General features: G+C 39.5%; 5 protein-coding genes across 5 annotated transcripts in view; 4 read left to right on the top strand and 1 right to left on the bottom strand.

Annotated features, from left to right (window-relative positions):
* The window catches only part of meltf (melanotransferrin), an 11,733-nt gene extending 1,305 nt beyond the window's left edge, over nt 1–10,428 (top strand). Inside the window, exons 3-16 of the mRNA XM_029429739.1 lie at nt 401–500; nt 1,328–1,513; nt 1,605–1,761; nt 2,525–2,592; nt 2,719–2,903; nt 3,256–3,421; nt 3,583–3,725; nt 4,847–4,943; nt 5,034–5,228; nt 5,516–5,669; nt 6,369–6,436; nt 6,527–6,714; nt 7,553–7,745; nt 8,246–10,428. Coding sequence (XP_029285599.1) covers nt 401–500; nt 1,328–1,513; nt 1,605–1,761; nt 2,525–2,592; nt 2,719–2,903; nt 3,256–3,421; nt 3,583–3,725; nt 4,847–4,943; nt 5,034–5,228; nt 5,516–5,669; nt 6,369–6,436; nt 6,527–6,714; nt 7,553–7,745; nt 8,246–8,313 — 1,968 coding nt within the window. The 3' untranslated portion in view covers nt 8,314–10,428. The remainder of the gene's footprint in view (nt 1–400; nt 501–1,327; nt 1,514–1,604; nt 1,762–2,524; nt 2,593–2,718; nt 2,904–3,255; nt 3,422–3,582; nt 3,726–4,846; nt 4,944–5,033; nt 5,229–5,515; nt 5,670–6,368; nt 6,437–6,526; nt 6,715–7,552; nt 7,746–8,245) is intronic.
* A 1,367-nt stretch (nt 10,429–11,795) lies between these two features.
* Nucleotides 11,796–13,515, bottom strand: ncbp2as2 (uncharacterized protein NCBP2-AS2). The gene is made up of 2 exons (XM_029430293.1): nt 13,360–13,515; nt 11,796–13,230 (listed from the first exon to the last, which is right to left on the bottom strand). Exon 2 carries the CDS (start codon nt 13,144–13,146, stop codon nt 12,838–12,840), a length of 309 nt encoding a protein of 102 aa, XP_029286153.1. The 5' UTR covers nt 13,147–13,230; nt 13,360–13,515; the 3' UTR covers nt 11,796–12,837.
* A 65-nt stretch (nt 13,516–13,580) lies between these two features.
* Nucleotides 13,581–15,503, top strand: fkbp2 (FKBP prolyl isomerase 2). Its single transcript, XM_029430291.1, has 2 exons — nt 13,581–14,172; nt 15,068–15,503. Exon 1 carries the CDS (start codon nt 13,720–13,722, stop codon nt 14,134–14,136), a length of 417 nt encoding a protein of 138 aa, XP_029286151.1. The 5' UTR covers nt 13,581–13,719; the 3' UTR covers nt 14,137–14,172; nt 15,068–15,503.
* Nucleotides 15,504–17,621: 2,118 nt separating this feature from the next.
* ncbp2 (nuclear cap binding protein subunit 2) lies at nt 17,622–20,977 on the top strand. The gene is given in 6 exon segments (XM_029428887.1): nt 17,622–17,841; nt 18,285–18,371; nt 18,532–18,626; nt 18,733–18,871; nt 20,238–20,279; nt 20,281–20,977. Coding segments are annotated over 6 exon segments (495 nt in total). The 5' UTR covers nt 17,622–17,766; the 3' UTR covers nt 20,338–20,977.
* A 21,243-nt stretch (nt 20,978–42,220) lies between these two features.
* On the top strand, nt 42,221–135,791 carry LOC115007430 (contactin-associated protein-like 4). The gene is made up of 24 exons (XM_029430295.1): nt 42,221–42,428; nt 55,539–55,649; nt 72,785–72,978; nt 77,150–77,297; nt 79,259–79,462; nt 88,930–89,105; nt 89,656–89,802; nt 91,707–91,974; nt 92,397–92,546; nt 93,488–93,659; nt 101,342–101,448; nt 105,116–105,235; nt 105,392–105,592; nt 106,362–106,524; nt 108,295–108,422; nt 109,023–109,193; nt 113,527–113,745; nt 119,128–119,367; nt 123,380–123,604; nt 126,264–126,397; nt 127,700–127,787; nt 132,167–132,382; nt 132,783–132,854; nt 134,934–135,791. The coding sequence occupies exons 1-24, from the start codon at nt 42,344–42,346 to the stop codon at nt 135,128–135,130; spliced, it is 3,936 nt and encodes a 1,311-aa protein (XP_029286155.1). The 5' UTR covers nt 42,221–42,343; the 3' UTR covers nt 135,131–135,791.
* The last annotated feature ends 8,388 nt before the right edge of the window (nt 135,792–144,179 follow it).

Below are 144,179 nucleotides of genomic sequence, written 5' to 3'. Positions count from 1 at the left end.
TTAGATAACAAGTCGGGAACTGCATGGAAAGTTGCAATAGACTTGTTGATAGCTGACATAGGTATAAGGCGGCACACTCTAAACACACAGGCAGTCGTTTAGGACAACAACACTGGAAGATTTTTGATTTGAGTTGAATGTTCAAACCTCTCTTAGTTTAGATTTAACGAGATTTTCATATTCCATATTCTTATTTTAAGAGAAGATATCGTTGGTTTGTTCCACTTAATTTTCTAAAAATTCAAAATCATCACAGAAACTGCTAATGTTTCTTCATACAATGTTCTACAAGTTAATTAGCCGTCCATCATTTTCTTTAATATTTTGGCTCTTAAATATATAGTGCAAACCCAACATTTATAACGTCATTAACGTCCATTTGTTTGCACTGTCCTTGCAGAAAAAAGAAGCAGATGCCTTGTCCATGTTCGGCTCTGACATCCACAATCTGAGGAAGACTGCTTCCTTCAAGATAGCTGCCAGTGAATCCAAAATTGATGGTAAGATGTGTTTTTTCTTTCTGAAAAAGCAACTCGAACAGAGAAACATGGTAGACAGATGTAGGGATTCAGTATGTTGTTTTAGTGTTTAATGTTTAAAGGAATAGTTTGGCATTTTGTGAAATATGCTTATTTTATTTCTTAGTACGAGTAGTAGAGTAGGGACGAGTAGATGGATGCTACTTTCACGTCTTTGCACTAATTCTGAAGGTCGACCATTAGCTTAGTTTAGCTTATAAGACTAGAAAATGGGGGAAACTAGACTGGCTCCATCCAAAGGTTACAAAGATAAACCTTGAAGCCCCTCTAAAGATCACTTATCAACACTTTATGTCTAATTTGTTTAATATGTGCAAAAAATATAACTATATATAATATAAATATAAAAATAGCAAGTTGTGTTTTTATGGGAAGTTACATGTTGATCTATCTGTTGGACAAAGCCAGGCTCTGTTTACCCTTTTTCCAGTCTTTGTGCTAAGCTAAGCTAACCAGCTGTAGCTTCATGTTTATCGTACAGCCATAACAGTGTCCTTACGGATATTTTCTGCAAGAAAGCAAACAAGCTTATTGCCCACGATGTTGATCACTTGTTTATCACAGACAACCTGAAGTAACTTAATGCAGGGTGAGTTATCACACCTATTACCTGATTATAATCAATGTCCCGCCTGTGGAATATTTCAAAACAGGAGTGGTAGTCAGCACTTTGTTCTCCTAGACCTTAGATTTCATAGCCGAAATCTCATAAAGTACATTGCTGTCAAAGTGCTCACAGGACTTATTTTGTCATATGCGTTTTAACACCTGCAGTGTTGTTGCCTCAGGTACCGGTGCCTCCTACTACGCAGTGGCTGTGGTGAAGAAAGCAAATTATGAGATCAACATCAACAACCTGGCAGGGAAAAAGAGCTGCCACACCGGGAAAGGCCGAACGGCCGGCTGGAATATGCCTTTAGGATACCTCATAGACCAGGGCTACATGTCTGTGATGGGCTGCAACATCCCTCAGGGTAGGAAATATACACTGAAGAATACATATACATATACACATAAGAATACATATACAGAAAGCTGGAGAGACATGTGTGTTTTTGTGGTCAGGTGTGGCAAATTTCTTCAATGCTAGCTGTATCCCCGGAGCGAACCAGGAGGGTGACCCTGCATCTCTGTGTCAGCTGTGCATAGGAGATAATAAAGGACAGCACAAATGTGAGATGAGCGTCAAAGAGTTATACTTCAGCTACGAAGGAGCTTTCAGGTAACATACAGAAACTATAGTTCTGCAGAACTGTGTATGTACATGTCATTTTCCTTCACTCTAGAGACCTTCCCTCTACAATTACCAGTATAAGTACAGATTTGAACTAAGACTCCTCTTTAATTATTTAGATCTCTTATAGGCCTATAGCAAAGGTCCTCTTCAGGGTATCAAACTAAGCAATAAGAGCAGTTTACAAATAATGCAATTTTATCAAAATAAATGTGCAGAAAACACTGGTACTGTGTTCTACTGGCTTACTTTGTCTAAATGTTGTACATTTTTACAAACAATAGTACATTATGCATATTTATATAAAAATAAAAAAGCTGTAATGACAGTGTTGTCAGATAATGCTAAAAATTAAGTTTCAGAGCGTTTTAGGAAACAACGCTGGTGCTTGAAAATTTGAACGTTTTGTTCCACAAACAAAGCTATTGTAGCATTAAGATGTACAGGTATCATAATGTCTATAAAACAAGTGACTTTACTGGGCAATTTTAACTAAATTCTAGCGTCTGCTAATGTTTAGCAGGTATAAAATTAACTGAGTTTACCATCTTAAGTTAGCATGTTAGCATGATAACATTGGTGCCACATGGGAAAAGTCAGAAAACCAAAGTTTTTAGGATTCCAAAGTACCAAAGCGTGTTAGCAACCATTTTTTATACAGGGAGCAAAGCAAGGAACACAAACTAAAGCAACTTTTGCGAGTAACTTGCACCTTTAATTCACAACTTCTCCTTTTGTTTCGTCTCTGCAGGTGTCTGGCTGAAGGTGCAGGAGAGGTGGCCTTCATCAAACACACAACTGTCGGGGACAACACTGATGGTAACATCTTAGTCATTTCGATAGTCAGCGATTTAGTTTGTTATCACAATAACTAGTGACACATTCAGCCACTTTGTTGTTAGCCTGTGAGCATGTTTGTTAACTAACCAGTTATTTTATCACCAGGTCTTGGTCCAGCGTGGGCAAAACCATACTTGTCATCGAACTATGAGTTGTTGTGTCGTGACGGCACCAGAGCTCCGGTCTCTAAGTGGAGAACATGCCATCTGGTCCGCGTACCATTCCGTGGGATTGTTGTCAACAATGACATTACTCCCTCTGTGGTGTTAAACATGCTGACGGAGGGCCTGGTACGTTCAAACAGCACACTGTGTTAACAATCTCGAAGATCTCCATTTCGTTCTCTTTGGCAGTATTTGCAGGTGATCTCACCTCCCAGACAGTGTGGCTTGTGGGTTTTTTCCAAGAATGCCACAACAGACACCCAGTTTGTAATAAATGCAAATGCAAGAGCTTTCATCATTGGGCCTTCAGCTCAATCACAATTGTGTTACCTCCCTCGACAATAGACAGTGACTTGGCAGAAATGTATCTATAAGAAAATATTTGAGATTATTACTTTAAGACACAGTGAAGCAATCAGAATTCATTACTTTGAGATTCAATTTGTGAGATTAAACGAGTGTAACTTGCCGTCTGCAGGAAAAAACAGACTTCGCCATGTTTTCGTCTTCGGATTATGGAGGAGGAACTGTACTTTTCTCTGAGTCATCCACCATGTTTCAGAGGGTCGAGTCAGACGACCCCGAGAAGTGGATGGGTCGCTTCTATAATAGTGCTCTGAACGCCATGGACTGTAAACCTGAAGGTGACACAAAAATGGCACTTGTGGCTTTCTTTGTAACTTCTGTGTTTCATGTATTGATTCATTTATTTCTATTTTAACCCTCTCTAGTTAACTGGGCTAAGTACCAACCTATCCAATTATATATCTTTCCTACTTTACCACCCACCCATTTATCTACAAAGGTGTCCTGCGTTGGTGTGTGTTGTCCAGCGGTGAGCAGCAGAAGTGTGCTGACATGAGCGTGGCCTTCCAAAGTAAAGGTCTGACTCCACAAATCGTTTGTGTCTACGGGGACTCTGTGACCGACTGCATGAAGAGAATCAAGGTAACAGAAGTTTCTTACTGTCGGTTTCTGAAGAAAAACTACAGTGTTGTTCATTCACTTCAAATTAAAACATTAAACGCTAGAGTCTGATGGAAACTGGATTTTCTTCTCACCAATATTTATATTTCTTTTATATATTGATCACTTTTGGTTATTAAAGATGTGTGACCATTAAGATAGATTAAGATATGTACTCAAATGTATTAAAATAAACTTATTTGTGCTCTCTGGTGAACAAACTGTAAAACAGTGACTGATTCTAAACTACCACTAACCAGAAGAGTAATAAAAAATAATCTACTCGATTATGCTGTGCACAGGAGGGAAAGATGTATTTGCCAGCACACAGACAACACATGATAACCACAAATGTTAACCTGGTGGTGGAGGAAAAGTCATTTGGATTCATCCTCTTGGGACCAAAATTAAGGGCCAACCGACAGACATTAGTATCCATACAGCCATGCCGCAAGCATCTTTCTTTATATAAATGTATTATACTAACTCTGTTAGTACTTACTCTTTAAATAATTTAAAGCAGCATTAAGTTTGATACAGGACACAGAGTAACTTGTTCAGAACTGAAAACAAGTTAAGAACTTAAACTTGACTTGGGACTTCCTGGTCTTTACTTAACTACGGTTAGGCTAAGACGTATCTTTAGCATTTCTGTCGTACAATTTCTTGGTACCCACCAGCTAACACCGATACCAATATATCTGTGATAAGCTGATATCGGTCATTCTGATATACAGTAGATGATTTGTTAATTTTTAACACGGGGTAGGGGCCTGGTCCGTTTGGCTCACCCGCGACTGCCAAACCAGCCCATCAACGAGTCTTTTTCTTCGGTGTTTATATTATAATATATCCAAAACAACACAAACACCCTGACACTGACAGAAGGACGGGTCGCAATTACAAATCCGTCTGCTACTTCAGCACCACGAACAGTGCCATGGATGTATCAATACACAGCACAGTTAGGCAGACTAGACCCTCTGCCCTGCACTAGGGGGAGGGAGGGGGGGATGGCAGGTTAACAAGGGGCATGCATTTTGGTTATATTGCTAACAACTAACAATCTCAATCTGTGCTCTTCCTTTTCAATATTTGTGTAGAATAATGAAGCCGATGCCATCACTCTGGATGGAGGTTACATCTACACAGCAGGCAAAGAGTACGGCTTGGTCCCTGCGACCGCCGAGAGCTACACAGGTGAAAACACACAGACGATCAAAGTCACACATTCTTGTTTCAAAGACGATACATACGATCAATACAGGTTGTTGTTTTTGTTTTCTCCAGAGGACCGCGATGGTTCCATGTACTATGCAGTCGCGGTGGTGAAAAAGAGTAGCATTGACATCCATAACCTTGACAACCTGCGAGGCCGTAGGTCCTGTCACACCGGATACGGTCGCACGGCTGGCTGGAACGTTCCCGTAGCAACGCTGATGGACAGAGGCCTGATCGCACCTCAGCAATGTCAGATACCCCAAGGTCAGTGGGATGTGTGTGTGTGTGTGTGTGTGTGTGTGTGTGTGTGTGTGTGTGTGTGTGTGTGTGTGTGTGTGTGTGTGTGTGTGTGTGTGTGTGTGTGTGCATGCGTCCCAGAGGTGTGAACTTCGAAGGTCAGAACTTGTAGAAATGCTGTGGTCAAATACTAAAAATCGACAAGATGTAAGAACGTAGTGAAAAATGGCCATCACAGTTGGATTTACTGTTCAAAGATGGAACCAGAGTGTTTAGCATTTTGACTAATGACTAATGTTTCCCATGATGCCTAGCGGTGGGAGGGTTCTTCAAGCAGAGCTGCGTACCAGGTGCCAACCAGCCCGGTTTACCCAGCAACCTGTGTGATCTGTGTGTGGGCGACAGCTCAGGACAGAACAAATGTGAGAAGGGAAAAGACCTGTATGATGGATACAACGGTGCCTTCAGGTAACACCCTGCACCTTATCAGAATTATATGTTATAATACAATACAATATCCTCTATGTACATAGGAACACATAGTCTGAATCACAGGATGTAGACTGTGCATATAAACCTGCTATTGGCTCCCTATTTCAGATTTAATTCTCCTCCCCTTCCACTATCTCCACTATCTATTTTGCAAGGGCATCGTCGCTGCAATCTGGGTTTAGCACTGGTTTAAAGAAATACAAATAACCCAGAGCATTTTTTCCCTTAGTGCAGAATTATGATGGGTTCAGCCAGACCTTTCTCCAGCGCTGGCAGTATGGTTTGGCCATGCAAGACTAAGAAAATACATACAAAGATAATGTAACGGTCCTTCAGGTTTATGTTATGACCACCAGTTTTAATTATTCAACTTTGTTAAATTGCTGAGAAATCTGGTTTTGCCTGTCAATCTATCATGGTGGCCCGCTCTAAATACTACAATACCCATGACCTTTGGCCGCTATCAGAGAACCAGTTATTTTTTTGCGCAGCATCCTTTGTGCTGATGATTAAATTCAGAGAAGTGCTCCAACTATCAGTCATGTAATTTTGTCTATGGAAAAATGAACAAGACTTTTACTTACAAATAGCTTCTTCTTAGCAACTTTATTGCCTCCGACAGAAAAAATACTTGAACTTATGCCAAACAATACATGTGTCTATCTGTCTTTTCAGGTGTCTGGCAAAGGGAGATGGAGATGTGGCTTTTGTCAAACATTCTACTGTCTTCCAAAACACCGATGGTAAGACAACTAACTCCAAGATATACTTTGTAATACGTTCTCTTAACGGCCTCATTATTTAAGACATCATCTTTGTGTGTGTTTGTTCAGGTAACTCTGGAGAATCGTGGGCAACGCATCTCCTGTCTACAGACTTCCAGCTGCTCTGTTCTCAGGGCACTAAAGCCGAGGTCTCTCAGTACAGACACTGCAACCTGGCCAGAGTCCCCTCCCATGCTGTAATGGTACGGGCCGACACTAACATCCACGCTGTCTATGGACTCCTAGACCGTGCACAGGTAAGTGTGTTCATACATCTGTACTGTTTGTGTGGGATTCAGACGGTCTAAGCTCCCAAAGTGCAGAGACCTGAAACTAAATGTATATAAGTAATCCTCCCGTAAGCACTCAAGACACTTTATGTAATCATCATATGAGATTCAAGATTCTTGGTGGTGCATTCAAGGATGATCTGACATCTGAGAATGAATAATTAGCTGCCAGAAGGGCTCACACCATGAGCGACTGTATGTTGTCAGACAATCTAATCCAAAAGACAAACAAGCAAACATAGTTGTGGTTAAATAGGTTTCGGTTAGTGAATCAATTTTGATATATTAATCATGAGTAGTAGGTTTAGCTTTGCATTGTGTTTTGTTGGTGTACTGGACATCAGCGTCAACATCATTTCCTTTCTCATGGATAAGTCCAGAACAAAGATAAAACTAGTTCTAGTTCGTAAAGTGAAACAAGTGATATAATTAAGCAATAGCTCACAACAGTTCGCGTCGGGTCGACAACCCCCTTAACTGTGATATAATGAGCATATACCACGGCCTGTCGTGAGCTATTGCTTAATTAGAACACAGAACATTTCCTTCTTTCCTTCCTTGTATGTATTCTACATTAAATCATACTGTATGTACTCCCACAAAAATATATTCAACTCTTTAGAAAGCGTATGAAAGATAGATAATAGGAAATACAACATTGAAAGTGTTAACATGTACTACTCTACTTGATCCACATAGGATTTTGCAGGAATGGCTAACTGGAATTTAGGAAATAAATTGTGTCAGTTTTGTTGTTTAATCAGTTTCTTGAACTCTGTTTCCCTATCTGTGTGTTTCCCTGTAGACATATTTCGGCAGTGATACAGGTCCTGGTTTCAAGATGTTTGACTCGCAGAAATACAAGGGCACAGATCTTGTCTTCAAAGACTCCACTATTCGCCTCGTGGGCGTTGGTGACAGAAAGACGTACCAGGAGTGGCTGGGCCAGGGCTACATGGAGTCACTGGTCAACATGGAGTGTAACTCATCCAGTGCAGGTAAAAACACACAACATAATATAATTTAAATATATATTTTACCTCTGTGGGGGTACGAGACAAAGCAACTACACTTGAATTGAAAAAAAGGTTATTTAGTTTCGTGTCGAGTTAGATGGGAAGATTGATACCCCTGCTTTTATGCTAAATATGAAGCTACAGTCAGCAGCTGGTTAGCTTAGCTTAGCATAAAGACTGCAAACAGGGAGAACCAGTCCGGTGTACAAATTAAACAAACAAGATATGTGTTAATTAGTGAGATTTAGAGGTGCTGGAAGGCTGATTCTTACACTTTAGACTAAGCCAGGCTAGCTATTCCCCCTCTTTCCAGTCTTTATGCTAAAATAAGCTAATCAGCTGGATACAATTATGGACAACTTGATAAATAAAGACAGAAAGATTGATCCATAAATAATGACACAGATTATGGGACCTGCTACAGATTTCAATAGTATTTTCATGTACAACCTGATTTTTTTTTTTTTCTCTTTCTCTTACAGTGACGTCTTCTGTATGTCTGCTGCTGATAGCCCTGTTCAGCGTCATGCTGACTAACCTCTGGATGTAATGTGACACAGGCATCCAGCATATTCTCCTTTCCTCTCCCATTTTCTCTATTCCTCAACCCTCACCACTTTATATTTCCTTTTTCCCTTCCTGTGTCTTAACCCTCTCCATGTCTGTAATGTCTGCCTCTTTCGTCCATTTTGCATCCTCTTTTCTCACAGAAACTTTCAGATTCGCCCATCATAGCCTTAGTCTGGTCGAGTTTATCCTACTTTTCCGGAGACCTTTCTATCCCTGAATCTGTCTTTTATCTTAAAATTGCATAATTTCTACATAATTGTGTGTTATTTTAATATACGAGAGTATGGCCTGTTGGAACTGCCTTTTGACTTAAATGGTGCTGGTGTTGAAATTAAGCACTTTTCCTCCTGTTTTTGTGGCAGATAAGAGAGTTTAGTTGTCAAATGACTTTCAGCCCGTGTGAATTAGACATGATGAGAGCAGGTGCTGCTGCCACTTTGTTTACTGAAGGTGAGCTGCCATATCAGTGCGTATGCAGCCACCTGTTACATGCTTTAGTGAGCTGGGCATGCCTGTCTCTCCAAAGCTAGTTTTACAAAGAACAGACAATCTGATTGTTAACTTCACATGAGCCACTAATGTTTTAACTCCTGTTTCTCCAGAGTCCCTAATAAGATTGAGATCGTTTTACATTTACTCTCTATCTTGTGTAAGTGTATGTTTCAGATTAGTGACCTCTTGTATTTTAAAGGAGAGTTGGACACTTTGGGATGAATTACTATTTTGCAGAGATGAAATGGTCGATACATCTCTCATGTCTGCCTGCGCTAGGTATGGAGCTAGAGCCACAGGTTGATTAGCTTAGCTTAGCCTTAATGCTTTTCCCCCCGGTATCCTCTAAAACTATATTGATTCTAACTTTCTGTAACTGACGCCAGATCAGCTCCCTCATATTCAAAGGCTTCATGTGAATATTGAAGTCAGATTGCTGTTCTGTTCTGCTGCCACTTGCTCTGTGGGTTCGACTAACTAACACGGCCTTCCCTTAGTTTAGGCGTTGTTTATACTATTAAGCTAATGCCATATCAGTGAATATGCACTAATGCTGCCTCCACACAGAGCTGTGCCGGGGATGGTGTGATGATGAGTGACTGAGTGTTCGTCCATAGGCTGTCTGCTTCATGCATTCTCCTCAAATACCTAAACATCAAGAAGATAAATTATTTAGTTAATCTGGTTTAACTCTTTTTAGTATTCTCTCATTATTTTTTGATAATTGATGGAAACTGCTTTAGTAGCAGATAGTCAGCATACATCCCACCTGCTGCCATTTTCGTCTCACATCATTTTAGCATTTCAAGTCATACATTTGGACACACATGGAGTGGGTAACACTGGTCAGGTTCCATCAGATTTGGGGAGAACATAAAAAAAACATCCTGTGGTTTGTGCTGAAGAGTGAATGAGTTGTTCTTTGCCTGTATTGTTTAAGTCAATGAGGAGTTTGTGTCAGTTGAGGAAAGTCAACAGGCTTTAAAATGTTAATGTCATTTCATCTTTTAAGGTTAAAAAGAGTGTTGTACTTGCATTTTGACATTAACTCCAATTTAGTTTGAGAAGGGATTGGATTAGTATATTTATTCATGCAATTAAGAGTGTCAAATGAATATAATAGTTAAAAGAAAATACATGTATATACTAAAGTTAAATATTCTGCTCTTGTCCTATAACCAAATTAACTCGCTCCAGAAATGTCTCAACTCAAACTAACCCATACTTCCTGCTGTTTGAAGCCGTTTCCTGTTTTAAAATGTTGATTGCATTGTCCTATGTTAAGACATTTATTTTTATATGAAGTTCAGATGCCATATCAGTGTATATGTACTGACTCATGCCGTCAGAAACGAATGCCTTCTCTTCCTCCTGATAGAGATTTATTTCTATGTGAAATGATGTAACATGTAACTAATATTTAGTTGCCAGACCAGTGAGTCTGCATAAGTATTGCTACATAAAACTGCCGACTTGAGCTGTTTTCTGTGCTTGTACCAATTAAATAAAGCTATACTGAATGCATTTTGTTGAGCTATTCTTTCTGAGAATGTATTATGATTAATCTAAATTTTCTGCAGAGGTTTCCAACGTTGCGTTGCCATTTAAAGACTCTTCTCATGAAGCAGTTCTGTAATAGGCCTTTAAGCCGAGCTACATTTTATTCCCATTTGCAAAAGAATAAATTAATTTGGTTTCATCATTTATACAACCAAGGTATAAGATGAACAGTAACATTTGCTTTTTTGTTTTAAAGAAGTGAAAGTAGAGCTACAACTAACAGTTATTTTCAAAATCAAATTATCTGACAGGTATTTCCTTTACAAACCCATATAACATCAGCTAACATGTGACATGTCTGACAGATATTAAATGTTCTATGTTGTACAAGAAATACTCACATTTGAAAAGCCGAAACTATCAAATGTTTGCTTGAAAAATTACGTCAATTAATGAATCAATAAAATAGTTGCAGAATAACTTTCAACCTATTTGATTAATTATTGCAGGATGTGACAGTACAACATATAGTGATTGGGTTAAGGTTTTGCCTTGGCCAAGAGGAAATGGAGCCAGGAATCAAAGTCATTGTACAAACCTGAGCAGGCCACTGGTGAACATGTACACAGGTGATTGACATGCAAAGGTGGGACATCACCACTGCAGTGACTAAATGTCACAGGGAGAAATACATTTACAGGGAGCTTCCAGTTTGTGTTTGGGAGGCAGACACCCTCTCCACATTTAAGGGCAGGCTAAAGACTTTCCTTTTTGATAAAGCTTATAGTTAGGGCTTGCTCAGGTTTGCCTTGGATCAGCACCTAGTTATGCTGCTATAGACTTAGACTGCCGGGGAACACCTCCCTGCTCTCCTCCTTCTCTTCCTCTCTCCTCCCCTCCCTCTCTTCTTCTCCCTCTCTATCTGTATGCATTTATGTAAAAGTATGTTACTAACTCAGCATCCGGGGCATCATCCCCGGAGTTTCTGTCTCTCATGTGGCAGGTTGCCACTGATAAAGTTTACGTCAGGATCAGAAATCGTGGCTGCGCCCGCTGCCCTGATCCTGCTGGACACCGGGAAACCTTTTTGACATGTTCCTGGATTCATCCATACTTTCTCTTTTTCAACACAACATAATTTCTGTCAAATGTTGTATTTGTACTATGTTGTTTATCCTGTACACACGACATCTATTGCACGTCTGTCCGTCCTGGGAGAGGGATCCCTCCTCAGTTGCTCTCCCTGAGGTTTCTTCCATTTTCCCCCCTTTAATTATGGGGTTTCTTTTAGGAAGTTTTTCCTTGTGCGGTGCGAGGGTCTAAGGACAGAGGGTGCCGTAACCTGTAGAGTCTGTAAAGCACACTGAGACAAATGTATAATTTGTGATATTCCATCCATCCATCGTCTACCGCTTATCCGGGCAATTTGTGATATTGGGCTATATAAATAAATTTGATTTGAATACAATGTCTTCTTATCTCTCATATTCTTTCCAGCATATCTCTGTCGCTGTTAAAGCAAATTAACTATGAGGTTACAACTTTGAAAGACTCTGCAAACCAGACACTTGACCTTTTTTACATTACAGGCTCTCATCCAGAGTGACATAGTTAACTAAATACAGGGTTAAGTACCTTGCTCATGGAATGGTAGCAGCCCTAATATTGAACTCACGACCTTCTGGTTTGGAAGGCCTACCACCAGGGCACTAGGCTACCACACCCCAATCTTGACCTCAGTTGTTGCATTCACATTCATATAGATTTTTTAAGATCTAATTTAACCCTCCAAAATATTATTTGAATTTCTTTCATTCTTTAACTTGCGTTATGTCCATGTCAATAGCAAATAATATCAATTAACACTAGCATTAACAGAGCTTTCATAAATTAGACTCTTTATTTATAGTCAGAATAAACACGTGTATTCCTTGTCTATGCATAACAACTTTCTCTATATGTACATTTTGACCAATCAAATTATTTACCAAGACAATTTAATTTCCAGATCAATAAAATCTTTTCGGAAGGATTGGTTTTACAGTGCACATCCATGGAGGCAAATGGAAACAACAGGTAATTATGGTTTTGTATCACAGATTAATGTGAAGAGGCCGTCAATAAAAGGCCATTCCACTTGTGTTTTTATTGAAATGACTTAGTGTAATTAATTCACTATTGAATTGTCAACTTGCTTAAGAAAAGAGCAATTAACATTTCTACACTAATCCAAACTTCCAATGTTCCTACTTTTCCACAGGTTTTCTGAAAGATAAAACACTTTAACTGTCCCTTCATTCTCAGAAATGTGATACAATGAATGTATTTAGTTTAACCACCGTTTATCATAAGTTATCTCGCCATATATGTTAAAAACCACCATTACTCATAGTGAACTTGATCAATGTCCAAAGGGTACCATTCATATGTAGCTTATCAATCACCAGACACAAAAGTAAAGTTATCAGTGTATTCCCAGTCTCTTTGACATCCTACATCCAGCATGTCCTCTTCACTTCTTGATCTGTCTGGAGCCGTCCTTCCATCCCTCCTTCACTTCATTCACAAATGTCTCTCTGACTCTCTTGAGGCGGCTGGCCATCTCTCCCAGGTCACCGCCGGGTGCTTTGCCTGCCTCGTCCCGGACCTGCCGTAGCGTCTGTGACCGCAAGACCCGCTGAGAGGCGTCCCGGCCGGCTATCTGAGCCTTGGTGATGAAGTAGGCTGTGATCTGGGCGGCCCTGCGAATCGGACGAGAATCTGCCAACTTCTCAACGACATGGTGTTTGTTGAGGAGGTTAAATAGCAACCGAGCGAGCATGTTGTCGAGTTGTTATCCAAAGATCCTTGACAGTTAGCTCAGACAGCTAATTTAGAGCCCCCGTCACTCTCGTGTATTTCTGCCCTGCAATGACATCAACGTGCACCGTTAGCTACCTGGAGATATGTAATCGTCTACGGTATCTTATACTGTCATGTATGTTGCGGATCTGGTGTAACTTTAAGTATAACGTAAATAAAACAGTTGACTTACTTCAGTTTATTCAGTTGACCACTCGGTCGAAGTAGATTACACAACAGACTGTGGAGCGAGGCTGAAGTTGGTTTCAGATTCGTCTCCTTTAACTTCCCCGCACGAATCCTTATCCACAAATCGGGCTCTACGAATCTGAAGCTAACTTCAGCTTTGTGGCAAATAGTTTTTCCGGACGTTTTTGCTGGTAACACCATTCGGAGAAATACGTCCGGTGGTAACGTACGTACATCCTCTTTCGATAGCAGATTTACCAGCTCGTTTCCCTTATTCATCCCCTCCGAATTAGCGGACGGATTCTTGAGTTTAGTCTTCTCCAACACTAAAACCTTAGACACGTGGAGCCTGAGCATTGCTGCCATGCGGGTGATTCTGTTGTTCGCCGTGACAGTGCTCTCTCTGTGCCCGGATGCAGTGAGCGGAGTCGAGAAGAAAAAGCTGCAGATCGGCATCAAGAAGCGAGTGGACAACTGCCCCATCAAGTCCCGCAAAGGAGATGTGCTGAACATGCACTACACGGGCAAGCTGGAGGACGGCACGGAGTTTGACAGTAGTATTCCCCGCGACAGGCCCTTCACCTTCACCCTGGCCACCGGGCAGGTGATCAAAGGTTGGGACCAAGGCCTGCTGGGCATGTGCGAGGGCGAGAAGAGGAAGCTGGTCATCCCCTCTGAGCTGGGTTACGGAGACAGGGGAGCTCCCCCAAAGATCCCCGGAGGAGCAACGCTCATCTTCGAAGTGGAGCTGCTCAGCATCGAGAGGAGATCCGAGCTTTGATGACGAGGAGATGGCAAAGAAGTCAACTTTCGAAACGTAAGTTGTTACAAATGTGTGGTTTACAAGCTTTGGATGCCCCCCATTCTCCCCCATCTCCCCCTTCTCTGAGTATTGTGTAGCGTCAGGCCTACATTATTCCTGGAAAACAACATGGCCTCGGTTTCCTGTGAGGTAATTTGATTAAATGCAAATTAAATTAGAAACATGCACAATGTAAACTCAAGATTAAAGGAAAAATGGGCACATCCGTCAAGATTAATAAATCAGAACCCACTTTAAGATTTTATTGAAAACAAGCCATATTTATGATCATATTTATGATGATGTATTTAGCCGTTCAATAGCCATTCAATGTGTTTACATGAAGTAAATACCTCTCAATGTAGCAGTTGCTATTGTTGGTTAGAAACTATGCATATATTTAATCCAGATTCATCATATTTTATGTCATTGATATTGGCCTCAGTGTTTTAAAATCATTCAATTTGCAAAAGTATGTAAACAAAACAAGACATACTCTTAGATTTTTCGACAGTGTATCAGTTTTTAATATTATAGGAAATTGTGTATCGAGAAGGTGCATCCACGCTGAGCTGAAAAGCTGGAGGTGACGGGAAGTGAAAAAATCTATTGACCCTGAGTTCTGATCTTCAAAAGAGGGTTACTTATTCAGAGAAAATCAGCACACAATTTTCTTTGCACCTTTTGGTATTACATTTAAAGTATTTAAATGTTCAGGTCATTCAACCTCCAAGGCCTCCTGATAGAAAGCATCTGCTCTGCTGTAGGGTCCTTTTAGCATCCCGCTGAATCTCTACCATCTCCACCTGCTGCTCAAACCTGACCTCTGTCCTCTCTGTGAGGGGCGTAACAAATACAGATTTTCATATTCCTTTTTTTTTATTACATAAAGGTTATAATTTTCTTGCAGGTTCCAGGAGCTGCTGCAGCATTACGTGGAGATGATCTGACCTCTGACTGATTGATGAAGAACTACATGGAAAATCTGGGTGTAGAGTTGGCAACCCCCGGAAGAGCCACTGTCTTCCTTTCACTAGCTTTGCCTATTGTGATCTGATTTATTGGTCTGAAGTTATTATGATACAAGAAGTGATGTATGTCCTAAACAACTGGCAATGAGCAGCTAAATCCAGAATTTCAACGAGGATTGATAATAAAGCTATGGCCTGCCATTTTTTTGTCTCTGATTTGTAAGCCGGTTCATACATATTTGTACGTTCTTTTCATAAAATAATTTAGGTCGTTATTCATTCATTCCATTCATTTAGGGATGGATTAGGATAAATGTTTTTGTTTACTTTTTAAGTATTTGAATTATGATAATAAAATGTTGAATTTACGGGGAACTTTGCAGTTTGATGTGGTTTTTACAGTTTTCCTTGGCTTCTTATATTTGTATTTTAGGGAACTTAGCCTTAAGCAGAAATGGCTCCTGGTTGTGGAACAAAATTTAAGAGCTAAGTTTGATACCTACAGAGGTATCAAACTTGTAGCTCTTGTATCTCATGTATGTTGTATAATAAACCTATTGTTAGACAGTGCAGTCTATAAAGCACTCTTTCAACACATTTAAACTCATACATGAAGTCTGATTTATGCCCTGAAATACTCTGTTAATTACACCCTAAAGATGTAATATAACACTCCATCATTGTAATCTCAAATTACAATTTTTCATGCTGTTGGGGGCAAAGAAGACATGAATAAGACCAGCATGTGGTCTGGATCAAAGTCTGACATGTATTATAACTGGTCTATCAGTAGCCAATGACACAAAATGGCAGCAATCAATAGTGTGGCACCACATCTCAGCTGCCAGCTTCAATAGTCATGTGACTTTGGACAGTTTAATGTCTAAAGAAATTAGACATTTGGTGTATCAGCAATACAGTCTCCACATTTAAAATGATGAATATTACACACTTGATTAGATTAAAGATGTGCAAATGTGTGTGTTTTGGATGTGACTGACAAAGTCACATCTAATGATTAGATTATCAGATGATTATAATAATCATTATTATAATACATTATAATATATATGTATTATAATAATATATATATATATAACATTTTATTTAATTTTATATTCAATGTACACAAAAAAATAAAAATCTTTCTCAGAGAAACAACCTGTGGTTGTGGTTGTAAAATGTAATGTTAGGGCACTGTCACAATTTAATTTAAGTTTAAAAATGATCATTGTTCCAGTAAATCGTATTTTCAGATTGTTGGGTGAATTGTATTATAGCATGCTACACTGAGATCTACAAACAACACATTTTATTACATTTTATATTCAATGTACAAGCATTTAAAAATATAAATCTTTCTCAGAGAAACAGGATTATTAGGGAGGATAAAATATCTGATCCACACTCCGAAGCAGAAGGTGGAGGTAATGCACCTTAATGCTAAGAAGAAGTTCTTCAAACGACGGACAGTATTTACGGACACATGAACCGGAATTTAAGCAGAAAATCAGCACCCATGCTTCTTTGCACCTTTGGGATTACATTTAAAATGTTCAGGTCATTCAACCTCCAAGGCCTCCTGATAGAAGACATGTGTCTAACAAAACCTGTTGGACACATTGTAACAGTTTCCTTGGCTTCCCATAATTGTATTTTATGGAACTTGGCCGCAGAAATGGCTCCTGGTTGTGGAACAAAATACAAGAGCTAAGTTTGATACCTCTGTAGTTCTCATGTATGTTGTATAATAGACCTATGGTAAAGTAGTGCAGTCTATAAAGTACTCTGTCAACACATTTAAACTCATACATGAAGTCTGATTTATGCCCTCAAATATTCTGTTAATTACACCCTATAGATGTACTATAACACTTCATCATTGAGGTTTCTCAACTTACAAATGTGCATGCTGTTGGGGGCAAATAAGACCTGAATAAGACCAGCATGTGGTCTGGATCAAAGTCACACAAAGTGACACACCTGTATTAAAAAGAGTTAAATCAAAATCAAACAAGGATCCGGTCTATCAGTAGCCAATGACACAAAATGGCAGCAGCCAATAGTGTGGCACCACATCTCAGCTGCCAGCTTCAATAGTCATGTGACTTTGGACAGTTTAATGTCTAAAGAAATTAGACATTTGGTGTATCAGCAATACAGTCTCCACATTTAAAATGACGAATATTACACACTTGATTAGATTAAAGGTGTGCAAATGCATGTTTTGGATGTGACTGACAAAGGGTGGTTGTAAGATTAAATTTAAGGGCACTGACACAATTTAATTTACATTTAAAAATTATCATTGTTCCAGGAAATCGTATTTTCGGATTGTTATGTGAATGTTATTATAGTTAGAGTGAGATCTACAAACACCACATTGTATTACATTGTATATTCAATGTACACATAAAAAAATAAAATAAAATACAAATATTTCTCAGAGAAACAAGATTATTAGGGAGGATAAAATATCTGATCCACACTCCGAAGCAGAAGGTGGAGGTAATGCACCTTAATGCTAAGAAGAAGTTCTTCAAACGACGGACAGCATTTTGTACGGACACTTGAACCGGAACTGATCTCAGCGTAACAGTTGAATTGCTGCGGACTGGCTCTCTGCAAGTTTTTCACAATGTCTGCTAAATTAAATGCTTTGCATAGCGACTCTTACGTTGATATTAGTCAATACAGAGACCAACATTTTAAGGTGGGTGCGGAAATATGTTTAAGGAACACCAATACCCAAGTGTTTAAACGTCAACGTAACGGTTTATCTTGTTAGCTAACCGTTAGCAACAGCGGGCAGCTCACGCTTTGTAGAGAGTCGTTTATTTCCTTGTAACCTTAGATTTAATACATCCAATATATCGTATTGTAGTCACATGGCTAATTAACTCTAAAGTTTATCGTAAAGCTGTGTACTGCACTTCAGTTTAAGTGTCTAGATGTGTCATGTGGGTTGCGGTAGCTCAATGTTTCATTCTTCGCATTTAAACAAGGCAGATTACTGGAGTTCTCAGACGTTGATCAGTGCTCATTTAAAAATAACTAAATGTCCAACGTCAATCCACTTGCATGCTTTACATTTAGGTTTATTAGGTAACAATGGAGCTTAGATACTCATGTTGTCAATGGTGCTTGTGTTTTTAGGGTAACCGCTATGATCAGGAAAAGCTGCTGAAGCAGAGCAACACTTTGTATGTTGGGAATCTGTCCTTCTACTCCACCGAGGACCAGGTAGGGTCAACTGCCATTATTACTGTGTGTGTGTGTGTGTGTGTGTGTGTGTGTGTGTGTGTGTGAGAGAGAAAAGTATTTCAAGGTTAGTTTTCTAACATTCAACAGATATTTTTTATAATCTCTTACACAATTGTCCCTCTTGTCTTTGTAACTGCAGGTACACGATATATTTTCTAAAAGTGGAGACGTCAAGCGCATCGTCATTGGACTGGATAAAGTGAAGAAGACAGCCTGCGGATTCTGCTTTGTAGAGTATCCTTGTAAATTTGAGACCTTGCATTCACCCAGTACCATGCATTAAGTTGTATCACTATATCATGAAGGAGCCTGTAATAGACCTTAACCCCTGCTGTACCAGATACTACACACGTACAGGTGCAGAAAATGCCATGCGCTTCATTAATGGCACACGGCTGGATGACCGTATCATCAGGACCGATTGGGACGCCGGCTTCAAGGAGGGACGGCAGTACGGCCGGGGCAAATCTGGAGGACAGGTGAGGAGGATTCTGAAACTTGTTTGTTATGAGTACTTGTGTGGACATGTAATTATCTGACTGTGGATGGTGACAGGTTTTTGTATGTAATCTTTTTAATGTTAAAACCATGGCCTCTCTTCTGACTGCTTTTCTCTAAAGGCACCCTCTTATGCTCACCTCCACCCACATAACATGCAAACGTGCACAATTTACATAAAAAAAACAAAAACGTTTGATATCGTAAGAATTTATTGTAACAAGTTACATAGATGTGATCTTGCAAACATAAATAAATTAACATCAAAACTAAGTGATTTAATATGGGATATACAATTACTCAGAAGTCAGCAATGTTGGGCTGTGTTTCTCCCCATATTTGCAGATATTGAATTTAAACAATGTATAATTGATCTTAGCTGTTGCATCACTACATATTTGACAGGGTTTTTAATGTGTAAATAATTAATATGTTTGTTTTTTTCTGGATATCAGCTCAATGTTTTTTATCTCCTGTGGGCGTAAATGCATTTTCCCTCTGTAAAATAAAAAGGTCAGTGAGAAACACAGAATTTTTATTTTGCCATGAAATGAACAGTTTGCATATCGGCAATCCAAAAAAGCGCGTTTGCACTTTTTTAAATGCATATTGGTTCAACTCAGACTATTCACATTGTACAGAATAAAACAGAATATACAGTTTGGACGTGTTTCCAAAAATAGACGCCAGGAACCAGTCTGTGATGAGATTCCCCACAAAGATGGTGAACAGATAACTAGTGGGTAATAGTTTGAAATGTTCCTGAATTACAGTGTAGAAGCCTATTACATCATCTCATTTAAAATCACTGCTGACCTCTAGCGTCCTCCAGGGTGGCTGTATCATCATGGTGTTCAGGATCTCCTACTTATCCATTTCTGTCTGTGGTTCATATTGAAAAGGTTTTGAAAACCAATAAACACAGCATAGTATGGTATTTGAAATATGGCATATACTGAAATGCCATTAAAATCAATACACTATATCATGACATTTTAATATACCAGTGTGATATTTAGAAAGTCCAAAATAAATTATGCATGATTAACCCTGGCCTTTGAAGAGACGGCATTACTATAACGTGGCATTTGAAAAATGAAAGTCTATATTATGCTCTTAACAAATACATAATCATGTCCAATTTTGTTGTAGTGGTACACAATGAGCTCTCTGGCTGAGTTTGAAATAGGAAATATAAATATTGGACTAACAACTGGCTTATTGTGGGTGAAAAATACAGACCAATACCCTCAGTAATGCAACTTTAGGATAAGACCCTCTCCATTAAGATAATGAATGATGTGTATTTGCCTAAGCCCTCTGGTTGTGTTTTTGTTTCTTGTGTAGGTGAGAGATGAGTACAGGCAGGACTACGACCCAGCCAGAGGCTGGCTACGGTAAGCTGGCTCAGCAGCATCGATCCACAGAGGCACAGAACAGCTTTTAGACTGAACCCCACCACAGCAGTCTGCCTGGACATCACAGAGCTTCAGCCTCAGTCGTTGACCAGATGACAACAATGCTACTTAATGCTACCACAGACAGTTTGTCCCAGTGTTACCATTCAAACTCTACAGCCGGTCTGCACGGACCACTGGACCCCGGAAATGTGCTGTTGTTCATTTTTTTTTTTTTTTTTAATTCAGACTTTCGTACCTGCTTTCAGTCTACATTGTAGCACAAGCCAAACACAAATGTTACTGTGTGATATTTAGTGATGTTTTCCTTGCGCATAGACATACCACACATTTCCCTACAGGCTGGGAAAGGCTCTAAATGCATGTAGTGACTGAGTTGATGATGTGTCAAATATCAAGACAAAATGATAGGTTGTGTTTCCATGTTGGGTCAAAAATAATACTCTGCTGAAGTAATAGAAAGGATGCATTCTGTTATCTTACTGGTTTCCACAAATGAAACTTTGTGTCCCAAATTGGGTATACTTTTTTTAAATAAAGACAAGTGGTATTTTCTTTTCCTAATCACAATGTCTGAGGTCTGATGATCCAACGGTCTACGTTTAATTTGGTAAATGTCGTTCAATTTATGCATTTTAGGGGAGAATAAATACATCTTACATTAATACACCTATGTGTTGTCTGTATATAGCAAATGCCACTTAATGTCACTTTGCAGGTCAAATTATTTGCCCCAATAACACCTTTTGGGAGCCTGCAAAGTTCAGTGCGAGGACAACCTCTCCTTTATCTTTGCAGCCAAGCAATTAACAATTGTGATTATACTGGTGATCAGTCTTGCTGCGCAGTTGGTCAGGGCTCCGTCCTCGTTCCACCTGTAATAAACAGCATGGCATCGTGGCAGTTGTGGAGCAGTCAGCTGGTCTCTTTATCTCAGAGTGAGCTGTAGCAGTCAAGTGAGGAGCAGAACAGAATACTAAACACATACTCTGAAATTGGTTTTAGACACATCTTTGCGTTATATCCCCGTCAATTCCTGCCTTCAGCTACCGCGTTTCACTCTTGATCACATCTTCTCCATAGAGCAGGTTTTGAAAATGAACACAAGATGGCAGAAGAGGAGGTGGAGTTCTTTGGAATAATTAGGGACAGAGAGATGTGACAGTGAACCAACAGTCATATTCTTTATATGTGGGCTCAAGGTTCTCCCAGTGATGAGAGAAACTTCCCTGTTGACCCTGTTGGGACCTTTATTGGCATTATAATCAAGAAAAGATTATAGAGTAGCACTACATTTAAAAAAAAAAAAATTATAATTAGATTTTCTTAAATGTGAGAAAAATCAGGAGAAAAATAAACAATTCAAATAGGATTATACATTGGTGTGTGGAGATCTTTAGTAAATGTATTGTCACAATAACCAGTAAGCTACCAGCTTGAGTCAGTTGTAAACCTTAAGCCACATGTTGCAATGTGAGTGCATGAAAACTAATGAGCAACTTCCCCTGCATTCTCCATCCATCCACCAGATGCCTTCAGACTTCCTCACCTGTCCCAGTCACCTGACTATCTCATTCCCCTGTTTCCATTTTCCCTCATCAGCACTGACGTATATAACCACCTCTTTCCCACTCATTGCTTACCAGATTGTCAATGTTGGAGATACCTTTGCTTTCCAGCCTTCTGGACCTGTTCCCTGTTCCCTGTTCCCTGTTCCCTGTTCCCTGTTCCCTGTTCCCTGTTCCTGACCTGCTCACCTGTCGTGCCCCTCTTGGACTTTCTTGACTGTTCGGTCTGCCATCCTGTAAAACTGACCATCACCTTTGCGTATATTTCCCTTTATCCCACCTGCTGGCCTGGTATGTATTTGTCTCCGTTTGAGTATTCCTCCCTGTGTTGCCTGGATTGCTAAATGGTTCACAAAGCTAGGTAAAAGGGATGAATGTATAAAGTGTTGAAATGGTTAGCTAAAAATAACGGATAGTTATAATAATGTAATAATGATCTAAAATTAATGGATAATCAGTTGAAAAAGACGGAGCTCTGCCACTGCATGTGGTGGTAGTAGTAATAGAGCAAACTGATCTAAACAATTATAAATAAAAACATCCACTTTTATGTAGTACTGCTTCACATCCACAAAAAATCATTTGAAATGAACACATGCGGAGCATGTCAAATGGGCTCAACGAAAGGTGCTTGAGCTCATCTTACACGGCTGTGGAGGTACAAAAAAAAAGCAAGCAACTACTAGAGCACTCAGGTTGCAGAGATCAAAAGTTGAAAGCAGGCAAAATTATAGGACACTGTTTGTGTCCTTTGCACAGACGAGGTGGACACCACCACCACCACTGTTTCAGGCTCTTTTCTTTTTTACTCTTCAGGTAGGTCAGAAGGAGCTGAGGCCTCAATCGCTGAAAGGAATGCAAAAGGATTTAACTTTACCCTCAATGACATAAAGAACCTGTCCATGATCCATAAACGCTCTATGCATGGAAAGGATGTTTATGTGACATTTTGTGTGAGCCTCGGGATTTATCCACTTCATTTCTTCTGCAGCAGAGGAGGTGAAGCTCCTCGAGGCCACACATGATACGGTTCTTGCACATTTACGACATTAGCTGTTATCGTAGTGTGGTTCAAAAAGTCAAGTTCAAAAGGGGTCAAGTGAGAATTAGACAGTGCCGAGGCCAGACCCAGAGTTAATTAGACGTTTATGCAAATGAGAGTGCTGTTTGGAAATATGAGGAACAAATTGCCTTCAAATCCCCTGCTCTGTCTCACTGATAAGCTCATTACTAAGGCAGCTTGTCATTGGTTGCTTACCGATGATGCAGTTAGATAATGATCTCCCAGTACAATGAAGATCAACAGCTATCACTGTCAGCCTTTAACGCGAGGATACTCCCCGACTTTGTGTATTTATTCATAATAAAGAGCGCTTCATGGACAAACAGACTACACCAGCATAAACTAGCTCGTTCAATCTCCTCTCATCCCTACACACACACGCTTTCATGTACTTTGTATTCAGGTTATTAAGGTAATATTTTATCAGTGTGCTTCCAACTTAAGTGGCACTTTTAGGAACTTCCTTTACTGTTTACTTTACTTCCAAATAGCAAAAAGCTAGGTCTATAAAGAAATGTTTTTCTCAGTTTGGTTTGGAAGCACTTGACTGGCCTGCATGGAGCCCCGACCTCAACCCCATTTAGAATGAACTGGAACGCTGATTGTGAGCCAGACCTTGCGTCTGTGGCTGAATTGGTGCAATTCTCTGCAGACAGGTTCCAAATGCTCATGGAAAGCTTTCACAGAAGGGTGGAGTCTGTTGTAGCATCATATGCTCTGGCTTTTGGAATATGATTTTCTACAATTATGTATGTGTGTAATGTTCGGGTGTCCACAGGCCTTATGCTGATTGGACATTAAGTGATTGTTGTACTCTTGGCCATGTTCTGTACATTTAATTTAGATTTGATTTGCATAAGTTTTGTCTGCAATAACTGTACTCATCAAAACCACAGCAATACTTTTGGGGCTGTGCAGTGGTTGGTCAGGAGAGTGAGGGTTACAGACTGTAGCAGTTTATTTAACTCCCTGGATAAAACAGAACTCAAAGTACAACAACTAGAAAGGAGTCTTCATAACTGAATGTTATGCAGCTAGTCATAATTCACATTTTTAACTGTCACCAGCTTGTATTTTAGGTGTTAATGTTTTACCTAGAGATGATTGTGGGAGATGCTTTCTCACTAAATTGGCTAATGAATTAATTCCACATTAAGAAGATAATATTGAATACATAGGACCTGTAAATAGACCTTTTGAAGGTGTGAAAATCTCAATAATGATAAAAATAAAGATTCTTACTTGTATGTTTTTAAAACAATGCATTGTAAACCTCTTGATCACGTCTGTCCAAGTCAAATTGATCACTATAAGCAAATGATATTATAACCGATAATTATTTATTCTCTTTTTCATATTACCGTTGACATTTGTAAATGTATTACATGCCTATAAAGTAATCAAGGGATATAATTGCTATTTACTGAATTTGACTGTTTCAAATGACTGTACTGTGTATAATTCAAATACACTAATAGAGTAATGTATATAAAATATATCTTCCAGTAGTTCGAATTATAATCCGGCTATAACCTAAAACAGTATTGTGCTGTTTACTAATACAGTCACATCAGTAGTGCAAATATAATACTAAAACAAAGCTTGGTGCTGGTTTCAGCACATTTTTACATTCTTAACAAGTCTTAAAATAATCTGGGCTTTCAATGTGAACTAGTAGCAGTTTTAAAACAAACGCATTCATAAAATACAATATCACAGGAGTAAATAATGACCGTAGTTAATAATTACCGTAATCTTTTCCACTGTGTTGTCACCAAAAGACCCAAAAAGAACACTAAGCTATAAGCAGACTGCTTGAACACTAGAAGCAAATTATTTAAACAGCATCTGTATAGTAATGATCCCGTCCCAAGCTTTTTGTTGCCTATCAGCAGCTGGTTTCCCTTACCATGAGTATTTCTATTGTTGGTCATTCCTGACATTTGTATCTATTTGAACAGATAAGTCTTGTGATTGTGAGATAGAATAGTCATTTTAAACAAAAAAGAGAAAATATATATTTATATATACTGCATCCAAAATAACATTAGACCTTTATACATTACAACCCACAAACACTTCCATCACCATTCAACAGTGTCAGGAGAAACATTAACCTCCTCCATATTTTATTTGCCCCGGGAGAATCAATTCAGCTGCCGGCTTTTCAAATAGCCCAGTGACTAAACATGCAGATTTCCTGTTATTCAGGGGGATCTCATTACAGCAAAGTAATTCACTCCTCTGTGATGACTAGTTTGGAAACACATCTACACTAAAGAGCAGAAGCGTGCCCATAAAGAAGCTAAAGTAGCTTGACATTTAGCCATAGGGGAAGTATTTGTTGGAAATGAGGTGCTTAATCTGGTGGCATGCTTTTACATTCAGCCTAAATGTGAGCATTAGTGTCGGTCTAGATTGAGACTGAACAGTGTGCTGTGAAAAGGCTGAGGATGAATCGCTGAAAAGGATTTGACAAGAAGAAGCTTGGTGTCGAGGCTTAAAAGGCAAAATGTCCACAAACAGATGCTGTTGTGCAGCGTTTCATCATCTGTGGTTTCATTTCATCTGTTTCATCCGTCATCCCATACACCATAAAGCGCCGACGCAGGGAACATGAAAACACAAGTTTCATGTCAGCGAAAATAATGGCAGGACTTCAAGTCAACACTATAAAATCAATGCCAGGGAACAGAAAAAAAAGAGTTATGTTCCATGAAATATCTTTTGGACAAATGTCCTATTGCATTTCCACTTCAGGTATGTTTATTCTCCCTCTGTCTCAGTGGCTTTGTGAGGCAGATCAACCCCTCCATCTGTCAGCAGGTGATTGACTAAGATGAAAGACTTATCCGCCATAACAGACAGGTGTTGAGTGGCGAAAATGCCACGGATGGGAGGGTGAGTAACAGAGAAGAGGACAGAATGAAAATAAATTACATTTCCTCTCATTTGATAAGAAGAATATAGCCTGAGGCAGTGTTCAATACATTAGAGCAACAGAACCGCATAATATTAATAAGAGTTACAGGAAAATAACATTATTAGAAATGACTGTCAAAAATGTCCTTTTAATCTGTCAAGACACTCAAACAACGGCACTTCACAATCATCTTTTATCTTGGATAACATCCCATGAAGAGCAGGCAGAACTACTAACGTTAAGGACAAACAATCTGTTTACTAGTAATGAGTATATTGTCTGTTGTGCCTCCAAAGAGGCTTTCTAAAGTCTGAGAAAATGTTGGATTAGACAAATAATTCTTACTAGTTTTTTTCCAGAGTTTTCATCTGCATCTCAGCCTACATATCTGGTTAAGGTTTGGGAAACTTCACTCATAGTCATCTGTGCCTGCAGGACAACAAACACGGTCTCTGCACCACAAGAGGCAGAACAACCCTGTTTTGAAGCATTAATTAGACTGCTGCTCTGCTCACCAGAGTATGATGGGAGCAACAACCACAATTAAGTGTTTAATTGGAACCAACACAAGCGCAGCCGTTCCCCTTGCATCCACTTTAAAATGTCTACAGGCACTGCTATACTCTCCTCCAGTGTGGAAGACTTTTCTTTATTTTTCCTTCACTTAAGAGTGTAAATCCCAAATTCAGAATAGTTTCATGTGAACATAATTCAGAATAAAAAGGGATGTCTGTTCGGACAGCAGCTTTAACTCTCCACTATACTTTTCCATATCAGGTTCCGTCTGCGAGACCCTGTCTGTCATAGCTGCTCGACTGGTGATGCTGGCAGGTCGTCACGGCTTGTAGACCTGGGAGGCAGCGTTCTGGAGAGCTTCACCTCATCCTCGGTGCTCAAACAACGCCTCAATACATGTGTTCCTGTCCCTCACTTGCTACAGATCCATGTCAGCTAAGCGAAACATTTACCAGTTGGTGTCAAGCTTGAGGATAAAAGTTCCTTCGTCAGTGTTTTCTCAAAACATGCTGTTACACTTGAGCTCCTCTTCCTTGAACCACAAAGCACCTGGTCCCTCCAGAAATCATGTTAAGGCTACTTGAACACAATTATAATTACAGGAGAATTTTTCAGTCTTTCAATTGAGTGCAGTCCTTTCCTGCCTCTGATCGATTCGCTTTCTTCCATCCCATCGGTACTGATGACTGTCTGTGAAAAGTAAAAGCGTCACAGATTCAGACTTTATGACCCCTCTCTAGTTTTCTCTCCCTCCCCTCGGAGTAAACACACCAGCGAGCCATCCATCACTTAAGAATAGAGAGATCACTGAAAGGGAAGGATATTTTTCTTTTGGCAGATATGGGATTTTACAGTATATCTCAATTTAAATCCTTTTGAGGAATGGGAGGATGGTGCAGATAATATTTCACGGTAGCCTCCATTTCACTTACACTTCCTACTCCTTACAACTGAGGAGAACACTTTGGAGACGGGTATAGACTGCACTTCAGGACTGGTTCAGATCAGTTCACCAAAATTATTAAGTTTTCTCACGTACTATCTAGCTTTGCAAACGTTTAGAGAAATACATCCCTGAGATTTTGGCCTTTACCCCAAAAAACTGAATTGAATTTCGACTCTTTCCAAGATCTGAACATCTCTTTACATTGTCCCTTGTTACTTTGGATAATACAAATTAAAAGCAACCACTCCATCCAGAGAAAACTGAGCTCAACACCAAAAACAGAATATCTTCATCATCTCCGCTCTGAAACACTTATGTATTCCTTCCCCTGATCCTCTGATAACCCATGGAGGAGAATAGATAAGACTGGAGGTGTTGGAGGGATGTTGCCCAGCAGGAGTCGCCTCTCAGCAGGGTGGGTTCCTCCTTATCGTCCCTTTAGGTTAGACTGTGATGTCCAGGTCGGGCTGTACCTGACAAATGAGCAGAATCCTGCAGAGTCGATGTTATCTGTGGGTTCATGTCAAACCCTGTCAGCCTCCATCTGTTCGCGATGCCAGACCTATATTTATCCTTCCTTGATGTGTCTTTCTGTCAGCTTGTGGGGGTTGCTTTGTGTGTGTCCACCTTTCTCTGCTGGCTTACAATATACCGTGCCCTCTGAGGCGAATTGCGGCCAGAGAGAACCCGCAGCGAATCCGGAAATGGAGTCCTGTGACTCGTCTGACATGTTGACCTATGTTACAAAGACTTTCTTCTCGCCTAAAACACAAGACGCCTCCCGACTACAAACAAATGTAATTATTGGAGCAAGCCGCACTTCGCCTTTGCCTGCCATATTATTAAAGTCTCTTTTAAGAAAGCTAAATATTTCCAAAAGTGTCGTACTTGTACTTTAAATAAATAAATACCAAATGACAGTATATATATTGGTACAGTTTACTATATGTCAATGTCAATATGGAAGTCCATGTAAAGCCACAGATGTACTTTATGAATTAAACGGACAGCTGAGGACTTGTACCGGTCACGTGGACGTGCAGTCACTTTAATTCATACTTTTTGGAAGGTCTGCGTCTGTATGGCGTTCAACACATGCGCATTACGATCCACGCTCCATTCCTGTTGGTATCGTTACATTGTTTGACAGGAGTACAACACCATTTTGCTGTCTTTTGTAGTAATGACCAATCTCCTCACACAACCTCTCTTCAAAACAATCGTTCATTATTTTTTCTTCTTCTTGGCAAACCAGCTCAAGGTGCATAACTGCAACACAAAGCCACAAACGTACCAGTTACGGTAAATCGATGAACCATGTGTGAGGATATTATCTTGCTGTGTTTAAATGGCTGAAGCACATCAACACTCACTTCACATAGAAGGGCTGCAGTTACTGGTTGTTATCTAGAATATTTAAAAAGCTGCACCAGCACCGCTGTTTTAGTGGGTATTTATATAAGACAAGAAGTGTTTATAATGATATTATAAATCAAATTAAGAAAGGTGTTGTTTTTCTTCTTCTTGTAAACCTGTAACATTAGAATGTTTCAAGGATGAGCCAGAGGAAACATGAATACTGAAATCCCTTTTCGAGACTGTTGTTTTGTCTTCTCAAGTCTGACCTTGCTTTATAAATCGAGTCTTATAAGTAACACCTGGCTGTGTTTCATTACAAGGGTGACTGGGCAGAGACGTGGAGCAGCTCTGACAAAACCTTCATAGACCAGACTATTTTACGATAGTGTGTCATTTTACACTTGGATTATTGGACATCAATAACATAATAATAACAATAAATAAGAGATTGAACAAAGGTCCCAATCTCCGTCCTCAACCATAAACCCTGAACCGTCGGGGACTTAATTGACATCACCTGGCAAGTGCTTGAGTGCGAGAAGGCTGCAAGGACTATAAATACTCTAACTAGGAATGAGACGGCCCTTTGTGACATATGATGTTACAGTGATGACGGCAAAACATAAATTGTGGGTTTGGAACTTTTTTTATGTTATGTTTTTTAAGAGGTGGGACCCCGATTTAAACTCCACTGGTTACAAAAATAAGTCAGTTTTGTATAGAAGTCTATAAGAGAATGACCCGACTTCTCTATTGATTTATTACCTCAGTAAACATTTTCCGACTAGTTAGAAGTCTTCTTCAATACAGCATGATATTCATTTAGTAAATTATGATCCCATTTAGAGTAAAATAGACAATAGAGTAGGGTATGCTTCGTGATTGACAGGTCGCTACAGTGTTGTCTGTTTTGGGTGTTGTCAGTGTTTTCCTTATATAACTTGAACCCCTTCACACTGTCTTTTCAGTTCTTGTAAGTAAGAAAGTTGAAATTGTAACATTTTGTTGCCTAAAGAAGATAGCGGTGGCCAAAAACCAAGATGGCGACGGATAAATTGTAAAACTCAAGGCTTCAAAACCCTGGTCCACAATCTAATAGTTGACATCACGGTGTCTATGTCCTCTTCTTATACACAGACCCTGATTTTAATGTCTTCCAGACTCTAGCCTTAAAGAGAGGTAATTGTCAAATAATCTATTAAATCATTTTGATTTAAGCAAAACTTAAAATATCATGTGCTTGCATTGCTCTGATTTCATGTGTATCATCTTAACTCCTTGTTAATGTTTCTTAAATGTAGTAAAGTTAGGCATATCAGCGCACCCAATATACTATACGCCAGGCTAAAGAACAATGTGCCAGTCCTCCTTGTTTACAGTTTTTTTTTGCTTCCCCTGATAACCCTGTCACAACTCTGAATGGTGGGTAATTCCCTCTTGCAAAGTCTGCAGAAATGTGGTTTTATGGAAAGTGTGAATAAAGGGCTCAAAATGTCTGCAAGAGAGCCCTCATGCACTTGACGATTTTGCAGTGGGACAGCCCTAACCCCTTCACGCATTTAGCAGGAACACTCCTCCAAAGTCAGAGTGTGGACATTGGGATTGGGCCAATGAATGAATAATAACTAAAAGCATGTTGAGCTTCTTCCAGGAGCTTGACCTGCCAAAAGCAGCCAGAATCTAGCAGCAGATGATGTGAATAAGAAAGAGGGCATTGGTTGGCTCTATTTGGTTTGCAAAATAAATAAGAAAAAAAAATAGGAATACATGGGGACAGGAGATTGTAGAGTGGCTCAGGGACAGCTACAAAGCAAAATCATTCATTTCATTAAGAAGCAAATGAAAGCATCGTATCAGGAGAAGTAGCTGGATAGACTACAGTGCCCTGCAAACCACAAATTACACTGACACTGCCAAATGATTTGCAATTGTTTTATACAGGGAAGCTTTGCTAAGCACACATGCTCTTTTTCAGCATAAGTTACATACAATTACACCTGGCAGAAACACTCTCAGTATTTGCCCCCTGAGCAAGGCCAATTATGATGACAGGCACGACCACCATTATAAGCTCTGATATGAAATTTCATCATCTCATATCAGCTGAACTCGACCATAAAGGACACTGCGGTGAAATAACATCCATTTTCTATCAATATTCAGAAAGTGAATCAACTGACACGTAACTGCTGAAAATTCCCAAGTTAAATGTGCTGTGCTCAAATGATCAGCCATGTATAATCCACTCTCCCTAATTCCATATCAAAATATGCTCTAAAATTCAGTGAGCGTAAAACTGCGTGAAATGGAAATGAGCAAGCTAAAACTTCACACACACACTCACACTGTAGATGGGAGCGACGGTTGAAGTTGATACAAACTGTATGCATCAGCAAAAGGTCCCCGGTGTATCTGGACTCGCAGACCCCAATCTGCATGAATCAATCCCCAACCCCAAGCCCCACTCATAATTTCCTCTTTTTAAGCTTCATAGTGTATAGCAGGGGTTCCCAACCTTTTTCTGTCTGATGTACCTCGACAGCTGTCAGATGAACTCTTCATGTATCCATTCATGGATTTCAATTGATTTTAAACTGGAAGTTATTCAACACAATTGACTCAATAAAATTGTATATTGTTAGAATATGCTTGTAATACAATATAATTGTCAATATTTAGGTTGGTTTGGGGATGTTTGCAATCAGATATTGGTGCCACATTCTGCAACCATCCCCCAGCCACATTCCCACTTCCCCAAAGCCACTTATTGCCATTCTGTACCGGTGCACCAGATGACATTGCCACCTGCCCGAGTCACCTGAATCCCTCATTCACATGCTCGCCTGTTTCCACTTTCCCTGGTCAGCCCTGCAGTATATGTATATAATCAGAATCAGAATCAGGTTTATTGCCAAGTAGAATTTCCCATACAAGGAACTTGCCTTGGTGTGTTGCAAGAGTAAATAAAAATCCAAAGCAAGTACTGCAAAGTCAACAAACATAAATATAGAATAGAAACATTTACAATAACAATATGAAATAGATACTATGAGAATATGTACAATATTTCTGCTTTTTAAAATGAATAGCTGTATAGTTTTGAGCAGGAATGTGCAGAAGCCAGTTTCCACTCGTTCCCTGCCAAATGGTCAAAGTTGCCGTGTTGCTTTTGCATCCGAGCCACCAACGCCTGAACCTGAGTCCTACTCTGAACCTGTAGCTGTAACTGTTTAGACTTCTCTGCTCACTTGCAAACTACTTTTCACAAAGTTTTAATGGCAACATATTACATGTCAGGTTTAGCTGACTCAATACAGTATCAGGATATATTGTTGTAACCAAATTCCTTTCTTTTCATTTTGTTTTTTAATTAGTTGAGCTACTCCACAGTCTGTTCACGCCCCCCCTGGGGTGGTTGTGAATCACTCATGTAAAGAAATGGCATGCTGGAAATGCACTCCAGAGCCATTAAAAAGCTACCTCTATCTCTCTACTCGTATCATCTATTAAAAAGATGTTACCAGGCGAGTCGAAGAAATATATAAAGCAATGCTGAAAGCCAGGAAAAATCAACAATAGTAATGTGAACAAATGCAAAGTAAGATGACCAGTGGGGAACTAGCATTACTGGATTCACTGGTCTGAAATGTAATGCAAGCCCTGACTGGATTAATGCTTGAAAAAAGAAAGACGTATCGTGCTGATGGAGGAATTATGTGTTTGTGTGTGAGCCTAAGTATGTGAGCATGCATCTGTTTACATATTAATAAGCACAAAGATTTCAATATCAAAGTGAAGCGGATGTCAGGATAAATGAGCCAATTACTTTCACCGACTCCTCTGAGACTCAATTGCACTACATGCTAACTAGGGCTAACAGCAGGTAGAGATGAATGAATAACAAACAGCTGATGCTATCTGACACAGCAACTTAATTATGTCTCTTAGATAGATTTGGAGAGAGAGATTATATTTAAACTTTGTCAAGAAACCTAAGATATTAAGTGTATAAAGTTGGTAAATAAATGGTCCAAATAGTTGCAACTTAAAGCTGCACTGGTCAGTCAACAATGATTCAAATGGCTATGTATGTGAAAAGGGTGAAAAGGGTGAAAGGGTGAAACTCCGAATGTTGATCCCACAAAGCTTTATTGCCAGTGACTTTATTGTTTTGGTTCACTCCCACCACTCTCAATAGAGTTGTTTTTTCAGCTTTTGTAAAACTCAAAAAACCTAGAAATCTCTCTTCTTTTAAACATTGATAAGATTGTATCAGAGGTTTTGTCTCTTCTGGATTTGTATTACTGGTTACATTATTTTAATCCGACCTGTGTTGGATTCATTGTTTGTTTGTGTCTGTTTTGTTGCTCTTATGTTTGTTTCACTTTGTGAGGAAATGTTGTATTTATTATAAATCTCTGAAAATAATAGTTCCTAAATGTTTGCAGTTCCAGGACTCCTGCTCTGTGGCCTCCCTGACCTCTAACCTATCCGCAGAGGAAGAAAGCGTTTCTATAATGAAGTCTTGATTCAGCTTGTTTCATTAAGTGAGATAAATATTTCTACACAAATAGGCCACAGACGACATCTCCTTGTTAAAACACAGAACTCCATTTATCATTTAAAAATTACTGTAATAGTAAAAGAGAGTATATTTTCTAAATTAGCAGCAGGACATGGTTTTTAAATATCAGCTGTGACATCTCTTCCATCTTATATTTTTCACTGGGGCTTAGTACTAAGACAGGAAACCTTCACTTATTTGTTAAAGTCTGACTCTCCCTAAGGATCAGCTCTTCCTCTGAGAGTGTTAGCATGATTAAAAATAAAACCTGAAGTACAGAAATCTTTTAATTTGACAGATCTGATATGAACCAAGCACTACTTACTGTCTCTGCACCTCCAGATCAAGCTATAGCCCGCTTCCTCCTGTCACCAGGACTAAGCTCTGCACTCGGCCCTCAGGGGAGGGAACCAGTGGAGCAAAAAGACAGTGGATGGTTTTAAAACTTAACTTTTTTTAAATCACTTGTGACTGTACTGGTTTTTATTCCTTTCAATTATGATCTTTTTGCAGTTTCCTTTTTGAGTTCCTCCTTTATTTAAAAGGTGCATTTAAAATCATATTCATGCCAAACATATTCATTATAATAAAGCTCAGAAGTAACAATGAGTATGAAAATGATAAAACATGTTTGTATTTATATTTTCAAAGACATCTCTGAGAGCGTCTGAGAAGTCAGACGGCTGGGATGAAACAACACATTTTCACAATGCGCGAGAAAATGCTTGTCTCACACCTTCGCAGCAGAATGGTTTCACATTCCGTGTGGTTTTAAGGTAATATTATCAGGTCTTTTATGATATGGCAACAAATAATCAAGAGGACAAATAGCATCAATCACAATTTTCAATTTTGCTTTTTACAGGAGGAGAATGCTGTGATGGTGGAATTATGTTTCCATCCATGAAATAATGTCCCATTGAGAGAGGAAGTTTCTCTTTGTCTTCTTAGAGGCGCTTTCTCTTCCTAAAAGTGTTTTGTAGGGAGAGGAAGAGCCAAGTCTTTATCGGGAACAAAGCTGGTAAGAAAATGGGGATAAAGATGGACCGACACAATAGAGAGAGGGAGACAACTTAGCTTTAAATATCTGTATTTCTTTTACTTTCAAGGTTTTATTTTTTGAAACTCATACCATTTAGATTCATCAGAGACTGTTCACAAATATTTTTGGTAACAAGCGTCTTGAGATGATGTATAAGATTAATAAACTCTAATCAGAGGCTACTGAAAATCTTCCCACCTTAAGGCCACTTAATGAGAAGGCAGGACTGTTCTTTGTTGTATGGTTCTGATTGGCTGTTTCATTGATTGTTTTTTGTTCCACCAATCAATGAATGCTAAGGTGATGCCAGACAGTGCATCTCTAGTGACTGGTAGTTTAAAGAGCGTGAGTGAATGCTAAACAACCACATGCAGAGAAAAGTAACGTTAGATTGTTTGGCTTTGGGACTTCAGTTGCCAAGTTTTGTTTGTGTGCGCACAGAATAGTTTATGTTCTACTCAGTTAAGTATAGAGTTTGAGAGAGAAAGGTCATTAATTACCAATTTAAGTGGAAAAGGGATGTTGTAAGCTTTTAATTGCCTTTAAATCAAAGCGTTTTTTTCAGTAACTGTTACTGTCTTCCCATCGCTCTATGTTTTCATGTACCACTATTTTTCATCTCTTCAGTGAAGCAGAGTCTTTAGTGGACATTGAAGTCACATGAGTCATGTATATCATAATTTATTTGTTAAGTCTTCCATTGCACTTTGTCACATTTTTCTTTTAACATTACATCAACTTTCCACATCAGCCAGGCGTACGTTTTTGCTAAAATGTTGAGCTTTTCCATCCACCTGTTAACACACCTAATGCTGTTCACTGTCCCTCCTCTCGTTTCTGCTGCCAGATATCTTTTCTTACTGTGCATGCTTTGTTGAATATGATCATGGAGCAGCTTCATCAGTGTTGGCAGTACACTGTATCAGTGGGGAAATGAATCAGGCACTGTGCTGCAAACTCTGGCTCACCACTACGTTCTTTTAGCCCTCATTTGTGGGGTATAGGGTATAGAGCCGGAAAATGGAGCCATGCAGAGTGGATTTATGCCAAAATAAGCTTCTATGCACCTGTATGTCCATGTATATGCAAACTATATGTAAATATCGTTACTTTCCCCACATTGGGATAATTGTTTTAGGTGAGGTGAGACTGAGATGGATTCCTTAATGCTTCAATATGTAAACTCACATAAAACTATTTAAAATGTGGTGTAATGTGTTTGGGCATTCAGAATGGTACCTATCACTCAGTGTACGTCCTGTTGTGTTTACTACACCGTACCCAAGGGGCAACCTCCAGGTCTGAAAAGCGAAGCCAATGCAGATATGCCTTAAACCTGCTTTCTTTAAAAAATGACAGCAGGGGCGACTCCACTGGTTGTAAAAATAAGTCTGATTGTATAGAAGTCTAAGTGAAAATTGTCACTTGATTTATTACCTCAGAAAACATTTTCCTCTCTCGTGTCACTTCTGGTTGCAAAAAAACAAGATGGCAACGGCCAAAATGCCAATCTCGAGGTTTCAAAACGGTGGTCCCAAACCAATGGGTCACATAACATTTGATACTTAAAGATGGCAACACCTGCTGGCCAAACTCTTGGTATTGCATGTGTATGAATGGATGACATTTGATGCAACAGTCAAAATACAATGCTATACTACCTTCTTTTGTTTTGTTCAATGAAGCTTGTACAATAATATCCCCTCTGTGACGTAATGAGGCCTCGTTTGGAATGGTCTCTTGATTTTTGACGTGGCATTAAAGCATGTCACTGCCATACTTATACTTTAAAACATTGATTAATGTGTTGAGTAGTTTGCTTCTAGCGTATAACCTCCTCAGGAGTTCATTGTTATTGGAGTTCAGGTCAGCTGGACTTTGTTGGAGGCAGCATGTGCTAGCTGAGCTGTCACATAAGGTGGAGCAAGTGTGTAATCGCTGCAGGGGACACCGGAGTCCCCCCACCCCTCCCCCAGTATATCAAAATAAAAAAATCCACAATCCACTTATCCTCTCCAACCCGGTTGTTTCCCCCCATATCTGACTGACAATTTTGTCCTTGAGGTTGTGAATCAATTTATTTTGTATTGTACCGTCCTGTAATAAGACCTTCATCAAAGACTGTGCTGGTAGCCTGCAACACATGACCTTAATAGGAAACAGCATGCAGTTGAGAGCAGCAATCAAAGGTTGTGTGGGTGAACACTAGCAAGGCTAAGCTACTGCCGCTCCCACTGCTGACCTTCACAGGCAACAACAAAAGCCCCACTGCCGTTTCTTCCTGGTAAGAAGGTCAGTCCGGAGGTACTTGCGGATGACTGACCTTTGGGTGTTCATCTAAAGTTTGCAATGTCTTTGTGCTGGCCAATGTGAACCTGGGGGATAAATGTAGATTTGATTGATTGATGGGCATTCTATTTTGAATATGTCAAAAAAGTACAAAATTATAATGCGACATTTTCTTTCATTATCAAAAGATGTCTTATTTTGCTGGAGGTGCATTGCAGCTATGAGGTCCAGCTTTCACTCTGTCCTTCAATCACCCTTCTTGTCTCTATTTCCTCTGAATTTACTATAAGGGCAGACAAAATGGAGGAATATTATTTAAACGAGTACTTCCTTTAGAAAAGCAACCTAGTCCCTAAAGATTGTATTTAGGGGGAACATGGCCTTCCAAGGGAGGGAAAGCAGTGCACTTGCACCACTGGCCTCTTATCGGGATGAATATGTATTGTCTATTTTTCAATACACATTTTGTCCTTTATGAACCTCAGGAGCACCAAACCTCTACACTTATATTCAACAAAAACTAATGTGTCAGAGGTCTCTTTGTTCAGTTTGAGGCTTTTATTTGCTGCAGAATATAGTGGAGACCATGTGACCTGCTTTAACCTCCCCAGATGGATGTAAAAACAGGTTTTAAATGTCACAAAATGGTCTCAAAAATATTTTTGTGAGACCATGCAATTGCATGCACAGAACGATGAGGATTTTGCAATATGCGGAATTTGTTACCTTTTTTTTTAAATTATACAATTAAATCAAATGTAATATAGTAAATGTATACATCTACATATTTACTTGAAAAGAAAGTGTAGTTTAAAAGAAAAGGGATTAAACAAAAATGATGACACGATCAGCTCGTGTGTAACGTTTTGACATAAATGATCCTGCTAAGGTACTCAGGAACTGTATTAGCACCACTTTGTAGTGCCCTCAACCTGTGATGCGGTGATAAATTTAAAGTTTCCCTCCACTCAAAAATGTGTATTGCCTATTGTTGCTTCACTTGGATGTTTGACCTTCACTGTGCAGAATGATGCATGGGCAGTGTTTTGACACCAGAAGGCTGTTTACACATTCATCTGCTGGAGGGGAAAGTTTCTCTGGGCTCACCTTATATCCCATTTTAACACCTTAAAGTACTTGATCTGCTGCTATTGAGCCACACACAAACCCCTTTTTGCATATATGATTCAGTATTTAATGTATCAATTTATCTCATTCCATTCTCCCATATATCATCTGATTTTGCAGCTTATAAGTAATTTTATCTTTTAAAAGACGAGTGCTCTTAGTGTCACGGCCACGCCTCCTGTCATTCCTTGTGTTTTCCCTGTGTCGCCTGCTTGTTTCTCTCTCTGTGTATGTGTTTGTGTTGTGGGCGTGTCGCCCCCCTCACTCTCCCTTGAATGCAGTTCAGTCAACTCACCTGCTCCAAGCCTCACTCCTGCCATCCATTAACTCATCAACCCAGCAGTATATCAACTCCAGTCTTCAGCCACTTGTCGCTAGATTGTCTACTCAGCTACAGTGGTAGTTTGCGTCTCTGGCTGCTTGAATTGTGGATTCAAGTACATTTTCTTGTGTGTTTTTTTGTATTAACTCTTACTGGTTTTTGTGCAACAGGATCCCTGGCTTCCTGTCCACCTGCCTGCCTGCTACCTGCTACCCACTTCACCCTTTGCCTCCACGAGGCAGATGTTCTCCGTCCCCCTTCAATAAACCTCCCACCTATTGCTCCAAGTTTGTGTCCTGCGTTTGGGTCCTTCCCTTGTTGCACACGTGACAGAACGATCTAGCCACCATGGACCCAGCGGACTATGATGTTTTGAAGACTGTAATCTCCAACCAGGGACAGCGTTTGGGTCATCAGGAGCACACGCTGCAAACCGTTGTGGATCAGTTGAAGGACATCACCTCCTCATGCCTCTCCAGTTTCTGAGCCTCACATCCCACCCCCATCCAAGTATTCTGGTGACCCCAACACCTGCCGTGAGTTCCTAACAGTGTCAGCTAGCTTTTGATGCCCAGCCATCCCGCTACATCAGTGAGGTAGCTAAAGTAGCTTACATTGTTAATCTGTTGGAGGGAGCCCCGCTTGTACAACGCCCTCTATGTGCAAGGCTCCACCACAGCCCAGTCATTTGTAGCTTTTTCAGCTGAATTAAGCCTCGTTTTTGACCACCCTGTACGGGGGCAACTCGCAGGTCAACACTTAACGAAACTGCGACAGGGCAAGCTCAGTGTCCGTGAGTACATAAGAGAATTTCGAACGCCTGCAGTTTCACGCTACCCTGTGTTGGAATCAAGAGTCGTTACCCCTGTTGGCTTTAGTGGATTCTGGTGCGGATGAGAATTTCTTGGACAGTAACCTTGCTGCACAAGCTGGCATTCCTGTCAAATCCTTTGCTTCCCCATTCAATGCTAATGCCCTGGATGGGAGACTTCTGGCCAAAGTCACACTCCGGACCATTCCTGTGCACCTCATTCTATCTGGTAACCATCATGAGCTGATCGAATTCCACCTCATCTCCTCTCCTCATGCTCCTATTATTCTGGGACAACACTTGTTAAAGCGTCACAACCCCCATTTTGGCAAAGTTGTAAGTTGGAGTCCCTTTTGTCATTCATCATGCTTGCAGTCTGCCATTCCCCCTACAGGGGGCACTGTTACAGTCACGCCACCAGTCTCTGAGCCTCCAAAGCTTTCAAGCATTCCCCCGGAATATCATGATCTCGGTGAAGTTTTTAGTAAGCAACGTGCTCTCGCTTTGCCTCCCCATCGCCCCTATGATTGTGCCATTGACTAACTCCCTGGGTCTCCCCTACCTTCCAGTCGGCTATACAACCTGTCACGTCCTGAGAGGGAGACCATGGAGAAGTACATCAAAGAATCCCTCGATGCTGGCATTATTCGAACATCCTCTTCTCCTGTTGGTGCTGGTTTCTTTTTTGTGTCAAAGGATAAATCCCTATGGCCATGCATTGACTTCCGAGGGTTGAACGACATCACCATTAAAAACAAGTACCCGCTACCTCTGATCAACTCAGCTTTTGAGCCTCTCCATGGTGCCACTATCTTCACCAAGCTGGATTTGAGGAACGCGTACCACCTGGTTAGGATTCGAGAAGGAGATGAGTGGAAGACAGCGTTTAACACCCCCCTTGGCCACTTTGAGTGCCTGGTAATGCCCTTTGGATTAACCAATGCTTCTGCGGTTTTCCAGGCTGTGGTCAACGACGTGCTCCGGGACTTCCTCAACTGCTCTGTTTTCGTGTACTTGGACGACATTCAGATTTTTTTCTTGCAACATTACAGATCACATTCAGCATGTCCGCCAAGTCCAACAAAGGCTCCTCGAGAACAAGCTGTTTGTTAAGGTCGAGAAATGTGAGTTCCACGTCAGTTCAGTGGGTTTTTTGGGTTTCATCTTCGAAGGTGGGCAGGTGAAGATGGATCCTGAAAAGATTCTGGCAGTGGCGGAGTGGCCAAGACCCTTATCAATGAAACAGCTCCAGCGGTTCCTTGGTTTTGCCAATTTCTACTGACAGTTCATTAGAGACTATAGTCATGTGGCAGCCCCCTTGACCCAACTCTCCTCTCCAGCAGTGCCCTTCTCCTGGACCCCTGAGGCATACCGAGCATTCACTGAACTGAAGAGACGCTTCACCTCTGCCCCTATCCTGGTTCAGCCCGACCCCTCTTGACAGTTTGGTGTGGAGGTGGATGCTTCCGACACGGCCATCGGTGCCGTTCTGTCTCAACGCTCTCTCTCAGACAAGAAACTTCACCCCTGTGCCTTTCTCTCTTATATTAAACTTGATGCTCTCTCTCGCCACCATGTCTCTGAAGAAGTCCCCGCCAGTCCTGACACCATCCTTCCTACCTTGTGTGTTGTGGTGGCAGTTACCTGGGAGATTGAATCCTTAGTTAAGGAGGCGCAACAAACTCAGCCAGATCCAGGTATCCCAGGTGCTCCAGTGGGGACACTCGTCCCGGTTTGCCTGTCATCCGGGGATAGGCCGCACTCTGTCCCTCCTGAAGAGACATTTCTGGTGGTGTTAACAAGGTCTTGAATTTGCAACACCTTCAAACCATTCTTTGCCTCTGAATGGAAGTATATATCAACCATATTCTGGTTCCAATGGTACATCAAGAGGACAAGTACATCTGTGTCATCTGCTACTACACTTCCTTGTTTTGCAGATTGAAGGATACATTCCACTATCATTGTGTCAGCATCTCCAGTACTGTTGTGCACGATCTGACCATCAGCTTCCAAGCATCGACTCAGCAACGCGATGAACTGACTTTTGTTCTTTTCATTTGAGAGAAAGGTTTGCTGGTCATCGTGAGCCTTTGTAGATTCACTAAGCTGAATATCTGCACATGTTTTTCCAACTCTTCGCTGGTGCTTGTGATCTTTGATTGACGGACCCTGTCAAACACGATGAACAGTCGTCATACCTTGCACGCACATAGTTGGCATATTGTATCGTTATGTCTTTGTATGTCACCTTCTTCTGCCATTTCACTCTATGACTAAGGGCCCCGCCATCAAGAACATGCATAGCTTGCACCTTTTCCGCATATGGTTGCACACCATTTCCTAGGGATTTTGCTAGTTGTGCCTTTATCGTTTTAAGCATTAAATTGTCCTTGAATAGTGAAGTTGGCATTGTTGTAAGCTCATAGCCAAAGTATGGCGCGATGTTTTTCTCTCTCTGTACAATAGCTAGCAGGCGATAAAACGGGTGATTTGGGTGGATATGAACTCTGTTTTTCAACCTGGATTCCTGGATACAGATGATCTAAAGATCGAACTTGAACTGGACGCCCTTTTTTTATATGCACAAGTAACCAGGCCTTTGTACCTAAAACACAGGCAGCCCATTGTAGTTTTGTTGACGAAAACTAGCAATACCTACATTACGTTTAATGAGTATTCAATGATTATTTTAAATGAGCAGAAAAGTCATTTAGATCCGCTCAGAGACAGAACATATTTCATTAAAAGTATGCTTATATTGACGAAAAATGTTTATGCCCCACAGTAATGTATTAATGCTGGAAAATATTCAAATGCATATAAAATCATTTTTATATTATTATATATATATTATATAGATTTTTGCGGATTTTGCATATGTTGTTATACTCAGAAGTCTGCTTCGTTTGACACCAAAACCAGCTTTATACCATTTCTTTCGTAGCACCTAATTTTACTCTTCAAGGACCAGACTACTACACACACTAATAAAACAGAAACTTGAACAGAGACCATTGTCTAATAATCGTGATGTCTCATGTCAAGAAATGTGAGAATTGTAAGCTATTGCTAGATGATTAAGACGACCTATTTCTCACTACAGTATAAATAGTTAAGCAGCAACAAGGCACACGCTCTCCCTGCGCTGAAGTGAAACCAGTCCTGGGACTCAGGAACTCTCAGCTTCTTCAGGATCTCAGTGTGGGAGGCGGTGCGCTGGACTCGGACCTGCAACAATCTCGCAAAAAGCCCTCCCTCTTTTCCTCGCTCCTTCTTTTCCCTCCATCACTTGACGGAGACCAAGCAGTGTGAGAGCATTCTCCTTCTCCCCACTGGGTACCGGACGGCCCCTCCACACTGTGGCAGCGGAGCTACTGCAGCGCAGCGCGCCGGAGCGGAGCTGGAGGAGAGGAGAGAAGCGAAGAGGAGAGGAGGAGGACGGACAGAGTGTCCCCCCTCCGACTGTTGGGATTTTATTCTGCAGCATCCCGTCGCTTCAACATGCTTTTGGGGAGTAAAAGAGTCTCTGGGATTACTGCGTTGATCGCCTCGCTGCTTCTCGGCTCCTGTGGGACAGGTGGAGAAGGTGAGCGGCTCCACGCGCTGCCTGTGAAAGAGAGCGGGCTGTTGAGTGCGTTGTTGGTGTTGTTGAAAGGGACCACTGTGTGGTATTATTGCACAAGTCAGACATCACTTGACTGTATGGGTACTGGCTAACAATGAGGGGGTGGCTGTTGTTGAGACTTCAAACTGTCCACATAATGACAAATCAGCTCATTGAGAAAGAAAATGTAAAAGTTTATTTCTCCCTTTTTCTAGATATAATGTCTTAAGACAAAATGGAAATTGGTCAAACATGATAAGGGCTACTTTTCATAAAGCTATGAATTTAAATAACTGAATTTTTTTTGGATTATCTTGATTAATCAAGATATATAAACTCGAATAATTAACTAATTTAGATTTATTTTCATTATTGATTAATCTGCACATTTTATCAATTAATCATGTAATCTACAAAATATAAATTTCCAAAGTAGATGATGCCTTGTCCTGTTTTGTGTGGTGCAAAAAAAAACCAAACAAAGATCTTCAGTTTAGTACAATAATGTACATTTGAGAAAACAGTTAATCTAGTGATGAATTGTCTAATTGTTTTTAGATCTAGCCTATTCCTCAAAAAACAGCCATGAAATCTGCCTTCATTAAAAAAAAATGTAAGTTAAAACATAACTGCAAATTGATTCTGATCTGCGCTGCAACCTGTTTCTCCAGTTTGGTAAGAAGCATTGTCCCTCATTCAGTTTATTCGGTGAATTGTGTGAATTAAACAGTTTGCTGGGTCTGATCCGACCACAGAGGGGGTTGGCTGTTGAAAGGGAGCTCACGTGTTCTTAACGGTTTGAAGTTTGAAGAGACAGCGAATCCCACAAGTTGTTCTCTTATTTGAGCTTTTTCCAGCATTTGATGTTTCCTCATGGGAGAAAGAAAGGAGAGACTGTGGTCTCTCCGTGGAGATGTGGGTGAGCAGGAGGATGCTGCTGCCGCTTAGGCTCTAGCTTTATACTCTGAACAGATTTTCTTTTGGTAAAGGGATGATTTCAGAAGTGAAGTCACTGAAAAAGTTGCCGATTTTAATAAAATAATGTGAGAAAAGAAACGTTAAGGATTGAGAGAATTCACCGTACAACAAGTGTGAGAGCTGGATAGATCTCCTATTCCCCGTTATTAAATCCCTGAGTGCATATGAGTTGTTTTCCTCTCTGGGGGTTTTAATGAATGGTTTCAGTCGCTGCACTCTTGAAGTAGTGGCTCTATAAAATCTTATGAACCTTCCCCCCCACTCTAATTATACTTTACTCTTTTTGAATTATGTTGTAAATAAGGGGAGCTTTTAACGTGACATCCCTGTAGGCAGATCGACAAAAACCTCACTAATGAGCCGTTTCACACACAGATTGGTGGTGCTGGGTGTGCAGGGTTCAGATAAAAGGGATGTATGCATTAATGGGCATTGTGGTTTCTCAACTGTATTGATCGTTTGGAAAGACAACAGCTGTAAAAAGTGGTATCGATCGTATTGAATGAAATCGACCCAAATCCAGATGAAATGGGGACCTTTTCTGTGTTGGTTCAGAGCCTCAGACACAACAATTTCCGAGAGACAAATGAGAAAAGCTGAGATTTTACTCCATCACTCCTCTGTGCTTCATATATTTTGCTCTGCAGCTCACTGTCTATCAGTCAGATCTTTCATCATCCACTTAATGAACTGTCTTCTGTCCAGATTATGCCTCCTAAGCAATGAAAAGGTTTCCGCTCAGTAAAGAACTCTCATATCATTCATCCTGTTTTGTACATGACGGACAGGAGGTTTGTCATTGTCACATTTATCTTCTTCAGTGATACACACACACACACACACACACACGTTTATACTAAAGCTGCCAGTATGGTTCATCACAGTTTAATAGTTAAACAGCTTCAGAACTTTACGTCGTCGACAATTTCTGTAACTTTATGAAACGGACAATCCAACAAAATAATACTGAGAATGGTTTTAACCCTCCTGTTGTGTTCGGGTCAAATCTGACTGATTTACTACTTTCATCAATCATAAGTATTATGTTTTACAGTTGATTGCTTCAAGGCCTTATGGTATCCTCCACAGTAAGCATTTGAACATATACAATTGCTGATCACCACTTTCATTGAATTTGGAGTGGTTTAGTCAACTTTGTTACAGCTATGGTATTCCCGGTCAAAATTGACCGCCATAAGAAATGAATGGGTAACCCTAGATTACCCATCCATCAGATAGCACATACACACACACACACCAGACTGAACAATTAGTTGTCTTTTCCCGCGCTCATGTGCCTATCCACACCTTCCAGACGAAACAATATATCATATCTTCTACACAAAAAAAATATGTCATATCTTCTTACAGACCCCCTACATATAGCTTTTATTTGTGCCCTTTTCTCATTTTACTCTGTGAGCACAATGAATAGGTGACCGATTAGGCGATTATCTGTCAGAGAGGTTCTTGACCAAATTTTTGAACCAGATGAAGTTGAAGTTGACCCAGAAATAAAGGAGGATGTCTCAGAAATGGAAGACAACATCGATCCTGAATTTGATTAAGACTGACTGACCAGTCAATAGATGGTGAGGAAGAGGCCCCTGAGGAAGAGGTCCCAGAGGAAGAGGTCCCTGGGGAAGAGGCACCTGAAGAACCGTTACCTGAGGTGACATTCCAGTCCAAGGGTGGCACATTGCTCTGGTATTCATCCTCCCAGGACAGAGGAAGCAGAGAGAGACTGAAAAACATTGACTGACTGAATTGACTGACTGAACGACTTCAGGAGGTCACTTGTTAGGAAAACGCATGTCGTTATAAGCATTTGAGCAAATTACTTATGCAGACATTTATTGGTGGGAGTTGTCAACTAATCATCATCATCATCATACCTTTATTTTATTATCATCATCATTACCATGACTAATGGTGTCTTTGGAAAACAATCCGTACCTTCTTCCTCCTTTCAACTTCAACTTCATTCATCAACTTTTGGGGTAATGTGTTTTCCATACTCGCACACTCTCCACCTTATTTTTTTTTCGATTTGCAGTTACCATTGGTACCACGTTCGACAGGCAGTCTACGGATAGACACATTTTGTTTCTCATTTCTCTAAAACATAATTTGAGCTTTGTCTTCGTTTCGATGTTTGCACCAGTAGAAGCAGTGGGGGTGTCTTCAGGATGTCAGATGGCTTAGACTGTAGATATGTGTGTTTGATTATTTAGCTGAGGCTGAGGAGGGAAACATTAAAGTGCTATTACTTTCTCAAAATGCTGGAAATTCGTCTCTTTCAGACCAACGTCAGACAGAATAAATTGGTAAAAAAAAAATGTGCTGCAAGAGGAGTTAATTTAAATTTGAGCCTAGCTCCCTGTTTCATATTCAAACAGTCCTGTCTCATCCAAATGTATTACTTTTCAATGAGCTGATGGTGTGCACTGAAAGAACATAAACCTCTGAATAAAATCAATTTGGTGTGAATGTGTGAGACATTTCTTCTGCAAAACCCTGCTGTCCTTTATGCTTCATGACACGGTGGAGAAACATCATGAGGAAAGAGCAAAGTAGTGGAGGATAAATCGGCCCTTACTTTTCTTCTATGGCGTCATTTATGAAAATGTGTTTAGAAGAAGTGGAGTCATGAAGAGGTTCTGATTAAGTCAAGGTTATATAAAGGTGGCAGGGGCTTGTGGTGTGAGCCTGGAGCTGCCAGTCATGAATCTAGATTTATTAATCCAGGGACAAGTAGTTAAGCGATAAAAGTGACAGAGAACTGCAGTTCATCCATCTGCCTTTGTGACCTGAGGGATTTTGTGTTTGCCCAAGGCCGACTCCTCAGTGGATGTCTGCCTCCCTAAAAACAGAGTCATTCATCAGATAGCCCTGTCATTATCTCAGATGACTTGTTATTGGTCCAAGAATCAGCCACATTCTGCTGAGGTAACTATTCACTGTCTCTCTCTGAAGCAGGAGGAGAATAGAAACTGCTATTAGCAAAAACACAGTGTGTGTGTGTGTGTGTGTGTGTGTGTGTGTGTGTGTGTGTGTGTTAATGAGTGACTTGTTGATTTGCTGTGAATTCATGTTTTTCTGACAGACTGTCAGGGATTTATCTGACAATTGTTCATACAATGTTTTATTATTATTTTTGTTTTCCAAAAGGCAAGGATGACGAGTAATTGATCTCAGGAAATAATGTTTCTTGTTCTTTTAGTAAACTAGAAAACCAGTGTTGCCAGTGTTATATCATTTCATATTATATTGTTGGATTTATTTTCATCTCTGAAGCATAAAGCCTTTTTATAGTTTATAGTTTTTTAAGTTTTGTGTGTAAAGTCATTAGCTGCAATGAAACTACAATAGTAGATTAAGTAGCGCTGGAGTAAAAAGTACAATATTCCTTTAGAGTAGAAGTATAAAGTTACACAGAATTAAAGTAAAGTATAAGATCCTCAACATTGTACTTAAGTACTGTAAGAAAGGCACTTAGTTACTTTCCACCACTGCAAAAAACAAGTGTGTAATTCAGAGGCACTATGCTAAAATATATATTTATGTAAATGTATGTGCGCTTTTAAGATTTAGATACTGCACATTACATAACTTCAAAACTTTTAAAATTCAAGAATTCAAGAATAAACAATGGGGAAGTCGATGTACAAACTGTTACACAGCGGTATAAACACATTGACCCTCGTGATGCTCCTGAAAGCATCCGTACCAGTGGGCCCATTTTCTGTTTGACATTCAAAACCTCGCAAAACTCGTACTTTGTGCCTCATAAAACAATATTTTTCAAATATACGCTTCAGTTTTACATTTAAATAATTCTTAGCACAAGATGCACTTTGTTGATGCTTTGTTGATGCTTTCCTTAGCTGAAGTTTTCCCAGTTATGTAATTGTAGATTTTTACTTTAAGGACGTCTTGGCTCAATTAATGTAAAAAAGTTTAAATGTTTGGCATATTTGATCTGCTGATCGTGCATATAATGAAAAGCAACAGCTACTAAATGGACCTTGAGTGATTGTTATCTCCACTGCTCAAGGTCCAAGGACACAAAATAACTTTGAACTCTTTAATCAAATTTTTTTACATTTCCTGCTAAATATCACAATTCCCTGCTTTTATTGTGAAGGCTAGACCAAAATTGGAAGTCTTAACTTGAACTAATCTTGATTAACAACTTGTTGATTCTAAATGAGTAGTTTTCCCTTACATCTGTGTAAATGGATTTCCATATCAGTGTGTATAAACATTTGAAGAAAACACTACACACTAGAGCAGGAGTTTGTAGAAGAAGGTTTGAGAACATAAAAAAAGAGAAGAAGTGGAGGAGTTTGGTTCAGTGCCCTGTGTAGACATTCATTGTAGTTTAAGCCATGCAGTGTCACTCTCAACTCCTTCTCTCATTTCACCGATCAGTGGGTTTTCTTTTTCTTTTTCTTTTGGGTGTGTGTGATTTCAGATTAATTTGCCTGACTCCACTCTCACCTTCACACAGCTGCAGCTCTGATGCACAGCAGCTGCAAGTTTCAGCAACAAAGTCCTGTTCTCCTGTTGCATGAACCTTCTGCCATCTGGGTCATTTCTGTTGTATGGCTTTTCAATGCAGTTATGTTTGATGAAAACCCTGTTGCTATGAAAAGGTTAAGTGCTGTATTTCAAGACACTTTCACCATGACAACAGAACGTTTTTTTGGATGTCATGTGCCTATAACAGACATATTTATTTTTTCCTATCACATTTTTGCTACTTTCCGATTAACGGGTTCTGAGACCACAATCATGGCACCTTTTTGTAAAAATTTAATTTATCGATCAGCCTTTTTCAGGCCTTTATGACTTCTGAAAACTAGAATCTTGCATAGAATATGGTGTTTGAACATCCAGCCCTCTGATGTATAAATTACAGTGACAAGGAATTAAGAATTTTCTCAAAGTAAAGTACGTAAGTAAAGTTTCTTATTATTATACATGTATGTATAGTATTACTGTAAGCCTTGTGCTACTCAAATAGATTTTCCTATCACATGTCTCAGCATCCTGTCACATTAATACTCCCGTCTCAATCAATTAAACTGCAAATTAACATCAGATTAACTATAAATACAGTTAATAATTACTTAACCTGCTGCTTTGACCTGCCTCCTTTCCAATTTAATGACAGCCTCTATATTAGTTGGCTCGATGAGTGGAGTGGCACAGTTGGAGCGAGCCATGTGAGTGCCTCTTGAAATTAGAACCATCAGGACACTTATTTATGTACTGAATCTATTCTGATCTCTCTGTCTTTGTGAAAAGAGCTTTACTGTATGTAATAATAGTCAACTTCTGTTCACCCCAATCCAGACACGATCAACATAATGCTAGAGTTGGTGTAGAGTTTTGGTGCGTCAGTATTGAGGCAAAACCTCCACCATGAAGACAAAAGAACACTTCAAGCAACTCAGCGAGAAGGTGATTGAAAAGCACAACTTTTTATTGTTCATTTATGTGACCGACATTACTGTGAGGTACATTCTGTCCTACCCACTAACAAACTGGTTACCGGGAATATTAAATGGATGAATGTTCTTTTGTGTGCAGAATATAATAGTTTGCTGTGTTTAGTTTCTCGTTGTATATTTTTGTTCAGCTGCTAAAATACATCCTCTGTTGAAACCACAATTAACATGCTTAAAAAAGAATCAGGGAAACGTCAACTACAGTCTTTAAGACATATTTGAGACCGTACCTTCCAAGAAAAACAACAGCATCAGTGGTTTCAGCAAGGTCCCCAAAACAAATGACAAACCCTTCTAACGGCAGTATGGATTAAGACTTGTCCGTGGATGGTGGAAGTAGAATTTGTTATAGAGCCACACAATATGCAGAGGGAGGAGATCGGGGATGCATGGATGGGTCCACAAAACATTAAATCAACGAAAACACTGTTAACGGTCAACGACTAAAGTCTCCCAAACTTAACAAAGTAGTTATTTTAACCCAATCCATGCATTATAAGTGTCCTTCTGCAGGTCATTTACATGCATGTGTTGTAGTTTAATTTGGAGGACTTTACCAACGCAACATTTATGTAGCTCAAGTCATGCACAAACTTATTTTTCTTTTAGAAAAGAAGGCACTGCTTTGCTTGATTTACATACACAATAAATGGTTTTAGAAACTTATGGTCTTCTCCACCCATCGGGAAAGCCAACCCTAAGAGCTCGAGGCAAAAGAGAAAAAAAGAAGAGCATGATAATTTGATTTTTTTTTTTAACAGTGACTTAATGTCTTTAAAAAGAAAATGCTTTAAATTTCTTGTTCCTATTTTGAAATGCAAAAATGATCCATTAATGAAATGCTCATCACATCTCCCCCTGCGTCCATTAGCAGAAGTGATGTAACCTGCAGCAATTCTCTCACATCTACATAAGACTGACATATTTCATTGTGAATGATTTTTGAATCTTCCTTCTCATTACTGATGTGTTTGGCATTAATATTTGTTGTTGCCTGTCTCAGCACTCAGCATGTGTGCTAATGTGATGAGGGTTAAACCTCACAGACTCCAGATACATGTTTTAATTGCTACTTTGTTGCAGTGCAGGTTTCTTTTGATCATTAAATTCTGCTGATTAGGTCTGCCTCCCATGGAGCTTCATATTAATGCAGTTAGCACGGAAGAAATGGCAGTATTGTTTTCATACCATTTCACAGAGAAAAAGTAGTTCATTATGTTACAAAGAGCACTTCATCTACTAAAATGGTGAGAGTCAGCAGAATCACGGGTCTGCCTGATGTGTCGCCAATAGACAGGAAATGAGGAACAACTATTTCTCTCATAGCTAGCAGTCAGCCCGGCAGCAGAGCTTCTCATGTTGGCTGTCAGGCTCCAGTCTGCAGTATTAACATCAGCCAAACAGCTTTACCAGGCTCAACACATGGCTCAAACAAATACTTTTAGGTGACACCTCACAACTTGGATAGAAAGTCACAAACTGAGTTCATCATTAGTGAAGTTAATTTACTTATGAAGGCTTTTGGAAATTCGCTATCAATCACAGCTGACTTGTAGTACATTAGTAGGCATAATTTGGTCCGTTTTTATAGAGGAAAGTAGTGTCTGGCACCACAAAGCTTAAGACATTCCTACAGAACGAGTGCAACGAAATATGCCTAAATGTGGTCAGTGCTTTAATATAGCCACCAGAGGGCCACGAACAGCCAGAGCCTTCACGGAGTCAACGTCAGCCAAATGTTGTTTTTATATAGGGTTTGGGCAGGTTTTTGGGTTCAGGTATTAGGCAGATAAACCTTTTGTCGACTAGCACCTCTTTGGGAAAAGGGTGAGAAGTTTGTAAAGACACAAACAAACAAACAAACAAGCACAGCTGTTTTTTACTTGACTATGGCTATTAGATCCCGCTTACTATGAGAGAGAGAGAGAGATCACACTGATCAACAAGTCAACAGCGACTCTCTGGCACACTTTTATTCAGCTCTGAACTCTTTTAGCTTGTTGAAGTGATGGATGGTGCTCATCAGTATTCAGCATCTCCAGATCTGCTGTTGTCTCTCTGGGCACTCAGTTATTTCACTAAAATGGTAAACTGGATGATATACTGCAGATGGATGGACTTTCTGTCTCTGCTTCTGTCTCTTCCTCTTCTGTAACCCTGTGCCTCAAGCGCAAAACACACCAGCCACATCACAGTTCACACCTGCCAACCTTGCTGATTTTCCCAGGAGACCCGTTTTTCATTGCCCTCTCCCGGTTTCCTCCCCCCGGGGGTCACAATTCTCCTGTATTCTTCCCTATTTATGACACATTTTCACACTTATTTTTCGATATCACAACCTGTTTCTGGCACTATACAGCCTGTGTTTCCGCTGGGACTCGAGCCTTGTCTTCTTCAGTTAGGGAGAGTCGGAGAGAGAAATAGAATCAAAGAGAAAGCAAATTTCAGACTTCCTTGAAAGAAGAATTCCTTTTCCTTGTGGAACATTTTAAAGGAAAAGGGCATGAATTTGTCTGTCCCGTCTGCAGACCTTTTTGTTCCCTCAGTCACCTTTTTTAAATGTCAATAGTCTTCCGAGGAAAATCAGCCTCGCCTGTTGAAAAACCTTTGCTTCTTCTAACCAGCTTTTCTTGCCAAGGCCGTGCTCTCACGACACATTACCCCTCTGAGGTTTTACAATGCTTATTTCACCTTTGTGCACTGTTTTTACTGTATTTTGCAGTCGGTGCTCTGCTATACTCCTCATCTTGCTCTTTGCCTCAGGCCTGGCTGGATGGAGATGAAGAAACAACATTATGAAAGGTGTTAGGTTATGCCATCATATATACAGGTTGTTTTCTTTAATTAGATGACAGATGATGTCATCCTCTGATGAATTGTTGATGGTCAGTTGACATTCTTTCAGCTCACATGAATCCGTATTCTTCTGTAGTTTACAAAACTATTTTTCCTTTGTTCATTTTGTTTAGAAGAACTTTCTGAACATTGCCATCTGTCATCATGTCATCAGTGTCAGAACATGGTCCTTAACATTACAAACCAAACCAGAGTTCTAGCTGGTATGTTTTCAGTAGTTTCCCTAATATTGTTTTCTTACTATGAGCAAACTGCACAGCAAGGGTTTCTTTAGTAGTAGAGCTGCAACCATTAGTCGACTAATCAACTGGAAACTATTTTGATAATCAATATTTTTTTCCTGCTTTCCCCTCTGTTTATATATGATTTTAAACTTAATATCTTTGGGGTTTGGACTGACGGAACAAGACATTTAAAAACATCACCTTGAGCTTTCAGAAACTGAGATGGACCCTTCTTCACTATTTTCTAACATTTGTGAGACCAAACGAATAGTCAGGTAAATAATCAGTAGAAAAATGTTCAGTAGTTGCAGTCCTAATATTAAGGAAGTTAAAAACATACAGAAAACATTAACCAACATTTTGAAAGAACTCAATTTCATGCGTTTTGACAAATGTAAATGGCGATTCAATACATCAGGCCTGAGCAGTGAGAAATGATGGTTCAAAGGATATTTTCAAATATTGTGCACTACCACACAAAACCACGAGTTTCCTGCAGATTCCTTTCTGTCTGAAGATCCAGCAATTGACCTGAGCTTGAATGGAAACGCACAGACAAACTGAAGTGTCTGGAGAGAGGAGAGTAGTTATATGCCGATGTCTTAGGTGGATATGACAGGCTATTCAAAACTGTCAACAGCCTGTGGTCTCGGGTAATGAATATCCCTCTGTGCTTGAAATGAAGTACAATAATGTTGACAAAGTAATCTCAGCTGAAGCCTTGTTGTCAGAGGACGGAGATGGGGCTTGGCACTTCTGAATAGGTTGTGAATAATTTGAACTGGCTCTCTTCTCAGTGGTCGAAAACAACATCCATTAAAAGAAGAGAGTTTAGATTACACTTACACGGTAATCAAGGAAACAAGTGAACATTTGATAATTAGTCAGTTAGGTTTTCTGGGCAAACTGCTCCTCCATGAATAATTGACAAATATAGTCCTCCTGTTTCATAACTGCTTTTGTCAGCTGCACAACAACAACCCTCAAAATAGTTTCTTGCTAAAGGACTCATCAGCAGTGTAGATACTGGCTGACAGAGATAATCAATCTGCGTCTTCCACTGGACATGTGGCACTATAGAAATCATATACAGTATATATTTAAGCAATAGCTCACGACAGGCCGTGGTATATGGTCATTATATCATAGTTAAGGGGCGAACCACGGCCCTTAACTGTGATATAATGACCATATACCACGGTCTGAAGTGAGCTATTGCTTTTATAAAACGGTTACCAAGTGTGGAAAAATACACACTCCAATTTAAATAGTTTTTATTATTAAATAATGATGTTCAAAATAAAATAGTCCCTCCGTTGCCTTCTGCACAAAACATAGTGCGAGGTGGTTGCTATGCAACAACACTAACAGCTGCTCTTCACGTAGCTCTTCATGTCGTCTTTTAGGGGCTGTTTTCTCCGGAGATAGGCACTGATCAATCCACTCTTCCAGAGTAAAGCTTTGTAAGTTTGTTTCTTAACGGATGTAATTTAACAGCTGTAACGGTTGTAGCTTTTTCTCAGACGCGGAGGGATATTGACTTGTTGTGAAAAGTAACTACAATTCTACCCGTGATATACGCTCATTATACCATGGCTAAGAACCAATCAGATTGCTTGATTTGACATGTCCGTTTTATAATAGCCTATAGGTGTCTTCTCTGTATTCTTTTAATGTAAACTTTTAAAAAAGCGACCCTCACAGCATTAAAGTATAGCAACACATTAGCAAAGGCATATCACTTTGATAATCAGAAGTGTGTGTCTGTGTGTTTCATTGAAATAAAATGCATTTAAAAGTTAGAGAGAAACAAAGATGGCAGAAAATAATTGATGTCATAACTTCGAACACAGACACTCAAAAGTTGATTTAAAGGTTCAATGTGTAAAATATGGCAAATTTTAAACTTAAAACGTTAAAAAATTAACATTATCAACAGAATGTGACGAGGTAACAGTGGTGACGTTATGTCAAAGACGTCTATCTATTGTGCTGCAGAGATATCTACTGAAGTTAGCATTCTGACTAGTTCCGCTCCGTCCAGTCTTGTAATACCACTTGTTCCTCTAGAGGCGATAGTGAGTCACTGTAGCTCAGACCGGAGCTACAGTTCAGCTGCCTGACTTTATAGTTTGTTTATTGGATTACATTCAAAGTGGCAGAAACGAGAAAACCTCCCGCACCACCTCACTTTGTCCTCACAGCTGCCAGGAGGCTGTTTCGCCGAGTGAAAAGCTGTCGGCAGCCCCAGGAAACGGTGTAGCTTCAGTCAGCAGTTAGCTCGAATTCAGCCACAGCACCGGGGAACTGCAAACTCACTGTTGCTGCCGTTACACAGGTCCACCAGCCCACTGTGACTGCTGCCGCTGGAGGCGGCTCGGCTGACCTCTCGCCGTCTAACTGAGGCGACCGCCGACCTCCGGCTCTGCCGACCTTTCTCCTTCCCCGGCGGGCTGCTCTCCTTCCACCGGGAAGAAGACGCGAATATGCGGGTTTTGGATTTAGTCTAATAAATAAACTAACATAACTTTACACAGACTACAGCCCCCGGTTAACATTAGTGCCCCAGTAAACGAAGATTGATCATCTCCACGTGAAGATTATAAGACAGCAGTGTTTTTTGACGGCTCTCAGAGTTTCAGCAGTTTTGTCGAATATTGGTATTCTTGCCCCCTGACTGACTGACAGGCATTACACAGGAGGGAATGCAATACACAATGAATATATTTGGATTTATTAAATATGCCAAACTACTACAACTAAAATATAAACATTAGATTGTACTGACCAGTTTAGAGGTGACATTGTCCCCCATTTCTTTGGAGCAAGTGGTTCGGAGTTACGCATTGAACCTTTTTAATGCAAATGGCAATCAAGTCTTTGACAAATCAACTCTGGAAATTGTCATGTTTACCATCTGATTATGATGGAAATTATAAAAAAAATGAATACAATACAAGTAAAGTGTACATATTGTGTACAGCACTACAAATAGTACTAATAGTATATTACATTTTACTGTACTGTTAGTAGCTATATCGGCTATGTTCATCTTATTGAACCTGAAAAGTTTGTAAAAATGTAACATTGAAACACCTGTATTCTTAATTTTGATACGTCTGGGCTTGCAATTTACCGTAACTTTGTTTCCATGTGTCCCGGTAGGACTGTTAGCCATTGCGTTGTTTGTTTGCATCAGCGTAATATCTACATACCTCATAATCGTATACTTACGGACATTTATAAACCTCAAAGTGTATGAGGCATGAAAAGGTCTCCACTTTCTTTCCTTTCCCTCTGAAACCAAGTTGTCATTTTCATGTTTCTGCTCTGTGTGACACATTATCTGCCTCAACCTACAGTTATCTGTTGTACGTACTCAAGAGAGCTTCAAGTTCAACCTTTCAATAATAAGAAAACTTAGTTCAGTCGGCGTTATAGTAACAGATGACACACTATAACAAATTGATCTATATATTTAATGATTCTAAATTGTCTTTCTACTTTGTGGTTAACAGAGGTATGTGACAGCCCGCTGGTGGCCAATCTGGCGCCGTCATCATTCAGAAGCTCCTCCCAGCTAACCAGCAGCCATGGGCCGGTCTTTGCTAAGGTCAACAGGAGAGAAGGTGAGGAATCGTTCATTACTATGTCCAGCTTAAATATTTTACCATGTGCAGTGGCAGCATATTTCAAAGTGGATTTATTGTCATAAATAATTACTCAGCTGAACCAGACATTGACCATGGTACATATTGTACTTGGACTTGGTTTTAGTGTCTCGTATCTAAAGCCACACTAGAAAGCTTTTCACTTTGGCAACAGTGTTTTAAGTTTTTAACTTTGAGGGACTTTGTTACCCATAATTCATTACTTTGACCAGTCTAACATGGCAGCAAAATCCTTTGACATAAATGTCTTCTTTGTGTGTAAAAGAAGTGGGGGAGACGGAGATGATCAGTTATTGGTGGTGAATACAGATATCCCTGGAGAAAGAGCACTCTGAAGTTTAGTACACTATTTTCTGTTTCACTCGGTACTTGGTGTGAAGAATTAATTTGACTGACCCCGCGCCCAACTCATGACACATTGAAGCATCTTGATTATTAAGGACGAGTCACAACTCGCATGTTGGAGCCATAATTTTAGACTTTAATTTGTGCAATTTAACTTAAATTATATTCCTCAAGTTGTTTCCAGAAAAAAACAAAACTGAAAAACATAGTTTCACGTGGCTGCATACGTGTCCTCTCTATTGTGTGCCTACATGTTGTGCTCCATTGCAGTTGGCCTTACAACCACACGTTTTTGATATATTTGCTTAGTTGTTTTCTCCCATTTGATATTTTCCTGATGTAACTTGCTTTGTTAATTTGGTGTTAATTTTCTGTATTTGGTAATTTTCCTTGATTTGCTGGATTTATCGATTATGTTTCCACTGTAGGAAATGTCCCAGAAAACCAAGAACTTTTTGAGGAACTCAGGAATTTTACCAATTTTTTTTATTTTACTGGAGGAAACATTACATTTAGTTTCTGTTTTGATAGTTTCAGGTATAAATTTAAAAAAAGGTCCCTGCTCCATAGATACGACTTTCTGATAGTTCAGGTCACTGATTGGTCAAACAAAGGCGCTATGGCAACTATAACTTGTGTACAGTTTCATTCACAAAAAAAGGATGTATGTGGCAATATTTGGAAAAGGGCGGGCATTTCTTTATTAATTTATAAAATGCTTTGGCGTGACTTTGTTGTTGGCTTCCCGACTAGAAAAGAGAGGGCAATATAAAGGGAGAGAGAGATAGCTTCATGGCAGTTACATACTAAATCAGAGATAAATTACCATCAAACACTCAATACATTGTCACGTTTAGAGACATCCTGGGCTTTTCACTCTCCTTTATATTGTCAAAATTATATTTATATAATTATAATGTTTTATATTTGATCAAAAAGGGCTAAATGTAAGAGGCACCTGTTAGCTCCCTGGTCACACTCGTCTCTACTTTTTTCTGTTACAGCTGTCACCTTCTCCATTCTCTCACAATTGTGTTTCAAAGCTTTAACAGTGAGGGGTTTGAGGTACCGGCAACCGATAAAAACTTTAGCCTTGTGCAGCTTTAAACTTTATGAACTCAGTTAGTTGTTGACATCAGCTGCCAAGAAGCACCTTCAGGCCAGTGAAATGAGCAGAATAGACGGAGAAAAAGCAAAGTCCCTTGACTGAATCTCCCTCTTTTTACTGAAATGTGTTCAGTTCTGTTCTGTGGGCTGCAGTGGTGCATTACCCCCTCAGTGCAGGAGGGAGTCTTTGCCTCTCTAAAGGACGCAGAGCACCAAACATCAAAGCCAACCCTCCACTGGATTCACACAGTCTGAGAGATTCCTCTGTGGAGTCAAGGGAGAGGGAGAGAGAGAGGGAAGCAGAGATAAATACAAAGATAGATAGTTGAAAGGACAGCAGTTACTGCCAACAATCTGTATTGTATATAGTAATGCATAGGAATTATATTACTAGTACATAAAAAAAACTCCCCACAGGGCCACCCCATCACAATAGGCGTATAAATCAGTTCACCCACCACAATGAAAGTTCAGGAGTGAGTGCTCTACTGGATGCTGACGTGGGGCTTTTTCAGGGGCTATCATGGCTGGTTTTGGAGCTTTTGGGAGGGAACGGTTCACTGATTTCTTCATTTATAGAGCGGACTGTGGAGCCAGAGTAGAGAATCGTCTTTGTATTTTACTCCTACTGTAAGAGTAATTTGACCAACTTGGAGACAAATTGAAGATAATCCAGCAGAATGTTGTTGTCTGAGTGTCATTGTGATGGCTGAACAGTTTTTTTTCCCCATGTAAATGCATTTCAACACAATGCAGGAAATTGATATGAGGGAAATTGTTGTGCTCAATTCTGAGGACTGTAGGCACCGCTGAAAGAAAAGCCAATCATAAAGCTGGACCCGTTCCAACAGCCTGCAGCATGGGTTCACAAATTGGGGTGCCTTTACATCTCAGCCCCTCGATACAGTCTGAAACAACTGAAATCTGAGCCCAACAACAAAACTAAAATCAGACTGAACACTGCTTGACTAACTGCTTCACGGACACGTTGTGGCTGCTTGTGGAAGGTGGATATCCATCTTTCTCCAATGGCACATTCTTTGGTATTTTACGTTCGCAACATTATATACTGTATGCATCTGTAATGTGGCTCCCTCATATGAAAACAAAGACAAGAAACTCACTGTCGGTGTAGTCAGAGCTGCAGGTTGTCATGTTGTCCATTATTTATTTTCAGTTAAATATTGATTTGTAAATCTGCAAAGCACCTGTTGCCTTTTTAAATTCTTAGTGATGTGAGAATGGGTCTTAATTATTTAAAGGTTCAATGTGTAAGATATGCCCGAATTTAAACTTAAAACAATGAACTGACATTATCAACATAGTGTGAAGTAGAAACAGTGTTGATGTTTATGTCAAAGATGTCTATGTATTGTATTGCAGAGACATGTACTGAAATTAGCATGCTAGCTGACAGTTTGGCCCGTCATGTCTAGGATGAATAGTGAGGTAGTCTGCACTCAGTTCAGAGGAAGAAGTATAGCTGCCTGACTCGGGCAAACTCGGGGCTTGTCAACGTTACATCCATGATCCGTGCACGTTTTGTTAGTTTGTTTTGATTAAATCTAAAGTGGCAGAAACAAGAAAAAGACTTGCAGCATCGCCTTGTCCCCACCGCTGCCCGGAGGCTGCTCCTCCAGGAGTAGAGTGTGCGAGAGAGACAGGAGACGGACAGATCCTCCGTTAGCACTGAGCAGATAGCACTGATTCAACTTTCTGTTGATGCCGTCACACAGGTTAGAATCAGCCCTCTTTGACTCCCAGTGCTGGTATATACACCGGACGTATCCAAGCTGGATTTGTTCGCTCGTCTCTGCTGCCCGTACCTAAGCCAACATACAAACTATAAAAATGTAACGTTACATAGACCTTACAGCCCCCATTGCCACAGCAAACACTCTCATATCTAAGCCCCACGTGAAGAGTATAAGGCAGTAGTGTTATTTAGACCGGCTCTCAGAGTTTTAGCAGTCTGGTCTCTGGAATTGACTGACTGACGGACAGGCTTACACAGGAGTGAGCAGCTGGCTCAAAATTACACTTTGCACCTTTTAACCTATAACATAATGAAATCTGTTTACATATATATGCATCGCTTGCCTACAGTATAGTATTAGCATATGGCGTATCTTTGTGCAATGCGTGAGTTACTTGCTGCTGCCAGTTAGTCCCATCTTGGCTGGTCAGTCCATATGTGTGCTGGCACTGACAGGAATGTTCACACAAGGCGGCCATTTAATCCCATTACAGTGCTGCCGCGACTTCCAGTGTTGTGCTCTATGGCTGGACACTGAATGGAGCCAACAGCAACAGGAGGAAGCTATGGTCCTGCACCAACATTTAATCTTATTACTCCCAGGTGCATAACAATGTGCAAAGTGGACTATTAGCATGTCATGAAATTGGGGAGAGGCCAGAGATGGAAGCTGTGACACAGAGCTCAGCAGGGTTGCTCTAACAGACGGCTCTGGTTTAGAGGCCACGGAGGCATACATTCAAAGCTGTTCGTCTCAGCAACAGAGTTAATTATTTTCAGGACGTTTTTCATCACCAACAAGGTGGAGATATTTTGCTTTAAACTGCACTGCTGGAGAGGAGTACGACTAGCCCAAACTGTAAAACCTCAATTTCAATCAAAAGCCTTGCATAAGAATAACATGTTTTCTGATGTTGACCCATTTGAGTTCAATCTGCACTCTGAGCCTCCAAGCCAATATAAGGAAATCAATGATCACTCAAATTCCATCAGTGTTCAAGATGCGGGACATCTGAGCATAGTGTTGAGAATATTGTTTAAATCAGGGAAATGGCAAAGTCTCATTAACTGATGATCACGTCACAAAAAGCAGAAACAAAACATTTGTTGTATGGGACGTGGTACCATGCACTAGTTGTTAGTTTGTACAGTCACCTGGAGTGCAGAACATTTGTGTGTGTCCCACCCCTCTGGCAGTGAGAGTGATTACCATATGGGAGCGACCATAGAAACACAGCATCAGCCAGGAGTATGGCAGAAACTACGTTTCTGGAGTGGATGCTCCAGATAAAAAAAGAGGTTGTGAGAGGACTCAAAGAGAGCGGGGGGGATGCAGCTCACCTGCAGGCATACGTGCCTGACAGACTCAAGACACGACAACTCCGGTATACTGTGTATTACAGAGAGCTTTCCCTGGTGACAATGGGCTTAATCAGCATTATTTGAATTTGCTTGGCAGGTCCTTGAATATAATGGACGTTTATGTAAAAGTCCTGCACTCCAGCTTTAACTGTGCCATTCCTTTTTAAAATACAATATAATGAGGCCAGTCTTGCTAAAAATCTCTTCACAGTAGCAACCTGGTTTTTCATACAAAAAAAAGTTAATGTATAAAGAGCACGTCTTGTTTATAAAACAGTGCTTAGGCAAGCCTTCACTATTTGGTCTTCAGTAACCGCATGGAGTCGTCTTATTTTTCTCCAACTAGGCGGGCTGCAGTTTTAGGTCTAAGATGGGGGAAGGGGGGCCTGTTCAATGAGCAAATGAAGCAAATGGGGGTAGCACTGGAAATATTCGCGCTGCAGTTTTTACTCTGCCAAGACACTTCAAGTATTGTTGATACGCCTGAGGATCAATGATTCAACTGAGTCAGTCAACAAATGAATCTTTAACTGTTATGGAGCTGAAGAAAAGTAAGTGTTGGGGAGCATTCCCAACAGGGTTGATTACGTACATCCTAATTGGTTGCATGCTTATGTACAAATGTCAGCATGCAGAGATGAGTATGAACTTTGCAATGAATCTGACATCAACTAGGGGCCTTAATAGTCTATTGACTGGATGAGAATTTGTTTTTTAAAAGGCAAAAGCTGTTGGATGATTATCTCTCCATATTTTTGTCCCTCATTTTGCTGTGTTTCCATCTCTCAACACCTTTTTACTTTTCAATTTGCTTTCCTCCTCTCACCTTTCCCCTCTTTCCACCATCACTTCTTTCTTCTCATCATCTATTCCTGTATTTTCACCCTTTTCTGCCACATCCTGATTTGTCATCCTTGTAGAGAGTACTTTTTGTAATTGTCAAGAAAACATTGAGATAACTTCATTCTATCTTATAGCCAAATGTTAATGACTGCATTTAACATTTACAGCCAAATGTTAATGGAAGTATTTAACATCTAAACTGTCTCACTTCTTCCAGCAGGACATACCGATAATTGCACATTAGAACCACTGTAATTACACTGAAATAGGTTTTCTGGAAGTGCTAATTTAGATTTGAAAAGGGCATTTAAACATTAGCAGGGGGCTTTAGGTTAAAATGAACTGTCGAGGGGAAGCATAGAATGAGCTATTGATCTTTGTGTGACGTGTATGTGCCACCTCTGCCTCTCCAGGTGCCCATTTAATGCTTCTCTTAAACACCTTATCTGTTTAAATACCACAGCTCCTACACTCAAATCCTCCTAACCTGAGGTCTTATGGATCCATTTTGCCTGATTCCTTGACAAAATGGCACTAAAAGCCACTCACCTTTTTTATATTGCCTCTACATCCCTCTCTCAATTTACATCTTATACTCTTTGAGTCCTACTGTAACAGGCCTTTGCCTATATTTTCCAGATAAACAAGTTTATCCATGTTACTGCCAGAATGATAGATGTAATAAGTACTTATGCTTTACATTTTGGCTTTATTTTCCAAGTAAAATAAAATGGTCATGAGGTTCACTATTTTCCATTTAGCTATAATGAGTTACTTCTGTATGACACAACCATTAGCTTTGTCATGTATACTCCTTATAGAAAAACACCCTTGATGCCCCTGCAACCTGTAAGCTTCATTGATTTGTTCTCCTTTTATAAACTCCCCGTTAGTCCGAGTCCCATTACTTAGCAATTCTTTTACCTCGTTTTCCACCTGCCTACCACATTTTCTTTAAAATCCCCAAAGGCTGCGTGTCCAGGGCATGGGTCTAATTTTACTTTGCTGCACGACAACTAAAACTGGTTTTATTGCAGTACCTGTTTTCAAGGTCTTTATAATGGACATTACCTCACAAACATGTACTAGTGTCCTGCTATGTTAAAATATGCTCCTTTTTGTTATTTTTTAGGACCCATCTATGAGAATGTTAATATGGCAGTTTGTTTGCTCTGGTGCTGAGTCATCTTTTTATAAATAGCAACATATTATTTCCCAGGTTGTCAGGAAAAAACACCTTAAGCTCCACCTTAAATCCACTGCAACTATATGACTCTCCAATCATCTTAAACCCCTCTCAAATCCCCCCAAGCCCACACAGACGCATTCAGAAATGTTGACCTGTCTCTCTGTTAATACTTTCTCTCTGCTTGGCTCTGTCTTATCACTTCTCTTTGAAATTCACTCACTTTGGGTGATTTCTTTTTCCCCTCCTGTAATGGCTTGTATCCTTTTTATCTCCTATTTGCCCTGTTTTTGTCTTCCTGTCCCCCTTAGTGTTTTCCCTTTCCTTCACCCATTACTGAGTAGAACAACAGTTCATCAATTCTAACCAAGAATTACTTTTATTTGGTGTCGCTATATCCGTTCCTTCAAATGAAGCCATTGCCCTGACAAGTGTAGTGTCAGCCTCTATTTCCCAGTCGACAATAACACGGTGGAGATTGCAATTAGAACCGAACGGATATAAATAATGTGGTGTTGTGTTCTTTTACTGTCTTATTAAGAGAGACGAGAGCTGAAGGTAATTCTCTTTTGTGGAGATGGCTCTGTGGACAAGCTGAGGGTGTGGTGTTACAGAAGTTGGCTGATAGCTTGAAGTGTCTCTATGTGGTCTAGCCTCCATTACTTACCGAGCAGACTGTGGTTCTAGAGAACAGGATTGGATTGCTCCAGCTATTCATAAATCTATCAGGAGGTTTGTGAAGTCCTGCCAAAGTTCTTAGTAACTACTATCTTGTGTCAAACTAAATAGATTTGCACCATTAAAATGTAATAAATGTCTTCGCTACTCAATACTTTTAAGTAAAGTGTAAATCGGAAAATTTGAAGGGCTCGTGTTTCGACAGTGCTAACCACTGCGCCACCCTTGGCCCACATCATCATGTAGAAAATGGAGGCTTTCACAGCTTTACAGTGTTGCCGAGGTACTTGAATGTATTCATCTGAGAAATGGTAGATATGTAACCCTCACTGTACAATGAACCCTGAAAGGTAATGCAGAAAATGTCTGGTCATTCTTGTATGTTTATAGCTTATGAAGCTCTGCAGACGGGTTAATATCTTGAAATGTTTTTCTTTTTTTCTAGGATTATTAAATGCTAAATTTTAGTAAATCAGGCATACCATATCAGGACAGATTAGCCCTCCACAAAGGCCATGACATTTAAGTAGTCGTACCATAAATGTTTACATGTGCTATTAAAAGGGTTCGAGGTTGTCTTTAACATAGATTATAAAGTAATATTTAGATCCACACAAAGTTCTCGACACAGATCTGCTCCACATTTAACATAATCCCAGTGGCATAAAGAGATTTCCCAGTTGGTTCCACAAATGCAGATTCTTATTTTGATTTAAAATGATGTTAGTCACTGAGATGGTGCTTTTATCCGAAGTAAATCAGGGCCACTTGTAAAATATTGGCCTCTGATGGGCACCGACTGGCTGCTGTGGGATCTGAACTTGTTATCTGATTTTCTGTTCCATCTTCCACTCCCACCCCGCCAAAAAAAGTCATAATCCACCCCTGACACCACACATCTATGGCCTGTATTCTAACGCTGTGCCAGGAGACACATCCCCTTTGATGCTTTCATGCTAGCCCAAATAACTCCATGTATGATTTCCAGCAATGACATATTTACTTATTTGGAGAAATGCACTACTTTTTTTGAAGACTTGTTGGAAAACTTGGTAAATGAGAATATGGACATCGAAGATAATCCATGTATCCTCTGAAGATTAGCAAAGGACTGTCCCTTTTCATTGGCTTTTGGATTAATACATTTTTTAAAATAAATATTCTGTACTCAATACTGCAATTTAGAAAGGTTTATTTTAAAATCTGTTTCTGTTCAGCAACTATATACTAATAGAACTTGTATTGATTTGAGCTGCACCGTCTCCCATCGACCAGCACATAGGTACACATCCTCGGAAAACAAGAAGGTCACACTTGTCGTTAGAAAGACCTTTTGCTATGAAATCAGGCCAATAATTAAAAGCAGGAAATGATTCATCTTTTTTTATTTATTGGTCTTAGTATCAAACATCAATACATTTATGATGCAGATTGAAACTACTACTATTCTTTCAATAGATTGTTCCAGGTTTCATTTTACCCCAATGTAGGACTATTTTATTTAGGAAAAGAAAAGGTTTATGTTACGATGAGTGAAAACATTTGTTTCGTTTGTTAAATGAGAAGAATGGTTCGTAGAAAAACGTGTCCAGACGGAGTTTCAAGGGGACGAAAGTCTTTTTTGACAAAAACTTGTGTAACTTTATTGCTGCGGTTTAATAGGCTAAAACACAAAAGCATTGCATTCTCACTGTAAACTGGTTTCCCAAGAAAATCCCATCAAAGATATTTAGAATCTCTTGGAAAATAATCATAATGCAACAGGTGTGGCAGCCTCTCACACAAGTTACATAAAATAATTAATCAATGTTTCCCTTATTCCAACAATATTGTTGAAATAAGATTTATTTTGGTAATGATGAGAAAAATAAAGGGCCCCACCATGGGAAATCAGTTGCCCATCGTAGACATTTTGCGAAACGATAGTAGTATATTCCCAGTTTCTGGGGGACAGGGATGCCTGTTATCACCGGACATACTGTACTAAGGTGTTTTCATGGAGCAGTCCATTCTTCTCTCAAATTAAAAAATCTAATATTGGAAAAAAATATTAGATTATTAATAAACTTCTAATTTACTCAAAGGTTTAGCGAAGGTTTTTGACAGGAAAAGGGATTACTCTTCAGTACACGGACACTTTCCGTACATTTGTTATTTGTTGTATAATTCATTTTTATCTTCTTCATACTATGAATTATATTTACTACAACTTTTATAATAAACAATTGGAAGATGTAACGTTATACAGTTTCTGGAAGCTGAAATCATCAACCGGCCAGACAGGTTTCTTACAGCCAAGAATAATACATTTTCTTTTTACTACTGTAATTTTCTATTATTACTATTTAGCATGTCATCTTGGTCTCAATCAACATCATAGTGAGTGCAGTAATAACAGTAACCAACTATGTAAAGATATTATTTCAACCGTTTCAACACTAAAGTGTAACACATTTGAATTGATGCCTTAAATGCAAGTTTTTTGTTTTTTTATTAAGATGTACAAGAAGACAAGTAACTTGCACAATACAATTCAAGAAACATGGTATCAGGAGTCAATAGAGGGTAGAGCACCTCTCCTCCGCTGTGACATGGTGATGTTGTGGTGATGTTGTGGCAGTTGGGTGTGGTAACGGAGCAGTCTGTTTGGGAGTCGGGATTAGCTCAGCTGGATATTAGCGACAGAACATTAGCATGCTGGTCTCCTGGTTCGGGACCGTTTGTAGTAGGTTGGTCCGGGTGACACAGAACAACATTGTGCTAATCCAATGCGAGTTGAGTGAAGAGTGAAAAGGCGTTAAACTGTTTGTGGCACGAGAACTCTCCCGTCTGTCGGTCCTTGTTCAGTCGCCGATTATGGAAGTCCCACAGTCCGGCTGCGGACAGGAGAGTGGCTCCTGAACATGGACTGATTGAAGAGAGAATCACTCGGTGTCTTCAGGCAAACTGAACCAGTTAACTTGCTGAACTTCACCTGACGCTCTGTCACTCGACTGCTCTGGATCATCCCAACGTCGCTCCTCGCAACCCAGACCGAGCATACAGTTCAGGGGTCTTATCCACAGCTAAGCCGCTCCAATAGTCTCCAGCAGACTACCACAGACATCATATTTGTTTGTCAAGCGGGGTGAGGGTCTACACACACTACACTTTAGTCGACACTGCTGCAGCTGCAACAGCAGAATGTCCTTTTGGTCCATGAGAGGAAGCGCTTGAAGACATTTTTCTTTTTGTTGCTCTTCTCCCTCTCTGGCACACCTTCTACCTCACTGGTGGTATCCTCTGGCCTGAAAACACACAAACAGTTATTATACGATTCCCTTATCTGCTCTAATGATGGACTCACTTCTCCATTATCTCCTCAATCTGACATTGTTAAAGGAAATCATCTCACCAAGCTTCACGTGGCTGCTCCTTCTCCTCAGTGTACGGCGTACAGCACTCAGGTGGTTCTGGCTGCACCATGATTTCACCGGGAGGGAGAGTTGGTGAGGCTGTTTCACTAGTTGTACTTGTGCCATCCATGCTGTGGAATTAAGATGCATGTAGTTAATCAAAGGTTGTTTCATCCCAGCTGAGTAGGAACTCATCCAGCTGTTACTTTTCTTTGAAAAGAGATAAATGTAGCCAAGTAAATGAAATAACATGCTAATGATCATTAGGGTTAGGGTCGAAACTCGGCTCCAAGTAAGAACCAAATCCAAAATTTGAGGTGGAGGGGGCTCACTTTAACCTCAATGGGCTGAAAACATACAGTTTTAAAACAATTCCCTTATCTGCTCTAATCATGGCCTCACTTCTCCATTATCTCCTCTATCTGACATTGTTAAAGGAAATCATCTCACCAAGCTTCACGTGGCTGCTCCTTCTCCTCAGTGTACGGCGTACAGCACTCAGGTGGTGCTGGCTGCACCATGATTTCACCAGGAGGGAGAGTTGGTTCACAAGTTGTACTTGTGTCATCCATGCTGTGGAATTAAGATGCATGCAATTAATCAAAGGTTGTTTCATCCCAGCTGAGTAGGAACTCATCCATCTCTTACTTTTCTTTGAAAAGAGATAAATGTAGCCAAGTAAATGAAATAACATGCTAATGATCATTAGGGTTAGGGTCGAAACTCGGCTCCAAGTAAGAACCAAATCCAAAATTTGAGGTGGAGGGGGCTCACTTTAACCTCAATGGGGTGATCCACTGGACTATTTTTTAGAAAGGACAGCCAATGGGCTGAAAACATACATAGTTTTTAAATTATTCCCTTATCTGCTCTAATCATGGCCTCACTTCTCCATTCTCTCCTCAATCTGACATTGTTAAAGGAAATCATCTCACCAAGCTTCACGTGGCTGCTCCTTCTCCTCAGTGTACGGTGTACAGCACTCAGGTGGTGCTGGCTGTCCCATGATTACACCGGGAGGTAAGGTTGGTGAGGTTGTTTCAACAATTCCACTTGTTTCACTCATGCTGTGGAATTAAGATACATGCAGTCAATCAAAGGTTGTTTCATCCCAGCTGAGTAGGAACTCATCTGTCTCTTATTTTTCTTTGAAAAGAGATAAATGTAGCCAAGTAAACTAATGTATTTCCATTTAATTATGCTAACATTAGATACTTACAAAGCCAACAGACATATTTAGCATTATGAAAACAAGTTAGCTAGGGCCTTCGCAAACATTAGTTGATGTTAGCTGTTCATGTAAACACATCTCCATGTTGTAAATTGTAAATCTGACTCATCAAGTTCTCACACACTTTCTACATGAAGGAGAAATAAACAGGGACTTACCTGAATCACAGATTTGTTGAATTCGTTGAGGTGATTTCTTTTTTGACGAGTTTCTTTGAGTTGAGAGATAATGTTGTTCTCTGTCCACTTGTCCAAGGTAAAGTGACTAACTGGCACATACAGCCTGTACTTGGGATATGAGTTCTAGAATTGTGCTCATATGATGTAGTGTTCCAAAGTTCTGATGCTTTGTTATGGAATACAAATAGTTCCAAATTATGCTAATGAGGTATTCTTCACCAAAGTAACCAAATTCAAAACATAACACTTAAGTTTATTTTCTCAACTTTTAGAACAGGGGTGTTCAACTCATTTTAGTTCAAGGGCCACATGCAGCCCAGTTTGATCTCAAGTGGGCCGAACCAGTAAAATCACAGCACAATAACCTATAAATAAAGAAAAATAAGTGCAATTTCAACAATATTATGCCTCAGTTTATCATTTGTGTGCATTACAACTTTCAGATCACAGTGTATCTACAAAGGCACAACACATTTAGTCACAGATGTCTGGAACTGAACAATATAGTATTTTACTTTATGATCAAAACAACTCATCAAGATCTAGAAATTATTTTAAACTTACATTAATTTCCACATCTGTGTAGTAATCTTGACACACCACACCATACAAACTAAAGTGGGAACGATTAACGAAGAAGGTTAAGTTATCCTTGTAAATGTAAACATAACAAATACATAAAGGTTGTGGCTCTTTTGTACTGAAGCTGCTGACTGACATTATATTGCATTATGTTAAATGTCTTTAAATATTTCCACTGTAAATATTCATTTTCACAGAACTATATTCTTCAGGGTGTCTGAAGCAGCATTTTACATTAAGTCGGCTTTTAACTAAAATAATTTTAATTAATGTGGCCGATCTCCAGCTGTGGGCACCAAGAATCGTGTGTGTGTGTGTGTGTGTGTGTGTGTGTGTGTGGACACATGTGACATAGGAGAGTTGCAAATTGTAGAAGTGAAATGTGACTCATTACATTTTAATCTACTTTAGAGCTGTGCAATTATGGAGTAGACGCTCCTTGCTACGATTTCTAAGCTGGCTAATAATAAATCTCAGATTGGATATGAATACAAACAGCTTGTTTATATGTTCGCATAATGTCAATAGCTTAGTGTTGAGGAGTTTGCAGATGGAAGAAATGTCAAACAGAAGGTTTAATGTACTGGGAAGGTCAGCTAATGTTCTGTTTCTAAAGTTATTAGTAGTCGGCACTTTTAGAGGAATCCCTGCTTTTAGGTTGAAATGTTGCAAAGTATAAACATAGTTCATTAACCCTAACCTAGTACATTTCTGGTTTTGATTTAAGTGCACTTACACGCTCACAGATTTAAAACCCTGCAATATATTAAACATGTCTTCTGGTTTCATCATGGTAAATATTAAATCCTCGTAATCAAAGACATTAAGTGGGATATATTTGAGTCACAAACACTTGGAGAAAATGGATTACACTGTGCAGCACCAGGATGGTACTTAAAGCCATTTGATGACTCTCCACAACTGAAGTGTTAAGATGTGTTCTGCCATTTAGTGTACCTCCTCTGGTTTTTATGGGACTACCAAGGTGACGCTACGAGGGTGAGTGGAATATGGTGAGAAATCATTAATTCACACATCCACACTGGTATGAGCTAAATCAATGAGCTGAAGCGTTTGTCTTCTCAACAATGATTTGCAGCACTGATGTCCCTCCTATGTTTATCAGGGTAACATGCACCCATTCTGTCCTGGCGACAGCTGTTGCAGCAGCTGGAGAGGACATTCAGGGATGTTTGAGATTAACTCGCACTGTCCCAGTCCCATCCGAACTGTACAACCGTGTAGGATGTATGTCACTGCAATGACAAAGTGTTGTGCAAAAATATGCCAATTATATGAAAATAATTAGATTTTGAAATAGGATTTTTCTCTTACGGTGTGACTGGTCATTTCTAACATTTTACATTTCAAATGCATGAATAGTATTAATATACATCCAATTATCAATTTGGTTTAACACTAATAGGAGACAAACATGGAATGACGATATATATCAACAGAAAAATACCCTTTAATGTCTTAAGTGATCACAGATCTATACAAAGTGATATCAATTAATTACAAATACTTGTTTGCAGAAGTATTTACGCACTTCTTTAGCAGCAGAGTCTGTCTGGATCTTTATGAGCTTTGCACATCTGGACACTGCAATCTTTCCCAGATTAGATTGCAAAAGATTATATTATATATTGCATCATCTCACTTTATACATAGTTACACTATATATCTGACAAGAGAAACATTGTCTTAGTGATAGAAAATCTGTTTTAAAGTTTTATAGCATTTATTTTAATAGGAGTGGATTTGTTAAACTGATTTTACACCAATATTATGATGCCAGGCATAAAAGGAAAGCACATATGACATGCTAATTATACACCATTGGTCCAATAACAATGTGTAGAGGTGTGTGCTTTGTGTCATGACAGGAGGAGAAAAGGTACATTTGTGTTTATGATGCTAAAAGTTCAATCTGATTTCCACCCCGATTTTTAACTCTCATTTAAACATTAAAAACTAAAACCTAATATATTCTGGAACAACATTAAAAAGACCCAGTTTCACATTATCTTTCTTTTGTCCAGTTAATATCCTAAACAGTCCTTGGTACAGTTTTTAAGAAGTCAAATAAATGAGCATGGCCTTTAAAACGGATGGATCAGCAAAAGTAAAATTCAATTAATAAAATGGCTTGATTTCAAAAATAAGAAAAGGTCTTAGATCTGAATTCTGAACCTCACTGATGAATCCACTTCCAAATAGGAAACAAACAAAAAGGAACCCTCATGATCCTGTGGATGTGTTTTTATTCAAAAATGTTGAACCTGTTGCAGAAATTCAGAGGGTGAAAGAAAAGACAGCTGTGCGGTTTGTGTCATTGCAAGAGAAAGAGATACAGCAGAGGAAGAAAGGGAGCCTTAAAACAGTAGCTAACCTTTCACCTGCTTCAAATTGTATCAGTCCATTAAATGACAATAGTCATCGGGAGCATAGGTTTGAGTGGTAGGTGGCAAACTCTACCTCCTAATTGGCTTAATAGACCGTTCTCTATTGGTAAGCTGGATCACAACAGGGAGGTTCAAAATTGTTAAGCGTCAAACTCTACTGGCCAACGTAATTATCACTAGCGCAAAGGAGGAAGTCGGGTGACGTAAGTAAAGAGCAACACGGTCTGTGTAAGGAGGGGATTGGGATAAATGGTCGGGTCAAACAAACGCATACAAATTTACATACCTAACATAAGTTATATTAAAAAAGTACACTTAGATTAACTCAAACCATGATCTTTTGCTAAACCAAGGAGTTGGTACAATTCACAATGTTAAGCACATGTTTAAAACTGACCATTTCACAACATGGGTGAAGCTTGCCCATTCTGCCCCATCTGAAGTATTATAATGGTAGTGATAGCAACTGATAATGGCCTTTTACTGATAATATACCTTTGCAAAAAACATTGCCAAAATTCATCCAGCTGCAATTTCATTTGTACTTTGGATGCTGCTGGCATCCCTTACTCAGAGTGTACCGGAATATGAAGAAACATTGGATGTGATGCAAAAGGTTGCTACAAGATAATAACACTTTGAATACTGAGAAGGGTGTGTGTATGTGTGGGTATGCGTGTTTCAGAAGAAAACAAGTGCTGAGTCCGGACAAACCAAATCCATGGCACCAGAACAGCAGATGGAGGGATTTCTCCCCTACAGAGCACACACTGAAACAGCCACACTAAAGAGCGCTTGAGATTGTGTTGCCAACATGATGTCATGCTGACAAGAGGCCAATACAAATCAAAACCACAACACTTCAGGCACACAGCCAGCAATGGACACGTTCCCTATTTTATCACATCTTTTATACAGCTACTTTATTCTGAAATAGCAAATGGACATAACAACACACCGTGAACCCCATTAAGGTTGTTCCACATGATGTGCCATGGAAGCACAGTAGGGGGGACAGTTGGAAACGTCAGTCAGTTTGAAATGAAGTGAAATTTGGTAAACATGTTTACTTGTTGCAGCTTGTTGCTTTTAACAATTGCTCAGTCCCATTTTTGTCCCTGTAAAATAATTCCAGTGAGAAAGTATCCACACTACCAACACTCTGAAAGACTTGAATTAGCCGAGTCTAAGGTTTCCTCTTGCTTCTGTGTTAGTTCCTCCACCAGCTGTTTAAGTGCTGTGCTACTTGCTCATTAGGGCAGCAGCTAAAGGCCAGAGCTAATAAGTACCGCAGTAACAGACATGAACACTGACAGCAACAGCAGGAAAGCGCAGACACACTGACCTTTACTCATTACGGCTGGATTGAAGAGGAAAGAAGTGAAGAACACATACGAGAGAAAGAGTTATAGAGAGAAGGAGACAGAAACCGACATCTACACGATTGCAGAGTGAGAAAAAGGAAGAGGGGGGGATAATGAAAGAGAGAAGTAGATACCTCTTCAGGAACTGGAGAAGAAAGTAGGAAGAGCCAAAAATGAAAGGGAGAAGACTGTGAGGAGAAAATGATTTGCTATATTCACCATATTAGTCACACCTCAATGGTTGTTTGATTACCAAATCCATAGTGTCTCTCATGCCTGTCAGTTCCCCTTGTTTTTTCTACCAAATGACAGCAACGGTTTCTTTTCTCCATTCTGTTAAAAACAGGTCAGGAACATTGCATTGCTGCTCTGCTGGACAGTCAGATTAGTACATTGCCACCATGATTTAACCAGTCAGGAGAGGGTGACTTTTGGGGTCAACCACATCAAAAAGACGAACCGACCAAACAGCTTCAATAGTGGTGGTCGAGAGGTTGGACAAGTGGGCTGGAAGAGCATCAATCCAGAGAAGAAGTGTGTGTGTGTGAATAATGTTTCTTTCCACACTAGTATAAACCATTTAGGTCATCAGTAGAAATTCATGTTTATCATTTTGTAGGCCCTTTAACACACTCTTTGTCTCTGTCCCCTGTGCAGGAGCTGGAGGTTGGTCCCCTCTTGTCTCAGACAGATACCAGTGGTTGGAGCTGGATCTGGGGAGGCGGACCCGGATCACTGCTGTTGCTACGCAGGGACGCTACGGCAGCTCTGATTGGCTTATGGCTTACCTGTTGATGTTCAGCGACACAGGACACAACTGGAGACAACACCGGCAGGAAGACAGCTTAGGGGTAACTCTCCTGAAATAACAGCAAATGCATTTTGAAAGAAACTAATGTCGCCCGAATTACGTTTCTTATTAACATGAGATCTTTTTAATTACTGTATTTGGCAAGATTGCTGTATTTCCCTACAATATAAAAAACATTGGCAGCGAACATATTCCAGGCAGAATTTACATTTCCACGTAAAACGTAAATCGGAAGCATATGAAGTATATCAACATAGTTTCAAGGAGACAGGGTTGCCTATATACTGTTTGTATAGGCTATTGCCAAACCACAAATTTATTTAATCAGAGAAAATGCCACTCGGATTCAATTTTATTTTTTAAACTAATTTTGACCCTCCTCCTTTTGTATTGGAGGCTGTCCTGGCCTCAGTAGTCTATTGGCTGACATGTGAGGGTTGTCAGCAGCCCTTGAATCCCTTCTGTAGAATCTGGACCACGTGTTTATTCTGTCTCCTCTTTCCTACAGCTGACATCCACTAGTGTCACCTTCTTTTTGCTTTTTGCAACTTCAACACCTCCACAGCACACATGCCACACATCCATGCACTGATTTCATTGCTGACCAACCTACTACATCGTTTGTTTTTGTTTTAACGTTAGTTGAATACATTGTTGGTTTTTAAGTAACTATTTTGCCTTGACTCCCTCGTCACAATCCGTGGGCAAGTTTGTGACACTAATGAGAAAGTTTGGATCCAGTGTTTTTCAAAATGTGTTAGGTGACCAGTTTAGCAATAAATTGTCTGCAGGAAACATTAGCAATGCAAATAGAAGCACAACATGTTGATCAGCACGAAAGAATGTGGTTAGTCAAAGCTTATACCGTATGGCTAAACCAGTAGGGAAATGCTTGTTAAAATAGTGACATTGCATCAGACAGCAGATAATTAAGTTGTCATGTGCTCCAACCAAACTGCTTATCAGACAGCATCTGAAACCCTCATCCCACTGCACTAATCTGACATCAGGGATAGTGGTGGGGGTGAGAAAGTGGGCAGGGTTTCAACTTCTCTCTCTCTCCACAAAGCAATTTGGTTTTAATCCATTTCATTACAAAACCAATGTCTACTTGAGAAAAGTTATCTAAAACCTTCTGATCTACATTTAGAGATGGCCATTTGTAGTTATTTGGCTCAAGAACATGACTTTTTTATATCATTATGTATTTGAACAGCTACGAAGAAGTTTTCGGAGGTAGTGCAGCTCAAAACTCAGGTTCATTGAAGTTAAAATATATTTGGCCTCCGATCATAGACATAATTTACATGATCTGAGGGGACTGGTACTGTCTGCAGTGGCAAGCCTGCTCACCAGGAGTCTTTCACTCTGTATTAATGTTTGGAACAAGCTCTGTCGACTGCATGGAGCTGCTGTCTAACAGTTGAACCTCTGCTGACGGGAGGCTGGTGCTGTTGTTAGAAAGACTGCCTGCCCTACAACACAGCTTTGATTCCTGCAGAGGCGAAGGTGTCCATCAGTCTCCAAGCAAGACGCTGATGGAACACTTGCCAGCTCTGTCATTGGGAGACAATCCTGATAAGAGTGTCAGCTCAGTGTCTAAAATGTAAATATGGACGAGGATGCTGACATGCATGTGGTGGCTTAAATATTCCATTGTGCAGCGGCTGCTCAAGCTATGTATGAGTCCTTCCTGCAGCCTGGGGAGGAATGTTTGCGTATATTGCCCAGTGTTTCCTTTTCGCTCTCAAAATCCTTATTTCCCATCATTTTATAGCATTTTTTTAAGATGGAGCCAATTCCATGTGTCAGTAAAGAGAGAGGTTACTAGACTGCAGAATGACTGATCACCACCAAGCAAACTACTGCATGTCAAAAATGACAGGAAGCCATGCATTCCTCCGTTGATTGAACAGCATTAGATATGATTCAGAGGCAATCAAGCATCTCCTCTCTCAAGACAGTACACCCTACTTGTTACAGTAGCAGCCCGGAGAACAGCTTTTGATTCCGATTTGACAGCATGCGATTTTCTCACAGTGAAGGATACAAACTCTCTGAAGCCTGGGACTCATCATTAAAAAACCTAAGAAAAGGGTATGACTTCCTGCAGCTTAAAAACCTGTTGGTTTGACACTCAGCATGAAAGGTGATAAACCCAGATCAGCTCTCGGAGTGTTTTTAAAGCGCTATATTTAAGTCAGGCCAGCTTAGTGTGTTGGTTAAGGAGGAGATTTGACTGCAAAAACGGTTGTATCAGTCACAGCTTCTCACTGACTTATCAGCTTTGATGCTCCGTCTTTTTCCCTTTGCTCTCCAGTTGTAAAAAATAAATGGGACATTAACTTAAGCCCAATTTGGAGGTACTTATACTGAGTAATTGCTGCTACTATAATCACTATTGGGGGAAATATTATACATTTACCTCCAGCAAAGAGTTATGTTTGGCTCTCTGTTTGTCAGCAGGAAAAACTACTCTCCCGATTTTTATGAAACTTGGAAGGTTGTAGCATAGACCAAGGGAGAACCCATAACATTTTGGAGCGGAACCGGCCCGAACACACGTAGGCTACTCACTTTCGATAAGTGAGCTATATACGACATTCAGAGTGCCTGCACACGGATCTCTTCCTTGACGTCACAACCAAAGTGACGTCAGCGGCTAGCCAACAGTGCTAACAACCGGTCCAGTGTAGATGGTAACCTTCGATTTACAAAACTTTCGTCAGATGGTTAAGGTTAGAATAGGTCGCAGAGTAGCGAGTCTCGCAAGAGTTTTCTCCAAGTTTCGCAACAGTGCTGACGGCGCTAACAGAGTTTACCTGGGAGGGAACCGGAGGATAGGAGTTACGGTGTTATCAGCGGTAACCTCCATATGAGTGCTGCGCAGAGCGCCTGAAATTAGCTCGCCAGTAAAACATGAAGGGAGGGACTAACATACACAAACCTGCACGTGCACCCTTGTCACACGTTTCCAATGGTGGAAAGTAACTAAGTACATTTACTCTGGTACTGTACTTAAGTACCATTTTGAAGTAGTATTCTATTTGATGGAATATTTCATGATACTTTTAGACGTCGACAATTCATGGGGTCCCGCATTTGGTATTTTAACTTTTCAGTAAATGTTGCTAATTATACTGTAATTTTACTTTTACTTGAATATGTTTTGATCCTTTAACTCGTATTGATGTGTTTTTACAGTGTGGCATTGCTGCATTTATCTAAGTAAAGAACCAGTGTACTTCTTCTACAGCTGTTCTGATTCTTTCTCCTCCTTCTCCTTTTCGTCTCAGTCTGTAGGCCTACCCTTGTCTCTCTCCTTGACGGAGGTCTTGTCAAAGGCTACTCATATTTCAAAACTTGCTCGGGCAAGTAAATGAGATGCTGCTCTCCTCAGCAGGAAATAGAGCCATTTGTTGAGATTACTGTAACGCTTCGCTGCCCAGCCAGCTCAGCCCTTCAAAGCACTGAAGACGGCACAGAGATCACAATTATGCAGCGCCGGGAAAGCCAATTTCAGTCACATAGCCACATAAGTACATACTCTAGTCAGTGGACACACACTCAAGTAGGGAGGACAGTAGCATGCACACATAACCACAAACGCAGCTTTTTTTTTCCTTACACATGCCATGTGTCGCTTGTGTGTGCTGGTTGCCAAGTCAAGTAGAGAATCCCACTGGATTCCCACAGGAGGCTGGTTTGGGAAAATAGAGGCCTTTAGTTTTTTTAAGAGAAGCTTTTTAGAGATAGAACAGATCCCAGAGTTATTAATCACTGGACAGAGAGGAGAGACATCAGCGGATCAATCTCTGTAAACTCAAAGTTTGAAAATGCAAAAAGATGATCTCGGGATCAGGATGGAGAGTTTTTCTGTACCAGAACTAGTGAATACTTTTCTTTTAAAGATTGTTTCATCACAAACATGTTTCTATCTACATATCATTATTTTTGTTCATAGAAAGTAAAAAGATTGTAGCCTCTAAGATAGCCATAAAACTTCAAAATAGAAAATATACCCAATTCAATTCAAATCAATATACTTGATTTAGAGCATCAAAATGCAAGAAAGAAATCCTCTATCCCTGTCTTACGAACTAATTACTACAAATGACTCGCCGTCAATCTTCTCTGCTGCAGCAACGAGTAAATCATGGATGGTTGGATTTAAAAATTAGGCAAGCTGACATGTTGTTCTGTTGTTTCAGGCTTTTCCAGGTAACAGTAATGCAGACACTGTGGTCCAGTACAAACTTAAACAGCCAGTGATAGCTCGCTTCCTCCGCCTGATTCCTCTGGACTGGAACCCCTCTGGGAGGATTGGACTCAGACTGGAGATATACGGATGTCGTTATAGTAAGTCGGCTCTCTGTATTGACTTTTTTTGTCTGTTTTGGCTCATCCTTAAAAAAAGAAGATATAAACATGAAGTTATGTGTCTGGATTTTCCTGTTCAGGATTATTTATATTAGCACTTATTATTGCAATATTTTTTCTTTACCAAAAACAAACACAGAGGCGTACTGTCATCTATTCTGCATTTACTTCTGGTTTGATTTTGGCAGGAAATTTTGTTTAGTGGCAATGACCCCTTCCCCACTTCCTAGCCCCTTTTTCCGGCCACCTTGCTTGGACAACAACCATATTCAAAACACGGCATTCATTTTGATCTCGACTACAGTCTTGTGACTGCATCATGCACATTTTTGACGCTATCGCAATGACAAAATCAGCTGGTAAAAATGCACTTTAAACCTCCATTAGCACAATTTCAATTATATGTGAAGTTATTTTTTTATTTTTGGTTACTTTTTGAAACTATTAGAAAAGTTGTATTTGTAGGAGCTTAAGACCAACAACTTTTGACTATGAAGAATCCAAAGAATAAACTGTCTATAATAATAAGTGGTCGACAGTGTGTAGGAATCTTTAGTCACATTTGTTGACACAGTGCTGCAGGGGTCACTTTTTTATACTGTTAGCACAGCTTCTGTTTTTAATTGGAGCTGTGAGCTTTGATGAAAACACTGATACCGGTAATACATTCAGTTTTATCCTACAGATTCACACAAAATGTAATTATGCTTGCAGGTCTCTTTTACTATACTGTAGGCAGTAGCAGACGCCAGAACATATGTTGTTCCTGTGGTGTTCGAAGGCTTTGTACATTAAGGGGCCAACGGTTTTCTCGCTCATTAGAAACTGTTTGTTCAGAGGGGAAATCAATATCTTTTTGAACAATCAAAAATACAGTCATGCACTAGAAAATATAGGCTGTGTGTGAGTTTTACAAGGACCCCGTTGTTTCGAAACGTGTTCCGTGAGAATTGAAAAAAACATTTTCCGTACGTTCCTCTGCTGACTTACATCCAAAGATTGTTCCTGTTGTTTATCACACACCTTCTGTAGGAGTGCTTATCTCCTCAACCTCTTAACCCCCACAATACAAACTCATACAGTTTCAGCCAAACTCAAAGCCATTTATTTTAAACTCTTGTGGGGATTTCAAGGATACATTGTTCCAATCTTAAAGCCTCTTAATGGAACAAATGGAAACACTGGATGTTAAGAGGTTAAAGCAACATGGTACTATTAGCAAACTACAGACAACACTCTGGATTTTGAAACTTAAAATAAATGGTACCTAATTATTAGGGCCACAACTAGCCACTATTTTCATTATCGATTCATCTGCAGATTGTTTTCCAGATTAATCATGTGGTCTATAAAATGTCAGAAAATAGTGAAAAAAATGTTCTTCCACTTTTCCTTGAAAAATGATCGCCTAGATGATCAAAATAGTTAGTTTGTTCTGTCGATTGACGAATCAATTAGTCGTCTCATCGTTTCAGCTTTATTAAAGAGGCAAAAGACCTGACGATGTTGAGTCCGTCATTCTCTTGACGAAGTCTTTGCTCACGGCTGTTTGGCACTTTGTTTTGATTCTAGTCTCAACCTTTAGCTTACTTTTCCATAGTATGGAATTACATTTTTTAATGTTGTCCAATCTCAATTATTACCAGACGCGAAGCTGGTATCGTTTTCAGCTTGTGAGTCTGTGTGTATCATCATCCTAGTAAAATGTGTTCCAGGAGACACCAACTGTAGCGGGAACAACCACAGAAGCCCCTTTGAGAACTTTGTCAGGTGTTTATATTTCTGTCTATTTCTGTCTGTCTGTCTGGAGGTGTTGGACTTAGGGTGTTGGAAGAGGGTAGAAGGCCATTGACCCTTTCCTGGTTTGGCCTTGTGGCAAGATGGAAGAATAAAGTTTATCTCCCTATCATTTGTATAATCTCCTCTTTGTCATTCTGTAGCTTCTGATGTTGCAAACTTTGACGGCAGCAGCAGCCTGCTCTACAGGCGGAGTGTGAGGCCGAGCTGGACAGCGATGGAGGTCGTCTCTCTGAAGTTTAAAACCCTGACAAATTCTGGGACACTGCTTCATGCAGAGGGACAGAGACAACACAGCCTCACTCTGGTGTTGGAGAAGGGACGGCTGCTTCTCTACCATCAACAAGGTATCAACATTGTTCCTCCAATATTAGGATGAGATGAGGCCGATGACTCCCGGGGGAAATTCACATGTTAGCATAGAGAAGAGGCAAGAAAACGGATGAAGAACGATTTTAATGAAATGAATAAAAATAAATTAAGAAACTTTACACATACGGTAAGGTAATGTAATGCTTTTTAATGCCATCTCTTTGAAAGCCTTAAGGAAATCCAAGAGATGGCATTAAAATAATTATGTATGTATGTATGTATGTATGTATGTATGTATGTATGTATGTATGTATGTATGTATGTATGTATGTATGTATGTATGTATGTATGTATGTATGTATGTATGTATGTATGTATGTTGTTATCTTTCACTCTAATATATCTGAACCCAAAAAGTTATGAACTGATGCATTTAATAACTTGCAATTTGCACTATACAGTATATTGCTGTGCCTTTGTGTGCTCTTGCTGCACACGTGGAAGACGAGTGTTATTATCTCTTATCTCTTCTTCTTTACTCAATATACTCAAAAAAAGATCTACATTGCAATCTAAACACTATTTCTGGTTTTGGTGAGGTTAGACGAGTATCTGGATGGATCTTTAGTCATTACCTTATACTTGAGGTCCTGCTGGTTTTCATTCTTGACACACTGTATGCTCATGTACTGCTTTACACCTGAAACAAAGAGTGAATGCAATTAAAATCTGAACAAAAAACAGCCATTGTCGACCTAAGAACTTGGATTGAAAGCCTGTGGTGTAAGTTGGCTAAGTGTTTTGCTACTTGGCTTTTCCACCAAACTCTGCTGCTTTATTTATCCATTCATCCACTGTTCATTGCTCTGAGTAAATGTCAGCTAAACGCCTAAACCGTACAGTGTAATTATGCACTGTATTCTCTCAGGCTCCGCCACCCCGTCTCCATATAAGGAATTTAATATCTTGCACAGTTTTGTCCCCACAATGAAACCGAGGAAACATCAAGGCTGTCTCTGTCTGGCTGCTGGACTGCTTGCGTGTTTGTCAGATGTGATTTTTAAGATGCCACTGATCCAATTCTGAGAAAACTCAGGGGAATTATGCTTCTTTCTGTTTATGCTGATTAGCTCAGAACAGTGTTTACTTGTTTATCCATATGTCGCAAGCAATATCTCAGACAAAACTAATCAGATTTTGAATAAACTTGGGGAATTGCTGGAGGCGTGCTGTTACAGGTCAATGAGTGTGGAGGAGAACGACATCATTTGTTGGGGAAAACTCTCGCTCTTTGTTTTTCCCAGACTTTTTCCTCACTCTTTCTCCATCGACTTTATCTCTCCCTCTTTCTCGCTCTGTTTCTCTCTCAGCTTGACATCCGCTCTCATGTTCTCACATTTTTAATTTGATGATGGATGTTAGCAACATGTGTTAATGATGGACTCTGTGGAGCACAGTGGGATAGCACAACATAACATGATCCATGGCCTCTGACTGCTCAGAACTCATTGCTGTGGGGGCTTTGGGAGGGAATGTATGTATGTATGTATGTATGTGTACTGCGTTGGTGTAATCGAGGTTAAACCTAAGGTGTTGTCTGACTGCCAGACCATCGTATTGTCACCATATGGCAGACCTATCGTCAACCATGCCATCTGGCTGCTGGTGTACTCTACTGCTCTGCTCACCAACCAGTCCTATTTATTTTTTGTATTCAGGGTTGAAGTTCTTATAGAAATGATTACATCGTGGGAATATGTAACAAGATTTCCAAAACAAGATTTCTTGCATTACATTAAGTTTGATTTCAAACTCAGATATTATATGAGAATATGTTCATATTTTTTCAAGTCTGACTTAAAAGAATATTCACATGCCCATATGGACGATATGTTGAAAGAGAACAGGATTCAAAGGCAGCTTCAGGGTACGTTAGGTCAGGTTTAGAGAACAGTGTCACCAGTCAGAAGTCCCAGTAGATGCATGATGGCACAGTTCACCATGTGGAAAAGATGAGAGTACGGACCAGGAGAGTATGACCATAATTATAGTGCTGCATGTTGTTACAGTGAGGGTTATGTATGCTCTTCACCTGCTGAATCACACGCTGCACAATTTTGGAATTAATCCTCCATCTTGCATGTCTGATTAAGTTAAATTAAAAGTAAGCTATGTGTCATCTTAATTTCAAGCTTGATTTTAATTAGTTTTTTTTAATACTTTGCCTGGCATTTTATGAATTTCTATGATAGATAACTGACATTTCAATCAGGAGAGATAAGTGAATGTTTATGTTTATAACATGTGATAATAAAGTCTTGACAGAAAGTCTATGGCGCTAAGACTCTACGGGGACATTTGTAATCGAGGGGGTGTCTGCCCTGAGCAGCAGCAAGGTAAATCCCCCCGTGGAGTCCAGACACTGATGTTGGGTGGTGGTGGCTGACGATTCTGCTGAGCCCGGGCGCTGATAACGCTGATGAAGTTGATGAATCTGGGGAGACGAGGGGCGCACATAACGGCAGCATAAATATACTAAAAGCAAAGAGGGAATCTTATTTAAAAACAGACATTGCAGAAAGATGATAGGCTTACAATGTAGGTGTGTTGCTAATGAGAACATCTGATATCACGATTGACAGCCCACCACAATGAAAACAAGGAAATTACGAGTGAGCATGCCTGAGGGGAGTTAATTGCAGGATATATGAGAAATAACCACAGTGCTGAGCTTGCAAAATAATATTCTTCCTGTCATTAGTGATGAAGGGAAATGAGAGAATCGATGAATCAAAGGTCCTCTGCGTGGCATGGATCAGGGATGTTATGGTGGTCGGTGCTTTAGTTCTATAAAGTTTCTCTTCAGCATGAAATGTAGATGGAAGAAATTGCCGCGATGGAAAAGTTGCATTACATTACAGTATTAATGGCATTTCAAGATCTGAGATGAGTTTGTACAGGGAGCTGCACTAGTTGCATGGTAGCATTCTGATGGTGTTTGAAGAAGACGTCCTTCATTCAGTACATACAACAGTCAGAAATGGTAGAATTTGGTAAGAATGTGTATTTTCTGTATTCAGTGTATACCTCGCTCTACTTCCTTCCATCGCCCACACTTTTCTTCACTTACCTCTGTCACTCCTTCTCTACAGCCCTACAATGAAAACTGAATATTGTCCAATTCCCTCTAGTTTGAGGGGTGGTTGAGGATTAATTCCCTGGTGGTTTTGTCTATCTGTCAGACAGAGGCGTTATCTGCAAAAGCCATCAGTCTGACTGAGTGACGCCTGTCACATCTCCCTGCTCGACCCGAGCTGATAGTCAACAAACTGCTCAAAGAACGGGATCGAAAACAAACATTGCTCGTTGCAATAGAGCAGAGATTAGATTGAGCTATGATAATCCAGTGATCCAGCCAATACTGAAAAAGAAAACTCTCAATCACAGCACTGTCACTGCATGCTTCTCTCTCTGGCTCTTGTTATTAATTCCTTGCCTGGCTACCCTCTTTCCCTTTCTTTTTCTGTCTTTTCTACCTTCCTCTCTCTCCATTGTTATTTATCACAGCCTCTCTCATATGTTGCCCCAATTCGGCCCCTGCTAGATTTTTTCCGCAGCCGATTATTTGCCTTTTTCAATTGCATGCTCTTAGTCTTTTCTCTCTCTCTCTCTCTCTCTCGCTCTCGTTCTCGCTCTCTCTCGCTCTCTCTTTCACACATCCCCCTCCCTCCCTCACTCTCTCAAGAGTTTGTAGTCGGCAGACAGTGTAATTTAGATCAATAGCTTGGAGCATCGACCCTGAGCCACAGCATGCTCCTCTACAGTCAGCTGTTGGCTCAAGAGAAGCTCTACCTAGGCGAACAGAGATAAAACCTGAAGATGTAGATGCATTATATCCATCGCTCCAGAGTGTGAGCTATTCCCTGTGGCTCTTCATACTTTAACTCTCCCATTTGGCAACCTGATCCTGTCGGTCCCGGGCCTCTCTTTAACAGTGATGCATGTCGCATCATGAGATAAACAAGCTGGCTGAGATACAGAAGAGCTAAAGATGGCTAATGATGGCTAACATTGAGCAACAGGGGACACGTATGAAAAGTGCTCTACCAGTGCAGATGTTTAGCCAAGCGTAACCTCCATTAGCATACATTAATGATGTATGAAAGACATGGACGTATGTAGTATAGCAAACAGATAAATACAACAGTGCAGCAGTTAGACCCTCTCTATCTGCCTCTGGCTGTCAGAGCAGTTGGAATACATTGGCTGGCTCATTAAGATTTATGTCCGCTCTACAAAACCATCTAATTTTCTCTCTGCTTTACATTAATCAAAATCTCAGTTTGTACTAATGTAGCCCACTGCTTCATAATTCAGTTGAGTTCTGAACTGTCACAGGGAAGCTGTAACACACAACAGTAAATACACTGAGGGCTGCTGTGTCCCGCTTCAGTGCGTTCAGGAGGAGGCGGTGTTAAGTATAGTTGACTAAATTAGGATGGCATCAGAAAGGCGTGCAGGGCATGTTGAGCGGGAACCTGTCTTTTCTCTACATGTATGTAAGGACATGCTGCAAGGCTTTACATTAAGGTCTTTGAAATAAGTGTTAGTTAATAGGTTATAAGGCCCTTATAAGTATTTTATAAGATGCTCATTAACTAACTGTACTGCAGTATTGAGTGCTAAAACACAGAACTTAGTTAGCATTTTCACTGGTATCCTCGTCTCAGTTTTAAAGGTTTTTGGTTAGATGGCTAAAATATGGTCTGTTAAGCTTAAGAGATTTTAATGTTTTGTTCTACAACCAAGCTTTTATGTGTCTTAAAGTGGCAGCTAACTAGTGGCTTAATGACGCCACTAAACGTCATCACGCCGAACACAAAAGTGAGCTATGCGACCGTGGTGTGGTTTGTTTATAGCTTAAATACATTTTACTTGTATAGCGCTTTTCTAGATACTCAAAGACGCTTTACATAGTAAGTAAAACAAAAATGGATAAATAAACAAACAAAAAGGAAGGATATATAAGGACTTGTAATGATGTTAGTTATTTGGTAATAAGGCCCTTACAAGGACTTTAATATAAAGCGTTTCCCATGCTGTGGTTGTTTTGTTGGCGATGCAAAGAAAACACAAATTACAGATTTTACAGCAACTAAACATCGTCATGATCACAAATGCTTTCACTAATCAAGAGTAACGCAAGCTACAGTCAGAGACATCTGCAGAGTCCTGTTGAAAAGAGATGAATCTCACTTGACAAAGTGTGGCAGTTGGCAGAGGAAATTGAAGACAATGAATCGCAGTGATTACTGTTGCATTTGCTTACACTATTCCACCCTTTCGAGTGATTTACAGTGAGCCTCCAGGAGTCTCTGTTGTAACCAGCCTCATAACAGTTTTAGTCAGCAGCCTCTGTGTTTTCAGAGCAGCCTGAAATTGCAAAGATAGCCATGGGACTCTTAATGTAACACACTCCTCTGCTCTATAATATGTTGGTTACTGCTGATTTCATTCTGTGCGGCAGCAATGCGGTCTGTATCTCAGAATAAAAATATAATAAGCCACACACATAGACAAGAGGGAAATGCAAAATGATTGGCTGCCATGTTTTAATCTTAAGACTTTTTAAAAGAGGGGAAAGAGGATGGATAACGTACAACAAAGGTCTATGGTTGGACTCAAACCAACGACGTTGTAATGACATGTCTAGGTCACCAACGTGTACATTGACACATTTACTCAGACTTGCTGATGATCACTAGTTGGCTTATGGAAACTGGACAGAAGTACATTTTCTTTTAAATGAAAATTACTCAACGCATCTACAATCCCCGCCTAGATAAGAGCTAACAAAACTGGTGGTAATTAAGTTTTCAATATTGTTTTCGTTATCAATTAATCTGATTATTTCTCGATTCACTTAATTAATTGTTTGAAATGTCAGAAAATAGTGAAAAATCACAATTTCTCACAACCACACTTTCCTTGTGATGTGTTCAGATCACTTGTTTTCTCCAAAACTAAAGTTATCAGTTTACTTTCACATACTGTATATCACATTTGAGGAGCTGGATCTAGAGCATTTTGGGATTTTGCTTGAAAAATGAGTTAAACACTCAATAGAAATAGTTGGTGATTCATGTCTATCTATTAATCGACTGATCACTTCAGCCCTACATACAACTTCTTAACATTTGTTTTTTTCTTCCTGATCTTTAAACGTTAAAATGAAATAACTAAGTTGTTTCAGTCCAGATGTTTTTTATGTATTATTTACTTTACTCTGTTTCTAAAAAATATTTTGCTATATGGTTTTTGATAATAAAAACAAAAAGATTGTGCCAATAAAGCCCCAATGAATTTAATTGAAGAGACGCAGAGCGACCTGGCACAGCTGTGACATGCCTCCCATTAAATCAAAAAAAAAATTTCCAGCTTGTATTATGATAATAAACTCAATTCCTAACTGTAACTAAAGCTGAACATTTGTAGAAAGTACATTATTTTTACAGTCAAGCTGCATTTCAAATATTATCACTGCGTGACGCTGCTGCTGAAACAATTATGACAGTCTGTCTCGGGATAAGACCTGTCGTTGTCATCCTTCATAAACAGATTTAGAGCTCGTGCAAAGAGCCATAATGAAGTAGCAGACAGAATATGATGAAGTGATATTGCCTCAGGGAGCTGTCTGGAAACTGGAAAGTGAAAGGTAGAGTTCAACGCAGACTCCTCAGCTTAAAGACGAGAACATTCAATATTAGCCTACTGGATCAATCAAGCAGTTGTTTCAGTGTAACACAGGTGCTCCTTCCAGTTGCACAATAAATACAGGTTTTGGTGCTCTCAGAGTGAACCTCCTTCCTCACGACGTCCTCACAGGTGTGCAGGCGAGGAGAGGAGGATTTCACAAAGGAATAATAATTGTGTGCCCTCGAACCTCTCGTATTGATCGCCACCTTTCTATTTCCACTTATTAAGCTGTGACCAAATTTGTGTCCTCATCAAAGTGCTTTGAAGGAATAATTGGACATTTTGGGAAATGCTATTGTCAGCTCTCATGTCTGTGCGATTAGCTTAGCTTAGCATAAAGACTGGAAGCAGGGGGAAACGAGAAGCATGGCTCCATCTAAAGTGTGTTGTTTAGTTAATGATCTTCCATTTGAAGCTCATGGGTGTGCCTCTAGTCTTCATGGGGTCCTGAACATACAAACGCAATAAGAAAGAACAGATAACTTAAGATGAACAATAAAACCATCAAGTAAGCGAAGCAGATACACAAATGAGAGAAATTAAGAATAATTTATAGTAACAGACTTAAATATAAAAGCTTAGACACTTAACAGATATACATTGATACTTAAGCAAGCAGACCACACAGATAAACAAATGAAATAATTTGAAAGGATATTAAAATAACAAACAAACACTGATGTAGAGCTTTGTGCTAGTTAACAAATATGTACACTGCTGGTTCAACTTTTAAAAAGGTTTCCTTGCTGCCTTAAACATGTGAGTTAATTAAACTTGAGTCATTTGTTCAAAATGGTCTTGTGGAATCTGAAAATGTATAACCATCTTAATTTATGTCGAGTAACGTTTGATTGTAAGCAGCAGTTCCATCAAAAACCACAGAAAGTTGTTTTAACATTTATGTTTGTGTACAGAATGATCAAATATAATAATATATTTTAGAGGGGTTGGTAGCTGTGCTTTTAAATTTTGGAAAGAGTCTATAGATATACATATTTATAGAGACTAGCTGTTTCTCACTAATTCCAATCTCTAAAATAAGCAAATCTCCTCCTGACAGCTCCATACTTACAGCAACCTCTGTTTCAAGTATTTATTTACACAATATATGATATTCATGACCAGAGTTGAGAGGGAAAATAAAGACATCCTTAAGTATTATAAATGAAAAGTTTAACACTTCACATCAAAGCTGCAGTGCAGGGAACATAAACAATCAACCAAGTAATCACAGTGTCATTCAAAACTAAGATGTAGAGATGGAAACGCCACCTGAAACTGCAGTGAAAACAAAGCACACAAATACAAAAGAGTGTGGAAAAATGGAAGAATATTAATTAAAGTTGCCTTGAGTTTCAAAGTTACTACCAACCTTCAAACAAGGTAGCTAGCCATGTATTTAATTTAGTTAATTTACACAGAAACATTAAACAATTAGAAATAAATGTTGCTAAACTATCAGTAATACATTATATTACCTTTTTCCTTCTGAGCCCTGCTTCTAACAAGTGAAACGAGCAAGTAAAACGTTGGTTGAGAACAAAGGGTTTCAGGGACTCTTACGCAGACATAAGTATTTCCCTTTTTAAATGCCACGCTGGACAAGGTCTTTACTCTGTATCTATGTGTCTATCCATCTATCTGTCTATTAATATATATTTCCATATATCTATATAGCTACCTACCTATCTGGCTATCTGTATAATCCCTTTGAAGAAAAATGTCCTCTATAATTAATGACTCGGTGTATCTCGCTCCTTCTGTTGTAGCTCCCTCTGTCAGCAGAAACTCTTTTTTCTCCCAACACACCCACAGTTGACTTGCCGGGTCTGTCATTAATTATGTCCTGCTGTTATTTTGCAGTCTCATCATCTAACGTGTGTGTGGTCCTCCTCCCTGCCAGAATATAGATATGTGCGTTCTCTAATGAGAGAGGGTGACCTCAGTGACCCGCTGCTTGTTTGAAACAAAAATACAATTATTCCACTGAAGCAGCAGCGTCTCCGCCACTTTTTTGTTTTGATAAATCAAACATGACTCTTCCTTTTCTGGGCAGGGGTTGGGAACCTATGGCTCTTTCGATGACGCAATATGGCTCGCAGACAATTTTGAGCTGAAATTTTTTAACATGATTAATAACAAGTAATAAATAACTATATTGTGTCATTTTAAAGTAAAACATTTATCAGCGGATTGTGTTTTAGTTCTCCCCTCTCCTTTCCTCCACTCTGTCTCTAACTGTAACTGTGTGTGTGTGTGTGTGTGTGTGTGTGTGTGTGTGTGTGTGTGTGTGTGTGTGTGTGTGTGTGTGTGAGGGGGGCAGCAGACAATGGTAGGGGAAACACTGATACCGCTTTTAGTACTCGGAGACTTGATATACTTAAAACTCAATTTTATTGAATATATGGCTCTCAAGGAAATACATTTTAAAATACTTTTATGGCTCTCCCAGCCAAAAAGGTTCCTGACCCCTGCTTTAGGGTTTCCTACTGCAGGAAAAAGGAAGCATTTTTAAAAAATAAATTATTACTTCAAGAATGTTTGTCCTTGTTAAAAATGCATTATGGAGGAGGACACAGAATGCTGATCTTAAAGTGTTTTTTGAGGTAGTTGCCTACACCTCAGGAAAAATACATCTAAGTACCTCAGCAGGAAATGCACCTCAGACGATTTCTGCATTAACTTGAGTCAACCACGGCCAAGAAAACACAATTGATTGTTTTTCGCACCATCACCCTCCATGCAGGTGTGAGTTCCTCTTCCGGCGGTCAGCTGCTTGTCTCTGTGGGTAGTCTTTTGGATGACCAGCACTGGCACCATGTGAAGCTGGAGCGGCTCAGCACTCACCTCAACCTCAGCGTGGATAAAAACACTCATCAGGTTCACATACCAGCTGAGCTCAATCACTGGGACATTCACCAGGTGAGACGAACCTTTCAGCACACGAAAGTCATCCCTGTCGCTTGCAAAGTTACGTTCCTATACAACTACTTTACAAGTAGGTTTGTTACATTATTTAAATAACGGGCATGAATTAAAATAAGTCAACATTGACTTTTTGTTTCACATGGGCCATGAACAGCGGTCTCCTTGGTGAAATTCATGTGGGTTTGTTTTCCCCCATCCACCCACCTTTTGATTAAAAACTTATTTGTGATGCATAAAAAACAAATGTAATCTGGAAAAAGTGTTTTCCTCAAAACTGAATTGACAATGCTGCTTCATTGTGTGGGGACGTATTTTTTGGAAACCAGGCTGCGAAAACACATGTTTGGAAGTGGCACTCTATATTTCAAATGTATCAAACGAAACAAAAAAAACTTTTTGTAGTTTTGTCCAATATGGCAGCAGCTTGGGAACATGAATCTATGAATATTAAGAATATTTAAATTCCACTCTCGAAACTTAATCGACCTTTGTGGGTGACAGTAACATTTCTTTTTATGTACACATGTGTTGTTTTGTTGTGCAGCTAAGTCTGGGAGCTGTCCAGAGCCATGGACTGCAGAAACCCGTCTTGTCCAACAGGAACTTCCATGGCTGCCTGGAGAATCTGCTGTACAACGACCTCAACCTGATACACCTGGCTAAAAAGAAGAACCACCAGGTCTCTGTGGTGGTAAGTTTTAAGCCATTCAGCGTTTATCAGAAGGACATATAGGTGACTCTGGGGATATGTTGGAGTGGGGGAGGTTCAGAGTCCAGATGTGGGGGAAAGGTTAAATCAGGTGGCTCCAGATGCAAAAGGCTTTTTACTTGTATGTTCTCATTGACCAGTGATTCCCAACATTTTAGGCTTCTGTAATATTATTATTTCAAAAGCAAATATTTGAGAAATGTCAGGGCGAGTAAACTTTTGAGTGCTTGTCACCCCTTGATATTCATTGATTGGCAATGAACCAGATTTTTTTCTGTGTGCGTAAAAAGAGAGAAATCCAATATAAATGTCAAGACACTTTATTAAACTTCTCTTCAATCTTAAAATTCATGGATGGAACTCTGTGAAAGTCTGTTTGTATATCGAGCAGCTTAAGGTAATTAAAATTTGGATTATGGATCAATTTTGAATCTATTTAAATAACTGTGTGTGTGTGTGTGTGTGTGTTTTTTTTACTGATTACAAAACCGAGGCAGTCTCAACATTCTAGAACTCTAGATTTGTCTCTGGGGCCTCTGGGTAATGTAGTGTTAACTATTTGACCAAGTTGACTAGAAAATAAGTGATTTCTCAGAATAAACGTAAATTATTTTATTCAATTTCCATGATTATTATATAATCAAGTTATATATTCAGAATTAATTATTACATTACTGTTTTGTCAAGTATCATTGCACACTATGATGATCCCAACACATCCAGTCTATTTGTTGTTTACAAGAATGCTGTATATCTACCTTTATATCTTCCATCTATCATATACTGATCAATTGTAAATATTTATAACATGTTCTGAAGCTGAATCCTTTTTGATTTTATATCTGTATCAACTTTACATTAAACCTTTGTGTGTGGGGGGTAGTTTCGTACATTCTCATGATCCTCTAGCCTTGTTTTTGTCTTGTACTTTCTCAGTAGCTCACCTCCTTTATTGGCATTATGATCAAATGATGCCATTAACTCAAGTGAACACGTTTTGTTCCCTTCAGACTTTATTGAACTCTTCCTCCCACTGTTCTCTCCTCTTCCCTTTTCTGCATCAATGTCATTATTATGCTAACGGTCACTGTCAGGATTATTATTGTCATCATCATTATATTCATCATCTGTATCATCATCCTCTTCATTTTCACACCCATCATTATTGTCATTAGCATCATCATAATCTCCTTCATTATCACCACCAATGTCATCACAGTTATAAAGCCCAAAGCATAAAATACTAGAGAAGAAAGGATTAAGGGAGGAAGAAGAAGAAATCGGGGACGAAAGGACACGACTGGAAGGAGGGAAAGAGAGAAACTGAAACGTTTTGATGCATAGTTGTCATCACAAAAAGTTTTTTCAATATGCACTTTATGTTAATGTAAATCAATATACAATTTGAGCCTCACTTTGTGCTATATAGGAGATATCCCTGAATACACTATACCAGCCATATCGTGCGTCCAGTGTGCTGAGTATCTTTATTTCCCTCCATAGGTTACCTTGTAATGTGTTATGGAAATGTAAATCATGCTAATGCCTCTGAACCTTTTGGATCGAACTTCTCTGAAAACAGTTAATCCATTGTATCATTTATATTTCCCGATGTCATGCTGGGATTAAGAGAGGTGAATATTGGAAGTGGGTGCAAACGCTGTGTGACCCCCGATGCTTCCGGTTTTCTCGCTTATTTTAGCTGCTCTGCTAATATCAATATGGTAATACAGATGTCCTTTATCAGAGAGCTGCTGACGAGACCTCTGTGACATCGAGCCAAACTGACTCAGCCTTTGCAACCAATGAATATTCATGTTTGATCTCTTTCTTAATTTTCTCTCTCTCCCCCCCCATCCCCCCCCCCATCCCCACCTCTGTCTCAGGGCAATGTGACCTTTTCTTGTGCTGAGCAAGTTTCCGTCGCTGTGACGTTCACCGACTCCCTGAGCTTCCTGCAGTTGCGAGGACTGACATCGTGGTCATCAGGGGTTGTCTCTGTGGCGCTGCAGTTTCGCACGTGGAACAAGGCGGGGCTTCTCTTGACCTTTGACCTCCCACAGCAGGAGGGCACAGTGTGGCTTTACCTGAGTGAGACCAGGCTCCGCCTACAGATCAATAAAGCCGGCAGGGCCCAGCTGGAGCTCAGTGCAGGTCGGTTCAATCAGGATTTTGCTGAGTTACACGTAGAGAGAGGTGTGAGTCTGTTGCTCCTGTTGTTCAGTATGGACATTTGATCACATGATAATAGGTGGTCATATATAATGATAATAATATATTCAATTTATATAGCGCTTTTCTAGAACTCAATATCGTATAAGTCCATATATGGGGGGAAGTCGTAACCCCTGTCAAACTCTTCTGCAGTGGAAGACTGGGAGTTTTTTTTGGAAGCTCTTAAAAGCTAATAAGAGTTTTTTTGTTATCAAAATGTTGCTCCTGTCTCATTAAAATCTTGAAAGGTCATATTTCCCCAGGCTACTCATTATAACTGTAATGTAAGTAGACACTGAAACGTATCCCGTATTAGATCACAACTAACAACGTTTTTTAATTGATTTTGTGTGTTCATAAAGCCTCAGGACTAAATGATGGTCAGTGGCATTCTGTGGAGCTGAACTCCAGGCAAGATCATCTGAGCATCACAGTGGACAAAGATGAGGGGGCCACCGCTCACACCAGCATCCCACTTCCTCTGACCCCAGATAGTCAACTCTTCTTTGGTGGTAAGAAGACATGAAAGAAAACATGCATCATGTGGGCTTGATTCACAGACATTGTAGCTACAGATCAACTAAATCCCGTCTCTTGTCAAATATTTGAAATTGTACCTCAAGATGGGAAAACTGCTAATATAGACGATTAGGACTGGTTAAAATGCATAGAGTTACTCAGATAATTATCATCTCCAGATCTACCTTTGAGGTTGTAGTGCCACCCAGAAAGGGATGAAGCCATAAAGCTGCTTTCTCTCCCTCTCCACTCCCTCCTTCTCCTTTCTCTTTCTTTCTTATCCTCTCCTTGTTGCTTACTTCTTTCCCGGTTTCCTTTTGAACCTTTTTTCCTTCCTCGGTGCAATCCTCTCTCTCAATCACCTTCATCTTTCATTTCCCCCTCTCCTGTTTTTGCAGTGCCTAAATATATTCTCCCTCTACTTCTAATTAGTGCACACATACTCATGCACACATAAATAAAGGTATATGCTGTAGATACGCAAGTTTTAAGATTATAGAACAGTTTCCGTATGATTAAAAAAGACAGTAATTTAAAGTGATTTTTAATCCTTAAAAGAATAGCACTGTGTTTTAAAAACTTCCTTTGCTGCCATCAGGAGAACCGCTCCAACAAAATAATGTTTTGAGTTCTTAAAATTCAAATTGCCAATAAAAAGCCTGATGGGCTCACTGTACACTATTACAGCAACACATAGTGCCACCATTCAGGATCAACCTCAAGCATGAATCACTAATGGATGAGACGTGGAGCTCATTCACATGCTTTGATAAAGAGTGTTTTTATACGTCGGCCACCTCAGGCCTGCCTATGGTGAGGGCTTAGGTGAGGGTACACAGAGACTCAAACGGCAGTAAATAATAAAAAGCCATACAAACAACTGCAAAGCTGTAGAGCAACCTATTGATTCAGTGCCATGTGTTTCCCTCCCCAGGTTGCCCTGTTCAGGAGAGCAGCCAGGAGTGCAGGAACCCCTTTAAAGGGTTTCAGGGCTGTATGCGTCTCCTGACTCTGGATAGCCAACCCGTTGACCTGATCAAGGTGCAACAAAGGCTGCTGGGAAACTACAGCCACTTGCAGATTGATCTGTGCGGCATCATCGACAGGTTAGTCTCCAAGAGGACCATCTGAACTTTTTTACTGCCGTTTACTTGCACTTTGTGTGTTGATTTGGTTCTTAGTGGTTTCTAAAGTCTATTTGGGATTTGTGAAAATAGTAAGAAGTACTCAGTTTGTGATTCATTTGAATTTTGCTCCTGGTATTTTAAATGTATTGCCCAGTCGCACATGCTCAATAAGATGCACAAATGAATTTCATTGGTTGATGTTCTCTTTAAAGTCTGTTGATAACTCAAGTGCAGATGGAAGCAAGGACCTGCAGATGTTTTCAAGTTACTTTTGTTGACTTGTCAACACAAAACACACTTCAGTCAACGAGGCTTATTAACTACACTCAACAATTACCATCTAGAAAAGGAAATTATGATTTAAAGGATAATATCAGTTGAACTCGGCCACTGTAGTTTATTTCCAGGTAATCTCACATACATCCTCCTGCGGCCATAATAAATACTCATTAGTATAGGAAATCTGCAGCTGAAAATAATCCCTAGCAAATACACAATTTATTAAAAATGTAATCAAAGTATAAATTCTTGATGCAATAGTTAAGATTTACATTTCCAACACATGTTCTGAGAACCAGGCAGATAATTGTACTGTTAGTTTTGCTCTGGCATGCGTTGATAATAACTTAAATATACAAGCCAGCCTTAGAGATACAGAAAGACGAGGGAGGGGGCATATTCAAGACCCAGCAACGAGAACAGAATGCTAACGGGGTTTAATCAAGGATTAGACATGGCGCTCATTTGTTTGGAGCAGTGGTCTTCACTATTTTTTACGTGAGAGCCACATTGATGGGACAAAGTCAATAGAAGAGACACTTTTACCGCAAAGTATGAAAAGCTACATCCAGTCATAAAAAGCCTGTCTGTTTATTAATCTGTTATCTCACCCAGAACATACAATATGCAATGCAGCCAACCAATGCATTAATTAAAAGCAGGATTATCTTAATACTGGGATGATGTTGTCAAACTCTGCAAACAATATTTCTGCTGAAGCCAAAAAACAGTGTTTCACAATTTTTGAGTCTGAGAAGGTTTTTTTGCCCGAGCCAAAATCCATGCGATCTCAAAAGATGCCTCAGTTAATCGTTCAGCTGTATTAGTTGTCCTGTGTTTGAGCCTTTGTTGTCCAGAAAGAGAAGAAAGCGGCTCTATTTTTTATTTATGTATTTTTACTAATATTTCTTCCAGGTGCGTAAATTTTATTGAATTTTGGATGCGTCGTTTGGAAATGCGGCTCCAAATGACTTCGCTTGAAACCAGAGCGGGTTTGTTTGCACATTAAGCACGAAGGGTTCGACTCGTGGAGGACAAATACAAATTCCTCTGTCCACTTGTCTTGAAATATCCTATGCTCGTCTTGTACAGCTCATACCTTTCTTTTTTAACGGGAGCAGCTGTTGTCTGTCCACAAACCACATCTCCAGCATCTTCCTCTCAGCTGTTGATGCTCCAAAGACAAATCTTAATGTTCCTCGTTTGTCATACTTTGTTTCTGTCCACCTGGTGTGTAACTATTTTTTAATAAGAAATTGATCCATTTTACGCCTGTAGAAACCCGCGCTAACTAGCATGAAATGAAACGTGTAAACCGGAGCCAAGCTAACGCAGGTATGAAGTGCCAGGTTGGTCGTAGTATCCTTCAATTTAAATGTTCAAATTTAGCAATATAAATTATTTTTTAGCAAATGTCCATATTCATAAGCATGCTTATGTTAACATATTTTTAATGACCTTAAGTTTATTTATTTATATATTAGTCCACCATGTATCTACCCGTCCAAGAGCACATTTGCCATTGTAGTGCTGATAGACCGCCAAAACTGGAAACTCTGCAGTGAGTCAGTGTCGGCCAAGCAAGTTTAAATATCTTGTTTCTATTCTATATTTGCATCTTTTATCAATTATTATTATTATCTATTATTTGTAGGCTAATGGAGCAGACACTTTCAGTGTTTCAATGGGTTATATGTAATAGCCCTGCTTGTTTTTATGAAATTTCTGTATTGACTCCATAATCATATCTATCACCCCTTTATTAAGCCCACTGCCATGCGAGCCACCAATTAAAGCTTGGCTAGGCCGCAGGAGGCTCACGAGCCGCGCAATGAGTAACACTGGTCTGGAGCATCCCAGTGGCTGTCAGTGTGGACAGAAGGACGTACTCTGGACAGCTCCCTTGCGGCTGACTGCAGGTTCAGGACCTTGGAGAGCGTTGCAGCAGCTCTCATTTCAGACTTTACTGCATTTGGAGGCATATTTGTCAACCCTTTCATTCACTATAGATGCATTTCCATGTTGTGTATAATGAGTGCATTTTTGTGTACAGCATACAGGTTCTTAACAATTCAAAAATAAGTAAAAATACACATTCACTACTTAAGTGCTGAGGTGAATGCAAGGTGAATACAAAATATTGTTTTTAATGGGTGCCACCTTACATTATAATTAAGGCGATGCAAAGAACATTTGCCATATCAAAATATACCATCTGGCAGCCTGCTGACTGAGGTTTTTACTTAAGTAAAAGTTCTGGATCAGGATATTTGTTATAATCTACACTCATACTTCCACACACACTTACAGTATGTGCATTTCCAACTCAACCATGTCTCTGGCGTGGCAAAAAGGCTTGCTTATAACATGGAATGAAAAAGAAATCCCTCCCAGAGGCATACGAGAAATCAGGGATTGAAAATTGAACACCAGTAGCCATTTATTAATCTAAAACTCCCATCCTTGGCTACTTAACACACTGGCTACACCTAACTGCCTAAACCTAACTGCCTTCCTGAAGAGAGACTGCAAGTATTACTGTAAATGCTGCTAAGTGGATTAATTAGCACTGAGAGCAAATGTATTTTAGCTCCTCATTCACTTTAGGTGATTATCAAAGAGAAACGGGGAAGGAGGTTCCTCCTTATTATCATGGAGAGAATATACTTGTATATGTGTATACGTACACATGGAAGAGTAACATTGTTCCTGCGATGAGTGTTGGGATTTCCCATGGGTCCTCAATGCCGCCTCCTGTTGGCAATTCCAAAAACTTCCAGAACACTTTTACACCTTTTTGCTTTGGATTCATGCTTTGGCCAATACATGTTATGTAAAATACATCATTGAGAACATAGGGTAAAACAAGGAAGGAATTTCAGGAAGACCTTTTAAAGGAATAGTTCGACATTTTTGGGAAACAAGCTTATTTCCTTTTTTGCTGAGTTAAATGAGAAGACTTTGTCATAAGTGGTTCCTCTGAAGGGGGAACCAGGATTAGCTCAGCCTTCTGGCGGGTTCTCTACAAATGTAACACAATGAAACCACCAACGCCTTTGAAGCTCTCTGATTAACACTTTTGTATATCATTTGTTTTAATCGGTACAATTTGTGGTTTTACTTAGTATTATGTGCTGGACTATTTCTTGGATCAGGTGAAATGGCTTCCTAGACTCTTGTTCTCACCATGTGGTTGCCAGGTCGGAGTACGCATGAAACAAAATAGTTTATTTTGAACCCTGTTGAATGAGCAGGGAGAAAAGTCTGCCATCTTGGAGAGATGGGTACGACGCAATGAATCATACACATGGGGATAATGGTGCACATTTTTAGAATATTCTCTCCCGATGGCTTTCATAGTGCTCTTGATTGTATGCACTAAAAGTTACTGAAGGAGTTGTGTAAAGAATGAAAAAACAAGACATAACTTGCTTGTCGGATTTTCAGTTTTGGAAAATTACAAAAAATAGTTACACAGCTCCGAAGTCTTACATGGAAAAAGTGTCGAGTGGGTGGTTTCAGACGTTTGAACAAGCGCTTTAATTGAAGCATACTGACACCTTTAGGGCACACTTGCTTTCCAATGCTATGAAGTCTCTCAAGTTACTGCTCCCACCTGCCGACCTCTCTCCTCACTGTGTGTGTGAAGTGAGATAGATGAAGCTGTCAGAAGGCAGTAATTCTGACCTTTTTGCTTCTGTCAGTTTCCTGACAACTTAATAATACACCTTGTCAAAACGCACACACAATGAAGTCTGGGTCACCAAGAGGTCCACTCTTCTTGTTTTGTTTGACTGTCTGTGTATTTGTCTGTCTGTCAGCAGTGACATTATGACATGGCTGTTGTTTACTGTGACCAAAGAGTCACACACACACATCTTACCCTTCATACTCCTGTGTGTGTGTGTGTGTGTGTGTGTGTGTGCGTGCCAGCTTATCCAGCAGGAGCAGACTGAGAGCCTTAAAGTACAAACCTTTCCCCTCTCTCTCTTACGCTGTTCAGCAGACAGCAGTTATTTGAAGTCTTTGTAGGACATCCCAGTCCAGTAATAGTGTGCAGATCGGGGCCTGTGCAGTGTTGATTTAGCCAGGGGCAGTAATAGAAACCGGGGGAGATTGGATGCAAGCCCTGTGATCCAAGCTACATTATAGGACACTGTTACACTGCAGTAGAAAGTTTTAGATAAGCTACAAAGTCTCTTCGCTCAGTTAATCCAGGAGTCCTGTGATCTGAGCTGTGGTGCAGTACACTGTCACATTACATTGCAAATTGTTAGTCAAGCTAGGAGCCCTCCAGAGATTTATAGAGGACAAAGTGTTTGCAAAGCTCAAAACTTTTTAGGCCTGAAAAGAATTATAGTATATTTAGTGATACAAGCTACATTGTAGTTCAACATTTGACCCGGGTTGGTGTTTTAATTTTCCTGTTTGAGGCTGCATGCTCCATACGCTGCCCACAGCAAACTGGATGTTGACACGATGACAAAAAACTCCTCCAACGCTGCAGGAAAGAGTTGCCTACTGCTAACACGGATAGAAAAGTTTAAATTGAGTTTTGTTTACGCAAATGAAAAGTGCACCTATAAATACAATTTCTTCTTCTTATTATTATTCTTATTATTATTTTTCCCAACTGCAACAGAGTGAGTAGAGACATAGTGGAGATTGAAAAATCCAGTAAGATATTTGTCTAACTCCTTTTCTTGTCTGCTTTTACAATTGCAATTTAAAGGGACAGTTTTTCGAAAAGCAAAAATACATACATTTCCTTAGTCAGGCAGGTGTACACTCTCTATGGCCTCTGTAGGAGCAAGTGGTATTACAACAAAGGATGGACCGGGGCAAGTCAGTTAGAATGCTAATTTCAGTAGATATCTCTGCAACACAACACATAGACGTCTTTGATATAACGTCAACACTGTTACCTCTTCACATTCTGTTGTTAAATTCTGGCATGTCCTAAAAACACTTTCCCTATTGCGTTTAGACTTAGCTTTGAAGCAAACCACTAACGATCAACTTGATTGCCATGATTCTAGCCAGCTTCATTTTTTAACTCTGCGGTGTGAAAACCGCTTCTCCTTCAGACGCTCTCTCGCTACAGTCCACTGACCCCATTTTCTCAGGTTCACTGTCCAAATGCAGTCACTGCCTCCATCTCGCTGATGCTCACTTCATCTTTCCTTCCTCCCATCACCCTCAGCCCTCTGTCTCACCTCTTTCTCCCCACCTTATATCACCTTCCATCCTGCTCCATCCTGCCCCATCCATGCTTCATAATTCCTAAATCCTCTAGACGTATCTCCTTTCTGTCATCCTTTCGGATACCTAACTTTGCTCCAGGAAGATTTTCTCTGAGTGTGTTGATGTTCTCCTGTACTTCTATCTCTGTGAGGACCATAGTGAGTTTTAGACGTTGAGACCTTGAGGACGTTTTGGTTAAGTTTCGGGTTAGGATTGGGGATAGGAATGGCATTATAGTGGTAAATGTTTGGCACATTATGCATTATGTCACTAAGGATACACACAAGTGTAGAAGTACGATGATTGATTGATTAATTTCTTTGTTTTTGTATCTTGCACACAAAATGCCCAACCCTTATGGGTTTACAACACAGCAAAAATACAGTTGCAGTGGTCAAACATTTATTTTCATTACACATTATTTTTATTGCGCGGCCTTAAATAAAATATTCTGCCTTCTGTCTCAAGCTGTGTGGATAATATCTGCTACCAAAAAAGGTTTCCTTAACAGAGCACAAATCAAGTTTTTATAGTCATCAAGCCAAAAGAAATCACGATAAATGAAAGTCGGTCCTTCTCTCATGTGGCATTTACCTGCTGATGGTAATGTTCCTGAGCATACAAACGTGTGTGTGATTGTGTGTGGTGACATCACCCTTCTCAAATTGTTTCAATCAGGAGAGACTTATTTCTTGGTGAGAGAAAATGTATTGACAATTGCACAAGATGATGAGAAATGTGAATAATCTTTGACTATTAACTATTAGACCCCAATGTGATATCATATATTTTAAAGGGAGATGAAGCCGTAAATAGAATAGGACAAAATATTAGAAGCAGCTGGAGGAGTGTGGGAGGGAATTGAGAATCATGAAGCATAAAGTTAGTCTTCATGATTGAACTTCATTTTGTGGAGAATGTTGTGGAACTAGTTTTTACACCTAAGAGCCAACAAATGCACAAATCAGTTTCTATACACTGTTGCATGTAAACTTTCTAAATGGCTCCAAGTGTATTTCTTATTTAAAGGTTTAGGATTAGACTGTACCTTCACCATAGTGTTCACTAATATAGAAGGTTACTTAAAATAAAGTTGAACCCAAGCTGTTACGATCTATGGAAATTAGATGGACCAATGCTTTTGTATTACAGTGTTGATGTTATATGGACCAGTATTTCCCACAGGTATACTTTACTGTAGCTGGGTGGAATTGTACATTAATGTGAGATTGTATAAATTGGAAAAACACATTCTCCTTATTTGACTAGCTGCTAATGCAGTGCTCTTGTGTGTTCATTCTGCCTCTGCGACTCGTATACAAATGAGCTTATTAACTGCAATTGATTAAATTGCACTTGGTCCCAGCTAAATATACAATAAATTAAACTGTTTTGCAGCTGACTTCCCAATGTTGTAGTCCCCCAACAGCAAATGTCCTCCCATCACCTCTAATAGCACCACTTCAACCGCAAATACTTTCTCATCCTGTGGGAAGCACCATCTTCATCTTTTAACTGTATACATACAATCAAACAAATAGACTGTTGTACAGGACACAGCGATAAACAATACAGCAGTGCATGACTGGCAAAGTCGATGTTTAAAGAAATATCAAATTGTATTGATTTCACTTTTTGTTTCTGTAAACGGAAACAAGTTTGATCAGAAAACATTTCCTGTGTTTCCTTCAGCAGATGGGAGACAGAGGAAATAAATATAGCTCCATGTTGTGAAAAAAAGGCGTTTATTGTATGGACCTAAAACATGTAAATAAATAATCAAATGACACTTTGTTCTTTGGGAGATGGGTTGGTTGGGAGTTTAAGAATTGCATCTCTGGCTGATGCAATGTTAGTTAACAATGCTAAACAAAGGCATGTTGCACCTGCGCTCCACTTGATATGAAAATAAAGAAGTTTTCGATAAAGAAGATTGAAATTTCATTTTGTTTTAAGATTGTTTTCATTCAGATCCCGCCAACGCACCTGCTCATCAGAACAGGCAGGTGTGCTGAAGGCTTGTTGTTCCTTTTTGCATTAACATCCTTGAGATACTTTTTAGAAAACTTTTTACAGATGCTAAGGTTCTCTCTCCCTCTCTCTATCCATGTCTCTGTCTGTGTATCTCTGTTTCTCAGGTGCTCCCCCAGTCACTGTGAACATGGAGGTAGATGCACTCAGTCATGGAGCACTTTCCACTGCAACTGCTCCAACAGCGGCTACCGAGGAGCCACCTGCCACAGCTGTAAGCAACCAGCAACAGGGCATCTGCAGGTCTTTAAATGCTTAAAGCCTAGAATGTAATGATGAGAATAGAAGTTATTATTGAAATGTGTTATCAAACAGTTGCCTGTTTAGCAGATGGAGAGACTTTAAATTAATGGAAATGTTGATGTATTTCTGGCTATTGAATGTACGTCCTTTATTCACCAACTCCTGAGGAAACCATCTGCCTCTGCCAGCAGTGTGTTGGTGCTGGGCAGGTATTGCACGGTGGCTTCATCAGGGTTTTACTTCCAGATAAGTTGTGTGCAATAAAAACAAAAACAATCTGCTGAAAGATGCTGAAACGATCCGCAGGAACTGCAGTCGGGTGATAATTCTCTATGGGTTCATCACTACGAGCAACACCATTCACAAACACATAGTTATTTTACCCATTTTTAATATAAAAATATTCATTAGCGCAGCTTTCAAAGTAGTTACGAGGCAAGCCAAGCAAAATGAGATGCATTTAAATATAAAGAGCAGCAATGTCTGCAGAAATGAGTGTTTATAGATTTTGTATCTCTAATGAAAAATCGTAATTTATCTGGTGTGACAATTTATTATTATTCATGTACTGAGCTATTGTTTCTTATAATATACAATACAAGAGAACATATTTCTCCCCACCGTCCCCTTCCTCCCTGTTGTCTCTAAGTGCAACATTTGATAGTTGGCTGATTATCAACTGTTGGAGAAACATCTAACACATCGTGAATGAAGCGTTTAATTAATAGAGAATGGGATTAATACAGTATTCCAGACATGTGCTCATTGTTTCTGCTTTAATAACTGTGAGACCCCGTGTCCCCTAACACTTAATTTTCTTTTGTGTTTTTTTTCCTACTCCATTGTTTCAGAACTTTAATTAGCAGTGTTCACTTGGGAATTGACTAAAGAGATTGTTGGTACTTTATTATACTGAGTAAAGTAAATTTCAATTTAATTTTAAAGCCTTTAAAGCGCTTATTTTTGGCTTTCTGACGTGTGTCTGTGTGTGTGTGTGTGTGTGTGTGTGTGTGTGTGTGTGTGTGTGTGTGTGTGTGTTTGAAGTGATAGGCTGCTTTTCACTCAAGTCCCTTGTGACATGATGAGGGAGAGGTTCATGCTGAAATCAAACACCTGTCACTCAAACTGTCTCTTTGTCACAGAAAAAGAAACCCTTCAAAAATTTGAACAAAATAGCTTCCTGCAAAGTCAATCAAATTTAGAATAAAGTGATTTCTGATATTTGAGAGCATAAACATAATATATAAATCATGGAAGCGATCGCTCATGTTTCTCAAACATTATCAGAGGAAAGGTAAAAGTATGTGCCGAAGTTGATCAGTATTGAGATGCGACAGTATTTTATAACTAATGCAGTTTTATAAAATATACAAAACAATGACTGAAGCCATTCTGAATACTTAATGATTTCAGATACTTCAAGTACAAATCAAGTTTAACATGCTTTTAGTACAAAATGAGCTGAAAGAACGTTTACATTACAGTTGCAGCTGAAGAAAGAACAAAGGCATCCTGCTGTAGATGAAAGCCACAATTTTCCCCCATTTCAAATGGCAGTTATCAACCCCAGTGTCAGAGCGTGGTCGTGTGAATTTCTTTCTTCTTTCTACTTGATTATATTTTCCTGAATGACATTAGTGAAGAGTTGAGTAGCCCCTGTAGACGGCAGTAAAATATACTGACACACTCGCCTCCCGACAGTGAACAACTCGACTACAGAAAGTCAAAGAAGACTATTTTCTACAAATCTAATAGTGAACAATGTTTTGCTAAATGTTTTTAATTCTGGGGAAAAAAACCCTGGGTTTCCTTCTTGAAAGTTTTAAAGAGCTTATTCTATTTAGAACTAGAACTAGATTGAAAGACTTCTTGTTGGGCTCAAAACAAGTCGCACAATAATTTAACTTCCTCCCCGGTGTTATCATAAAAATCGATAGAAATGGAAAAGAAAGAAAGGTAGAGAGAACCAAAAAAAAGGGAATGAGGACTGGAAGAAGTCACAAAGAGAGAAAGATAAAGAAAGGGTGAGGATAGGGGCAGGAGGGAGAAGAGCTTGTGAGCGCAGGAGAGAAGACAGACTGTTCTTTCCACATAAATGGATTTGAACTTAGAAACTGCCTACAGTATTTTAGGTGAGTCAAATTAGAAATGAAAGAGATTCTGGCTTTGATTACACCGCCAAGCATTGATTGAATCTTTCTACGCTTCGGTGGTGTGATCAGGGCCACCTCAGGTCCCCCCCGCACACAAACACGCACACGCACACGCACACGCACACGCACACACTCACTGCTCACCTCATTGTTTGATCGCTATAATCGGGTCAAAACCTTTCTCAAGCCCTTTTGGGAAAAGTCTGACTGACATGGGGGAAAAAAAAACACATGGGGAAACTTCTTCCACTGTTCATAAATTAACGTGTGTGTGTGACAGTTGGCAGATTTATTGTTACATAACTGTTTATGATTGGTTGATGTCGTTTTTACCATGTTAACCTTGTTGGCCTTCACTGCTCTTTTTTTATTTATACTACTGCATTAATGCACTAGAGGGGTTCCCTAAAAGGCATTCACAAAATATTCAAATGCAGTTTTGATACAGAACAAGCGGCTATCATATGGGTTGGGTCTGGTTATGATTTCAACATCTCTGGTTCAGACTGTGATAATCAATTTCAGTATGTATTAAAAACTAGTTGTGATTCTTTGCATACTACTTAAAGGGAAACTTTGAGGATTTTCAGGCGGCTTTGTATTGTTGCAATGCGGGTGGTAAGTGCGAACGAACAATGTTTGGTTTCTCTAACACCTTCAAAATTGTTCTCAATTGGCAAAGTTTTGCCTTTGAGTAAAAAAAGAAACAAATGTCAAATAAAGCAAAATCATGTTTATTTGTGGCAGATCGGGTGAAAAGACAATTACAATAAATGACATGGTATTTTATTGTTTTGGGTGATCTTGTAAAATGTGGATATTCTCTCTCTTGTGATGCACAAGTTGAATGTTTACTGAGTGTATATTTGCTTTACTACTTGAGTTTGTTCATCCCATAATGATTCCCGCAATATTCAAATGGTATTGGATGGATTAGATGGTCTTCTATTGAAGTAATTTAGCCATATCTTTGACACATATGAAGCATAGTGTTTGTTCAGGCCGAGCACGGAGGTCTCACACGTTCCTTGTTGGCTGTCAGCTGTCGCAATATCATTGGTTTATTGATAACTAGCAAAATTCAATCACATTCTTGCAAGTAATTAACTCTCAGATTTCAGTATCACTGCTCACTCTCTGATGCCCAAACTGACTGTTGTTGCAACTCCTTCCACCACCCAAACTTCTCCATATGTCATAGAAGCTCTGTTATTATTATCTTCCGAAGTAGTTCTCCAAACAGACTCCTCCTCAGATTCTTTGAAAAGAAGAGTATTTTCCCGAAAATCTATCTGTAATAATTACCAATAAATTGTCAATTTCTTTGTCATAAGTGTCTCTGACTGAAGTGGAGCCAGCAATGTGAACTGATAATAGTCCTGAGTTTTGCTTTTAGGAATTGATTGGGGCAATATTTCATCATAAATGAGATTATAAGAAGATGTTATTATTGGTGATATCCTTTTATTGCATTTTCTTTCACAGCGAGATATGAGCAGTCATGTGAGGCGTACAAACACAAAGGCAACACATCAGGACACTATCACATAGACGTGGATGGCAGTGGACCAATCAAGCCCCAGTTCATCTACTGTAACATGACAGGTAACACACAAACACACACATACAGTATATCGCACAATTCGATTCACTAAATCTGTTCAAGTTGGAGCCTTTAAATCATGAAAGTGTAAATGTATTTTGTATTTATGAATGTCTCGCTTTCTGTAAGTGTCTTTGCTCTTTTTGTTTCTTCGCCAGAGGACATTGCTTGGATGGTGATCCAGCACAATAACACAGAGCTGACCATAGTGCATTCGTCCCCTGAGATAAACCAACATTTAGCCCACTTTGACTACGCTTCTGAGACGGAGCAGTTAGCAGCTATCATCAGCCAATCGGAGCACTGTGAGCAGCAACTGTCCTACGACTGCAGGAAGTCCCGCCTCCTCAACACACCAGGTAAGACTCACTGATGTCTTCTGTTGTATTTACGCTAATGAGATGGGATGTTTTGGAGGACAGTGAGAAATGTGAGTGTTATTGTTACTGTGTGTGTTGTTTTGTTGTGTTGTGTGTGTGTGTGTTTTAAGATGGAAGAGGATGGTGTGGTGTTAAAAGTTGAACGGCACCAGGCACACAGTTCTTTATAAAGCAAGCTTTTCTGTCTCTGAGGTATCTATATCGGGAACAAGAGAGGGGTGGTGTGAATTGCTTATGTAATTAGTTTAGAAACTAATTAAAATACCAATACAGTTTAAAATGTGCATTTTCTCCTCCTCACTCCACTGAAGCAGCTAAACGTTTATCTGCATCACGACTGGATTTTAACCTGTGAACCACCGCTGTGTACACTACAAAGCATCAGAATATATGTAAGGCAGAGGTGTAGCTGCCGATTTCTGTCCAAGTTTAGCGGAGAAAATGGCAGAGATGGACGGTAAAGCTTGGTCAGCCTAGCTGTAAGAGTTGAATAAAGAGCATGGTCAGAAGGGTGTTAGTTTGTGTTGAAACCCTGAAGAGGTACATATGTATTATATATGCAAGTGCTGACTAAAACAGCATTTGTTGTGATGAAAACGTAGATGAGTGACAATTCTGTTAGAAAAATGTTCCCTTCTATTTTCAGCTACTGCTATTGTCTTACCTCTTTGTTGATTCATGTGAAATTTATATTTGTTTTGCAGTATAACTGTTCCCTAAATCAAAGAGTTTGTGTGTTGTGTTGCAGAGGGTGCTCCGTTCAGCTGGTGGGTTGGAGGTCCGGGTCCAGGGCAGGTCCAGACGTACTGGGGCGGGGCTCTGCCGGGCAGCCGGCAGTGTGCCTGTGGCCTGCAGGACAACTGTCTGGATTCAAATCACTACTGCAACTGTGATGCTGACTACGACCAATGGTACTGCACTTCATTATGTTACTGTGTCCTTCAGTTACAAGCCATGAAATAAAAACTATAGAAAAAAACGAAAGGACCTTATTAACGAATCCGGTAAAAAAAAATTCAATCGCTGTCTTTTTCAAAATGAAGTGGTCTTCAGAATCTGACCCTTTTATTCTCAATATTAAGTATGCAATAATGCATGATGCAATGTCATGACATACTGTAAAATAAAGGTTAAGATGGAGGCAAAGAACACCATAGCAAGAAACAATGTGAGGTCCACTGAGTGCTTTGCTTTATCTATACTGGGACACCAGGGAGTGCAGTACTACAAAGGAAAATAATGGAGGCTGTGTTGTCAGTTTAGCGTAGGTTTAGTTTAGTTTAGTTTAGTTTCACCAACTGGTAATGTAGACGGCACATTGAGTCTACAGCCATACTAGTGGCTAGTATGGCTGTAGACTCAGCCTTGTTTAATTTCTAATATAATTGGTGAAACTGTATATGTCCCACAGTAAATTATTAAAATGTCATTATAACTCAACTTTAATGTCCATAAAAGCAATGATGCCAGCTTTGAAAATAAAAGTTTTAATGGACGAATGTAAATCATTGTAGACATCTATTGCTTCTGATTCAGTGAAATCTGTCGTCCTCCTCTAATTAAGTCATTAATACAATTTAGGGTTTAGCATCACATCCTGCCAGACTGGACAGAAAAGAGGCATGACACATCCTGGATGAATCCCAACATATTTAAGCATCCCTCTCAATGTTTTATCCAATCCTGTATTTAAATCCTTTTACCCATGCTGTAAGCAATTCCCTATTTAGGTCACCTTCCACAATCCTGTAACCAATTTTGCAGTTAGACCCATTTTCCCATATTGTAACCAATCCAACTCTCTGCATAGCCGAAGGGTCTTTCTTTCCATTATCTCGCTTCCTAAATCTGCAACTCCTACTTTCTTCTTATAGACTTTCTTCTGCCATCGATATCTCATCACATTCACCGGCACTGTGCGTGCACACAGTCCTAGATTTAGTTTTGAGAAGATTTCACAGCAACACACCTGACTGCTGGAATTTAAAACTGGAGCAGAGCTGTGTGAACGGTGGTGGTGAATGTGCAGATGAATCACTCGGCCTGCGTTCGTTCGGAAAACAGTTTCACAAAATGTCGGTTGAGATATAAAGCGTCGGCTGAAATGTTTGTCGTCATTTGAGCATCTACCTGTAAACCTCGGAACAAATAAAGACAATAGATAGATCAAGTGTTGTAGTGTGTCCCACTTTTTCTAACTCTTCTCCAGTTCAGGTGGGCACAAGTGTTACACTGCTTCTGTATGCATGATTATTCAGCTTTCTAATGTTGATAACTTCCTCTGTGCTGTCATTCTGTCATTTCTTAATCAACCTCCTTCTTCTTCTTCTGTTGCTTTTCTCTTCCTACACCTTCTTCTTCTCCTCTTTCTTTTTCTTGTCCCTTTTTTCATTCCAAATTCCTCTTTTTTCCTCTCCTTATTCTACATCTTCCTTTTATCTTATTGTGTTTCTATCTACCTCTCCTCCACCTTCACTTGTTCTCATCCTTCTCCCCTTCCTTTTTCCCTTGTTTTCCCCCATCTTCTCCTCCTCGTTCTTCCCCCTCCACATGTTATTCCTTCCTATTGTCCTACTCCCTCTTCTACTTCCTCTCCTTTTTTTCTTCCTCCTTCTTCTTCGTCCTCTCGTTCGTCTCTTGTCCTCCACCTCCTTGTCTTGGTTTTCCTCCTTTTCCTACAGGGCTAATGACTCGGGTCCGCTCACCCACAAGGAGAACCTCCCAGTCTGGTCTCTGGTGCTGGGTGACGTCCAGCGGCCGGGGTCAGAGGCTGCCTACAGGGTGGGACCCCTCCGTTGTCATGGAGACAGTAAGTCCCTTTCAGTTGCTGGTTATTATTTCACACGATGTTGACACTTTGTTTTTTTGTTTTAAATGACACATATTGAGAGTGTGTTGATGATATTTCAGATTATTCAATGAATTGTTTTTGTTCAACTATGCAGTGAACTGAAATTAAGGAATCCCTCTATCCTAACTTCACGCTGCCATTTCATTGCTTGATGGAAAAATAGGCTGTAGCCAATTACACGAGCTAATTAGCAGACCAGCAGCTAAAATATGATCCCTTTATGCTCTTTAATAACTACTAATGAAAAGCTATTTAATAAAGTCATCTAAGTGATGCATTTGATCTTGTTTTAATTGCTTCTAATTTCAGCCTTCAGTTTAACGAGTAAATAGATGATAAATAAATGCCATGCGATATAAATCACCATAATGAGAACGTGTAGCTGGAGTTATGCAGCTTTGTTCTCGGCTAATTAGAGGAACAGTTGGTGCATTTGTTTGCCACACGATTTTCATTAAACAGCCATCATGATGAGATTTCTAATGTAAAGCTTTGTCACAGCGTAATACATCCAAAAAAATTATTATGAAGTGTTTAAGCACTTTGTTTGTCTTTCAGAAAACTTCTGGAACGCTGCGTTTTTCGACAAGGAGACATCTTACCTTCATTTTCCCACCTTCCATGGAGAGCTGAATGCAGACATCTCCTTCATGTTTAAAACTATGTCCTCCTCTGGGGTTTTCCTGGAGAATCTGGGCATTAAGGACTTCATCCGGATCGAACTTAGCTGTAAGTGAGAACTAAACAATGCTTATTGTTATTTAACTTAGAGTATGATCCAAAAGGGCTGTTTTCTCATTTATTTTCTTAAAGTTGAAACTTTCTCAGTGCTCACCTTAAAACTGAGTTTAAGACATGTACATAATCAGCGGGACTTTCTGACGTCTCATTCATGGTTCAATATCCAGCTTACAGAAGTGTGACATGGAAACTTGAAGCCGCCAGGGTACAGTAACTGAAAATGGACGTTCAGTGAAGCAGGAGACAACGTGTGTCCAGAGGTTAAACTTTTAAAATAGAAAACATTTGACACTCTTTATCGTATCCTTTATCCGTCTCTTGCTTTTTCTCTATCTCACTCACTCACTCACAGGACAAATGGTATCCCTCCTCCTTGGGGAAACCCCACCAGTTCCAGAGAAGCGAGTCTCTTATCTCGCTGCAGCAATATTACTGCTATTATTATAACAGCTGGAGTCGAGATGACTGCTGTTAACATGACTGGAGCTGGGCCAGAGAGCAGCCTCTAAATTAAGTTATGCCTCTGGGTTTTTCTATCAAATGGTTCCACAATCCCACGGCGGTACAGCTTTCCCTCCACTGTCAGCCTCCTCCAGGAGGGATGATGATGTTGCTATCACCACTCTGCTAACTTCACCCCTAAATGTAAAGTGTAGGCATGCTGGCAGTGTAATGATGGATGAACGGACTCCATGTGGCCTTCAGCTCACCTCTCTTTATTATAGGTTAAGTTTTTTAACCTAATAGAGCTGTAAAGATTAATGGTGACAGCATGCTAACCTACATTAGGTTTGGAGTTTCAGTCCCACTGGGATGGCACACTTGCAACACATATATCTTAACGAGAAAGGCATTACATTGGATTTGTGTCCAACAGCTGACAAACGGTCTCATGTCTTTCAAACTGCTTGCTACAAAGCATAGTTACATCACACAGAAAGACAAAATGTATTAACAAAGTCAGTGTTGGAAAGTAACTAAGTACATTTACTCAAGTACTGTACTTAAGTACAATGTTGAGGTACTTGTACTAAAGTATATTATACTTGAGTATTTCCATTTTACACTACTTGCTACTTCTACTCCTCTACAGTTCAGAGGAAAATATTGTAATCGTTTGATAACTTTTGTGATTTAAATTAATAATGCAAAATACAAATCAACAAATAAATTAGGATTTGTTATTATAGGATAATATAAGAAGTCTTCACAATTCACAAGTCATTAATTGTACACACTATTGTATCAATAACTATAATACAATAACATGTAAAATATCTGAATACTTCTTCCACCCCTGAACAAAGTGGAAAACAGTCAAGTTTATTATTACTGCAGGTTTACTTAAGTAAAGGTACGATTACAGGTAAGAGTCTACAGCTCAGGCTCTCCTGAGGGTGTACTTGGGCACATCAGTGCTATTATACAATGAAAATGCCAACATGCTGATGTTAAGCAGGGATGATGTTTATCATGTTCACCATCAGTTTAGCGTGACAGCATGCTATGATTTTCTAATTAGTACAAAACCCAAATTATTGCTAAGGATGATGAGAATGACAAACGTTTTTGAGGATTTTTTTTTTAAGGGCCAAAGATATCGAAATACAAATCCATCCAATAACAAAAAAATTTCCTCAAGGAAAAGTCACCAAAGTCATTTCGATTCAACATTTCATGGCAATCTGCACCAAATTTGTTGCGGTCTTTCCAATCTCAAGACCCATCGTTTATCGGCCTGACCACGATTTAGCCTCTCGGGGTAAAGGCCAATATTTTTCGGGTTCCTGTTTAGCCAGCGGATATCCCGGACAAGACTTTATTCATATGCAGATATCTAGATTAAGATAATTTAGTCTGGAACAAAGTGGTAGACCAACAAACTGAAAGTAGAAACATTAGTCATCCAGTAAATGCTTTGAATTTGACATGTAATAGATCCAGCGATGATATTAAGCATATTATAGCTGGACTACACATTGCTTATTATTCACAGTGAGCCTACAAAATGAGCACTGGATGTACAAAAATCATATCATTAGATTTTGAATGATTGAAGATGTGAAGTGCAGAGCAACTGAAGTAAGAGTTGCTTGTGTGCAGACAGTGCAGAGCTGGACTGAAGAAGGTAATAGCTTCTGATACGGTTGATGCCACACAGCTCTATGATCTCTGACTGATGCTGAGATTTCAGCAGTGCTGGCACACACACACACACACACACACACACACACACACACACACACACACACACACACACTTACACAAAGACACTAACGCATGCGAGTCTCTAGCTGCAGCATATTTTTTCCTGCCTTCGGCTGATGTCTGAATGATCTCAGATTTGTGTCCAGCTGTCTGCCCATCCTGCCAGCAGAAGGACAGTGGGATGAATTCACTTCCCACTTCTGATGATGGAGGAACACCACTGACTAGTGGGTTGATTGAAAGTTGGCACAGTGTGGAGCCAAACTGGGGAAACTACTTTTCCAATTAACAATGTGACAGAAAAAGACCACAGTTTTTTTATCTAAATCCTGTTAAATTTTTACAACAACTAAAACGTAGTTTCCTTAAAAGAAAAGTTTCAAGGAAATCTTAAAGCTCATGTTAAGTTTTGCAAACAAGGCAATTTAAAGTGATTTACAAAAACATTAAAAGCATGAGGACAGTCATTAAATACCCAAGAGATTGGAAATAAAAACAAGCTAAAGTAGAATAAGACTGGCATAAAACACAAGAATAAAAGTTACAGTGCAGTGAATAGTTATATGATTCAATAGAAGGCAGCAGCAAACAGAACAGCTGAAGACTGTTTTATTTGCCTTTTTTAAAACTCACTAAACTAAAAGAAGTGAGAGATGCAGCAGACCTGCAGTTTTCTGGGAGTTTGTTCCAGAGACATGGAGCATGAAAACTGAATGCTGCTTCTCCAGGTTTAGTTTAGACTCTGGGGACAGAAAGCAGACCCATCCCTGACGACCTGAGAGTTCTGGATTCTTCTTAAAATAGCAGAAGATCAGAAATGTAATTTTGCCCTAAAACTTTATAAACAACAGAAGTATTTTGAGGTCCATTATTTGAGAGACAGGAAGCCAGTGTAAAGACCTCAAAACTGAAGTGATGTGATCCACTCTCTTGGTGTTAGTCATTGTTACAGTAATCGTGTCTACGGAGAATAAATGCATGGACAAGTTTTTCCAAATGCTGCTGAGACATAAATCCTAATCCTTGTTATATTCTTAAAGTGATACTAGGCTGACTTTGCAATTGTCTTAATGTGACTGTTGAAATTTAGCTCTGAGTTTATGACGACCCCTAGATTTCTGGTCTTGTCTATCTAACTATCTCAGTTTTATCTTTGTTTAATTGAAGAATATTCAGACGCATCCAATCATTGATTTGTTCAATGGACTTACTCACACTCACTTACAGGGCTTGCATTGGACCATAGTCCCCCGGTGAAATGGTTATGTAAATGAATTTGTCGTATGCATAGTTATGGTAACTTATTTAGTTGTTTTCCATAATCTGCACCAGTGGAAGCATGTAGATGTTAAAAGGAAGAGGCCCCAGAATGGAGCTTTGAGGAACTCCACATGTCAGATTTGTCTGCTCAGATGTGTAATTACCTATAGAAATAAAGTAGTTCGTGTCCTTTAAGTAGGATTCAAAGCAGTGTAGTACTGTGCCAGAGAATATCCCTGAGATAAGAGACATGTTTATGATTTATCAAAGATCTGAGGCCATGTAATTTAATGCATTTTTGAAAAACATGTTGGTAGACTATCAAGGCAGCAGGAGGAGGATTTCAGATGTTATATAATGTCCTCTTGGTTACTATAGTCCATCGGATAGAAATTGTGTCATGGTATTTGAAAGAATATTGTTTTAAACAAAGAAATAATGTCACACTTTTCCTACTCCACTCGCATAGTAAACTGTCGAGGAATAATTGACAGGTCAGTTTTCTGCCGTGGACTGTTACAACTTTAAGAGTGTGAACATCATTACACACAGTGCCATGATGGATTGTATGAAGTGTATTTCTCTACGTGCAAAGACAGAGCTGTGACGTCTCTGGAAGCGACATAAGGGATTTGCAATGTGTCACTCTTCAGAGGACACAATTATCTCGTGTCGGGGAAGGTTTGTTAATCAGCCCGTTAGAATTCGTCGGGTACAAGTCAAACACACTCTGCTGGTGTGACAGTCACCCAGGCATCCAAATGCTTCTTACATAGTCTGTGTGTACAACCATCTCACTCTTTTACGTGCTTTCTCACTCTGATCGAACTGGTCCATTACCTTCCTCCTCCAGCTGCCTCAGAGGTCGTCTTCTCCTTCGACGTGGGAAACGGGCCGCTGGAGGTGCGAGTGGAGACGAGCGCGCCGCTGAACGACAATCGGTGGCACAGCGTGCGAGCAGAGCGAAATGTGAAGGAAGCATTACTACGTGTTGATGAGTTCCCTGCCGCCACCAAGGAGGCTCCTGCTGACGGACACATTAATCTGCAGCTCAACAGCCAGTTATTCGTAGGTGAGAGGCAGGAATATGAATTTGTGTATGTGCTTCCAAATGCCATCAGAATGTTAGACGTATGAAGAAAACATACAAAGTCAGAGAATGTAAACTTAGTAATGTTAGGAATTGTTTTGTTTTTTTTAGGTGAAAATGAGTCGGGGTTAGTTTAAAGTCATAGTAAGGATTAGGAATGCGGTGGAGAGTTGTTTATGGTGTTAGAACATTGACCTCATTAGCAACTGAGTGCTGGTGATGATTCATGTCGCTTCTAATCTTTTCTTGTCTCAGACTTTGACTCTGTCAACACATGCGTATTGCATTTGCATTTTATGAGTAGAAGGAATTAGGAGATTAGTCTTTTTGTCTAAACAACTCATCCTGGAGTAGGCAGCTATTCAGATAAATTAAACCTCTGTGGACTTTATTTTACAAAGTAAATTCTGCAATTTCTGCTCACTTTGCTATTTGGTTCATATTAGACTGCATTATGAGATAAAAGTGTGTATCTGCACCACAGAAGTCCCACATGGACGGCTGTTGGAGTTCATGAAACCAAGCAGCTGTTTGGGTTTAATAACTGTAAAAAAAATTCATCCTCTGAGTCCTTTATAATACAACTGGCCTGTGATGCTTAGAGAGAGTAGTGTTAACAAATGCAGATGATATTAAGGAAAAAACGTTGGTGACGCTGGAAAAGGATATGCTTAGTACGTGCTTTTTCAACAATGAACAATAATTACCTTTGATGAATAAGCGTAGCCTGTAAAGCTGCACCTGCATGGAGCCAAACTGGTCTGCTGATTGGAAAAATTGCACAAAAACCATTGCATTGAAGCATGGAAAACTATACATGGAAAGTTATTGTCCTTTTCCATGCAATGTAAAATCGTTCAGACGATGCTAAGCTCTCACTTTGGCAAGCAGCTAAAGAATGTGCAAGCATTTTACCTGATAACACATTTACTTTGGCTCCTCTGAATACTTTTTTGACTTCTCTAATCTGTTTGTGATACTCAACCCCAACCAAGTCCAGTTCTCCTACTGAAGATATAATTATAAATAAAAAGATGTCACAAATTTGAAGTTACTTTTTTTTTTTAAGGCCGTCATTTCCTAAAACAGTTGTAGTTTTTAGCAAACAAACAGGAGGACATAGTGCTTTTGTTGGGGACTATTTTCACTCGCGGTCACATTTGTTCTAGTGAGCATTTCTGACAGCAGAACAGCGTATGTGGGATTAAAAAAAAAAAAAAACTACAGTGGTCGTGTCCATTATAGTGAAGGAAATGTCACCCAGTGCCACAGTGTTGCTAACTGATGTGTTTTTGGACAACAATTGATCGCTTTGACACAAAAGAAAAAGCCATATCAGGCTTTGCCTAGACAGGCGATGGTTGTTAGGACCGATTCATTGTTAATTTTGCTTTTTTCATTGGATTTGTTGACGATAAGAAAATCATTAAATGTCACTAAACATGAACATTGTGAACTTAAACTCTGCTAACATGTAGCCAGAAAGCCACGTAAACCATACATTAAAAATGATTCTTTGATACTAGAAGGATATATTGTCTACAATCCCACTTCTCTCTCTTCCTCTTAACTTCATCAGTTTAAGCTCTCTTATCTTTACTTACTCGCTGTGTTAAGATAATAATCCATGAGTGGTTCTCCTGTTATGGGCAGCACTTGTCCTGGTTGGTGTTTACAGAGGTATTCATATGTTTGAATGGACATTTGATGGGGTTATGAAATAAACTGCTGTGGAATTGCTGTTTGTGTTTGACAAATACTTGATTTTCAGCAAAGCAATATGCATTTGGGTGTCTGTACTCTCTTGTTTTGAAAAGGATGGGCCATGTGCTCCAGAAAGTGTTATTGTTAATCCATAATGTGAGCAGCCTCCCTGTTTATGAAATCACAATTCACAACACTGTAAAGACATCTATATTGCTGTGTCCCATTTGTCATTTATAAAATTGCCTTGTATAACTTGATCAGATGGGGTATTCTGTAGTTAAAATGAATAAGCTGTAATATTGCCCTGGGGGAATTTATATGACACTAAGTTATTCTGGTTCAACTTCATTTATTGCCAAAGGAAGGAATACATTTTGTGTACACACACTGTAACACACTTTGAGATGTGGTTAAAATAATAAGTTATTGTGTTGACATAGTATTTGTGTTTGCTGATTTGAAAATATGTGTTTATGTCCTCCTGTCATATGAGAAAACATATGGATGGATACAATATGGAGGGATGGAACTAACACATTACATCTACTCTCGTTATTGTAACAAATATATTTTAAACTTTTGAAATGTATAGTTAAGACCAAAACTAAGGTCGAGTTCGAAGAGGGGCGTGGTCTGGCTAAGGGGTTTACGTCCCTGGCCCGTCACAAATCTTTGCAGTTGTGTAGTTGAGATCAAAATGAAAGTGAACTTCGAAGATGGGTGTGGTCTGAGCAAGGGCGCCGGATAAATGGGGGGAAGGAAGTGAGAAAGAGGTCCTTATTGGTATCGGCCGATATTTGCATGCAAATAAGATGATATTCACAATGGCAGTGACCCATGTATCTGTTGTGTTGCATCGAATGGCGGCTAAATGTTGTGTTGGTTATTTGCGGTCAATCTTGGACCAGAGTAACCAGCTTCTGATTTGGGAGAAGAAGCCACAAAAAATGTACTACAATACGATAAAATTAAGGATTTTTCGGCATAGGTAAAGAGGGTTGCATCTACCTCAGTTCATCACTGGTTTTATGTTCCATCTGGAAAGTGACCAAAAACAAACACAGCCCCAAAGTTGCACTCGTGCATGCTAGGTCTGGCTAAAATGGGTTAAATAAAAATATAATTAAAGTTTGCTGTACATGTGTTTCAGTCTTAGTAATGAAAATGTTCCTTACTGAGCCGACGACAATGCTTAATTAAATGTCCTACTCTGTGTGCTCTCTTAATGGGCTGTCTGTTTTATAACTGTTGCTACAGAAGGAGATTTAGCAGTATGTAAAACTACTCTGACTGAACATTTGAAGCTTTCCAGACTCGAACTGCATGAGTAATACCCTGCCAATTCCATTCTACAAGAACAATAACAACTGTCATGCGCGGATATAAAATAAGACGTCGCCAGCTTTAAACTCCGGGAGAAATGTAATTTTGCCAAGTCTAAACTGTGAACAATGTGCATTTGCTATATTACAAAATGAATTGTCAGGTGAAAGGAGGAAGAGTTACTTCTTGTTTTGTAGAAAGCATGAATGTCAGACACCAGATGGCTCATCAGCTACGCAGTTAGCCAATCTACAGCCAGCACCGTGATACAGGCAGTGTCAGTGTCTCAGTGCCCTGCAGAGCAGACGTGGCCTTGTTGTGCTGAAGTGGCAACATGTGCCTGTCAATCATAATTCACTGCAGAGAAAATTAAAAAATGATAGATTTACAATCACACAGAGACAGAAGAAACAGTGTGACCAGAAGGTGCGTTTCCACCCACCTCTTTTGAAATTGAATCATTTTCAATTTGTGCCTTAAAGTGAGTGGAAACTTTGAAAATTAGAAAGATATTGCAAAAAACGTTTTGACGCTTGTGCAATGGAAACAGATTTAGTGAATAAATTATGATGTACATGAAGCAAAATGACTTCAACATCAACTGAAGTAAAATAGCAGCAGATTAAAACACTCATCGCTCCGAACAAATCTGATTTAACCTTCCTCACAAATGTCATATTTCTATTTTCTCTTTTTACTTTTATTATCACTGGGCGTTTTATTGGCCAGTTTGTGAGAAACTAACCTATATTTTTTACCCCTAGTGCGCTTTATTTAAATGAATTGGCCCCTTTTCTGCAATCAGTGTAAACCCATCAATGAGATCAGTTCAATAGGCCTGAAACACAGTGTGTAATATAACCAAATCACGCTTATAGCTAGGCTCAAACTTTTTCTTTCCTTTTCAAATGATTATTAAGTCAGCCTTGTGATACGAGTCTCAAAATCTTACATCTGTTCATATAAGTGAATACTTTTTAAAGTGAATGTATAGATATAGCCACCTAATCCAGCCACTACTTTAAGTCTCAGAAACATAACGTGTTAGCCATGGCCTAACTCAGGGGTGGGGAACATTTTTCTTATCGATGGCCATTTTATTTTTTACAACATCCTTCGAGGGCCATATTAATTATTGAACTCATAACCTCTGCAACAATGTTTTTAAGACGCAACCCAGCCATTTCTTTTATGCTGTGCAAAAAAGCAACTTTTTTATCCATGTATCTTTCTGTTTTATCAGAAATCAGAAATCCTTTATTAGTCCCACAACGGGGAAATGTATCTCGTCACAGCAAAAGAACATGAAGTAAAAAGGCAGTACACAATAATTAAATAGAATAAAAAACAATATAAGGACCAAGTGGTTGATAGAAAATAAAGTGAGTATTGCACATGGCAGTGATAATTGCACAGCAGTGGTGGAATAGTCTGTTCTTGGTGTGGTGGTCTACCTCTCTATCTTTCCATGTTTGTATGTGATGCTCTGCAGAGAGCTGCTTGTTGGTTATTATTATTATTAGTATTATTATTCAAGGGGGGGTGCATGGCGGAAATTTATTTTTAGTTCACCCCTCTCCTTTCCTCAACTTTGTCTCTGACTGTAGGTGTGTGTCGCCGCCCTTCGTGAAGTACAGCGGAGGAGTGGATGTGAATGCGCAAAGCAAAAAAAATTGTAATAAATAAATAAAAACTTTATTTTTATTGCTTTATCTATAATTTCGCGACCCCCCCCCCTGCAGTACCTCCACAAACCCCCTGGGGGTCGCAGACACTCTGTTGAAGACCTGTTGTCTAGATTATTATTTATTTATTTTTGTGGATTTCCTTGCGTGTGTTTATGAATTACCTCGAGGGCCGAATCAAATGGTCTTGCGGGCCCTATACGGCCCGGAGGCCGGAGGTTCCCCACCCCTGGCCTAAACAAAGAAATATGATTGTTCAGTGTACTTACAGTTGTGTTTTCGTGAAGTAATCTCATGATGACACCCTTCACATGAGTGAATAAGCATGTTTTCAATGTAATGTAGACGCATCGTGTCAGGAAACAGGAATGGGGGGAAACTAACAAGGAACTGCAGGAAGGTCTAGGTCCGTAGGGGAAATTCTAGGTGGCTGTATCTGTAACAGTATCTAAAGGACTTGAAGATATTTTTGTGTGTTAATGTAACCGTACATTTGCGTTAGTTTGATTATAAGAGGCACATGCAATTATTCTCTTGTAAATATGAGGATTGGGCAGGTTTTAAACTCTGATTGGGCTGCTTGTTGTCTGTCAAGTCGAGTGTGTTGGTATGAGTGTATCATGTGTATAGTGTTTGTTTTTGTTGGCAGGAGGCACTGCGTCCAGACAGAAAGGCTTTCTGGGCTGCATCCGCACTCTGCAGCTGAACGGAGTCACTCTAGATCTGGAGGAGAGGGCGAAGATCACCCCAGGGGTCCGACCTGGATGCCCGGGCCACTGCAGCAGCTACGGCTCACTCTGCCAGAACCAGGGTCGCTGTGTAGAGAGAGCCAATGGTTTCTCCTGCGACTGTGACCAGTCAGCCTACACGGGAGCCTTCTGTCATAAAGGTATATACGTTCAAATACACACACACATCCAAAGACTAGAGCCTTTATATCAGTGGTCTTCACTATTCTTTACGTGAGAGCCTCATTGATAGGACAAAGTCAATAGGAGAGCCACTTTTACCGCAAAGTATGAAAAGCACATCTGTTTATTAATCTGTCATCCCACCCAGAACATACAATATGAAATGCAGCCAACCAATGCATTCAATAAAAGCAGGATTATCTTAATACTGGGATGATGTTGTCAAACTCTGCAAACAATATTTCTGCTGAAGCCAAAACACAGTGTTTCACAATGTTTGAGTCTGAGAAGGTTTTTTTTGCCCGAGCCAAAATCCATGCGATCTCAAAAGATGTCTCCGTTAATCTTTCAGCTGTATTAGTTGTCATGTGTACGAGCCTTTGTTGTCCAGAAAGAGAAGAAAGCTGCTCCATTTCTTTTCTTTTTTTTTTACTAATTTCTCTTCCAAGTGCGTAAATTTTGTTGAATTTTGGATGCGTCGTTTGGAAATGCGGCTCCAAATGACTTCGCTTGAAACCAGAGCGGGTTTGTTTGCACATTAAGCACGAAGGGTTCGACTCGTGGAGGACAAATACAAATTCCTCTGTCCACTTGTCTTGAAATATCCTATGCTCGTCTTGTATGGCTCATACCTTTCTTTTTTAACGAGAGCAGCTGTTGTCTGTCCACAAACCACATCTCCAGCATCTTCCTCTCAGCTGTTGATGCTCCAAAGACAAATATTAATGTTCCTCGTTTGTCATACTTTGTTTCTGTCCACCTGGTGTGTAACTATTTTTTAATAAGAAATCGATCCATTTTACGCCTGTAGAAACACGAGCTAACTAGCATGAAATGGTGAAACGTGTAAACCGGAGCCAAGCTAACGCGAGTATGAAGTGCCAGGTTTGTCGTAGTATCCTCCAATTTAAATGTTAACATTTATCGATATAAATTATTTTTTAGCAAATGTCCATATTCACAAGCATGCTTATGTTAACATATTTTTAGCAAGCTTAAGTTTATTTATTTATATACTAGCCCACCATGTATCTACCCGTCCAAGAGCATATTCGCCATTGTAGCGCTGATAGACCGCCAAAACTGGAAACTCTGCAGTGAGTCAGTGTTCCGCTGAGCAGGTTTAAATATCTTGTTTCTGGTCTATATTTGCATCTTTTTATTAATTATTATTATCTATTATTTGTATTATTTGTAGGCTAATAGAGCAGACACGTTCAGTGTTTTAATGGGTTATATGTATTAGCCCTGCTTGTTTTTATGAAATATCTGTATTGACTCCATAATCATATCTATCCCCCCTTTACTTAGCCCACTGCCATGCGAGCCACCAATTAAAGCTTGGCGAGCCGCGCAATGAGTAACACTGGTTTATATCATTGACGTTATGTCCCTTAAAATATCAATTAATTAAATGTTAAAGTCAATAAAGAACATCTTTGCTCCTTTTTCCAGTTTTTCAAATAATTTCTCTTTCAAGCTACTAGTAATATGAACTTTCATAATACGTATAGATAACATGATTTCAGACCTATGGTGCTTTAAATTCACTAAACATTCTCCAGACCAATCCCATTATATTTGACAGACAGATTTACACTCAAAAAAACCTTAGAGACACACGGTCTGTATCATCTTTCACATAAAAAGCAGTCTCTCCTCCAACTTCAAATTCTCCCATTTGGTTTTTGTCCCTACAATTACCATGACAATGTGCAGCAGCAGAAGACATGAAAGACCTGAAGTTCATTGTATGCATGTGTGCTCTAAAACAGCTCCCGACATTCATGGAGTAAAGTATGAAAAAAGGAATATTATTACTGGTATTGTAGGTTTTAAATATAACATTTATGCAAAAACTGCATTTTAAATAGCATATATATATATATATATATATATATATATATATATATATATATATATATATATATAAGCACTGTATAATGTCCCTATAATAGTTAGGTTCTGAAGAAGTGGTGGTGACTATAATAGTAAGATATTACGAGATATTAGAAATATTAGTAGAACAACAGTAGTATGTTAAGAACTCATGGTGGTGTTCCCTCATTCCTAAGTTAGTACCTTCATTTCATATTCATATTGTATATTGCACCTGTTACTACTCAACAATCAGTTTATAATATGTTCTCTCACATGGTATCAGTATGAAGTTTTGACTGTTTGATTTGAACAGCAGCCTATTCTGCTGTTTTTGTATTGCATTTTATTTTGCCAGCTCAGCTCTGTGCGTCCCATTCAGAGGCTCTCCAGACAAAGAGGGATAGGTTTTTTGCCAGTTAAATATGGCCGTCACATGCAGTGATGCATTAGTCAGACTCACAGAGGAATAACACACCTATAACAGGAATATCACATCCACTGCAAATGCTCTTGCTTTTCATGTGTGTGCAGTGTCTTTGGCATACGTTCAGTCAATTAATAAATGTTTATACTTAATTTCAAAAATCCTTCATTGAGTACGATACACATACATTTTATTTAATAAGACTAGAAACATGGGCTATTTTAATGTTGGCAGTCTTGAGAGAGTTAAGCAATCTCTGTTTGTACTTTACTCGTACGTCTAGCTACTTGCACATGCGTACGTCTAGAACTGTGGGGCTCTCCGGCTCTGCAGCAGGATGAATCTCACAGATTTTGTCATTTTAATTGAAAGCTTTTGCTACCAGAAATGACCAGCTGTAGCTAGCTAGTTTATTAACGAAGATTAAGATCAAAAGATCATGGTTTGGCTTAAAAGTGCAGAAGGTTTTGATTAATTTGTAAGCCAATATAGAGATTTATGTTACAGCTTTATATGACCAAATTATTATGACCAACACTGGTGCTTCAATGAGGAGGAGAGAGCAAAGATTAGTCGGCTTTCAGCAGAGGATCCTTCAGTCAGCAGACATTAGACTGACCCTGACTGTCTCTCTCACTCCCTGTCTGCACAGCTCGGCCTCTCCACGATCATTTGAAGTGAATCATAATGAGCCTATCCTGAAGGTCAAGCATAAAGATTATCTTAAAGGACTCTTCTAGCCCACCATGTCATTGTGGTGCATCGAGGGCTTGTTGGAGACTGTTGAAAGTCAACATAATTTCAAACTCCATCAGTACTGTAGAAATAGCCTATGCATTAAAGGAATCATTTTTGGGAGAATACACTTATTTGATTTCTAAGATGATAACACACTCATATTTGTCTGTTCTGCATCCATCAGGTGCTTAGCTTAGCACAAAGTTTAGAAACGGAGGGAAACGGAGGGAAACGGGTAACGTTGCTCCGTCCAAAAGTAAAATCTTCTTTCCAGAACCTTTAAAGCTCACTTGGTAACATGTTTTTGTTATCTGTAAAACCAAAGCATAACAAAAGAATTGTGCAGGTTATGTGCAGGAATCTTTCTTAGTATTACAATAGCTGGTGTTTCCAGGAAACCTGAACTGGAAGTCACAGCACCCACACAAGAAATCGTCCCACATATAACATGTTGGTGCTGGGAGGCGAATTGTGTTACCGTTGGAAAGAGCCAGACTCACGCTTACCCCGTTTCCAGACAAAAAGTATATTTCAAATAATATGAAACCATTCCGTCACAAACAACTTAAATTATAAAACGGCTCATTTAAAAGTGAAAAACTAAAAGAAGAGCTCATTCAACAAAAATATTGGGACTTTTGGAATGAAATCTAAAAGAACTACGGCTGCACATCCGGTTGAGCTGAAAGCTTTAAAGTAGTTTGCTGCTTGAAAGATTTGTTAAGGAAATAGGCTTCTAAAAATACTGGTTTACTTTTAGCTGCTGATATTATTTCAACTGTAAATACATTTGATTATATTTCCAGAACATTGAGCATTTAAAAGAACAGAAAAGTATTTTTACTCGGGTTATCTTTTGTTATTTTCCTCCATATTCTTCAATGACAAGTGGTTTCTTTGTACAGATGCAATAGAGAAGTTCACTCGTCAAATGTTTTAACTTTCAGAGGTTTCAGCCAGCTTTCAGTCATCAACATCCATCGCCTACAACCTCAAGGAGCCCTACGAACTGAGCAGGAACAGCAGCGCCTTGCCTTCCTACATCTACTCTGATGTGTCGCTGAAAGGAGAAAACATCTCCCTGAGCTTCAGGACCGGGCAGAGTCCTGCTCTGCTGCTCTACGTCAAATCTTTCTATAAAGAGTACCTGGCCCTGCTCATCAACCATCATGGTGAGGAAGACGCTGACATTAATTTTTATTTTCCTTTTAGTTTGACCTGATTTTAATTCTGCTACCCCTTTTATTGTCCCGCATTTGCTTATATTCAACTCTCCTCTCCGTTTCTTTCCCCCTGTGCATTGAGTCTGTCATGATATGCAGCCTCCTTCTCCATGCAGAAGAAAAAATGTGGCGCAGCTACTATTAAATGATAATTCTGCTTGCAGCATGGGGTCCCCCTTCCCTTGTTCTTGCATTGTGATTATTTATTGTGTTCAAATTTTCATCCCTCGCTTCACTGTAGAGCTTTAGAGCTCTAGTTGGCAGGGAGCAACGCCAGCAGAACTGCATAGCATAATAGGATTTGCCATTATCCGGTGTCTGAAACTTGTAAATATGGCTTAATTACACGTCATTTGTTTTACTAGCGTGAAGTTCAGTTTAGGTATAGGAGAAAACTTTTACATTTTGAACACAATTCATTGTCATGACGGTAAAAACTAGCAAACTGAAACTTTCCTTTTAAGGTATTAGTTGAAATGCATTTTTTTTTTTTTACAAATTCGGCTGTTAGTAGAAGTAACTTTCAGCTTTCTTTAATGACTGAGAGAAAGCCAAGCATAGGATAGCAGGTTTTGAATAGTTGATCACGTAATGATCTGGTATCTACACTCTTGCTGAAGTATCTAATTGAATCCCAGAGAGAGGTTTCTTTTTGATGCACAACAAAGTATATTCTGTTGCTGTTGCAGTTACTGGAGCCTCAGCTGCTGCACACATATATATTATCCAAGTTACTCGCTGAGACCCTGAAACACTCTTTGCTCTCTGCAAGATTGTTTTTATCATCAAGATGTGCTCTTATGATAGGGGATATGCTCTCTATTAGTCTGTGAAAAAGTACCATAGTGAGTCATAATTAGGAAAACAAATTGAAAAGGGCATTTGGATCTTAAAAAAAAAAGATAATTTAATTTCTGCTCAGCTGTAAATTCTGCAGACATCTCTAAGCGTTCAAATTATCTCAGCTGTGTGGAATTTATTAAAACTGTAAAAAAAAAAAGTGGGAAATTAATTCAATATCATGGAGTTATTCATAGAGATAACGTTTTAATCCTCAAAGTATTAAATGGTGTGTAGCTTCTTAATTCAGCAGCTGGTATGTCGTAACGTTCAGATAAGTGGATGAAATGTTCTTTCTTTGAAGGAGTGAATACATATCTTCTAAAGGCCCTGTCACACATATCCGTATGACAGAAACGTATGCCGGTGCATACCAAATATCAGCAATAGGTTGATATAAATGAAGGGTATGTTGTGATCGTTTGAAGGACGCAGACGCTACACACACAGCTCCGTATGGCAGAAACATGCCGGCGTATATAAAAATTAGCAAAAAATGTGTCAGAGTCCAAATACGTCCAACTTTTCCACAGCGGTGTTGTAGCTGACGTATACATAACGAATACATAACAAATTATTATACATATGTCAAACATTGATAGTTTATCACTTACTTATTTAAAACGTATCAGAGCGTCTGGACAACGGAGCTGGAAAAGTGCCATCTGGTTCACGTCATGCTGATGCTGGAGAACGGCTAACATGCTGAACGCTAGCTGTACTGTAGAAACACGTTTAATAAGTTACTCCGTCATCAGGCATAATCTTAACATAGGGTAGGAATAGGTTATCCACTCGTTATCAATACATTGGCTGTGGGATTCACCGTCAGCCGACGTAGCCTATAACTAACGTACCTCTAACGTAGTCACGTAGGTATTCACGTACTATATTTACGTAGGTAAGTATTCACGTACGTCTAACGTCACGTAACGTCTGCATATCTTATGAAGCACACGTCGGGTACGTCCGGTCATTTTGAACATGATCAAAACATCAGCGTTCAACAACGCACCTCAGCGTAACACAGTGATGCCTTAAAGAATACTACTTATACCTTATATCAACGTAAACCAGCGTGTTGCCCATATTTTGTATACGTTATGCATTCGTTGGGTATTCGACTGATACATTTTGTATAAGTAAGTGATACTCTATCAATAGGTTAGACATGCGTATCTGTATATGTATATGTTCACTTTTCCGATGTTGGACGTATTTGGACTCTGACAAATTTTCGTATGCGCCGGCATACGTTTCTGCCATACGGATATGTGTGACAAGACCTTAAGATGTTCAGAGCCAAGCATGTGGAATTTTTTTAGGTTTAAGTAATTCATTGATTATCAAAGAAAGTTAAAACTTGGCTCAGGTCTTTAACTTTAGACATGTTTGTAACAATCAGCAACATTGTGAAGATTAGGTCAGATTGTCTTTATTTTCTATCATTCATGGCATCTTTATTGTTGGTGGTCAACAATAAGAGTGTATAGTACAACTGATATAGTTTATTTGAGTTTTGAGCAGCAGTTTGTATTAGATCTGTTTTAAATATGATTATTATATTGCCCCTTGGGGACAAATAAAGCTTTACTGAATGTAATAATCTTGCACCTATATGTAATAATGTAGAGTAATAGAAATGTTGCTCTTCAAGTATATACTAAAAACAACAACAACACACTTTGGATTGCAACATTAAACTCTGTGATTCTCTATGTGCTTGCACTAAAGAGTAATATTGTATTGTTGTTTTGTGTTTGCAAAGATGAGCTGGAATTATGGTACAAATTGCACAGCAGCAGAGATGTGGAGGTGCTGAGGAGCAGAGCGACTGACTTGGCTGATGGACGTCTGCACACGGTGATCATCAGGAGACTGGCAGACATTGTCTCTGTGCAGGTACACACACACACAACAAATAATTAACGCGATGCAAAACAGATCACCGCAAACAAAGAGAAGAAAATAATATTTTGTAATGAATTTCACATGCTCAATCTTCCTTTTAAAATCTGTCAGACTGAGATCCACATGTTGTATTACATTGTTAAATGAGCCCACTGTTCACACTTCACTAAACACCTGATGAGAATGACAAGCAGACACTAACTGGGGCTGACGCTCGTTGTCATGTTATTAATATAAACTGCATGCTGATGCTTATTTTGAGACCCTGCGTTTAATGCTGCCACTGCAAATGAATCATGTAAAACCCAGCTTTCTTATGTTCAAAGCACTCATGTCATAATATGATGCAAACTTGGATAATACTCATAAACAGGAAGCTTTGTGCATAGGTGCGTTCTAAAGTCACTTATAACTTATAACTTAAAATGTAAGTAGGGATGTCCTGAGCCCTTCCACAGGGACAAGATCTCTGACCGCAGCGTGAGTGAATGACCCTGAGTCACAAAATACAAACACAGCAGCCAGTAGTAATTATTGATTGATTGACAGTAAGCATCAACAAGCAATCATTTTCAAATTATTACATTATCATAGAAAAAAAATCCTAATTAAAAGATCAGTCGCCTCGGCAGTGGATATCTCATATAGGACACCAACATGTCCACCGACTATTGGAGACCTAATAAAATATGAATTCATAAATGGTAAATTTCCTCTCTGTTATTAAGCTACTTTCTATTTCCACGTTTTTTTGTGGCTCCACTTTAGTCTCAGGTTGATCAACATTAGCAGATGTCTTATTGATGAATGATTCACTCAAGCCCAAATCTCTGCGTTTGCAAGCAATACATCACAAGCTCTTTTATTATAAAAGTGTCTGTGAGGCATTCATCACCTCAGAACCTGCTCCACTCCTCTGCTCAGCTACCGTGAGCCACTGCATCTCACAGGTCTATTGGTTTCCAGATATCCATTTAAATGTGCAGGTCAAAACAGAGGTTCAGCCTGCGGCTAGTTTTTCATGTTTAATTGAAGCCATTTTACTGTTTCTTTACAGAGCAGCCATTGTTAAAACACTTTTAACACAGTTGATAGGTCTTCTGGTAGAGTTCGCCCCCTGTGTTAGGCCTTCCCTGTCTCCCTCTAAGCTATCACTATCCGATAAAGCAGAAATGCTTAAAAAATATCTTTAAAAAAGCAAAACTGTCCTTGACAGTTTTTCGCTGGTATCTGTCTTTGCTTTCTTCTTGCTAAGCTTTTTCCCTTACAGATGTGACATACATTATTTTTCAGATCGACCACAATACCAAAGAGGACTTCAACTTGACAGCTGATGTGGAATTCAACAGCATCAAATCACTCGTTCTGGGCAAAGTGCAGGGTAAGTGAGGCTCCTGCACTTAGACAGACTCATTTGAATAACAGCACTGACATATTTGGACCCAATGCTACTAAACACTGTTCAGGAGCTTTCTGCCCTTCTCTATTCATCATGTTGGGTGCAGGGAAAGTAGCAGTCTGAACAATAGCTGTGATGCTTTTAAAAACAAGTTGACATCCATATTCAAATGGTCACAACGAGAGCACTTTACTGTCGAGATGCAAAATAAAAACCTTAGAAATGACTAAAGGTGGAGCCACCCACTTAAGTCCTTGTTATGTGGCATTAGATGCATTTTTAGACCCATGTGTGTAGGTAAAGTTTTTGTGCAAATGACATTGTTTTCTCACTGATGCAGAAGTTCAGAAAATAGAGTGTATTTTCCTAAACTTTTATCTGTGTTTTTTGAAGCTGTGAGTAATACAGTCTTTGCCTGTCTAGCTGAGCAGCCTTCAGACAGCTGTAATGGTAATAACTTTAGAAAAGGTCCTTCACTTTGTATGGTAATGAGGAGAGATTGAAAAGAACAAATTACTTGGAAGATTGGAATCAGCACCCTGTGATACAGCATAACAACCAGTAAGTCTCAGCTGCTGTGGGTGGGATCAGACTAAACCAGGAAGTCAAACGGTACAGTATAGCCAGACAGAACATTTTACTTTCACATCACTTCTGCCATCGTCTACATGACGGATCTGTCCACCGCACGCCTCTCTTAAAGGGGAAAGACTTTGTACCATAGTTGTGATGATCTGCTTTTACAAACATGTGGGGCTGAGAATAGGGCGGTGTATCAAAATAGGATTTAAATTAGAAACTATTTTTTTTCTAAAAAACATCTCGGTGATTATGCCTTTCGATTAAGGTTTCTCTATAGTTCCTTAAACCTAAATCTGGATTTATACTTGATGGTAGGCTAAAAGCAATCTCACTGTAGAGTGTAGGTTTTCATTTAAAGTCAAATTTCACCCCCTGATATCACCACCACAGCAATTCATGGATTGTACATGATATCAAAAACCTAGGCTGAGACAATGAACTGCAGTAATACATTTTTTATATTATTTATTTATTTAGAAGTATATAAATACAAACTTTTACTATTGTATGGACTATGAAAAATCAACAAAAATATCATGCTCTTCTCAAACTAACATGTGGTGCACATGCAAATTGATGGTGATGCTGTTTTTACATTCAGCTCCTTAAATGTGTTTTGTTGTTGACCCAGGCCGTGTTAGTGTGTGACCCAGCCTTGCCTCTGCTGAGCCAGAGGACTAAGGCAGTCATATCAGTATCAGAGAGGCAGCAAGATGGTTAATATACTGTCACTCCCTGCCAGTGCTGTCATCCATCAGCCTAACGAATGGACCAGCAAGAATGGAGAGACTAAGCTGCGGTATAGAGTACGAGAGAGAGAGAGGCGGGATAGTGAAGAGAGGAGGGTGAGAAGGCACAGAGAGTTGGAGGTAAAGGGCAGAAGCTGGACAGTAATAGTCAGTTTGTGGATAAAAGGCCAGGCTGTCAGTGTGGGGTTTGACTGCTCACACAAACTTCCTTCCCACAAATCTTGCTTAGTGCAGGCTGTATTCAGCACTTTTAACACCTAATAATTCCAGTATTTATTTGTATGATATTCAATAGTTTATCACATAGTCCTACAGTATACTGTTTCTTTTACAGACTGTATTTTTTCTTTAATCTTTTTTTAAAGAGAAACTCCATAAAAATGTAAAAAAGCAAAGCTGGGAGATGTTTGAGCAGCTGAGCATTGTAAAACATACTTCATTCAAACTCAACAGAAACTAAATAAAACTCACCAAAACAATCGTAGTTAGTTTTTCCACTATTCCAACAATCACCAACTTTGGTTTGGATGAAATAAACCCTTAATTCAACAGAGTTAGATGTGGAAAGATCCCAGCTCTACGCGCAGATGTCTCTCTCTCTCTCTGCCTGCTGTCCACTGAGCAACGGCTCTCTCGTTCTTCAGAGGCAGATCATTAAATTGCCGATATAATACCCGATCTATGTGTGCAATCTCCCAACCCTAACGTGTGTGCGCATGCATGCTGGGTAAAACCCTTTTTGTTTTTACTTAAAATACCTTGGAGACCAACTCCCTCTGCCTGCATATGCTTTAATTTATTAGGAATAAAATGGTGAAACTTTGAGATGGAAAAAAAAGTGTGTCTTCTCAAACAATGGAGAAGAATATCGTATGCAGTGAGAGACCATCTAATGCTACGACTCTGACTTAAATCCGTTGTTTTATTAACCTTGTCTCCTTCTTGCAGGCTGCTCAATAGGTATACATGTGTCATTATTATAATTTAAAGTCAAATTATTTCCTACTGCTCAGAAGATCACATTCAATTTAAAACTTAATCAAAGCCTGATCAAATATACGGCTCATAAACAGCTCTCTCCAGCCAGGCCACTGTGCAGTGTCTCATTAATGTGGTGAAAAGTTGCTTCTTTCTGGTAATAACTTAGATGAGTGGCAATGATGTGCTGTGTAATCAAATTGCACTGCAGGAATAATTGTAGTTCACACTGACATTTATAGCCATTGAAGATTTTATTTAGCACCTGCTGTCTCAGATAGTGATGCAAGTGAGACACTGTGGAAGTTTCTTAAGGTGAAAACGTTTAGTTTTGACAGCTGAGAGGCAATCTAACAAGATCTAAGAAGTTGTACCAAGTCACATATCCGTCATCGGGTAAACATTTGCACTTTGCCAACACTTTGCTCCATGAAAGTATTTGAAAACTAATGACCAGAAATGTGTTGAACTTCGCTGAGGACACTCGTGGTCCCAGAAGATGAATGCTAATATTTTGGTGACAACTTTAACCTTTTCCTTTTAAAGACTAAAACATACAATTGTACACACAAAATATAATAATCTAAAAGGCAGATTACCATGAGCAGTCTTGCTCCAAATGGAATAAATTATTTAGATTTTAATGATCCAACTGCCTCTCCTCGGCCACCATTACTGGTAATTGAAAAGTGTCTGTTGTGCAGTTTGTTTCACCCAGAACCTTCATATTGTACAGTACAATGTCATTTTATTTCAGTGTGGCTTTATACTTGTTGCCTACCAGCTGTTCATTAAAGCTACTATATGGGGTGTTTTACCATAACAAGGTAGCTTTCATTTCAACATGTTTTAGCCCGGCTCAACTTTGGGATCTCATGGATCTCTTATTGAAACTGGATTTTCACTATCATATATTATTGTCTCCGCAGTAGCCAAAAACATCAAGCCCCTATCGACACAGCCCCTTGCATCCTTTTAACCCAGTGCTGTTTATGGTCTGAAGGCCCACTACGAAAGAGAGGGTGCTGATATCTTGTCTTAAACCTTCGCACTGGCAGAAAGAGCAAAAGGCCTACGGATGGATCCGCCAGACTCTAGAGGTCAAACTCTGTCAACAATCAGCTAGTCTCCCCAGAAATAATTTTCATATTGGTCAATTCAGTGCCAGTATTAAGTGCAGATGCAGGAAGTTGCATTATGTACTGTTGCACTGAGTACAGAACATATCGTGTTTTGCTTTGATGCTTTGATGCTTGACCTGTTATTCATGTTCCTTCTTATACAAGTAAGATGGGACATGAGTTAATTTTGAATGACTCCGCGCAGGCGATAGCTGAGTCCAGAGACATTATGTTTTTCAGGTTGTCAGTATGTATATATGTATCGTGAGCGCGATATCTCAGGAACAACTTGAAGGAATTTCTTCATATTTTGCACAAACGTCCACTTGGACTCAAGGATTAGAATTTGGTGCTCAATTTTGTGACCTCACAAAACAAGTTTTTGGCCATAACTCAAGAATTCATACAGTAATCATGATAATTACCCCAAAATGTCTAATACAATAAAATGAGGAAGTTATGACATTTTGGACAGAAATAGATATAAACTGCAACTTGACTGGTTGGTGGAGGAGTTCAACCGCCAGCTGGTAATTATAGCTTACATATGTAACCATGAGCTTTTATTTAACTGTCACAAAGTGTGTAAATTGCCTACCCTCCCAATACCTTCACCATACTGCAGGTAGCATGCATAATTATTAAAGAAATATTGTTTAAAAACCTGGCTATTTAAAGTTCAAAAACTTTGCCTTTGAACATGGTGTGTGGTTTTTCAGTATCATCCACTATCAGTGTTATATTTGGAAAATAATATCCAGAAGCGTCAAAGTGGATATTCAAATGATTAAGATAAAACTTGTCATCACGACTGTGGCCTCGCCAAGCTCAATCACTGTTGTATTTGAAATGTGTAATTGGAACTTGCTGATAACAAATGTGTCTTCTCACTAAGCCTCTCCTGTCTCTGTGTTTCTCTCTCTATGTTCAGAGTCTGATGAGATGGATGCAGAGCTGGCCGGCTTGGCCTCTCTTGGGTTCACTGGCTGTCTGTCAGGTGTTTGCTTTAACTCCATCAGTCCTCTGAAAGCTGCTCTGCTGCACCCTGACAGCCCTGTGATCGTCAGCGGCCCATTGGTCCAGTCGAGCTGTGCTTCCTCCTCTCCATCCAATCCCTACGCGGCAGAAACAACACATTCCTTATTAGGTACAAGGAGCAGACTCAGCCCTTATATGCTATACTATATATATATATATATATAAATCTCATTAGGTAACCAGCCCACCCCTCTCCCTTTCTGGCATGCCTTTAATAGCATTGTATGGGCTCATTGACCATCCTCGTCGTTAAGCAGACAGAGTGATGGCACTACGACAGATGAGATTAATCGGACAACTGTAGTGAAGTCCTTTAAAGCTGTTCTGAGGCTTTCACTGACTGCACTGACACTATCGGTCCTTACCTTGTCGTTCTTCCGTTTTAATGCTATTACACTTTTTTTTTAAACTTTTTTTTTCGTCTTTGCTCTACATTCTTTCTTCTCTGTATCTTTGTTAACTCGCTTTTCTGGACTTCTTTTCTAATGTTCATTATTTTTCTTCAACAGACCGACCTAGTTCAGTGGATCCCCGTCAACCTTTAGTCAACGCCATCAGGAGTGACTCGGCTCTAATCGGAGGTAAGACAATCCATCTCAGCATGAGTAAGAACAATTAATTAAAATTAAGTTGACTCAAAACTTTATATTTGGGGAGGGATAGGAAGGATACAATTCTTGTTTTCAGCAGGATACAAGTGAATAATGAGAGAATAATATTGATCTAGGTTGCTGAGGAGAAGAAAGCGACAGTGAGGATGAAAAATGTGTTTGCTGTTTAATGAGAAGATTTTGGAAAAGCATAAAAACTTTGCTCACAAAAGGATTTTAGACTTGTGTTAAATCACTTTGATGCAGCGTTGAACTCAGTCAAGCAATATTTTGTGTCTCAAATTTAGTTTGCTTTTCAAATAAAACCAAAAGCTTGAGTGACATAAGTTTAAGGAAATCACAGACCAAGAAAGATGTGTGTAACGCTCCTGTCTTCATAGCGATCGCAGTTTCTTTTGTCAATTTCTGGTCTATTTTAGATTTAGATGAAATGCCAAGAGGGATTTAAGTGACAAAACCAACATTGTCCTAAAACAATACACTCTGTTATTACTGGATGCATTACATGCATTAATTACCCAGGATCTAATCTGTATAAAAACAAATAAGTCTAGTAATTAATCTGTGGTTAAGTGATATAAATTGATGTGGCATGAAGTAGTATTTTGTTTATTTCTTATTATTTTTTATTTTCTGTCTTTTTTTGGTCTAAACTTTTGGACTAATTGCTTCATGTAGTCAGGAGTTTTCCACCTTTTTGAAACATAAGGCCCATTTCTGATTGTTCGAGGACCACCTTCTCAAATAAATGATAAAACATAATGAAAAAATTAACTGGGCTGCAAATTTGTGCTATGCCACTGTACTAACCAAAATAAATATTACCCTCATCCATCACTGCCTACAATTACGAAACCAAATTAAATGTGTTCTTCATCATATTTCCTCACTACATGCTTTGGAGCTTTTTACTGGCACAGGGTTGTCTCCCTCTATGTCTTTCTTAATTTCAAAAACTGCTAAAACATGTTGTCACTGCATGCAAGGAAACGTTAGCTAGCTCACAGTGGCCAAACACATTTGTCTCTAACTGATGATGTGTTGTCATTGAATGCATTTTAATTTCATTGTGAATTCCTGAGCACAAAGCTTTGTATATTACCCAAAAATATATATTTTATTACATTACAGGTCATTTAGCAGACGCTCTTATCCAGAGCGACTCACATTGAACTAAGTACAGGGACAGTCTCCCTGGAGCAACTCAGGGTTAAGTACCTTGCTCAGGGGTACACTGGTGGCAGCCTGGTAATGAACTCCCGACCTTCTAGTGTTTTGTTTGGAAGGTGTACCACTAGGCCACCACCACCCTATTTTATAATTTAATCTAACCATTTGGCATTATCTCTGTGGCCCACAAGATGACCATTGCTATTTAATTTGTTCAGGTTTTTCCAGTGTTAGTTGGAGTTTGGATTTAAATACTTTGATACAAAAAAGTGCAGTCACGCGTAATATTCTTGTCTTCGTCCCTCAGCACTGCTGTCACACACTTCCCTGTTGGATGTCTCATTCATAAAGATGTAAGAATGTTCATAATGCAATTGTTTGTATTATTGGCCTTTCCAACAGAAGCCAACTGGATTTATTGATAATATAACCACAATTTGTCATTTAAACATAGTTGTGTGTGTGTACATATTAAACACGCTGGATAAAATCTGTTAATTTGTGAGCTTTAGAGGTGTTCTTTTGTAGCGAGCCAGGCTAGCTTCTAGTCTTAGTGCTAAGCTCGGCAAACTGACTCCACCTATAGTTTAATAGTTAAAGGTGCCTTTTGAAATGTTCTTGTAACGAACAAAAGTTATATTTACATTGATTGTTCCCCACAAAAACACATAGCGTGCAACCCTCGACATTACCGCCTGTAGATCAGTGGAATCTTGTCAAAGCATTGACTGCGTTTTACGTCAGCCTTGTGCGCTTGCCTAAGACAACGGACGGATGCAGTTGTCCAAAATGAACCTATTCTTGAAGAAATAAGTTTACAACTGAAAGCCAAAAATAACCTGGTTACTTGCGCTCATGCATGTGATATTATTTTTTTAGGTGTGATTGCCGTGGTGATCTTTGTCACCGTGTCCGCATTGGCGATAATGGCCAGATTCATCTGCAGCAGGACAGAGACGTATCAAAACCAGGAAGTCAAAGCAGCGCAGCCTGAAGACAGCCAGGAGTTCCCTTTCAGCAGCCAGGCGGACTCTCGGAGCGCTCCCAGTGAAAACCAAAAGGAGTATTACATTTAGCAGGACCCCCGACCTCCCACTGACCTAACAGGACAGAGCGGGACAATTCACCAACAGCTCAGTGCTTCACTAGACACACGGAGCCCGGGGCAACTGGTGGACCAATAAGATGTGAAGTCAATAACAGAACAGCTTATGATTTATTTAAGTTCCTTCCTGCTGTCATTTTGAGGATGTAAATATTTATAAATGGTAATTTGTGTGCTTATAACAATGTTTCTCTGCCCTATTGAAAATAGTTTATTAAAAAGGAACCGTGCAGAATTGATGTGTTGATCAAAACACAACTTTGCTCCAGTTAAACTTTTGAACTTGGTGTTAATTTATAAAAAGCACTTTTTCTACGAGGATGATAAACCTATGAAATTTGAGATGTCAGAGCCATACAGTATATATGTCCAAATATGGGAAGGATGACCAGAGGATTGACCTGCGTGTTCCACGTCTACACACAAGAGCTCAGCCAAAGTCTCAGAATCAACTCCAATCCATCTGTTATAAGTGAACATCATTTCAACACCTGCTGTATATACAAAATTAAAGACACTCTAAAAAGTTATCGTCCACACTTTATTTGAGTTAGTCAGAAGCTTTTTATGTTACTCGCTTTGCTTTTTCTTTACATCATGAGCAAAATAAAAACTTTACAATGATAATGGGATTTATTTTTGTACGTTTACTTCCTACATCAAAATCTTTTCAAGAGTGACGCTTATACCGCACAGACTGCAAAACAGTGACTGTCACTTCCTTTACCCTGCAGGTATTTAATGTGGTTCTGCTGAAGCCCTAATATACGTCTGCCTGACAGGTAGACTGAGAGATCATTAGAATGGGAAATGGAAAGGATTGAAGAGAAGCTAACAGGGAGATTTAAATAATAAGTCGAATATTAATATTAGATATTTATATGTCACTGTTTTTGCAATACTTTGAATAATAGGTGGGATTTCTTATTTTAGGAAACAATGTTGAAATTGCCTTTCCCCTATCTTAGTATGGTTTCATGCTCAATGACTTAACCTCATTACTGCTGAGTTGAGGGTGTATTTGTTCTTTAATTTACACTCTAACAGCTGTTTTTAATATGTTTATAATTTTCCATATGAACAATTGTCTCTTAATACTCTAGCACAGAATAATCCCACATAATCAGGCTACGCGGTTTATAAAGGCATTTACATTTTCTCTTCTAAACACCTGCTGTTTGGGAGCTCTTTCTTTTCTCATTTAAACTTCCTGGGTAGTTAGCGGGAGTCATGATTGCCACAGTGCATGAACAATGAAAGGAGTAAAACAAAGCTAAACTAAGAAATCCAAAGGAAAAAGACAAAGCAGCCCCTCGGAGATGGTGTCACTAAAAAGAGCAAAATCACCCGAGCAATGACTGCTCAGCAGTGAAGATGTCAGCAGGAGTTAAAAAATAAAGGATTTTGTATATGACCACTTTTACAAAGAACATAGTGTCTCGTTATGTGTCTGCCCTGCAGTCCCTCTCTAGAAGTGCTAAGACAAAGCTGTGCTATTCTTGAAGTCGTCTCACCATTCATCCAAGATGCCTTATACTAATCAATTGAAATGTACCGGTCCAGCAGTCAGTAGAACCGGTAAAGCCGAGCCTAAAGAACTGCCCTCAAGAAAAAACTGTCTCATTTTCCTGAGCCAATTTGTACCTGGATATCCTTTAGGTATCCTATCTAATTGAGAAAGAAACCAAATGCAAGGCACGTAAAACGCAACGTGATAGGAATACGGATCGGACAGCATGACCACATGCTTAAGAAGAAATTCCCTCCAGCAAGTTGAAAGGTTTCCTAACTATGCCTGTAAATGCAAAAGGCTTGTTGATCAGATATCATTAAGACTCAGATCACACGGTAACACCAGGTGTAAATGAGAACCCTTTAGATGCAAATAGATTATATTTTATGAATCTACATTGGTTGGTCTCATTTGCAATGTCCCGATTATTATCAGGCATGCCAGATGTTTTTTGTCTGCTATATGCTAGTTTGGACAATTTCAACATACTATAGAAATTATACAAGGTACTGTGCTCCAAGATAACAAAATGTCACAGGCACCTCGCCTCATTTACCTCCTGGTGTTCTGCGTTTTAGACGACTGTGCATCGAAAGAGACATGCAGTTTGCTCCTCCAGCCTAATGTCAGCCTGTCAATCGAATGTTTCTCAGTCAGTTTCTTTCCAGATTAGAAGTTATTTGCTTTCATATGATTTAAACCATATCAATTATAATTCACACCACACATCATCACATTTCTAAAAATGCTTAATTGAATGAGTATCTGTTTCTCAGTTCAAAAAACGTATCATATTGAGGAATGATTTAAGACGCGCTAAATTTGGCCAAATGAAATTAAAGTGGTGATGGTCTAGTGGTGCGGCTACCAAATACAACACCAGATGGTTGTGAGTTCAATACCAGGGCTGCCACCATTGTACCCCTCAGCAAGGTACTTAACCCTGAGTTGCTCCAGGAGGACTGTCCCTGTAATTAGTTCACTGTAAGTCGTGCTGGATAAGAGTGTCTGCTAAATGACATGTAATGTAAGTATTTTGGGACAATTTCGCAGGAGCATGATGTTTACATTTACAAACTATCCTCTCATGATGTGACTATTACCTGACTCTGCATTTCTTATGACAGCATTAAGACTACGAAACTAACAAACTTATGGAAGTGCTTACATGAGTCATGCGTCAAGCACAGAATCCCCGTACCAGTGTGCATGTAAGCACAGCCTGGGAGTCATTTGTCAACTGTCAGGATAAAGAAAAAGGAACAGTTTTATAATTTAACTGACTTTTGAGCTGTTGTTTTCTGAGTGCACTTTGCGCTGAGCCTGCAGATTTAAACTGAACAGCTGTAACTACAATAATGTGACAATGCTGTATTTGTAAATAATTGTAATTTGAGTGACTTTGAGTGATTTCCTTTAAACAATTGAGCTTTTTCTCTGTTACAACGGTTTAGTTAACTGAAAACTCCTGCTCCATGATAATACAAAACTGCTTTTTTTTAAATAAGTATTTGATTTTACTATCTTTAAACACAACACAATTATCGAGATTTTTTAAGAAATGAATGGACATTTTTTAGTTTTGTTGTAGTTTATATAAAGTATTTGGTACGGTATGGGTGGAGATGAACTTGTGGTCTAGTGATACAGCTTCCTGGTCCCTGTAGTTAGTTCACTGTAAGTCGCTCTGGATAAGAGTGTCTGCTAAATGACCTGTAATGTAAAAATGTAATGGTATAAACTCTTTATATGGGCATATGGCAGGTGATGCAATCGTAACCTATTATAATATATCCAAAAGGCAGCATTGGCTTACTTTAAAAACTATTTTTTGGAAAGAACTCATTGAGCATATTTTACAAGATCATATTACTCAAGAGCATTACTTTATTTCTTTGATTTTTAGTCTTGCATTATTCACTAGACTGAGATCATGTGTGTGTCGCAGCACCAGCTTGATTCTAGTCATGATTTTCTCCCAGTCTGCTTGTTTCTCTGCTATACTAACTCTCCTGTCATTTCAGACCTTGCCGCTCCCTCCTGACCCTCAGTAACCCGCCATTCCCCATCACCTGACTGCCCCTCCCATCTACTCACCTGTTCCCACTTCCCTCATCAGCCTTGCAGTATGAATTTGCATTAGAGTGAAGGGTTGTACATTTCCTCCTGGGTCCAAATGAGGAAAATAGATGGCATGAGCTGTGCAAGCCCTCCTATTAAGTGGCATAACAGCTACTTAACCTACTCCCTCTCTATCTCTCAGTCTCAGATCAGATTAAAATGATTTAGTCTGCTGGTAAAACCCATCGTGACTGACGGAGCTGCCCTTGAAAAGTTTCATCTTTGTGTACCAGTTTAGTTTTTGAAATCAAAATGTTGCATTGATACATACAACTACAAAACAATAAGTGACTGTACATTTTAACCTGCCTTTATGTTGGATTTACTAGCCTTAAAGTAAACTTTCATGGATTGCATGCATATTGAAATCTGGTTTTAGTGGAAATAAAGTGTCATTAGAGTAGCAGAACTTTTTAGAGGCAGCTGAGGTCTTTTGTTCCCTGTTAAATGAAGCTGAAACTCAGCAATACTTTCCCTCTGTAGAGCAAATTCAATTTACATAAATTTACATTACAGATTATTGTTTCTCCTAAACTTTTCAGTAGAGGATTATTTTTATGCACTGCGTGACATTATTGATGAGTATTAATATACTTATATCTGCAGAGTGGAGATAAAGACGGCTGACTAAATGGCTGAAGTACCCCGGAGATGGAAATGTCAAAGTAACTCTTATGACGACATTCCCTCCGAATACCAAAGTTTGGAGGGTGGAGGAATATTTATCTTTATTTCAGCTTTTGCAAATAATGAAAAAAATAATAAAATCACCAATAAAAGTTTAGTACTAGAACTTATTAACTAAAATAACTTATAAGCAAGCCTACTGCAGTACTATATATTCTTCAAATAACTAAACTCACTTTTAGTGAAGGTATAAACCAAACAGACAAAAACACAATCAAACCATTAATTAAGTACACAGTAAGAAGACAATTTTCAGGAAACTTAAAATACATTTGCCCCAATCAATGTGAATTCTTCACAGCTCTGCAATGGAAATAAATGGTGAAACTACCCTGAACTTAAGTCAGGTAAGGGTTACTGGCTGGCTACTAGCCATATGTTTTGCAATTATGAGCAGTTCAGCAAGCATATTGTTTTCACAATTCCTGAAGGGGAAATTAATGTCTGTATCAGATTTCATGGCGATCTGTTGACACGTTCCTCTCAAAACCACAAATGCCAGCCTCATAGTGGCAAGAGAGTCACCGTAGTAAGTACAGTAAGTATCCTGTTGGATCAATGGATGTCTATCTAAAATTGCACGGAATCCATCCAGTATTTGTGAGATATTTTAGACCAAAGTGACTCGACCGACATTTAGTGTTGCTAACAAAAGTCTTGTTAGCTGTCTCTTTGTTGTTGAGTGTATTTAGCAACCTGTATATCCACCTACTGTATATACTACAATGACCAAATATGTGGGCGTATACTAAATGAGGGGACATTGATCATTTAGTATACGGATTGTCGCCGTCTGCATTCTTAACCCTATCCTAACCCTATCCTAACCCTAACCCAGCCGTTAGCAAAAAGCAGTGACATAGGTTACCAAAATAAAGCCTGGCTCAGACTACGGGAGCTTTGGGTTGATTTATGCATTCTGCTTCTGCTCTCACTGCAAAGCGTTACTACAGAGAGTTCTTGCATCACGTCAGTCTCAATTTTGTTTACATCTCCTTCCCCGTGTGATCATGTGTACAGTCTTTGACCTTCACCCTTTACTCTACTACTCTAACCTCAGCCACTTATAGGAAAATGTTCACAACATATAATTGGGAGCTGTGCTAATATCTCATCATGATATAAATAGCATGTGACTGCAGGAGACTTTGAGTGGGATGAATGATTTTGATGGATGCAGTTCAAAATTGAAATGTTTCTCTTGATTGATTTTCTTATAATGCTTGATGGAGCATTCAATTACATGAATCGGACATATAATCAGTTTCACCTGTGCACCAGCAGTGCACTCTCTATAAGAATACTTTTATCTTGTCGTTTGGTAGATTAGGCTGCGTGTAGAAGATATATGAGAAGATCAAGGCTGACATGAGGGGATCTGCCTGCCTGACTTGTTACATTGATGCAACACACCTGGGAGAGACACACCAGCACGCCTCAATTGAGCCACATCAAGATGATTCTGCAAGAGTGAAGTGTTTGAGTTATTTTCTTCAACTGTGCAACACTGTGGAACTTTTTTTTATTTAAACAGACCCTAAACTTATTCTAACCTTAAATAAAGGCTTCCAGTGCCAACACATCATTAACAAAAAATATCCTAATAATGCTCACATTGCAAACAAACTAAATGTATTGTCAGTAAACATTTTACTGATAGTTTTAGTATCAACATTTTTGCAACTTGCCAGACTAAATAATTAACAACAGTTACACATTATGTTAGTAGAACACAATCTAGTTGTCGTTAGGTTTCCTTCAAAACACATTTGCTGTTGAAAATGAGTTAGTTATAAATATAATCTCCAGGAGACAGGGTTGTGAAAGAATGATCTCGGGTCAGGCGGTTTAAGTAAAGTCCCCCAGGACCAGGACTGCGAATAGTCTTCTGTGCTTAGGAAGATTCCAAACTCCTTATGAAGTAACCTTTACATTTTCTTGACCTTATGAAGTTTTCCGTCGAGGTCAAGGAAACGTGGTTAGGAAAATACTTTATTTATTTATTTTTAATTCTCCTACAAGCCTAGGACTGGCTGCCTCCCTCTAATGTGCCAGTCCCATAGCTTCCGGTGTGCACGAGCGATGTGATGTGAGATTGTGGGTGGTGGTTGGTCTGACTCTCAAGCGTACCGGACATTAAAGCTTTTCTTGAATAGTGAAAGGGTGCTTTCACAAGCCATAGTACATTTGGCTGGTCTTAATCAGAGTGAAATTGATACTTTTGGTTTGTTTTCTATTTGGTCTTGTTCGGTTTCACAGAGACAGAAATAATAAATTAATTTGCTGAGGGGTGTGTACGAAGGAGCAGGGCCAGAAATGTAGTATTTCCTATTGTTCAGAACTATGGTGGTGGAAAATGTAAAACACGGAAATCAATAAGTGCGGAGAAATCACTAAGTGAGTCAGTGATACTTTGTGTGTTCAGAGATGCAACGGACTTGAAACTTTCAACCAGAGAGGGCTGCAAAACAACACATTTATTTAAACATAAGTTACACAAAATAAACTTTAAAGATAGATAGCAGAAGTGAAACCTTCCGCACACTGGACCAGTGGACATTAGGGTTTAGGTTGGCATGTTAAGTAGGTAGAGGGTAGCAAAATGTAAAAAACATTTCCATCAGTAGCCTAATGTGTTGCCACGTAACAACAAATATACCTTTATGTGACAGAGACACTGGGAAGTCTCACAATTGAAAAATGAAGCTCAGACTAGTACAACTGTCCTCCTGCCTGTCCTCCTGCCTGTCCTCCAGCCTGTCCTCCTGCCTGTTCTCCAGCCTGTCCTCCTGCCTGTTCTCCAGCCCTAACCCATCTGTTTGTTCGTTCTCTTCCTGTTATAATCTCCTCAAAAGCTCCCTGAGCAGAGAACAGAAAATGGATACAAATTTGATAATAAGCACAACATAATCCTCCTCTTTAGCAATGTATTGCTCTTTTTAATTGTTTTGTACAACGAGGAAGCTACTTGAGTGGCGCTGCAATAAAGAAGTGGATTGAATGTTAATAATGGAGGGAATCTGAGCCTGCTGCTGTCAGACTCTGGGACTGTTCATCTGATAAACTATCTAAAATTAAACCCTGTCTTCTTGACATGGAGAGAGGTTTTTGGATTAGTTCTTTGAAGTTTGAAAAGTGGACCTCTGTGAATTCAATGCATGCCATCGCTCGTTTTTTTATTCCTTGATTGCAGTTACTTTAATGTTCAATGTTCTTTTCCATTTGATCATTTTAACAAGATATGTCTGAGGGTTCAGCTCCACTGGAAGCAGCATTTCAATCTACATGCCCATCACAGATTATTTTACTATCCCTCAGAGCTTCCTTCACAAGCTGCTGTCATTTTTGTATAATAATATTATATCAGTATATGCTTTCAAGATAAAAAATGAACTAATACCAGTAGAATTCCTGCTTGTCTCTAATGTTACATGTGGCCAAAAGCATTCCACGGCTCACTGGAATGATAATTAAATTTAACACACTGCTCACTCAAGGTTGGTATCGAGTGTTGTGTGTAACTGGGCTCTCATCTGAATGAAGAGAGTTGATTAATGATTCTCCGTGAAGATGAAACAGCAGCAATCAGTGGTAAGAGAAGAGGCGGGTAGAGAGCGCAGTGACTCTCCGCTGCTGTTTCCTCATGCATTCTGGAGGTGGGCTGGATAATTACCAGCGGCCTTCTGCCTGATTAGTGATCTGATCAGACTGCAGCGCTGCGAGTAGAAATAGCATCGCCACCCACCTGATTATAAACGACATGGCAGAACTCTATTGTCAGTTTGCATTCATCATTATCGTTGTGGAAAATGTATCTGGCATAGTAATGTGGCTCTAACAGTGGCAAAACATTGTGTCGAGTTTGCTAATATGATTCAGCAAGCATGTCTAACAAAACCGACTTCAAAGTTCCCTCTTTATTGGCATTATTCCCTCTGCTGTGTAGAGTATGTATGTTTCCAAAAGTGCCAGATTTAAGCAGTGTTATCATGAGTAACCCACATAGGCTCATATTTAGATTGCTCGGCCAGAACAATGCAAGAGTTCTTCTTTGTTGGTGTTTTTGTAATTTGGAGACATATCGATGGTCAGGAGGATACTCTGAGGATGATGAGGGGAGTTTGAAGATGACACACCTCCTCATCACATCCACGGTCCTCTCTGCATGCTTCCACTCCGGGATTTAATATTCCTCCTGATACATATCAATTATCACCACCGAGCCACCTTGGGGCTTCAACGTTTGATAAAAGATAATTTTCACTATAACATTTTTCAACATCCCCTTTGTCTCTTATCGTCCTGACAGACATGTGTGAGGAAGAAGATGTATAGGACTTAGGTTAGAACAAAGCAGTGGTTCTTTTTTGACACCACAATATCTACACAACGCAGACTATTAATTAGAAACATTACTACATCTCATCCCTTCCTCGCCAGCGTTCAACCCTTCAGTGATCAGATAAGAGTATGGACATAGATCACTAGGCTTTGCTGCTCCGCTGATAACATCTTCAGCAGCATTAAGCCGAAGAAGCTCCATAAAAAGTCTCTAAACACCTCATGTTTTATTAATATTATGCGCACAAATACTCTGAGTGTCCTCAAAAAATGTTACAGGATAGTACCCTTCCCATTCACTCCTACCAAACTACTTCGACGAAAAACTCTAAACAAGTAGATACAAGAACTCTTTTAT

This window comes from Cottoperca gobio, chromosome 4, assembly GCF_900634415.1.
Source record: "Cottoperca gobio chromosome 4, fCotGob3.1, whole genome shotgun sequence".
Lineage (NCBI taxonomy): Eukaryota > Metazoa > Chordata > Actinopteri > Perciformes > Bovichtidae > Cottoperca > Cottoperca gobio.
The sequence above is the reverse complement of the archived record's forward strand: the minus strand, read 5'-3'. Positions and strand labels throughout refer to the sequence as shown.

Bases quoted from the DNA above. Each gene is read 5' to 3' on its own strand.
- ncbp2as2 (XM_029430293.1), bottom strand. From the start codon at position 13,146: ATGCTCGCTCGGTTGCTATTTAACCTCCTCAACAAACACCATGTCGTT.
- fkbp2 (XM_029430291.1), top strand. From the start codon at position 13,720: ATGCGGGTGATTCTGTTGTTCGCCGTGACAGTGCTCTCTCTGTGCCCG.
- LOC115007430 (XM_029430295.1), top strand. From the start codon at position 42,344: ATGCTTTTGGGGAGTAAAAGAGTCTCTGGGATTACTGCGTTGATCGCC. The intron at 77,298-79,258 runs GTAAGTCGGCTC...GTCATTCTGTAG, and splicing joins GATATACGGATGTCGTTATA to CTTCTGATGTTGCAAACTTT. The intron at 123,605-126,263 runs GTGAGGAAGACG...GTGTTTGCAAAG, and splicing joins CCTGCTCATCAACCATCATG to ATGAGCTGGAATTATGGTAC.